The sequence below is a fragment of the Chiloscyllium punctatum genome, chromosome 46 (assembly GCF_047496795.1).
Source record: "Chiloscyllium punctatum isolate Juve2018m chromosome 46, sChiPun1.3, whole genome shotgun sequence".
Taxonomy (NCBI): Eukaryota; Metazoa; Chordata; class Chondrichthyes; order Orectolobiformes; family Hemiscylliidae; genus Chiloscyllium; species Chiloscyllium punctatum.
Genome location: NC_092784.1, coordinates 43,320,208 through 43,464,386, shown reverse-complemented (window position 1 = coordinate 43,464,386; position 144,179 = coordinate 43,320,208).

Here is a 144,179-nt window from a genome sequence, read left to right as displayed (position 1 = left end):
TTGTTGGAGCTGCATCCATCCAGGCAAGTGGGGAGTATTCCATCACACCTTAGACTTTTGCCTTGTTAATGACTTTAGGATCATTTCCTTGTTGGTTTGACCATTACATTGAGTAAGATACAAATTAAGTCCTCGACTGCGTGGAATATTGTCCAGTCGGTTCTTCCATAACTTTAACTCCCCAGAATGCTTCATCATTGACATGGCCATCAGTTATTACACTCCATTTTGCCCCTTATGATTTTGGTGGTGGAACTTCCAATAAGGCTGGTACAATTACAACATTTAAGAGGCATTTGGATGGGTATATGACTAGGAAGGGTTTGGAGGGATATGGACCGGGTGCTGGCAGGTGGGACTAGATTGGGTTGGGATATCTGGTCAGTTTGGACCAAAGTGTCTGTTTCTATGCTGTACATCTCTATGGCTCTAAGTGTTTGCGACAACTGAGTGGTCAGTTGGGGAAGATAAGGCACTTTGCTGTGGAACTGGAGTGTGGAAACAGGCCCTTCAGCCCAACTCAGTCCACACCGACCCTCCGAAGAGTAACACACCCAGACCCATTTCCCTCTGACTAGTGCACCTAGCACTATGGGTAATTTAGCATGGCCAATTCACCTGACCTGCACATCTTTGGACTGTGGGAAGAAACTGGAGCACCCAGAGGAAACCCACGCAGACTCAGGGAGAATGCACAAACTCCACGCAGACAGTCACCCAAGGTTGGAATTGAACTTGGGACCCTGGTGCTATGAGGCAGCAGAGCGACCTCATGCCACCCCATCAAGGAAAGAAATGCAACAAGACAATATAAGGATCATTGCTTCCCTGAAGGATATTAATGAGCCACTTGTGTTTTAACTGACATTGCTTTTTTTTAAATTGATTTGAGCTTTTCCATTTGACATCAGTAATGTCACTGGACTAGCAATCCAGAAGCACAAGGTTCTGGAGTTATAGGTTCGAATCCTGCTAAGGCTGATGGTGGAATCTGAATTTAATGAAAATCTGGAATGAGCAAAGCAATTAGTCAAATGGTAGCCACCGTTACCATAAAACATCCATCTGGTTCACGAGTCGTGTGTACCACACCGTAGAAAAGATGTATATGCGTTGCACGGAATACAGAAACGCTTTACAAGATTGGTTCCAAAAATGAAAGTCTTCCGTTATAGGGACAGGTTGAGGATACTGGGGCTGTTCTCCCCTGACAGGATAAAGCTGAAAGGAGATTTGATAGAGGTTCTCCAAATCATGAGCGGGCTGCACAGAGTAGAGAGGCAGAAGTTACTCTTGTTTGTAAAAGACATGAGAGGACGTGGATTTAAAGTGACGTGTGAATGGGGCAAAGATTAAGTGAAAAGAAATCTTTTTCACACCAGGAATTAGGATCTGGAATGCCTCACCTGGAAATGTGGTGGAGGTTCAATTGAAGTATTCAAGAGGGGATTGGATGTTTATTTAGATAGAAATATTATGCTGAGATTTAATGCATGCGTAGGAGATTGGCACTAGGTAATGGGACCGTTGCAAGCACAATGGCTAAATGGCCTCCTTCTCACTATAACAATTCTGTAATATCCGTTCAGAAATAGTATTCTCCCTAATCCGAGAGTGTAGTAAGACGCTCCAGCCAGAGCTTATTCTCTCTGTCCTTTCTTTTCTCATTTTCTTTTTCTGCTGTGTTGTTGTTTTCATTTCTCTCTGTCTTTTTCTTCTTCAGCCAGAATCCCAAAGCAAGAGTGGGGTGGCCTGCAGTGAAGTTGGGCCGGCCAGCGGGCCCAGTAGTAGTGTGTGGGCGGCCAGTGATCCCAGTGTGGGGACAGCCAGTTGGCCCAATATGGGGGCTGCCAGTGGGCCCATTGTGAGGGTGGCCAGTGGCTCGGAGTGAAGTTGGGACAGCCAGTAGGCCCAGTGTGGAGGCGGCCAGTGGGCCCAGTGTGGGGACAGCCAGTAGCCCAAAATGAAGTGGGAGCAGCCAATGGGCCCAGTGTCAAATGGGGACAGCCTGTGACCCGGAGTGAAGGTGGCTACTGGTTTAGAACTGATGGACCATGGTCAAACCATATTGAATCCATTATAAAAAGGCTGCAACATCTATCTGATTAGATTAGATTCCCTACAGTATGGAAACAGGCTCTTCGGCCCAACAAGATCACACTGACCCTCCGAAGAGTAACCCACCCAGACCCATTCCCCTACCCTATTTCTACCTCTGATGAATGCACCTAACACTACGGGCAATTTAGCATGGCCAATTCACCTAACCTGCACGTCCTTGGACTGCGGGAGGAAACCAGAGCAAACCCATGCAGACACGGGGAGAATGTGCAAACTCCACACAGACAGTTGCCCGCAGCGGGAATTGAACCCAGGCCTCTGGTGCTGTGAGGCAGCAGTGCTAATCACTGAGCCATTGTGCTGTCCCAAATCATTTTAACATTATTTCTTATTTTCCTGACATTATGTATATCTGTAATATAGTGTAATGTTTTATTTATTTTCTCTATTTTTGTACCTAATTATTTTGTACCTTAGCTGACTCTGTGTGTTGGTGACTCTGTGGGTTGGGCACTCTACACTGTACCCCTGTTCAATGGAGTCAGCTATTACGAGGGGGCATAGCTTTAAATTAAGGGGTGGTAGGTATAGGACAGATGTTAGGGGTAGATTCTTTACTCAGCAAGTCGTGAGTTCATGGAATGCCCTGCCAGTAGCAGTGGTGGACTCTCCCTCTTTATGGGCATTTAAACGGGCATTGGATAGGCATATGGAGGATAGTGGGCTAGTGTAGGTTAGGTGGGCTTGGATCGGCACAACATCGAGTGCCAAAGGGCCTGCACTGCGCTGTATTTTTCTATGTTCTTCTATGTTCTATGTTCTGTGTAAGAGTCGAGAGTGCGGTGCTGGAAACACACAGAAGGCCAGGCATCATCCGAGGAGCAGGAGAATCATCGTTTTGGGCAAAAGCCCTTCATCATTCCTGCTGTGCTTTTCCAGCACTGCACTCGTGACTCTAATATCCAGCATCTGCAGTCCTCATTTTCTCCTGTTCTGTGTAACTTGAGTACAATAAACCTAATTCTAATTCTAATTCTAATTCATTCTTATCTGGTCTGGTCAACTTGTGGTTGCCCTCTAGGCAAATTAGGGATGGGTAATAAATGCTGGCCCGCTTATGTGATGCCAGCTTCAATTTGACAAAGGAAGAAGATGTATTTGAATGTGCTTCACATTGTTAAAGTGCTGTGGTGGAATTTTAACTCATAGGGAAAACTTTTCCCAATTCCATGATGTTGATATGCAGTCCATGCAGGGACTTAAATCCCCTGACAATTGACATTGAGTTGATATCCTGGCACCAATCCATCTTAGTTGGGCTATCTCCAAGACAGATTCTGTATCCATTGGGAAGTTCACTCAAGTCTGACTGGAAGGCTACTTAGAAAGGCAATTAAGAGACTTTCTAAAACAAAGAATTGCAAATGCCAGCGATTTCGCTGAGACAAAAACAGCAGGTCTAGCAGCATCTGATAGAGAAGAAAGCAGAGTTAACATTTCAAGTTCGGAACTGTAAGCAGATAGGAAAACGTGATAGCTATGCTGGAGGTGAAGTTGGAGGAGCTAGGGGAGGGGAGAGGTGAGAGGATAGGTGAATCCCAGAGAGAGGGAGAGAGGGATATGAAAGGGGGAGCTAAACAAGGAAATAAGATGTCGCACAGAAGGACAGAAGAGAAGCTGAATTAAGAGCCAAGAGTAGGAGAGATAGGTGAGCTGTGCTGAAAGCAACCCATGTAATACGATAATAGGCCAAGGAGTATGTGAAATTAGGTAATTGTGCTAAAAGCAACTCATGTCATAATAGGATTGGTTTTGGGTAGGTTAAAAAGCATGGAAGGTTCGATTTTTTTTTAACCATAACTATGGTTTACAGGGAATTCCATGAATTAAAGGCATTTGAACCCCAGGAATGTCATTTTTTTTTACAGGGAGGTTGAGTAAGGGAACTGGAATAATCACACCAATAGTGGTATCAGCAGCATTGCCTTGCCTATGTGGGGATGTGCCTAGATCAGGCTTGGCTTAAGAGTAGAGCTGGAGCATTTTTCATTTAGAGTCAATGGGACTCTAAAAAGTAGAGTCAATGGGAAACAGCTCCTCTGGAGATTGTGGACAGTTTACCAAACCAAATTTCTTCATCCTCAATGTTGCATTTTTGTGTCTTATTGTATTTTTCCCCTGATTGTTGAGAACTTAATAATTTCTTTTAAGAATATATCTATTTTGGGTTGTCGCTATTTGGTCCCAACACATGAGATTGGTACAAATGCCCACGGCATCTTGAGAGTATCAAAATAAATGTTCAGAGTATTAACCTTGAATGGATGGATATTCCTGTTTTATGAATGACTACTAAAAGCCAAAGGGTTCATATCATTGCATGGAATCATGGATCGAATTATTAAGCAAATCCTTGGGAATTACAGTCAGAGTTGAGTCTGTGGTAAGCAAGATACTGGAAAAGATTCTGAGGGATAGGAATTATGACTATTTGGAAAAACATAGTTTGATTAAAGATAGTCAGCGTGGCTTTGTGAAGGGCAGGTCATGTCTCACATCTTTGAGGATGTGACGAGACAAGTTGACAAAGGTCAAGCAGTGGATGTGGTGTATATGGATTTCAGTAAGGCATTTGATAGGGTTCCCCATGGTAGCCTCATTCAGAAAGTTAGGAGGTATGGGATACAGGGGAATTTGGCTGTCTGGATACAGAATTGGCTGGCCGAAAGAAAACAGCGAATGGTAGTGGATGGAAAGTATTCCGCCTGGAGGTTGGTGACCAGTGGTGTCCCGCAGGGATCTGTTCTTGGGCCTCTGCTCTTTGTAGTTTTTATAAATGACTTGGATGAAGAAGCGGAAGGGTGGTTTTGAAAGTTTGCAGATTACACAAAGGTCAGTGGTGTTGCAGATAGCGTCAAGGGCTTTTGCAGGCTATAACAAGACATTGACAGGATGCAGAGCTGGGCTTAGAAGTGTCAAATGGAGTTCAACCTGAATAAATGCAAAGTGGCAGATGGAGTTCAACCTGGTTAAATGCAAAGTGAACCATTTTTGAAGGTTGTATTTGAATGCTGAATGCAGGGTTCAAGGCAGGATTCTTGGCAGTGTGGAGGAACAATGGGATATTAGGATCCATGTTAATAGATCTCTCAAATTTACCACCCAAGTTGGTAGGGTTGTTAAGAAGGCATATGGTGCTTTGGCTTTCATGATCAGGGGGATTGAGTTTAAGAGCTGCAGCTCTATAAAAACCTGGTTTGACCACACTTGGGATATTGTGTCTAGTTCTGGTTGCCACATTATAGGAAGGATGTAGATGCTTTAGATGGGGTGCAGAGGCAATTTGCCTGGATTGGAGGGCTTGTCTTATGAAGAGGGTTTGAGTGAGTTTGGGCTTTTCACACTGGAGAGAAGAAGGAAGAGAGGTGACTTAACAGAGGTGTACAAGGTAATGAGAGGAATGGATAGAGTTGATGGCTAAAGACTTTTCCCCAGGGCAGATGGCTAAAGACTTTTCCCCAGGGCTATCATGAGGGGTCATAACGTTAAGGTGATTGGAGGAAGGTTTCGGGGAGATGTCAGAGGTAGGTTTGTTATGCAGAGAGTGGTGGGTGTGTCGAATGCACTGCTACCGGTGGTAGCAGAGTCAGAGACATTAGGGACATTTGTGCGACTGCTGGACAAGCACTTGGATATAGGGAGTTGAGGGGTGTGTAGGTTAGGTTAATCTTGGATATAGGGAGTTGAGGGGTGTGTAGGTTAGGTTAATCTTGGATATAGGAAGTTGAGGGGTGTGTAGGTTAGGTTAATCTTGGATATAGGGAGTTGAGGGGTGTGTAGGTTAGGTTAATCTTGGATATAGGAAGTTGAGGGGTGTGTAGGTTAGGTTAATCTTGGATATAGGGAGTCGAGGGGTGTGTAGGTTAGGTTAATCTTGGATATAGGGAGTTGAGGGGTGTGTAGGTTAGGTTAATCTTGGATTAAGATAAATGCTCGACACACCATCATGGGCCAACCTATACTGTGTTGTACTGTTCTGTGTTCTTTATGATCTAAAGATTATGGTAAGGATAATCAGAAACACGCACACATTTATACACACACACACACATATCACTGTATCACACACACACACACACACACACATCACTGTATCATCAGTTTCTTGGATCAAGTCCTGCAACAGAGATTGAACACATTCTTCGATGCAGTGTTGCAGGTATGCTATCTAGTCTAAGGTACTGGCTTTTTGATGGGATGTTACGTTAAGGCTGTATCTACCAGCTTTGGATGGAAGCAAAAGATGCAATGACACCATCATGCATGTCCACTTCTCATGGCACTACAGCAATTCAAGAAGGCAACTTCCCAGGGATGGGCAATCATTGCTAGGCCTAGCCAACAATGCCCAATAAGGGCAATGGAGTTACTTCTGGGGTTCTGCCCAATTTTTATCCCTCAAATACTATCAAATTATCTGGTCATTGCTATTAATGGGATCTTGCTGTGCACATATTAGTTGCTGTGGTTTCTGCAGTGCAACAGTTTGAAAAGAGTTTAATTAGGTGCAAAGCACTTTGGGATACCCAGTGGTTCTGAACAGCATATCGTAAATGGAAGTCTCTCCCCTTTTTTTGTTCATAATAATTAAACTAAGATTTGCAAAAGGAGATATTCCATCTGAGAGATTATAGTCATCAGGACAGGTTGGGGTTTTTTTCTCCAAAATTACAGACTTGTTGGATGACCTAACAGCGGCCTTTAAAATTATGAAGGAATTCAAAGGAGTGAAAATATAGTTCTGTTTCAGAGGAATGTAAAGATACATCCTTTTAATTTATATTGTGGTCTGAATTGGGGCTGATGAAGGAATTGATGTCCTTTTTAAAAAGCAAGTAACTATAACTCATTGTCAGTTGTGTTTGCATTGTTGCATTGCAAACATAGGGAGAAGGTGCCAACAGATGGTAGGGGACTGGGCCATGTGCCCAAAATGAGATTTGACTGGCAGCAAGGAGCTGGTTTGTTTGTGGAATTGTGACCTACCATTAAAGCCTAAGGTCATCAACCTGTTCCTCACGAGCTGAACAGCTTGTGGGTGTGAACAATACAACTGGAAGCCCTTCGACCTCAGAATGGGGAGGTGGTGTCTCGCTCTCCCTCATCAATAAATCTAGAGAAAACATGTTTTCTCCCACAAGTTGATTTAAGCTGTTGTCTTGAACCAATAAGTCAGAGACTTCATAATATGTGAACCAGTCATTCTACGCCTCCTGTGAAAAAGTTAAAAGACTGAAAGGAAAAGCTCAGAGAGCTAAACAAAAGGAACTCTGCTTTCAAATTCTGAGTACTGGTACCATTGAACTATTTCCCCAGTACTCTGATGAAGGGCCTATGCCCCAAAACATTGATTCTCCTGCTCCTCAGATGCTGCCTGACCGGCTGTGCTTTTCCAGCACCACCCTCTTCGACTCCGATCTCCAGCATCTGCAGGCCTCACCACTTGCGCCACTTTTTTTTCCCTGTTTCTACCTGAATGTTTAGGTGTGTAGGGGGTGGGAGTGGGTTAAAGGGGCTTAGAGTTGTAACTAGTAGAATTATGTATCGATACTTCATAGTTGCTCATCAGGGTTAGGAGAGGTGATGGCCTGGTAGTATTAATGCTGGACTATTGACCCAGAGATCTTGGTGTTACTCTGGGGCCCCAGGTTCAAATCAGGCCATGGCAATTAATGATGACCATGATTTCATTGCCAATTTTCAGGATAACCCCACCCGGTTCATTAGTGTCCTTTAGGGAAGGAAATTGCTGTCCTTACCTGTTCTGGCCGACATGTGACTCCAGCCCCACAGCAAATTGGTTGACAATCAACTGTTGTCTGGACAATGAGGGATGAGCAATAAATGTTGGCCTAGTCAGCAATGCTCTCATTTCATGAATGAAATACCTATTTATTTATAATAAATTATAGTTCATTTTAAGACACCTGATCCACAATTACGTTAAGATGGAGTTTGTGCTTTCTCCTCGTGCCTGCGTGGGTTTCCTTTGGGTGCTCCATTTTCCTCCCACAGTCCAAAGATGTGCCATGCTAAGTTGCTCCACAGCGTGCAGGCTAGGTGGGTTAGCTGTGGTAAATGAAGGGTTTACAGGGATAAGGTTGGGGGCTGGGTCTGAGTGAGAGGGTTGGTGTAGACTCAATGGGCTGAATGGTCTCTTTCCACACTGCCAGGATTCTAAGATGGATTTTTACAACAACTGCTGATCGTCATCGTGGTCACGATTTTTGACTGGTATGTTCAATACTATTAATTGAGTGAATTTAAATTCTGCCAGCATTAACCTGGGCCTTTAGTTTCTAGGAGAAAGTGAGGACTGCAGATGCTGGAGATCAGAGCTGAAAATGTGTTGCAGGAAAAGCGCAGCAGGTCAGGCAGCATCCAAGGAGCAGGAGAATCGACGTTTCGGGATTCCTGAAGAAGGGCTTATGCCCGAAACGTTGATTCTCCTGCTCCTTGGATGCTGCCTGACCTGCTGCGCTTTTCCAGCAACACATTTTCACCTTTAGTTTCCAGACCAGGAATATTACCATTGGCTTTGTATGGTTATAGATAACACTGATCTCTCCACCCTATCTTTCCATATTCAATTTGGAAGGATCTTCCAGCTCTAAGGAATGGTTGCAAGTGAAGGATGCTTTGGGGGGGTTTGGAAGGGAGGGGGGTGGGGAGGGCGGGGGAATACCCCCAGAGGGAAAAATTAAGAAGCCATTTCGGGTCCAACCAATTTGAAGCACCCTCCAAACAAATGTTGCAATCCAATGAAACAAGCAGTCACCAAATCTGAGAATCCACCCCACTGATGGGGACACAACAGCCCACTGGCCTTCAGGGAAACTTCCCCCAGCTCTATTAGCCAGCCACTGATGAACTCAAAAAGTCCTAGCCAGCATGATCAAGGATATTATATCAGAATGGAGTTCTAGCTAAAACTTTTCACAAACTAACCATAGGAATGCCTGTTGAATTAGGCTTTGTGTTCAGACTGACTCTGCTCTATCACCTCCTCTATAAAGAAAGCCAGCCTACCCTGTGATTCAACTCATAATCTTCAAATAGAGACTAAATCATTGACATTGTAGTGATTGGATTGAGGTCAGCCAGGTGGACCTCATAGAATCTGAGCTCCCTGATTGTGGCTGTTAACCTGGTTCAGTCAGGGAACCCTGGCTGACAGATATAGATGGACTGTCAGCGGTTCTGCTCACGCTAAGATCTGGCTTTGAGGAAGCCAGACCAGTGACTTGGTGACTGAATGCCAGTAGCTTTGGAGTCCTTTCGAACACCATCCTCTCTGATGACATTGTGGGTCTACCAACACAAAATGGACACATGCGGATCAAGAAGGCAGCTCACTACCACCTTCTCAAGGGGCAATTAGGGACGGGTAATAAATGATCAGTGATACCCACATTCCACGAGTGAACAAAAAGAAAGCTTTGATCATGCTTGTGTTAACTCCTCGTCAGCAGATATTCTTTGTAATTCCAATATCCCGCCTTCATATTCTACCTTTGCAACTGCCTGATATTCTAACCCCTGCCTCAATAGTCACTAGGGATTGCACATTTTAACTTTCCCATTCATTCTTTGAGAGGTAATCCACACTCTTTACAGATTCATCAATCAGTGGATTGAATCTTTCTCTCCTCACAATCTCAAACCTTTTCCAGGTTTTGAAAGCTCAGTTAAATCACTTTTCTCCCCCCACTGTTCTCCAAGGAGAAAATGCCTGGTTTTGTCAAGCTGAAGTACATAATGTTACCTTTCTGCTACAGTACTCTTGCTCTAGCTGCTTCTGAATGTTTGACAGCAGTCGTCAGATACTAAAGTCACTGAGTATTCAGAGTAAGGTTTACTCACTGAGTGTATGGAGTCATTGAGTGTTCAGAGTAAGGGTTACTCATTGATTGTATGGAGTCATTAAGTGTTCAGAGTAAGGGTTACTCACTGATTGTATGGAGCCACTGAGTATTCAGAGAAAAGGTGACTCACTGAGTGTACAGAGTTACTGAGTGTTCAGAGTAAGGGTCACTCACAGTGTTTACAGAGTCACTGAGTATCCAGAGTAAGGGTTACTCACTGAGTGTACGGAGTCACTGATTTTTCAGATTGAATATATATTTCAGTTTCTGAAATGTAATCAGGAAATGTCAGTAATATAGCATGCTAAGCATCATCTGTAGAGACAATAAGAGAGTGAACTTTTCATGTCATTGGATGTTCACGATGTCACACACTCATGTACTGGCAGAAAGAGAACTTCTCAGGCAAGCTCTGTCCAGCTCAGTTTAAGACTATCACACTGGTGATGGGCAGAGACAACAGCAGTTTAGACCCACAATGTGTTACCCTGTGGAAGGGCGGCTGTATGCTTTCATAGGGTGTAGGATATTGTTTCCAGAGATCGACATTAGGATTCATTTCAGACCTAAAGTGCACTTTCAACACTTGGATTTTTGTGTAATCATTTTGTAATATTCACTTCTTTCAAGTGGTCTACAGTACTCACTGCTCACAACGCATTCATCTCCACACTGGCCAGATCAAGCACAGAATGAGTGATGGCATCGCAGACCACCTACACTCGATCTGTAGGAACGATTCGAACCTCCTGGCTCCTTGCCCTTTCCAAAAGCCACCTTTCTCCCACGCTATCATTTCTGTCCTGGACCTGCCGCAATGTTCCAAACAAAGCACAAAACAAGCTTGAGGAATAATGCCTCGTTTCCTGCTGAGGCACTTTCCAGCCTTAAGACCTCGATGCTGAATTCAATGATCTCAGAAACCGACCACTTTATGCCGGTTCTCCTCCTTTTTTTATATTCTCGCCACCTCTTCCCTCCGACTTTTATTCCCCACCCCTTCACAGCCTTGTCTTGTTTGCATCTCATTGACTTTGCTGATTGCAACGGTGCCCTCAGTTCTTTTGTCCAGATCATCAATGTATAACGCGAATCGCCGTGGTCTCAAATTTTGACCCCTGTGGAACTCCGCTCGTCAGCAGCTGCCATCCTGAAAAATCCCTCTTTATCCCAACTCTCTGCTTTCCGCCAGCCGGCCGATCCTCTATCCATGCCAGTGTCAATGTTGCTTTGTTGGGCGACTGTGTGGGCTCTATGTTTACTGGATGATAGGAGAATAAAGGGGCAAATGCATGAAGCATCTATTTACAACCACCAGCTCCAACTAATTTGCAATCATTCCAATGTCCATTTGTTATCGATGTAGGAAAGATGGCTTAAAAGTTAGGTGATGGTCAAAGTCGATTTGCAACATGTCATTGGTCTTTGCAAATTGCAAACTGGTATTTCAACTAATGCTGACAGTGGCAACAATGAGTGATAAAGAGGTAAGTGCTGGTTAATGGTGAACTATTATACACGTAATGTCCAAGAGTGCTATGGAAGGGTCGGACCATAGCTTCATCACCTCTCATGTAAGGGTTCAGAAAGAATTTACAAAGATGTTGCCAAGATTGGAGGGTTTGAGCTAGAGGGAGAGGCTGAATAGGCTGGGGGCTTTTTTCCCTGGAATGTGACCTTTTGGAGATTTAAAAAACCATGAGGGGCCTGGATAGGGTAAATAGATGAGGTCTTTTTTCCCAGAATAGGGGACTCCAAAACCAGAGGGCATAGTTTTAAGGTGAGAGGGGAAAGATTTAAAAAGGACCTCTGAGGCACTCTTTCATGCAGAGGGTGGTGCGTGTATGGAATGAGCTGCCAGTGGAAGTGATGGAGCCAACATTTAAAAGGCGCCTGGTGCACTGATAGAAAGGGTTTAGAGGGATACGGGCCAAGTGCTGGCAAATGGGACTAGATTAATTTAGGATATCTGATCAGCATTAATGAGTTGGACTGAATGGTCTGTTTCCACGCTGCACATCTCTATGACTTCATGACTCTAAGTGCAGCAATAGTCTGTACAGTGTGCAATGATAAATCCTGTTGTTGATGTAGGCCCGGCAAGGGAAGTGGAGTCAGACTGCAGCGAAGAAAAAATGGTTACACACAGCCAGTAATCAGGATATGGAATGCATTGTCTGAAAATGTGGTGGAGGAGGCTCAATTGAGGCGTTTAAGAGGAGCACTGGATGGTTATCTGGATAAAAATAGTGCAAGGGTACATCAAGCAGGAGATTGATACTCGGTAACAATGCACTCGTTCAAATTAGCATAGAATCCCTACAATGTGGAAACAGACCCTTCGGCCCACAAGTCCACACCAACCTTCCGAACAGTAACCTATCCAGACCCATTCCCGTATACTTACCCCTGACTAATGCACCTAGCCTACACATTCCCAAACACTATGGGCAACTTAGCATGGCCAATTCACCTAAACGGCACATCTTTGGATTGTGGGAGAAACTGGAGCACCCAGGGGAAATCGATACAGAAACAGGGAGAATGTGCAAACTCCACACAGACAGTCGCCCGAGGGTGGGATCAAACTCGGGTCCCAGGCACTGTGAGGCAGCAGTGGTAACCACTGAGCCACCATGCCACCCCAATTAAAATTGGGTTTTATTGTCACATGGACTTAAGACTTGTTATAGGTATTATAGGCTGAATGGCCTCCTTCTACACTGTAAAACAAAACTCAACATTGCAATTCATGAAGAAAACATCTTCTAAGATAATAGAATTATTTCAAAATTGAATACCCAATCAGGAACAGAGCAAGTTAATATACTACTGCATTCAGTAGGCCCTTTAGCAGATTATGTGATAAACCATCAAAAGAACATGTTTCAGTCTATTACAAAGGCTTTGGACAATTATTTTAATTTGAAAACAAATGGAGTTCTTGAAAGGGCAAGTTTTAATGGAATTAAGTTTTTAGAAAATTAATGGACGACGAGACATATGTACGAATATCTCATATTAGAAACAATTGCAATGCCTGTGTTAATATAACTTGTACATGTTTACAGTTCAAAATACATTTTATCTTGTTACCTAAAGCAGTGAGGTTGCCTTTTTTAACTTCCCTGTAGATTCCATGAGATAACCTTGCGCACCAGTCTACCATGCACAAACTTGCTGAGTCCACATACGTCAACGAAAAGTTGCCTTTTCTGCTGAGACTTATTGTGGTTCATCCTTCACCGCTAACAACTGAAATAGCAAAGAGGTTTGAGGGTGGCATTCAGCATAAGATTTCCAGGCCTTACTATCATAACTTATTATAACACTCCATGGTCAAAACCACCAAACCCGTTTGCTAGAGATTGATTTGAGAAGCTTTCACTGTACCCCACAAAGAATCAACTCTCCGAATAATTCGTGATGACCTCAGACATATTGGCACATTGTACACTTGAACAGCAGATTAATCGTCTGATGCTCACCTTTGCAAATGCTAATCTTGTAATTGCTCATCTAAATGGCCCAGTTTAACACATCATTACTTGCTAAGCACCAGAGTCTCGCCACGGGAAATGTCAAACTTTTAAATCCATAGACCAGTCGAATGTATAAAATCCTGGGGTGAAACAGTGACTCTGTACAAATACACACAGCAAGTAACCCTTACCCTGCTTAATAAACACTGACTCTGTAGGTAACAAAGTGAGTGACCCTTACCCTGGTGAATAAACACTGACTCTGTACGGTTACACAGTGAGCAACCCTTACCCTGCAGAATAAACACTGACTCTGTACAGTTACACAGTGAGTGACCCTTACCTTGCTGAATAAACACTGACTCTACAGTTACACAGTGAGTGACCCTTACCCTGCTGAATAAACACTGACTCTGTACGGTTACACAGTGAGCAACCCTTACCCTGCAGAATCAACACTGACTCTGTACAGTTACACAGTAAATGACCCTTATCTTGCTGAATAAACACTGACTCTGTACGGTTACACAGTGAGTGACCCTTACCCTGCTGAATAAACACTGACTCTGTACGGTTACACAGTGAGTGACCCTTACCCTGCTGAATAAACACTGACTCTGTACGGTTACACAGTGAGCAACCCTTACCCTGCAGAATCAACACTGACTCTGTACAGTTACACAGTAAATGACCCTTATCTTGCTGAATAAACCCTGACTCTGTACGGTTACACAGTGAGTGACCCTTACCCTGCTGAATAAACCCTGACTCTGTACGGTTACACAGTGAGTGACCCTTACCCTGCTGAATAAACCCTGACTCTGTACGGTTACACAGTGAGTGACCCTTACCCTGCTGAATAAACACTGACTCTGTACGGTTACACAGTGAGTGACCCTTACCCTGCTGAATAAACACTGACTCTATACGGTTACACAGTGAGTGACCCTTACCCTGCTGAATAAACACTGACTCTATACGGTTACACAGTGAGTGACCCTTACCCTGGTGAATAAACACTGATTCTATTCAGTTACACAGTGAGTGACCCTTACCCTGCTGAATAAACACTGACTCTGTACAGTTCCACAGTGAGTGACCCTTACCCTGCTGAATAAACACTGACTCTATACGGTTACACAGTGAGTGACCCTTACCCTGGTGAATAAACACTGATTCTATTCAGTTACACAGTGAGTGACCCTTACCCTGCTGAATAAACACTGACTCTGTACAGTTCCACAGTGAGTGACCCTTACCCTGCTGAATAAACACTGACTCTATACGGTTACACAGTGAGTGACCCTTACCCTGCTGAATAAACACTGATTCTATTCAGTTACACAGTGAGTGACCCTTACCCTGCTGAATAAACAAAGAAGGTTGATGAAGGCGGAGTGGTAGACCCTGTCTACGTGGACCTCAGCAAGGCGTTTGACAAGTTTCTGCACAGTAGACTGGTGAGCAAAGCTATCTCATGGAATCCAAGGGATGGTAGCCAATTGGATACAAAATTGGCTTGAAGGTAGGAGACAGATGGTGGTGGAGGATTGTTGTTTTCTGGATTGGAGGTCTGTGACCAATGGTGTGCTGTAAGGATTGGTGCTGGGTCCACTGTTTTCCATCATTTATTTAAATGACTTGCATCTGAATACAAGGAAGTATGATTAGTATTGTAGATGACACCAAAATTGATGGTGTAGTGGACAGCCACAAATGTTATTGCAAAGTACAACGGGACCTTAATCAGATAGACCAATGGGACAAGGAGTAGCAGATGGAACTTAATTTAGATGAATGTAAAATATTGCATTTAGATAGGGCTAAACAGATCAGGACTTACACAATTAATGATAGTGCCTTTGGGGAATGTTGCCAAACACTTTCATGAGGGAAAGTGCATAGTTCCTCGAGAGTAGCATCGCAGGTAGACAGGGTGGTGAAGTAGCCATTAGGTGCCCTTGCCTTCATTGGTCATTGCATTGAGTATAGACGTTGGGATATCATGTTGGAGCTGAAAGGACATTGGTTTGGACATTTTTAGAATATTGCATTCAGCTCTGGTCTCCCTGTCTTGGGAAGGATGTTGTTAAACTTGAAAGGGTTCAGAAAAGATTTTCATAATTGGAGGGTTTCAGTTATGGGGCGAGGTTGATAGGCTGAGACTATTTTCCTTGGAGCATCGAAGGCTGAGGGATTACCTTATGGAAGTTTATAAAATCACAAAGGGCTTGGACAGGGTGAACAGCCTGGTCTAAGGAAAACTGGAGGGCACAGATTTAAGTTGAGGGGGGAAGGATTTAAAAGGGACCTGAGGGGTAACGTTTTCATACTGTAGAGGTACCAGTGTTGGACTTGAGTGGACAAGGTGAAATGTCAGATGACACCAGGTTGTCGTTCAACAGGTTAATTCCATATCGCAAGCTTTTAGAGCTCTGGCCCTTCGTCAGGTGAAGCGAAGAGAGCACTTGGGCACGGATTTTATAAACCATAAGATCAAAAGATCAAACAAATGGTGTAGTTGGAGTGAATCGCCAAACAGAAACTGATCGCCACCTTCCATAACCATGAAGACAGCCTCAACTGTGATCGCAGTGATGTTGTTCTGTAAAACCTTCCTTACTGTCCTGTTCTGACACCATCACCTCGATGACTTGTTATAATCTCCCTACCTTAATTAATTTGTTCAGTTTTCGAATACTTGTTTCTTCGGATTACTTGTTACTTGTTAATGGGCGGCACGGTGACTCAATGGTTAGCACTGCTGCCTCACAGCGCCAGAGACCCAGGTTCGATTCCCGCCTCAGGCGACTGTCTGTGTGGAGTTTGCACGTTCTCCCCATGTCTGCGTGGGTTTCCTCTGGATGCTCCGGTTTCCTCCCACAGTCCAAAGATGTGCAGGTTAGATGAATTGGTCATGCTGAATTGCCCGTAGTGTTAGGTAAGGGGTAAAGGTAGGGGTATGGGTCTGGGTGGGTTGCTCTTCGGAGGGTCGGTGTGGACTTGTTGGGCCGAAGGGCCTGTTTCCACACTGTAAGTAATCTAATCTAAAAAACCCTTGGCATGTGCCTGTCATACATAACAAGTCATTTGGTTTGTCTCCATCACCACTTTACTTTTAATTGTTTGTAATTATCTCTCAGCCTCAATCCATCAGATTATCGGTTGTCCCTTCACTTGTTATTCAGCTGTTGGCACTTTACTCACACTGTCTGACACTCTTGATCACCTGCAGAGACCTATTATTCAGCCTGTCGTCACTTCACTCACACCATTTGCATGATCTTTTGATCTGATTGATTATAAAGTCTGTGCCCGGGCGCTCTCTTCACTTGATGAAGTGCAGCGCTCTGAAAGCTCGTGATTTCAAATAGAATCATACATTTTTCACACAGAGGGTGGTGCCTGCATGGAATAAGCTGCCAGAGGAGGTGGTGGAAGCTGGTGCATATCTAACATTTAAAAGGCATCTGGATGGGTACATGCACAGGAAGTGATATGGGCCAAATGCTGGGAGATGGCAGTTTAGTATAACTGGTTGGCATGGACGAGTTGTTTTTCCATGCTGTATAACTCTACCACAGGCCTCCCACCTAAGGGCATTTACTGTTTTTTTTAAATGGGCTTCACAGACAAGAGATCAACAATATGTTTGTTATAATAAAGTTGTCATAGACCAACTGGACCATAGGACTGCACTCTCATGTGAGTGTTGGTTTAACCTGAGGGTCACCAAGCCTCAGGCAAGAGGAGAGGTTGAGAAAGAGAGTTCTCATATATTTTAAAACACTTCCACCAGTTCCTGCACAATTTTATACCGTAGGAGTAGAATAGACCTTAATCATTAAATCAGGAAGGCTAATGGGAAGTTGGCCCTTATTTCAATGGCGGTTAGAATATAAGAGAAAAGAAGCCTTCCTGCAACTTTAAAAGAGACTGTGAGCAGTAGTGTTACCCTTATTAAAGAAAAAGATTTTGTTTCATTGGAAGCTGTTCAGAAAAACTTTACAAGGATGATCCTGGGTATGGAAGGTTTCCTTTATAAGTAAAGGTTAAACAGTGTGTTTCGAAGAATGAGTGATGATCTCATTGAAACATATAAGATTCTTGAGGTATATGCTGACAGGATGTCAGACAAGAGTCTAGGACCAGAAGGCATCATCTCAGGATAAAGGGGCTGTGATGAGAAGGAATTTCCTCTCTCAAAGGGTTGTGAGTCTTTGGAATTCCTTGGCACAGAGAGCTGTGGGGGCAGAGTCCTTGTGTGCATTTCGGGCTGAGATAGATTTTTGATCCGTTGGGGAATCAAGGGTAGGAAAATGGATGTGAGGAATGTTTGATCAGCCATGATCCCATTGAGTGGCAGAGCAGGATCCGAGGGGCTGAATGGCCAACTCCTGTCCCTATTTCCTATACTGTATACCATTAATGTCTTCCCCTGAGTAAAGGTAGGACCAATTTCCTCCAGGTGAAAAAGTTGGTAAAAGCACAGAAGAACATCTTTCCCCAGTTCACTCACTAAACATCTGCACTCTGTTCAAAGTCATACTAAGCTGTCTGTCTATACATGCTCCAAATTAGTGGGTTGCTCAATGAACAACTTGAATGTTACAAAGGTTTGAAAGGCCTACTCCTAGCTTCTATATTTCTATATTCCTATGTTTCTATGGCACAGAAAAGCACAGTTAAAGGCAATTTCCTTAATAAACTAATTTCAACTGTACTCCAGTGGAAAGCTTGAATGTCACTGATTAAGTCGAGATGAAAATTAGAACTTAAACAATCAATTTCAGTTAAATCTAAAGTACAAATTGAGTTAGAACCTAAAAAGCTATTAAAATTTTCCTTTCACCCAACTCCCAGAACGTTGTTTAATGTTGCACTCTGTAAGTCATACAGAGATGCCTGTATTTATTCACTCTGAATTAGCTCAGCTCTATGTATATAAAAAACAAATTTAAACTCGTTTCCTTAATTAACCAAAGTCAGTTAGTTACCAATGGAAAGCTTCTATACCAACTGTTTAAGATTGGACTAAATTTGGACTCAAAACCATAAATTTTAGTTGAGTGTTAAATAACAACGGCAAACAGAATTAGATTTTTGCAAATCCCAGCACATTATTCAAAGTACACTCCCAGGTTCTTCACAGTTTTACAGCAAGATACTGGACAAGATAACAAAAAAATATGGCCAAATGTGTAGGTGCTCTGAAGCATCTTGAAAGGGAGTGAGGCAGAAAGGTGAAGTTATTTCCAGAGTTGGGGAATGTTTACTTGCATGTTGCTGCCTAGAGCTATGGGTAATAATTGGCTCCAATTGCTTTATATCATATAGCCGACCAGGAATCTCTTTGGCTCCTACTACCTACCTCCATTGTGTGTTAAGGATATACATTGATATTCAATCTCCTTGGCAACGTTACAGACTTTATCCAACCAATTCTGGAGAGAGACTTGAATGCAGAGCCTTTGGTTCAGAGATAGGGACACTATCACTAGATCCCTAGTGCCACTATATTTGTTTGTAACAAAGATACCAAGGGCACAGAATAGATGCATTTCTTTAAAGAGGAATCTATCGGCGATTTCATCGCAATGTACAGCATGGAAACAGACCCTTCGGTTTAGTTCATCCATAACAACTAAAAATTCTAAATTAACCTAGCCCCATTTGCCAGCATTAGCCCAGATCTCTCTAAACCCTTCCTATTCATGTACACATTCAGAGGCTTTTTGACTGTTGCAATTGTACCAACCTCCAGCACCTCCACATTCCATACATGCACCAGCCTCTGCTGATTACCCTTCAGGTTACCCTTCAGGTCGCATTTAAAACTTAACCGAAAGAACCGTGGATGTAGTAAATCAGAAACAAAACCAGAAGTTGCTGGAAAAGCTCAACAGGTCTGGCAGCATCTGTAAAGAGAAATCAAAGTTAACGTTTTGAGTCTGGCAACGTTCTGACAAAGGTCACCGATCCTAGAACTTTGATTTCTCTGCACAGATGCTGTCAGACCTGCTGAGTCTTCTCAGCAATTTCTGGTTTTGTTTCTCTTTTAAATCTTTCTCCCTCTCAACTTAAGCCTATGCTCTTGAGTTTTGGACTCTCTTACCCTGGGGAAAAGACTTTGGCTATTCACACTATCCAAGCCCTTCATGATTTTATAAATTTCTATCAGGTCACCCCTCAGCCTCAATAAAGACAATAAGATTTCGGTTAGAACTGAAGCCAGGGTCAATAAAGATAATAATGAAAATTAGAGGAAATAAGGGAATAATAAGACTGTAAGTGGGTAAGGAAATCCAAGAGGGAACATGACAAAAAAAAAATCAAAAAATACATCAGAATAAAATAAAATATTTTACAAGTATATCAGTAGAAAGAGAATTGCTAAGTGCAAGGAAAGACCTCTGAGAGGTGCAGAAGTGTTCATTTGTAGAGGATCATCAAAGAATGTCAGATATTTAACAAGTACTTTGCATTGGTCTTTACTAGAGAGAAGGATATCAGAGAGAGAATCTTGCAGTGGCTGAGAGAGGAATGAATAATATTAGGAAGGATAAAAGGAATCATTTTAGATAAGTTAGTCAAGTTAAAGGAAAACAAATTGGTGATAACTGACGTGATAAATTGTAAGATCCTGGGGGAGATGAGGCAGCAAACAATGTCCTCAAAATAGTGCAAGAGTAGACCATACAGCCCATTGAACCTGCCCCCTCACATATGAGCATGGTTGATTGAACTCATCAATGACATTTTACCCACCCCCATCCCCGGTAACTCTGTCTGCAGCTGGAAATCAGGCAGCAATCAGTCTCTAACTGAAAGTCCGAGTTTCCTCAGCCTTCTGTGTCAGGAATCCAAAGATTCATAACCCTCTGAGTTAATATATCACCAGTCCTTCACTGTCGTTGGGTCAAAGTCCTGGAACTCCCTACCTAAGGGCATTGTGGGCTGGCCTACACCATATGGACCACAGTGGTTCAAGAAGGCAGCTCACTACCACCTGCTCAAGGGACAACGAGGGACGGGCATAAAATGCTGGCCCAGCCGGCGACACCTATATCCTCCTAAGCCATTTCTACGTCATACTGCATCCTCAGAGGTGGAGCGAATACAGTCTCCGATACCGAAGTAGGTTTCTTTCTGAGTAAACCCACTAATTCCTCTGCATACCTTAACAAATCCCAAGACTGTGCAGCAGAAAGCTTGTAAAACCCTTCAAAGCATGGAATAATGTCAGTAGCACAGCAGCAATGGCGCCAGGTTAAAAGATGAGTGCTTTAATGGCATTAGTGCAAATCCCAACAGGGCTGCCATGTTGGCGTTGGACTGGAGTGGACAAAGTCACTTGACGCCAGGTTATAGTCCAACAGGTTTATCACAAGCTTTCAGAACACTGCTGTACCTGTGCACTGCCTTCAACTTCATCTAACAAAGGACCACTGCTCAGCAGCAGCTGAGGCTTGAACTCCACTACTCTTCCAAATTTGGATTTGAAGGGTACTCTCGCTAGTAATGAGGAGTAGACCTGTGCTCCCACCTTCATAATTAAATCAGACCACCCGGAAATTTCCGTCCCTGTCATCCGTGACCTCTAGAGTCCAAATTTCCTGCCCTGGTTCTTGCTTTCTAGGAATAACAGCGCCATCATCTGGAGGCGGTCACAATAGCAGATACCCCAGTGGTCTCGGAGAGTGAACTTTGTTCAGTTCCATCAGTCAGCTCCAATCACATGCAGGAATCTTACTGTCACATCAACATACATAAAATATATCCGGCTTCTACAGTCGTCGCTGTCTGCGTACTGATTTATCACGGGTTATGTGTTTGAGCGGACAGTGGTGTCTCTCGATCATTCAAAATTTCTCACCCTCTGGGGATTTAATTCTCTCACAGTGTGCTGTCACCATCTTCCCTTGCGATGCTCATCAATCAGGCCTTTTCGTGTACAGTAATATGTTTCGGTTAACACTGCCCCTGAGCCGACAGCTATTAGTGAGGAATGACAAGAGTTCCCTTTGCAAATTTAAACCCCCTCCTCCCACCGCCAAAATCTCGCTCTCCCTCTGTCTGCATTGATCACTCCTCCACCAGGTACACCAACTACAAAACACTGCTGCCCTTGCCCTGGGCAAGTAAGAATTGATTTTGGCCCAAAGGGCTGCCCTCTTCTGTACCAGCCTGGTATTGCTGCCTAACTGGTGAGATATGAAATCTTCTCGGCAGGAGTGGAAGATGTCAGTGAACAGTCAATTTTTGAAGATCCTAAGAGATTTTCCCCTATCTGGAGTTTGGGCTAATGCTCATCCCTCAAAACCAACACCGTGCGGGATCTTGCTGTTCGTTTTTGTTTGGGGGTTTCTGTTTCACAAAGCAGGCTTCAGGCAATGAACCACCCTCATTGTTGTGAAGTAGAAAAGGCAGCAAAGTGCCACAAACAAATTGAGAGGAGCCTGGCATTGCTCTGCTTGGCATCCCTGTCCCTGACCCTCCTCCCTGGCTCATGAGGGCAGGATTCACCTGGGTACATCCGTCAATTGCACTGGGAGGCTTTAAGTTGGCACTGCTATGGATTCAGCAAATGACGAGCATGGTGCAGTTGGATAGAGCCCTGTATTACTTTGGTCAGGAATTAAATTGCTACTAAGGTCATTTTCTTTGGGAACACTTTGCATTGTAAGGTGTCTGAAAGTTCTCGAACGACTGTTTCTGGAGGTCAAGAACAGCTTCTTCCCTGCTGTTATTACCCTGCTAAATGGACGCTCTAACTTCAAATAATGTTGATCTTGCTAATGCTGATATTGCTTTCATGCATTTCCTGTGCAGTTGTAACCAGTATGCCTAAGTCTGTCTCAGCGCCCTGTGATCTGTATGCCCTTGTTTGCTATGATCTGCCTGTACTGCTCGCAAAACAAAGCTTTTCACTACACTTCGGTACACGTGACCACGAGAAAACAAACCAAATCAGAGAGAACAGTCTCAACACTAGCTCTGGGCTCTTGGGACAATTGGTACTGAATTCCTCAGTGCTTCTCAGCAAGAGGCTGTCTGGTAGATTGTGAGCTATTTCAGTATACAGAGGAACCTTGATTATCTGAATGACATGGGCCGGGGGTATTTTGTTCAGATAATAGAATGTTCAGGTAACTGAATGCCGGATAATGCAGTTTAACCAATCATTGGGACCTTGCGATCTTGTCTGGATAATCCAAAATTCAGATAATCAAATGCCGGATAATTGAGGTTCCTCTGTACGTAGTTACCAATGGGTCATCCCTTTGTTGGAGGTCTGTTTGCTGCAGAGAGATTCTAGATCCGAGGCACATTGGCTAAGGGGCAAGTACTGGCCAATGTTCCTTCTTTGCTCTTCTTCAGATGATGCCGTGGGATCTTCTGAATCCCCCTGATATGGTCCCTACTCTCTCTTCCCTCAACTACCCTTCCCCCAAGCCTCACACAAGCCCCAAAATATATAGGACATGAAATGGTTAACCTGAATTCACGCAGGCACACACATATACAGAGACAAAATATTCATACAAACACACACACACACACACACACACACACACACACACACACCGGGCTGACTGAAACCTTGTCTGTCTACAGATTGAGAGAGCGATTACAATGGGCCGTGACACAGGACAAATGTAATTATGATGGGTGAATAGCCACTGCTAGGATAGAAAGCCTTCTTCAGCTCTGAATTACATGTCCCTCCCCATGAGGCTGAAAGGTCATATTATTTTCCAGTTGTGGGAAATAGTCTGAATCAAGGAAATTGTCTGTGGTCATGCAATCCCTGTAGCCCAGGACAGCGGAGAAGTAGAGAGGTGCAAATAATAGTCTACAACCCAGCAGACTGTTAACTTAATCTGTGGCCTGAGAGTGTGATGTGAATAGTATAACAAAGGGTTAGCGTTGAAAAGTGGTCACTGCATCCAGGTCAAAGAGATCAGAGAATAATCTTTCCAAATATAGTTGTGTGGAATTTTCCTTCAAATTGTGGAGGGATTTGTTCTGAGGTTTCAAATTTAAGATTGACCCACATCTTGCTGTCATGTGGACTATTATCCTGTCATCTCAGGATCCAAGAACCAGATCAAGGAGGAGGAGAATGAAATCCCTTGTACCTTGAGTATTCCTGCACTATACCCAGCAGTAATGCCCCGCTGAGATTTTGTGTCAAAAGCTGAGCTCAAGCATATGATCCCCTGAGATCTGGCAGATGTATTCTTCCATTCTCGCAAGCAGTCCCGCCTCCGAGCCAAAAGGTCATGGGTTCAAAATGGCAGCCGCAGATCTCTGGTGGACAAGTTGTTCTGACTCAGAGCCAAGTCTTCAAACTTGGAGATACACGTAAATCTAGCATGCGTATAGAATCCCTTCAGCGTGGAAGCAGGTTATTCAACCCACTGAGTCCACACTGACCCTCCAAATCATATTCCACCCAGACACTGTCCCCATCCTATAACCCTGCCTTTCCCATGGTCAACCTGTCCAATCTTTGGACTGTGGGAGGAAATCGGAGCACCTAAAGGGATGCCAAGCAGACATGGGGAGAATATGCAAACTCCACCCGGACATTTGTCCGCGGGTGGATTCAAGCCCAGGTCCCCAGTACTGTGAGGCAACAGTGCTCACCACTGAGCCACCGTGCTGCCTGAAATTTTATTGGAATAGTAACAGGTGATCACGCCATATTCCGTTAATGATCCATAACCCAGCCAGAGAATTCAACATCACCCAGGACAGAGAAACCCACTTGTTCAGCAGCCACATCCAACGCATTCATCATCCACTCCCTTTACCATTGACTCTCAGTAGCAGCAGTGTGGACAATCTGCAATTGCACTGCAGAAAATCACCAAGGCGCCTTTGACAACACCTTCCGAGCCCATGACCTCTATCATCATCTGGGAGGACCAGGGAAGCAGCTACACCTAAACTCCTCTCCCTGCAGGTTCATCTCCAAGCCATTCCCTGTCCTGCCTTGGAAATATATCAATGTTCCTTCAGGGTCACTGGGTTAAAACCCTGAAAGTAAGCCCCTATACCACACGGGCTGCAGTGGTTTCAGGAGGCAGCTCACCACCACCACCACCAATTTCTCAAAAGGCACTTAGGGACGGGTGATAAGAGCTGATCTAGCCAGTGGTACCTACATAGTGTGAAGAAATAATGTGTACACCATGAGGTGTGCATACCTAAATCCTGACGATCAATTTCCAGTGCTTCACCAGTGACAGAACAAGATACCACCCCTTTCATTTCGACAGTAGACAATAGGTGCAGGAGTAGGCCATTCTGCCCTTCGAGCCTGCACCACCATTCATTATGATCATGGCTGATCATCCTTAATCAGTATCCTGTTCCTGCCTTATCTCCATAACCCTTGATTCCACTATCCTTAAGAGCTCTATCCAACTCTTTCTTTAATGAATCCAGAGACTGGGCCTCCACTGCCCTCTGGGGCAGAGCATTCCACACAGCCACCACTCTCTGGGTGAAGAAGTTTCTCCTCATCTCTGTCCTAAATGGTCTACCCCGTATTTTTAAGCTGTGTCCTCTGGTTCGGCACTCACCCATCAGTGGAAACATGTTTCCTACCTCCAGAGTATCCAATCCTTTAATAATCTTATATGTCTCAATCAGATCCCCTCTCAGTCTTCTAAACTCAAGGGTATACAAGCCCAGTCGCTCCAGTCTTTCAATGTAAGGTAATCCCGCCATTCCAGGAATTGTCCTCGTGAACCTACGCTGCACTCCCTCAATAGCTAGAATGTCTTTCCTCAGATTTGGAGACCGGAACTACACACAATACTCCATTTAAAGAACTTGCTCCTTTGATTGTCTGTTGAACTCAGCGTGAAAGGTTAAGGCTGAAATTTAACAAAACTAGTACACTTTATCTACATGATGATTGTTAATACAGTGTCAATTAACCTCTCTGGCCCAGAAATAGAGCAATTTAACTGCTCCATGCATTTAATAGGTTCTTAGATTTTCAATTATTCAGTCAATTTCTTTTAAATTCTCTTTTCTTTTCTACCTGCCATCTCTCTGTCAGCCCTAAGCAGCTCACCTTTAAGAAGGACATATTCGTTTTGGAGTATAGATTTAGCAGAATGTTACTTGGAATGCAGGAAGCAATTCCTGAGAGGAAGTTTGCCACAAAATTGCATTCCTTGCAAATGAGGAGTTTCAGCTTTGATTTAATCAAAGTTTAGCAGACGCTAAGTTGAATCAATAGGCCAGAGAGAGAGAGAGAGGTTCATAGAGACATTGAGTCGTACAGAACAGAAACAGACCCTTCGGTCCAACCAGTCCATGCTGACCATAATCCCAAACTAAACTAGTCCCACCTGCCTGCTCCTGGCCCATATCCCTCCAAACCTTTCCTGTTCATGTAGTTAGCGAGTGTCTTTGAAACCTTGTAATCAGGCCTGCATCCACTGCATCCTTAGGAATCACCATCTGTGTAAAATAAACTTCTCCCTCGCGTCTTTTTTAAAATCTCCTCTTCACCTTAAAAATGTGCCCCCTAGTCTTGAATCCCCCACTCTAGGGGGAAAAAAGAAACTCTTTCCTGCCTTTTCCCTGTAACCCTTGAATCCCTAGGAGAAAGTGAGGACTGCAGATGCTGGAGATCAGAGTCGAGAGTGTGGTGCTGGAAAAGCGCAACAGGTCAGGCAGCGTCCAAGGAGCAGGAGAATCGACGTTTCGGGGCATCAGCCCTTCTTCAGGAATTCCTTCCTGGTTAAAAATCTGTCTGTCTCAGCCTTGAATATACTTAATGACCCAGCCTCAGCGGCCCGCTGAGGTAAAGAATTCCACAGATTCACTCCCCTCTGAGAGAAGAACTTCCTCATCTCTGTCTTAACTGGGTGACACCTCAATTCTGAGGTTGTACCCTCTGGTCCGAGACTCTCCTCCTACAGGAAAGAATCTCTCCACATCAACCCTGTCAAGTCCCTAAGAATCTTACACGCTTCAATAAGGGGTGGCACGGTGGCTAGCACTGCTGCCTCAACAGCACTAGGGTCCCAGGTTCAATTCCAGCCTTGGGTGACTGTCTGTGTGGAGTTTGCACATTCTCCCCGTGTCTGCGTGGGTTTCCTCCGGGTGCTCCGGTTTCCTCCCGCAGGGCAGGTGAGTTGGCCATGCTAAATTGTCAGAGGGAAATGGGTCTGTGTGGGTTACACTTCGGAGGGTCGGTGTGGACTGGTTGGGCCGAAGGGCCTGTTTCCACACTGTAGGGAATCTAATCTAATCAAGGTCACCTCTTGTTCTTCTATATTCCAACACGTACAGGCCCAACCTACTCAATGTCTTCTCATAAAACCGTCCTTCCACAGTTGGGTTCAGCCTACTCTCTTGAACCTCTGACTGCTGCCAACCCTTTCCTTCATCTCTTTCCAACCCCAGAGATGTGGGACAGCAGAGTGAAAGTGGCTTCACACTTTGGAGACTCCCCACTGGGCCTTTCCCGATGGTCTGTTCAGGACAGAATGGAAGAATTGGGATGGATGAGGCCATCCAAACAAGTGACCAAGGTAGCTTGATCTGAGGTCACTGCAGAGGTCAGTGGATCGGAGAAGGTTCAAGGGAATGTGGCTCCAGTGCTGCAGGTGGATGAATGATCTATTGTGCTTTGGCAGGGTATGTACTACTGTGAGAGTGAGTTGGCATCATAAGGTTGACTCTGCAAGAAGCCTGGCGCACACAAGACTGGGTCCCATGCGTCTCCATCACATGCACTGAATATGCGCCAATGAAGTGGGGCTGCCAATGTCACTCGCTCGAACATGTCTGACAGGATTAACTATTGAAATATAAAGCAATACAACAGTCAGCAACTCAAGCACCACGAGGTCACTGGCCAGGAGAACTTACACCTCTGATATGTTTTCACCAAAGAATTGTCCCCTTGGGACAATGGGAGCAGGGAGCTCACAATCCCTCAGTAGAACAAGGGATGGCGAAGGGTGAATTTGGTCAGGACATTTCAGAGGCATCTCAGGCACATAGGTGCTACAACCTTTTATTGTCTTTCACCTTCTCAAACACTTAGAGCCAATAGACGTCCCATTCATGCAGAATCCCCTGCTGCCCCATAACCTTCTCAGCTGGGTTTAACTGGGCAGCCATTGAAATATGGACCTGTCGACAAACAGCAGGAAGGAGATGTTTCAGAACTTCTCCTGGTGACCCCAGGTCCTTATCGGGGCACCTCAACATGTGACACCTAACCTGCATGACTTATGGCTGCTTGCCTAGTTTCTCATTCAGTCATAGATTCATACAGCGCAGAAACAGACCCTTAGATCCAATGTGTCCATACCAACCAGGTTTCCTAAACTAAGCTATTCCCATTTACCCGCGTTGGGTCCATCTCCCTTTCCTATTCATGTACCTGTCATGTTATGGCTGAGGGATTTGCAGCCTGGAGCGTTATAGAGCACTCCATGCGTGTGTCATGTAGCTCAGTCTGCCTTCATTGGCGTCTGCAGCATAGCCCTGCAACCTTGGACTCAGCAGTGTGTGTCAGTGCTTCTTTAACCACTTCCTTAAGATTGAGAAGCCTGGGTCAGTGAAGTGTCCTGCTCAGCTTCATATAAACCGACCACCACCACTGTCACCACCACCAAATGCTGTTGTAGACAGTTGACCTTCAGCTCAGAGTTCAGCATGTTATGGGACGTTGTTGGGGGTTGGGGGTGGGGGTGCAGATGCCAGGGTTATGGGAGGTGCAGATCTGTCAATCTCTATACTACATGTAGGTGCCCTGCTGTCCTGCTCTTTCACCTGCCCTGTTCCTCTCCTCTGCCTTATTCATGCATTCCTTGACCTTCGCAAACATCCCCCTGAGCATACAATCCCACAATCCTCTAGCACCCCATGACCACTCTTAGTTTTGGGGTACCCGTCAATTCCCCCTCTCCATCTCAGCCTTGAAAATACTGAACGACCCAGTTTTGACAGCCTTCTGGGGTAAAGAATTCCCCAAGTCATGATTGTGTTTCGAATTCCAAATTCCCAGCTACCCCAGCCTCTGATTCCTCTGCCTAACGTGAATCCATCCACATCATCCTTAAAAACATCCAATGATCCTATCTCAACTGTCTTCTGAGGTGGAGAATTCCGCAGTCAAACAGCCATCTGAGAGGAAAATAATTCCCCATCATCCCTAATTTGAAAACAGCGTTCCTTACATCTGGATTGACCCACAAGAAGAAAGTCAGCCATGTCTAGACCATTCCAGATTTTACAGATATCAATGAAACCACACCTCTCAGTCCTCAAAACTCCAGTGAAAACAAGCCTAGTCTGTCCAACCTCTCCCCATGAGACAGTGGGGGACAGGGACAATGGAAAGCGACATAACAATGCAGGGAAGGTTGGTAACACTGGATTACCGAATGAAATGGAAACGGAAAGTAATCTGAGATTCCCCATTCCAAGCCTGAATTGCCTTAAGTTCTGAAGCAAGTGCTCCCATCTTAATTACGCTAATGGGCTCCATTAATTAGACACATGTGTCTCTGACAGTATCGTGTGCGCTTCCATTCAGCTATGAAGAACAAGTGTTAACCAAAGCAGCCTGCAGCTGTTTGGAATGATGCCCGTTCTGCAGAAAGGCCCATCCAGCATTACCCACTGCCGTTGGCGCCGGAAGCAGCCCGCTTGTCAATTTTTCGGGTCGGTGATATCTGCAGCCGCTTTGTGGAGCTTGCCACCTTCCATGGTGGCCCCGGAGCTCCTCATTCCCCTGTCATGGGGCTTCCTTACAGGATAAGTTGGTATTGTCAGCTGATAAAGGTTGGCACTCACCCATCCCACACCCTAAAGCAAGGAACTTGTCTCTTCAGTAGCACTTTTACAAGCGTTTTACAATTTATTGAAGGTTTTGCTTGAGCTGCAGTGTAAGAAATATGGCAGCTAATTTGCCCATAGCCAGCTCTCACAAACAGCAATGAGTGTATTATCTATATCGGTATTGCTAGGAGATAGGATACATCTTAGTTGGAAAACTAAGGAGACCACTTTTGCAAAATAATGTCACTTGCACCATGGATGACATTTTGGAAGGTAGGGAATCTTTGATGCAAGTTAATAGATGATAGACTTGAGGTCTTGGGACAGCACAGTGACTCAATGGTTAGCCCTGTTCTCTCTCAGAGACAAGGTCACAGGTTCGATTCCACCCTTGGGTAACTGTCTGTGTGGAGTTTGCATGTTCTCCCGATGTCTACAGGAGTTTCCTCCGGGTGCTCCGGTTTCCTCCCACAGTCCAAAGATGTATAGGTTAAGTGGATTGACCATGTTAAATTATCCCATATTGCCCAGAGATATGCGGGTTAAGTGTTGGCCTTGGAAAATGCAGAGTTACAGGGGTAGGGTGTGGGTGTGATGCTCTTCAGGGTGGATTTAATGGGCCGAATGGCCTGCTTACACACTGTAGGGATTCGATCAAGTGGACACTCTGAGGAGTTAACAGGTCCTTTGTAAATATCTTTGAATGAAGAATAATGTGGATGAATGCACTTTGATACCAAAACAAAAAAGTAGCTTTTGACTTGAACAGCAATAGATTGGGAAAGAGAGAGGTGGAATGAGACCTGGATGCCCTTGTATCCCAATCGCTGAAAATAAACTTTGCAAGTGAAGAAGGCAAATCATATGTTTTCCTTCTTGACCAGAAGACTTGGGTACGGGAGCAGGGATGTCTTGCTGCCATTGTACAGAGCCTTGGTGAGACCCCACCTGGAGTATTGTGTGCAGTTTCAGTCTCCTTATCTGAGGAAGGATGTTCTGACTATGGAAGGAGGGCAACAAATGTTAACCAGACCAATTGCTGAGATGGCAGGACCGATGTATGAAGAGACACTGAATTAGTCAGGATTATATTCACTGGAGTTTAGAAGAATGAGGTCCGTTTCATGGAAGCCTATAAAATTTCAAGAGGACTCGACAGGGCAACTGCAGGAAGGATGTCCCCAATGACCGGGGAGTCTAGAACCAGGGGTAACAGTCTAAGCTATGGGGAAGTTCATTTCGGACTGAGATGAGGGGAAAGTGGTGAACCTGTGGAATTCTCTGTCACGGGGAGTGGTTGAGGCCAAATCAGTGAATGATTTTAAAAGTGTTCTTCAGGCTAAAGGGATTAAAGGGTGGGGGGAGAAATAGCGGGAACATGGGACTGAGTTGGGATCATCAGCCATGATCACGTTGGCTCAAGGGGCCAAATGGCCACCTCCTGCTCGTATTTTCTATGAATAGAACAGCAATGAATGAGGCCTGTGGGACCATCAAGCCTGCTCCAATGCTATCAGGGAGCTCAAACAACATTACTTGCATGATGCAAAGACCACACTGTATCCGAAGTCTTAAAATAACAGTTAGATCCAACACTCACAACAAGCTCTGACTAATTTTGTTATTAGCTAATGTAGTCTGCAGTAATACCAGAGACTGAATGGAATGAAGGGATGGGTAGTAGATATATCAGTGACAAGTTAATTGAGTGTGAACCAGTACTATAACTGGGGGGCTCTTGCAGCGCAGTGGTACTGTCCCCCCCTTTGATCCAAGAGGCCTGGGTTCAAGACCCATCTGCTCCAGAGGTGTGTCACACCATCTCAGACCAGGTTAGCTAGAACATACTTAAACATGTGGAGTTGGTAATAAGTGTCAAAACAGAAATGAGCTCTTACCTGGAATTCTGGTGAAAACCAGCCAAAACTCTTAACCCACCAGCTCCCAGTCCAAGAATTCAAATAATCTCACCTTTATCAAATTCCTCAATATCTGCCGTGCACATTCACAAACAAGACAGCACGTGAACTGCAGTGGTTCAATAAGGCAGCTCCCCAGCACCTTCCCCACAGGAACTGGGGGGGGGGCAATAAACACTGGCCCAGCCCGCGACACCCACAACCCCATGAATGAATTAAAAGAAAACTCTTCTCCCATCTGTATCACCTCCTCCAACTGGTACAACACTTTGAGTTCACGGAACTCCTCCAATCCTACTCTCTTGTTGCTCATTGATAGTTTGACAGACCGGACGATGGGAGCCAGGCAGTAACTCAAGGTTCCCATCAATCCCCTCTCTGGGAGGAGAGTGTTAATCAACTGAGGTTTACTGTATTATTCCAGGTGCCCTCCAGCTGGACAGGATGCTTCCAGATCTTCTGCTGTCAGATCATGCCTCATTCAAATGGCCGTGACCAATCGATGTGGTGTGCTCTGCAGGGATTGGAAACTGTGTCGAGGGTCAAAATTACTGGTGTAATTTACTGAAAAATGGTGAGGGGATCTTGGCTTAAAGGAACTGAGACAAATAGAATTATAAAGCACACAGAACAGAATAAACTCCTTCAAAACAGAGTGTGATTCATAATTATACAGCGTTTTTCACATATTCAATGTGCTTTACAGTCATGAAATGCTTCTGATGTGAGGTTGCTGATGTTATGTAGACAGTAGGAGAAGCACCATGCAAGTTTCCAATCTGCGACTAACAGCACCGCCCTGTTTGTGTGATGTCAATCTCATTCAGAAAGGCAATCCACCAACAGGATTACACTTCAGCGGTGAGTCAACAGAGTTGGACATCAACTGTGCAGCTCCCAAACAGTGCAGCTCCACAACTCTGCAGGTCCCCAACCCTGCAGATCCCCAACCCTGCAGCTCCCCAACAGTGCAGCTCCCCAACCCTGCAGCTCCCCAACCGTGCAGCTCCCAAACAGTGCAGCTCCACAACTCTGCAGGTCCCCAACACTGCAGCTCCCCAACAGTGCAGCTCCCCAAAGGTGCAGCTCCCCAACCCTGCAGCTCCACACCCGTGCAGCTCCCAAACAGTGCAGCTCCACAACTCTGCAGGTCCCCAACACTGCAGCTCCAAAAACCCTGCAGCTCCCCAACAGTGCAGCTCCCCAAAGGTGCAGCTCCCCAAACCTGCAGCTCTCCAACAGTGCAGCTTCCCAACAGTGCAGATCCCCAACCCTGCAGCTCCCCAACCCTGCAGCTCCCCAAAGGTGCAGCTCCCCAGATCTGCAGCTCTCCAATAGTGCAGATCCCCAACTGTGCAGCTCCCCAACCCTGCAGCTCCCCAACCCTGCAGCTCTCCAACTGTGCAGCTCCCCAACCCTGCATCTCCCCAATACTGCAGCTCCCCAACTGTGCAGCTCCCCAACCCTGCAGCTCCCCAACTGTACAACTCGCCAACCCTGCAGTTCCCAACTCTGCAGCTCAAATACTGTGCAGCTCCTCAACCCTGCAGCTCTCAAACTCTGCAGCTCCCCATCCGTGCAACTCCCCAACCATGCACCTCCCCAACTGTGCAGCTCTCCAACTCTGCAACTCCCCAACCCTACAGCTCCCCAACCATGCAGTGCCCCAACTGTCCAGCTCCCCAAATATGAAGGTCCCCAACTGGGCAGCTCTCCAGCTGTGCAGCTCCCCAACAGTGCAGCTCACCAACACTGCAGCTCTCCAACTGTGCAGCTCCCCAAACATGCAGCTCCCCAACTTTGCAGCTCGCCAACCCTGCAGCTCCCAACCCTGCAGCTCCTCAACAGTGCAGCTCACTAACTGTGCAGATCACCAAATGCGCAGCTCCCCAATAGTGCAGCTCCCCAACAGTGCAGCTCCCCAACTCTGCAGCACCCCAACTCTGCAGCTCTCCAACTGTACAGCTCCCCAACTGTATAGCTCCCCAACTGTGCAGCTCCCCAACTGTGCAGCTCTCCAACTCTGCAATTCCCCAACCCTACAGCACCCCAACCATGCAGTGCCCCAACTGTCCAGCTTCCCAAATATGCAGCTCCCCAACTGGGCAGCTCTCCAGCTGTGCAGCTCCCCAACTGTGCAGCTCCCCAACTGGGCAGCTCTCCAACTGTGCAGCTCCCCAAACATGCAGCTCCCCAACTTTGCAGCTCGCCAACCCTGCAGCTCCCAACCCTGCAGCTCCTCAACAGTGCAGCTCACTAACAGTGCAGCTCCCCAACTGTGCAGATCACCAAATGCGCAGCTCCCCAATAGTGCAGCTCCCCAACTGTGCAGCTCCCCAACTGGGCAGCTCTCCAATTGTGCAGCTCCCCAACTGTGCAGGTCTTCTGCCCTGCAGCTCTCCAACTGTGCTGATCCCCAACCCAACAGCTCCACAAATGTGCAGCTCTCCAACTCTGCAGCTCTCAAACCCAGCAGATCCCCTACACTGCAGATCGCCAACTGTGCAGATCCCCAGCCCTGCAGTTCCCCAAACTGTGCAGCTCCCCAACTCTGCAGCTCCCCAAATCTACAGCTCTCCAAAGCTGCAGCTCCCAAACCCTGCAGCTCCCTGACCCTGCAACCCTGCAGCTCCCAAAACCTGCAGTTACCCAACCCTGCAGTTCCCCAACACTGCAGTTCCCAAACTCTGTAGCTCCCCAACTCTGCTGCTCCATAACTCTGCAGCTCCCCAACACTGCAGCTCCCAACCCTGCAGATCACCAACAACGCAGCTCCTCAACAGTGCAGCTCCCCAACTCTACAGTGCCCCAGCCCTGCAGCTCCCCAAACCTGCAGCTCCCCAACTGTGCAGCTCCCCAACCTCGCAGTTCCCCAACTCTGCAGCTCTCCAACTCTGCTGCTCTGCAACCCTGCAGCTCCCCAACCCTGCAGCTCCCCAACAGTGCAGCTCCCCAATCATGAAGCTCCCCAACTCTGCAGCTCCCCAACAGTGCAGCTCCCCAATCATGAAGCTCCCCAACCCTGCAGCTCCCCAACCGTGCAGCTCCCCAATCCTGCAGCTCCCCAATCCTGCAGCTCCCAAACTGTGCAGCTCCCCAACCCTGCATCTCTACATCTGTGCAGATCCACAACCCTGCAGCACTCCAACCCTGCAGCTCCCCAACCCTGCAGCTCCCAAAACATGCAGCTCCCCAACCCTGCAGCTCGCCAACAGTGCAGCTTCCCAACTCTGCAGCTCAGCAACTCTGCAGTTCCCCAATTCTGCAGCACCCCAACCCTGCAGCTCCCCAACTCAGCAGTTCCCCAACTGTGCAGCTCCCCAACCCTACAGCTCCCCAACTCTGCAGCTTTCAAACCCAGCAACTCCCTGACCCTGCAGCTCCCCATCTTTGCAGCTCGCCAACATTGCAGCTCCCAACTCTGCAGCTCAGCAACTGTGCAGCTCCCCAACCCTGCAGCTCTCAAACTCTGCAGCTCCCCATCCATGCAACTCCCCAACCATGCAGCTCCCCAACTGTGCAGCTCTCCAACTCTGCAGCTCCCCAACACTGCAGCTCCCCAACTGTGCAGTGCCCAAACTGTCCAGCTCCCCAAACTTGCAGCTCCCCAACTGTGCAGCTCCCCAAACATGCAGCTCCCCAACAGTGCAGCTCACCAACACTGCAGCTCTCCAACTGTGCAGCGCCCCAAACATGCAGCTCCCCAACAGTGCAGCTCTCCAGCCCTGCAGCTCTCCAAATGTGCAGCTCCCCAAACCTGCAGCTCCTCAACCCTACAGCTCCCCAACTATGCATCTCCACAACTCTGCAGATCCTCAACAGTGCAGCTCACCAACATGCAGCTTCCCAACTGTGCAGAATCAACAAACGCGCAGCTCCCCAACAGTGCCGCTCTCCAACACTGCAGCTCCCCAACACTGCAGTTCCCCAACTCTGCAGCACCCCAACTTTACAGCTCTCCAACTCTGCAGCTCTCCAACTGTACAGCTCCCCAACTGTGCAGCTCCCCAACTGTGCAGCTCTCCAGCCCTGCAGCTCTCCAACTGTGCAGCTCCCCAGCCCTGCAGTTCCCCAACTGGGGAGATCCCCAACCCGACAGGTCCCCAACCCTGCAGCTACCCAACCCTGCAGCTCCCCAACTCTGCAGTTCCCGAACTCTGCAGCTCCCCAACCCTGCCATTCAATAACTCTGCAGCTCACCAACAGTGCAGCTCCCCAACTATGCAGCTCTCCAACTCTGTGATTTCCCAACTCTGCAGGTCCCCAAATCTGCAGCTCTCCAACTGTGCAGCTCCCCAACCCTGCAGTTCCAAAGCTGTGCAGCTCCCCAAATCTGCAGGTCTCCGAATCTGCAGCTCTCCAACCGTACAGCTCTCCAACTCTGCAGTTCCCCAACTCTGCAGCTCCCCAACACTGCAGTTCTCCAACCTTGCCGCTCCCCAACCCTGCAGCACCCCATCAGTGCAGCTCCCCAACTCTGCAGCTCCCCAACTCTGCAGTTCCCCAACTCTGCAGCTCCCCAACTCTGCATCTCTTCAACTGTGCAGTTCCCCAACCCTGCAGCTCTCCAACTCTGCAGCTCTCCAACCGTACAGCTCCCCAACCGTGCAGCTCCCCAAGTGTGCAGCTCTCTAACTCTGCAGCTCCACAACCCTGCAGTTCCCCAAACGTGTAGCTCCCCAAACGTGCAGTTCCCCAACTCATCAGCTCCCGAGCTCTGCAGCTCTCCAACCTTGCAGCTCCCCAACCCTGCAGCTCTGCAACAGTGCAGCTCCTCAACCATGCAGCTCGCTAACTCTGCAGTTTCCCAAATCTGCAGTTCCCCAACTCTGCAGCTCTCCAACCGTAAAGCTCCCCAACCATACAGCTCCCCAAACTTGCAGCTCCCCAAGTGTGCAGCTCGCCAAACCTGCAGCACCCAACTCTGCAGCTCAGCAACTGTGCAGCTCCCCAACCCTGCAGCTCTCCAACTCTGCAACTCCCCAACCCTGCAGCTCTCCAACTCTGCAGCTCCCCAACCGTGCAGTGCCCAAACTGTCCAGCTCCCCAAACGTGCAGCTCCGTAACTGGGCAGCTCTCCAGCTGTGCAGCTCACCAACTGTGCAGCTCCCCAACAGTGCAGCTCACCAACACTGCAGCTCTCCAACTGTGCAGCTCCCCAAACATGCAGCTCCCCAACAGTGCAGCTCTCCAGCCCTGCAGCTCTCCAACTGTGCAGCTCCCCAAACCTGCAGCTCCCCAACTAGGCAGCTCTCCAGCTGTGCAGCTCCCCAACTGCGCAGCTCCCCAACAGTGCAGCTCACCAACACTGCAGCTCTCCAACTGTGCAGCTCCCCAAACATGCAGGTCCCCAACAGTGCAGCTCACCAACAGTGCAGCTCTCCAGCCCTGCAGCTCTCCAACTGTGCAGCTCCCCAAACCTGCAGCTCCTCAAACCTACAGCTCCCCAACTATGCAGCTCCACAACTCTGCAGCTCCTCAACAGTGCAGCTCACCAACACTGCAGCTTCCCAACTCTGCAGATCAACAAACGCGCAGCTCCCCAACAGTGCCGCTCCCCAACATTGCAGCTCCCCAACACTGCAGCTCCCCAACTCTGCAGCACCCCAACTTTGCAGCTCCCCAAATCTGCAGCTCTCCAAAGCTGCAGCTCCCAAACCCTGCAGCTCCCTGACCCTGCAACTCATCAACCCTGCAGCTCTCCAAACCTGCAGCTCCCAAAAACTGCAGTTACCCAACTCTGCAGATCACCAACAGTGCAGCACCTCAACAGTGCAGCTCCCCAACTCTGCAGCTCCCCAAACCTGCAGGTCCCCAACAGTGCAGCTCCCCAACCATGCAGCGCCCCAACTCTGCAGCCCCCCATCTCTGCAGTTCTCCAACACTGCAGCTCACCAACCTTGCAGTTCCCCAACTCTGCAGCTCACCAACTCTGCGGTTTCCCAACTCTGCAACTCTCCAACTCTGCATCTCCCCAACCCTGCAGCTCCCCAACAGTGCAGCTCCCCAATCATGAAGCTCCCCACCTCTGCAGCTCCCCAACTCTGCAGCTCTACAACTCTGCAGCTCCCCAATCCTGCAGCTCTCCAAACCTGCAGCCTCCCAACCCTGCAGCGCTCCAACCCTGTAGCTCCCAAATCCTGCAGCTCCCCAACCCTGCAGCTCGCCAACAGTGCAGCTCCCCAACTCTGCAGCTCCCCAACTCTGCAGTTCCCCAATTCTGCAGCTCCCCAACCCTGCAGTTCCCCAACTGTGCAGCTCCCCCACTCTGCAATTCTCAAACCCAGCAGCTCCCTGACCCTGCAGCTCTCCAACACTGCAGGTCCCAAAACCTGCAGTTACCCAACTGTGCAGCTCCCCAACTGTGCAGCTCCCCAGCCCTGCAGTTCCCCAACTGGGGAGATCCCCAACCCTACAGCTCCCCAAATGTGCAGCTCTCCAACTCTGCAGCTCTCAAACCCAGCAGCTCCCCTACACTGCAGATCGCTAATTGTGCAGATCACCAGCCCTGCAGCTCTCCAACTCTGCACCTCCCCAACTCTGCAGCTCTCCAAAGCTGCAGCTCCCAAACACTGCAGCTCCCTGACCCTGCAACTCACCAACCCTGCAACTCTCCAACCCTGTAGCTCCCCAACTCTGGAGTTCCCAAAATCTGCAGCTCCCCAACTCTGCTGCTCCATAACTCTGCAGCCCCCAAACCTGCAGCTCCCCAACAGTGCAGCTCCCCAACTCTGCAGCCCCCAAACCTGCAGCTCCCCAACTCTGCAGCCCCCAAACCTGCAGCTCCCCAACAGTGCAGATCCCCAACCATGCCACTCCCCAACTCTGCAGCCCCCCATCTCTGCAGTTCCCCAACTCTGCAGCTGCCCAAACCTGCAGCTCCCCATCAGTGCTGCTCCCCAACCCTGCAGTTCCCCAACTCTGCAGCTCCCCAACACTGCAGCTCCCCAACTCTGCAGCCCCCCATCTCTGCAGTTCCCCAACTCTGCAGCTCCCCAAATCTGAAGCTCTCCAAAGCTGCAGCTCACAAACCCTGAAGCTCCCTGACCCTGCAACTCACCAACCCTGCAGGTCTCCAATCCTGCAGCTCCCGAAAACTGTAGTTACCCAACTGTGCAGCTCCCAACTGTGCAGCTGTCAACACTGCAGCTCCCTAACTCTGCAGTTCCCGAACTCTGCAGCTCCCCAACCCTGCAGATCACCAACAGCGCAGTACCTCAACAGTGCAGCTCCCCAATTCTGCAGCACCCCAACTCTGCAGCTCCACAAACCTGCAGCTCCAAAACAGTGCAGCTCCCCAACCATGCAGCGCACCAACTCTGCAGCCCCCCACCTCTGCAGTTTCCCAACTCTGCAGATACCCAACACTGCAGTTTCCCAACTGTGCAGCTCCCCAATCTTGCAGTTCCCCAGCTCTGCAGGTCTCCAACCCTGCATCTCCCCAACCCTGCAGCTCCCCAACACTGCAGCTCCCCAACTGTGCAGCTCCCCAACCTTGCAGTTCCCCAACTCTGCAGTTCCCCAACTCTGCAGTTCCCCAACACTGCAGCTCCCCAACACTGCAGCTCCCCAACTCTGCAGCCCCCCATCTCTGCAGTTCCCCAACTCTGCAGCTCCCCAACACTGCAGCTCCCCAACTGTGCAGCTCCCCAACCTTGCAGTTCCCCAACTCTGCAGTTCCCCAACTCTGCAGCTCTCCAACCCTACATCTCCCCAACTCTGCAGCTCTACAACTCTGCAGCTCCCCAATCTTGCAGCTCTCCATTCCTGCAGCTCCCGAACTGTGCAGCTCCCGAACACGGCATTTCTACAGCTGTGCAGCCCCACAACCCTTCAGCACTCCAATCCTGCAGCTACCCAACAGTGTAGATCCGCAACCCTTCACCTCTCCAAACCTGCAGCCTCCCAACCCTGCAGCGCTCCAACCCTGTAGCTCCCAAATCCTGCAGCTCCCCAACCCTGCAGCTCTCCAACAGTGCAGCTCCCAAACTCTGCAGCTCCCCAACTCTGCAGTTCCCCAATTCTGCAGCACCCCAACCCTGCAGCTCCCCAACTGTGCAGCTCTCCCACTCTGCAATTCTCAAACCCTGCAGCTCCCCAACCCTGCAGCTCTCCAACCTGCAGCTCCTAAAACCTGCAGTTACCCAACTGTGCAGCTCCCAACTGTGCAGCTCCCCAACTGTGCAGCTCTCCAGCCCTGCATTTCCCCAACTGGGGAGATCCCCAACCCTACAGCTCCCCAAATGTGCAGCTCTCCAACTCTGCAGCTCTCAAACCCAGCAGCTCCCCTACACTGCAGATCCCCAGCCCTGCATCTCTCCAATTATGCAGCTCCCTAACCCTGCAGTTCCCCAACCCTACAGCTCCCCAACTCTGCAGCTCCCCAAATCTGCAGCTCTCCAAAGCTGCAGCTCCCAAACCCTGAGGCTCCCTGACCCTGCAGCCCCCCGGACCCTGCAGCTCACCAACACTGCAGCTCCCAAAAACTGCAGTTACCCAACCCAGCAGCTTCCCAACTGTGCAGCACCCAACAATGCAGCTCCCCAACTCTGCAGTTCCCAAACTCTGAAGCTCACCAACTCTGCTGCTCCATAACTCTGCAGCTCACCAACCCTGCAGATCACCAACAGCGCAGTACCTCAACAGTGCAGCTCCCCAACTCTGCAGCTCCCGAACTCTGAAGCTCCCCAACTCTGCTGCTCCATAACTCTGCAGCTCCCCAACCCTGCAGATCACCAACAGCGCAGTACCTCAACAGTGCAGCTCCCCAACTCTGCAGCGCCCCAACCCTGCAGCTCCCCAAACCTGCAGCTCCTGAACAGTGCAGCTCCCCAACCATGCAGCGCCCCAACTCTGCAGCCCCCCCATCTCTGCAGTTCCCCAACTCTGCAGATCCCCAACACTGCAGCTCCCCAAATGTGCAGCTCCCCAACCTTGCAGTTCCCCAACTCTGCAGCTCACCAACTCTGCAGCTCTCCAACCATACATCTCCCCAACACTGCAGTTTTCCAGCTCTGCATCTCCCCAACCCTGCAGCTCCCCAACAGTGCAGCTCCCCAATCATGAAGCTCCCCACCTCTGCAGCTCCCCAATCCTGCAGCTCCCGAACTGTGCAGCTCCACAACCCTGCAGCACTCCGACCCTGCAGCTCCACAACAGTGTACATCCGCAACCCTTCAGCTCTCCAACCCTGCAGCCCCCAACCCTGCAGCGTTCCAACCCTGCAGCTCCCAAATCCTGCAGCTCCCCAACCCTGCAGCTCCCCAACAGTGCAGCTCCCCAATCATGAAGCTCCCCACCTCTGCAGCTCCCCAATCCTGCAGCTCCCGAACTGTGCAGCTCCACAACCCTGCAGCACTCCGACCCTGCAGCTCCACAACAGTGTACATCCGCAACCCTTCAGCTCTCCAACCCTGCAGCCCCCAACCCTGCAGCGTTCCAACCCTGCAGCTCCCAAATCCTGCAGCTCCCCAACCCTGCAGCTCGCCAACAGTGCAGCTCCCCAACTCTGCAGCTCCCTAACTCTGCAGTTCTCCAATTCTGCAGCACCCCAACCCTCCAGTTCCCCAACCCTGCAGTTCCCCAACTGTGAAGCTCCCCCACTCTGCAGTTCTCAAACCCAGCAGCTCCCTGACCCTGCAGGTCCCCAACGCTGCAGCTCCCCAACCCTGCAAATCACCAACAGCGCAGTCCCTCAACAGTGCAGCTCCCCAACTCTGCAGCTCCCCAACTCAGCAGCGTCCCAAACCTGCAGCTCTCAAACAGTGCAGCTCCCCAACCATGCAGCGCCCCAACTCTGCTGCCCCCCATTTCTGCAGTTCCCCAACCCTGCAGATCCCCAACACTGCAGCTCCCCAAATGTGCAGCTCCCCAACCCTACAGCTCCCCAACTCTGCAGCTCCCCAAATCTGAAGCTCTCCAAAGCTGCAGCTCACAAACCCTGAAGCTCCCTGACCCTGCAACTCACCAACCCTGCAGGTCTCCAATCCTGCAGCTCCTGAAAACTGTAGTTACCCAACTGTGCAGCTCCCAACTGTGCAGCTGTCAACACTGCAGCTCCCTAACTCTGCAGTTCCCGAACTCTGCAGCTCCCCAACCCTGCAGATCACCAACAGCGCAGTACCTCAACAGTGCAGCTCCCCAATTCTGCAGCACCCCAACTCTGCAGCTCCACAAACCTGCAGCTCCAAAACAGTGCAGCTCCCCAACCATGCAGCGCACCAACTCTGCAGCCCCCCACCTCTGCAGTTTCCCAACTCTGCAGATACCCAACACTGCAGTTTCCCAACTGTGCAGCTCCCCAATCTTGCAGTTCCCCAGCTCTGCAGGTCTCCAACCCTGCATCTCCCCAACCCTGCAGCTCCCCAACAGTGCAGCTCCCCAATCATGAAGCTCCCCACCTCTGCAGCTCCCTGCCTCTGCATCTCCCCAACCGTGCAGCTCCCCAACAGTGCAGCTTCCCAATCATGAAGCTCCCCACCTCTGCAGCTCCCCGCCCTCTGCATCTCCCCAACCGTGCAGCTCCCCAACAGTGCAGCTCCCCAATCATAAAGCTCCCCACCTCTGCAGCTCCCCAATCCTGCGGCTCCCAAACTGTGCAGCTCCCCAACCCTGCATGTCGACAGCTGTGCAGCTCCACAACCCTGCAGCACTCCAACCCTACAACTCCCCAACAGTGTAGAACCGCAACCCTGCAGCTCTCCAACCCTGCAGCCCCCCAACCCTGCAGCGCTCCAACCCTGCAGCTCCCAAATCCTGCAGCCCGCCAACCCTGCAGCTCGCCAACAGTGCAGCTCCCCAACTCTGCAACTCCCCAAATCTGCAGTTCTCCAATTCTGCAGCACCCCAACCCTACAGTTCCCCAACTGTGCAGCTCCCCCACTCTGCAGTTCTCAAACCCAGCAGCTCCCTGACCCTGCAGCTCCACAACCCTGCAGCTCTCCAACCCTGCAGCTCCCCAACAGTGTGGAACTGCAACCCTGCAGCTCTCCAGCCCTGCAGCCCCCCAACCCTGCAGCGCTCCAACCCTGCAGTTCTCCAATTCTGCAGCACCCCAACCCTACAGTTCCCCAACTGTGCAGCTCCCCCACTCTGCAGTTCACAAACCCAGCAGCTCCCTGACCCTGCAGCTCCCCAAAACTGCAAATCACCAACAGCGCAGCTCCTCCACACTGCAGCTCCCCAACTCTGCAGCGCCCCAACCCTGCAGCTCCCCAAACCTGCAGTTCCCCAACTCTGCAGCTCTCCAACCGTGCAGCTCCCCAACCGTGCAGCTCCCCAACTGTGCAACTCCACAACTATGCAGCTCTCCAACAGTGCCGCTCCCCAACAGTGCAGCTCTCCAACCCTGCAGCTCCCCAACCCTGCAGCGCTCCAACCCTGCAGCTCCCAAAGCCTGCAGCTCCCTAACCCTGCAGGTCGCCAACAGTGCAGCTCCCCAACTCTGCAGTTCCCCAACTGTGCAGCTCCCCAACCCTATAGTTCCGCAACAGTGCAGCTCCCCAACTCTGCAGCTCCCCAACAGTGCAGCTCCCCAACAGTGCAGCTCCCCAACTCTGCAGTTGCCCAACCCTGCAGCTCTCCCAACCTGGAGCTTTCCAACTCTGCAGCTTTCTAACAGTGCAGATCCCCAACTATGCAGCTCCCCAACTCTGCAGCTCTCCAACAGTGCAGCCCTACAACTGTGCACTTCTCCAACTGTGTAACTCTCCAATGGTGCAGCTCCCCAACTCTGCAGCTCCCCAACAGTGCAGCTCTCTAACAGTGCAGCTCTCTAACAGTGCACCTCTCCAATTGTGCTGCTCCCCAACCATGCAGCTCCCCAACCATGCAGCTCCCCAACCGTGCAGCTCCCCAACCGTGTAGCTCTCCAACCCTGCAGCTCTCCAAACCTGCAGCTCTCCAACCCTGCAGCTCCCTAACCTTGCAGCTTTTCAACTGTGCAGCTCTCTAACCCTGCAGCTCCCCAACTCTGCAGCTCCCTAACTGTGCAGCTCACCAACCCTGAAGCTCTCAAACCCTGCAGCTCCCCAACCCTGCATCCCCCCAACACTACAGCTCCCCAACAGTGCATCTCCCAAACTCTGCAGGTCCCCAACCCTGAAGTTCTCCAACCCTGCAACTCTCCAAATCTGCAATTCCCCAACCGTGTAGCTCCCCAACTGAGCAACCCCCCAACTGTGCAGCTCTCCAACCCTGTAGCTCTCTGAAACCCTGAAGCTCCCCAACTCTGCAGGTCTACAACACTGCAGCTGTCCAACTGTGCAGCTCCCCAACCCTACAGATCTGCAACCCTGCAGTTTCCCAACCCCGCAGCTCCACAACTCTGCAGCTCTCCAACCCTGCTGATCCCCAAACCTGCAGCTTCCCAACCCTGCAACTCACCAAACCTGCAGCTCCCCAAACCTGCTGCTCCGCAACCATGCAGCTCTCCAACCCTGCAGCTCCCAAAACCTGCAGTTGCCCAACTGTGCAGCTCCCCAATTGTGCAGCTCCCCAACTCTGCATGTCTCCAGTCCTGCAGCTCTCCAACAGTGCAGCTCCCCAACCATGCAGCTCCCCAACTCTGCAGCTCCCAAACTCTGCAGCTTCCCAACTCTGCAGCTCTCCAACTCTGCAGCTTCCCAACTCTGCAGCTCCCCAACTCTGCAGCTCCCCAACTCTGCAGCTCCCCAACCGTGCAGCTCCCCAACCATGCAGCTCCCCAACCGTGCAGCTCCCCAAACTTGCAGCTCCCCAAGTGTGCAGCTCTCCAACTCTGCAGCTTCCGAACCCTGCAGCTCTCCAAATCTGCAGCTCTCCAACCATGCAGCCCTCCAACCATGCAGCTTCACAACTGTGCAACTCTCCAACAGTGCCACTCCCCAAATGTACAGCCTCCCAATCCTGCAGCTTCCCAACTGTGCAGCTCCCCAACCCTTCAGCTCCTCAACTGTGCAGCTCCCCAAACCTGCAGCACTCCAACACTGCAGCTCCCCAACAGTGCAGATCCGCCACCCTGCAGCTCTCCAACCCTGCAGCTCCCCAACCCTGCAGCACCCCAACCCTGCAGCTTGCAAAACCTGCAGCTCCCCAACCCTGCAGCTCGCCAACAGTGCAGCTCCCCAACCCTGCAGCGTCCAACCCTGCAGCTTGCAAATCCTGCAGCTCCCCAACTCTGCATCACACCAACAGTGCAGCTCCCCAACTGTGCCACTCCCCGACTCTGCAGTTCCCCAATTCTGCAGCTGCCCAACCCTGCAGCTCTCCAACCCTGCAAATCTCCAACTGTGCAGCTCCCCAACCTTGCAGCACTCCAACTATGCAGCTCCCCAACCTTGCAGCTCTTCATACCTGCAGTTCCCCAACTCTTCAATTCCCCAACTGAGCAGCTCCCAACCCTGCAGCTACCCAAATATGCAGCTCCCCAACCCTGCAGATTCCCAACCCTGCAGCTCCCCAACCCTGCAGCTCCCCAACTCTGCAGCTCCCCAAACCTGCAGTTCCCCAACTCTGCAGCTGTCCCCAACCATGCAGTTCCCCAACACTGCAGCTCAACAACTGAGCTTCTCTCCAATGCTGCAGCTCTCCAACCATGCAGCTCCCTAACTCTGCAGTTCCAAAACTCTGCAGCTCCCCAACCCTGCAGCTCTGCAACCCTGCAGCTCTCCAACTCCCCAACTCTGCAGGTCTCCAACTGTGCATCTCCCCAACACTGCAGCTCCCCAACAGTGCATCTCCCAAACTCTGCAGCTCCCAACCCTGCAGCTCCCCAACTGTGCAGATCTCCAACTGTGCAGCTCCCCAACTCTGCAGCACCCCAACTGTGAAGCTCCACAACTGTGCATCTCCCCAATTGTGCAGCTACCCAACTCTGCAGGTCTCCAACCCTGCACCTCTCCAAATGTGCAGCTCTCCAACTGTGCAGCTCCCCAACCCTGCACCTCGCCAACTGTGCAGCTCTCCAACAATGCAACTCTCCAACTGTGCACCTCTCCAATTGTGCTGCTCTCCAACCATGCAGCTCCCCAACCATGCAGCTCCCCAACTGTGCAGCTCCCCAACCGTGCAGCTCCCCAACCGTGTCGCTCTCCAAACCTGCAGCTGCCCAACCCTGCAGCTCTCCAACTGTGCAGCTTTTCAACTGTGCAGCTCTCCAACCCTGCAGCTCCCCAAACTTGCAGCTTTTCAACTGTGCAGCTCTCCAAACCTGCAGCTCCGCAACTGTGCAGCTCCCTAACCCTGCAGCTCCCCAAAAGTGCAGCTCCCCAATGCTGCAGCTCTGCAACTGTGCAGCTCTCCAACTGTGCAGCTCCCTAACCCTGTAGCTCTCCAACTGTGCAGCTCCCCAAACTTGCAGCTCCCAACCTTGCAGCTGCCCAACACTGCAGCTCCCCAAACGTGCAACTCATGAACCCTGCAGCTGCCCATCCCTGTAGCTCTCCAACTGTGCAGCTCCCTAATCCTGCAGCTCCCCAAAAGTGCAGCTTCCCAACCCTGCAGCTCTCCAACTGTGCAGCTTCCCAACCCTGCAGCTCCCCAATTGTGCAGCTCTCCAACTGTACAGCTCCCCAACCCTGCAGCTCCCCAACCCTGCAGCTCCCCAAATGTGCAGCTCCCCAACCTTGCAGCTCTCCAATTGTGAAGCTCCCCAACTGTGCAGCTCCCCAACCCTGCAGTTCCCCAAACGTGCAACTCACTAACCCTGCAGCTGCCCATCCCTGTAGCTCTCCAACTGTGCAGCTCCCTAATCCTGCAGCTCCCCAAAAGTGCAGCTTCCCAACCCTGCAGCTCTCCAACTGTGCAGCTTCCCAACCCTGCAGCTCCCCAATTGTGCAGCTCTCCAACTGTACAGCTCCCCAACCCTGCAGCTCCCCAACCCTGCAGCTCCCCAAATGTGCAGCTCCCCAACCTTGCAGCTCTCCAATTGTGAAGCTCCCCAACTGTGCAGCTCCCCAACCCTGCAGTTCCCCAAACGTGCAACTCACTAACCCTGCAGCTGCCCATCCCTGTAGCTCTCCAACTGTGCAGCTCCCTAATCCTGCAGCTCTCCAAAAGTGCAGCTTCCCAACCCTGCAGCTCCCCAACTGTGCAGATCTCCAACTGTGCAGCTCCTCAACTCTGCAGCACCCCAACTGTGAAGCTCCACAACTGTGCATCTCCCCAATTGTGCAGCTACCCAACTCTGCAGGTCTCCAACCCTGCACCTCTCCAAATGTGCAGCTCTCCAACTGCGCAGCTCCCCAACCCTGCACCTCGCCAACTGTGCAGCTCTCCAACAATGCAACTCTCCAACTGTGCACCTCTCCAATTGTGCTGCTCTCCAACCATGCAGCTCCCCAACCATGCAGCTCCCCAACCGTGCAGCTCTCCAACTGTGCAGCTCCCCAACCGTGTCGCTCCCCAACTGTGCACCTCCCCAACCGTGTCGCTCTCCAAACCTGCAGCTGCCCAACCCTGCAGCTCTCCAACTGTGCAGCTTTTCAACTGTGCAGCTCTCCAACCCTGCAGCTCCCCAAACTTGCAGCTTTTCAACTGTGCAGCTCTCCAAACCTGCAGCTCCGCAACTGTGCAGCTCCCTAACCCTGCAGCTCCCCAAAAGTGCAGCTCCCCAATGCTGCAGCTCCGCAACTGTGCAGCTCTCCAACTGTGCAGCTCCCTAACCCTGTAGCTCTCCAACTGTGCAGCTCCCCAAACTTGCAGCTCCCAACCTTGCAGCTGCCCAACCCTGCAGCTCCCCAAACGTGCAACTCACTAACCCTGCAGCTGCCCATCCCTGTAGCTCTCCAACTGTGCAGCTCCCTAATCCTGCAGCTCCCCAAAAGTGCAGCTTCCCAACCCTGCAGCTCTCCAACTGTGCAGCTTCCCAACCCTGCAGCTCCCCAATTGTGCAGCTCTCCAACTGTACAGCTCCCCAACCCTGCAGCTCCCCAACCCTGCAGCTCCCCAAATGTGCAGCTCCCCAACCTTGCAGCTCTCCAATTGTGAAGCTCCCCAACTGTGCAGCTCCCCAACCCTGCAGTTCCCCAAACGTGCAACTCACTAACCCTGCAGCTGCCCATCCCTGTAGCTCTCCAACTGTGCAGCTCCCTAATCCTGCAGCTCCCCAAAAGTGCAGCTTCCCAACCCTGCAGCTCTCCAACTGTGCAGCTTCCCAACCCTGCAGCTCCCCAATTGTGCAGCTCTCCAACTGTACAGCTCCCCAACCCTGCAGCTCCCCAACCCTGCAGCTCCCCAAATGTGCAGCTCCCCAACCTTGTAGCTCTCCAATTGTGAAGCTCCCCAACTGTGCAGCTCCCCAACCCTGCAGTTCCCCAAACGTGCAACTCACTAACCCTGCAGCTGCCCATCCCTGTAGCTCTCCAACTGTGCAGCTCCCTAATCCTGCAGCTCCCCAAAAGTGCAGCTTCCCAACCCTGCAGCTCTCCAACTGTGCAGCTTCCCAACCCTGCAGCTCCCCAATTGTGCAGCTCTCCAACTGTACAGCTCCCCAACCCTGCAGCTCCCCAACCCTGCAGCTCCCCAAATGTGCAGCTCCCCAACCTTGCAGCTCTCCAATTGTGAAGCTCCCCAACTGTGCAGCTCCCCAACCCTGCAGTTCCCCAAACGTGCAACTCACTAACCCTGCAGCTGCCCATCCCTGTAGCTCTCCAACTGTGCAGCTCCCTAATCCTGCAGCTCCCCAAAAGTGCAGCTTCCCAACCTTGCAGCTCCCCAACTGTGCAGCTCTCCAACCCTGCAGTTCCACAACTGTGCAGTTCTCCAACTGTGCAGCTCCCTAACCCAGCAGCTCCCTAAAAGTGCAGCTCCCCAATGCTACAGCTCTGCAACTGTGCAGCTCCCCAACTATGCTGCTCCCCAACCCTGCAGCTCCCCAAACGTGCAACTCTCTAACCCTGCAGCTGCCCAACCCTGCAGCTCTCCAACTGTGCAGCTCCCCAACCCTGCAGCTCCCCAACCTTGCAGCTCTCCAACCCTGCAGCTCCCCAACCTTGCAGCTTTCCAACTGTGCAGCTCTCCAACCCTGCAGCTCCACAACTGTGCAGCTCTCCAACTGTGCAGCTCCCTAACCCTGCAGCTCTCCAAAAGTGCAGCTCCCCAATGCTGCAGCTCCGCAACTGTGCAGCTCCCGAATCCTGCAGCTTCCCAACGTTGCAGCTCTCCAACTGTGCAGCTCTTCAACTATGCTGCTCCCCAACCCTGCAGCTCCCCAAACGTGCAACTCTCTAACCCTGCAGCTGCCCAACCCTGCAGCTCTCCAACTGTGCAGCTCCCCAAAAGTGCAGCTCTCCAACCCTGCAGCTCCCCAACTGTGCATCTCACCAATTGTGCAGCTCCCCAACTCTGCATGTCTCCAATCCTGCAGCTCTCCAACTGTGCAGCTCTCCAACTGTGCAGCTCCCCAATTGTGTAGCCCCCCAACTCTGCAGGTCTCCAACCCTGCAGCTCTCCAACTGTGCAGCTCTCCAATCGTGCAGCTCCCCAACTGTGCAGCTCTCCAACTGTGCAGCTCCCCAGTCCTGCAGCTCTCCTACCCTGCAGCTCTGCAATCCTGCAGCTCTCCAATCCTGCAGCTCTCCAACTGTGCAGCTCCCCAATTGTGCAGCCCCCCAACTCTGCAGGTCTCCAACCCTGCAACTCCCCAACTGTGCAGCTCTCTGACCCTGCAGCTCTCCAACTGTGCAGCTCTCCAACCCTGCAGCTCTCCAACCCTGCAGGTCCCCAACCCAGCAGCTCCTCAACCCTGCAGCTCTCCAACTGCACAGATCCCCAACCCTGCATTTCTCCAACTGTGCAGCACTTCCACTGTGCAGCTCTCCAACTGTGCAGCTCTCCACCTGTGCAGTTCCCCAACTGTGCAGCTCTCCAACTGTGCAGCTCTCCATCTCTGCAACTCTCCAACCCTGCAGCTCTCCAATTGTGCAGCTCTCCAATTGTGCAGCTCTCCAACTGTGCAGCTCTCCAACCCTGCTGTGCTCCAACCCTGCAGCGCTCTACCTCCAAACCTTGTACAGCTCTCCATCTACACAGCTTTCCAATCATGTAGCATCCCAGCAGGGTCACGCTCTAATCCTGTAGCCCTCCAACCATGCATCTCTTCAACAGTGCATGACACCAACTATGTAGCAGTCCAATAGTGCAGCACTCCAATAGTGCAGCACCCTTGTCCTGCAGCATTCCAATTGCAGAACAATGCTCTCCCAAATGCCATCGGAGATATGAAAGCAACTTGAAGGTCATGTGTAGCCAGTGGGGAGCTGCACGTTTGTGCACATCAGGAATGGCTCAGACAGCCCCCTCAGGGTCAGCAACTTTGGTGGGATTATGCCCTACTCCAGTGAAAGCAACACCGCACCCTGGCTGGCAGTCCCAGTGCAGTCTTGAAGGAGGGCTGCACAGCTGGGGTGAGGGGCAGAGAGAAAGATCATGGGCCTCACTTCTGCTCTTGGTTTGAGTATCCCCCAACCCCTGTCCCAAATATAGGGCGTCCATTCCCCAGTCCCTGATGTTACCCCCCCTTCTCGCAAGCTGGTCAGGAGCAGCTCACTGGGATGAGACAGCCATTTCCCATGCAGATATAAAACATTCACCTCACATGCTTTTGAAAACATCAGGAGATCCCAACTTGGCCAATGTATAGTCTTTGTCCAGCAACAGATCATTGCCTCGGCTGTGGGGAACACTGCTGTGAAGTGATTGGCTGCTGGTTTGCCCCGGTAGCTGCAATTCAGTTACCCCACCGGCGGTAAGCAGACGGTGTAGAGGGAGCTTTACTCTGATTTAGTTTGATTTATTTGCTGTCCTCTGTACTTTTTTACTAAATACAGTGAAAAGTGTTGGATCGTGTCTCCAGCACCGTCTTAAAAGTCAGAAAAATAAACCAAAACACAGAACATAAAAGCAGAAGAATGAAGGAATAATAAAAAAGTGCCCATCTTTACAGTCCTTCATGTTGAGTGCTCTGCCCTAGGTCTGGTCCCCAGACACAAGTCCCCTTCACCACCCCACTGTCACTGGGACAACGGTCACCACTCTTCAAGGCCACCTGGCCTGCCCCCAGTCCCTCGGCACTGTCAGTCCTCTCTGGATCTTCTCAGTGCAGACATCTCCGACACTGGTACTGCACCGTCCCACCTTTTACTCTGTATCTAACCCCATGCTGTCCTTGTCCTGGGAGTGTTTGATGGGACAGTGTAGAGAGAGCTTTACTCTGTATCTAACCCCATGCTGTCCCTGTCCTGGGAGTGTTTGATGGGACAGTGTAGAGGGATCTTTACTCTGTATCTAACCCCATGCTGTCCCTGTCCTGGGAGTGTTTGATGGGACAGTGTAGAGGGAGCTTTACTCTGTATCTAACCCCATGCTGTCCCTGTCCTGGGGAGTGTTTGATGGGACAGTGTAGAGGGATCTTTACTCTGTATCTAACCCCATGCTGTCCCTGTCCTGGGGAGTGTTTGATGGGGTGACATAGTAGAGGGAGCTTTACTCTGTATCTAACCCCATGCTGTCCCTGTCCTGGGAGTGTTTGATGGGGACTGTGTAGACGGAGCTTTACTCTGTATCTAACCCTGTGCTGTCCCTGTCCTGGGGAGTGTTTGATGGGGGAACAGTGTAGAGGGAGCCTTACTCTGTATCTAACCCCCATACTGTCCCTGTCCTGGGAGCGTTTGTTGGGGGACAGTGTAGAGAGAGCTTTACTCTGTATCTAACCCTGTGCTGTCCCTAACCTGGGAGTGTTTGATGGGGACAGTGTAGAGAGAGCTTTACTCTGTATCTAACCCTGTGCTGTCTGTGTCCTGGGAGTGTTTTTTGGGGGACAGTGTAGAGGGAGCTTTACTCTGTATCTGACTCCCCATGTGGTCCCTGCGCTAGGAGATGCCCTGAGGTGGTGTGGTCAGAGCTACAGAAATGCAGGTCCTCAGCCCGCCAAGTGGGCAGCAGTGGCCTGAATGAGGCAAAAGATTGACTTACCGACATTGCAAGACCCTTATCTCCCATGTAACTCCAGTTAATGTCTTCTCCCCACCCCTCATCTCCCAAGAAAAGGCTCCTCCTCATATCCATTGGTCAAGGATCCACCATGAGTCATTTTTGCTGGAGACAGGGGCACTATGTGAATGCAACATCTTGCCATGATGAGGTCGGATGGGCTTTGTGCAGTGGCTAAAGCTGGGGCAGCTGATGTGCGCGCCTAGCTGGCTAATTTGCATCGAAACAGCTTAAACGCAGAGGCTGCATTATGAATGTTTGGCAAGAGGCCACTTGAAGTTATATTGTTTTTTCATTTGAAAGCTTTTTATACAGGTGGAATCTCGTTAGCCACTGGAAGTCAGATTGTATTGAGCCTTGACTGACAAGATTGCCTCCTGCCTCTGCCGTGTAAGCACAGCAGTTCTGAAGTGCCTGATGAAATCACCATTTGAAGAAAAAAAATTCAGTAGCAGGCCAACATTAAAAATACCAGACGACCACAACGATCAAGGAAGCGATGCTTTGTTTTTCTGCTGGTCTCAGCCAAAAGGAGGGTTCGTTTTTTAATCAATGGTTGATCTGTCTCTTAGGGTTTAGGATTAACCAAATCAACTGCTGTAGATCGGGCAGTTGTCATGCTCAGAAGCTGAGGTGGGAAATAACAGAACACTGTCAGAGACCAGGCACGGAGACAGGCCACTGCTGGGATCACAACTGGGACACCAATAAGGACTAATCTGGACTTTACTCTGTATCTAACCCTGTGCTGTTCCTGCCCTGGGAGGGTTTATAAGGGGCAATCCAGAGGGAGCTTTACTCTGTATCTAACCCTGTGCTGTCCCTGTCCTGGGAGGGTTTGATAGGGGCACTCTGGAGTGAGCTTTAATCTGTATCTAACCCTGTGCTGTCCTATCCTAGGAGTGTTTGATGGCAGGGAACTTTACTATGTATCTAACCCTGTCCTGGGAGTATTTGATGGAGACTCTGTGCTGTCCCTGTTTTGGGATTGTTTGATAGGGACAGCATAGAGAGAGAGCTTTACTCTGTTTTTAACCCCGTGCTGCATCTGCCTTGGATGCATCTTCTGAGGACGGTGTAAGGGTAACTATAATCTGTATCTAACATATGCTGTTCCTGCTCTGGGAATCTTTAATAGTGGGGTGGAGTAATATTTACTCTAAGTAGCTGAACATATTCTGGGAATGTAGTGCTTCCTAAAATTTCAGAATTGCAGTGATCATGGGAAAAAGACAGATTTGAAAAGGAGGATGTAATTTTTAAGATCTTGCTGGATTTTGATGACTAATATCTGTGGGGGAAAATGCCTATATTTTTGTGAAATGCTTGCTTTAAAAAGCAATTGTAATTACAGCATCATGAGCCTTCAAGAAATGTCAGCGTGACTAGATTAGATTATATCACAGTGCGGAAACAGGCCCTTCAGCCAAACAAGTCCACACCAACCCACTGAAGTGCAACCCACCCATACCCCTAACCTAACACTACGGGCAATTTGGCATGACCAATTCACCTGGCCTGCACATCTTTGGACTGTGGGAGGAAACCTACACAGACACAGGGAGAACATGCAAACTCCACACAGTCAGCCGCCTGAGGTGGGAATTGAACTAGGATCTCTGGTGCTGTGAGGCAGCAGTGCTAACCACTGTGCCACCATGCTGACCTGGAGTTGTCGAGAAATGTAAAACTAAGAAGCAAAGGCTAAATAGGAGGCTAATTGCAGAGAACAAAGAACAGTATAGCATAGGATAAAGCCATTCGGCCCTCCAAGCCTGTGCTGACACATTTTGTTCTTCTATACTAAAACTGTCTTGTTAGTGGCATTACATCAGTTACATTTTCTGTTTGACAGTTCGGATCACATGGAGAATATGTATAAAGGAGGGCAAAGCAAGGTTCTTTTCAAATCAAGCAGTTTCCTGTTTGTCAGTCCGAGAATCAATCCGAGATTTGTGAGAATGAACCAGAGACTGTGTTCCTGTGTGTTATACAATTGGGAAGGGCAGTGAACTGAAGACAGTAGCAAGGGCTCAGGACTGGATAAGATCCATTGCTACTGTTCCAGTGTGGCCAAGACTCTTCAGACTGTTTAAAGGGACCAGAAAAGGGAATCTCTGGGGACTCTGTCTCTTCAGAATCGAATTGAATTGAATTAGCTTTATTGTCACATTTTGAGTAAATGAGTACAGTGAAAAGTCTATATGTAGCCACTTACAGTGCCATCTTAGATACAAAAGTATTTATTTACAGATTCTTCAGTTATAAGGCTAGTTACAGCATAACAATGGCTCTAACACACACCACCATCTTCGGCACCTTGGCACAATCCTTAGTAAAAATGTTACATTACAGATCAACACAGTATGACCATTGGTCAGTGAAACAAGAAGCAAAGTTAAACAGGTATGCGGTGTCTTTTTAATGGTGGCAAATGAAGAGAAAGTTAGTAGATGTGTTGGAGTTAACCATGTTCAGACACATCAGCAGGCTGCAGGGAAATGCAACTCAAGGGCTGAAATAATAAAGAAGTGAGATTCTGTATCGTGGAAGTTTTACAGGAAAATCTCTGTGATCGCATATGGTCCCACACCTTATCTTTCTTGTTGTATTGACAATTTTGTGCGAGATCCACCTATCCTGCAGCGAGTAATGAATGTTTCAGACATTTTGATTTTAATTGATTTGGTACAGTCGAGGTTTTACAAACTGAAATCTTGTCCATTGGCTTTCTTTCCATTGACTTTGTGGGAGGCTCCTTTCATTTATCAGTTCATCGTCTCCAGAGGATTACACAGGATACACAGAATAGATGCAGGCCATTCAGCCCATCCAACAAATGTCGTATTTGATATCTGCCTATCTTTCATCTAAACTCCACCATGACCCTCAACACCCCTTTCCCTCACCTGCTGGTCTGGTTTCCCCTTCAATTGTCATTTGCAGCAACTGTGCTGTTGGCAATGAGTCTCACCCCTATTTTTCCCAAATTCTCTCTTGGACACCTTGGAGACCATTTTATATTGATGGCCTCTAGCCTTCCTCTTTCCCCACAAGAGGAAATATTCTCCCAGAATCTACTTGTACAAAACTTTTCGCTCTTTTAAAGATGTCTATCAGGACCTTTCTCCGCAGAAAGATGCAGACATTTTTTTTTGCTGATGAGCATCCTGCACATTTTTAGAATATCATTATTGCAAAATGCTCTCTGCAACCCCTCTCTACCTCCTTCTTCAGGTTCCACCCAAAGGCGGTCTCAATGCGCAGCTCACATGGGGCCAGGAGGTACGTCCCAGCTGGTACAGAGATGCTGTTTGTCCTGCCAGTCCAGTTCACTGGCTTGGATTGCTGTTCCTTCACTGTCTTTGGATCAAAGTATTGGAATTACCTCCCTCACAGCACAATGGGCGTCCCGAGACCACACAGACTGCAGCGGTTCAAGAAGGCAGCTCACTACCACCTTCTCAAGGTGGATGGACAATGGATGCTGCCTTAACCACCCCACGAACAAACTCAAAAGCATTTCGGCCCAACATCGAGACTTTAATCTTGTTGTTCAAATGCCAGCCATTCTTTCTCTGAAAATGAAGCACTGAGTGAAAGACCGATATTAGATTAACCTACTCCAGCCTTCTTTCTTCAAGAGACATTGGACACAGCTTGTCACACCTTTCCTGATTTGCACATTCTCCCATTTCTGGCATCAGCCTCAGTAATGGAGGTTATTGGGCTAGTATAGGTTAGGTAGGCTTCGGTCGGCGCAACATCGAGGGCTGAAGGGCCTGTACTGCGCTGTATTTTTCTATGTTCTATGTTCTAATCTCCTCTGCACGCTCCCCAGTGCCTGTGTATCCTTTCTCTAATATAACAATCGGGCTTCAGGCCATACTCCTAGTGCTGACTAACTAAGCTTCAACACACAGATACATAGAAAATAGGAACAAGAGTCAGCCATTCGGCCCTTCGAGCCTTCTCCACCAAACTTAGGATTGCGACTCATCATCCAACTCAGTACCCTGTTTCCATTTTCTCCCCTTACCTTTTGATCCTTTTAATCCTAAGAATTGTATCTGTTTCCTTCTTGAAAGCATTTTCAGCCAAACAGCTAATGCTGACCCTAACCCTAACCCTGTAAAAATAACTCCCAGTGCTTGGGTTTTTTTAAAGGCCTTGATAACCTTTGTCACAACATTCAGTGTATGCAATTTTATTGAAATAATCTTAATTTACAGGGGAGGCAATGGCCTGGTGGTATTAGCATTGGACTTTTAATCCAGAGACTCAATAACGCTCTGTCGACCTGGGTTTGACTCCCACCACGGAAGGTGGTGAAATTTGGATTCAATTAAGACATTATTCAGAGTCTGATGACCATTGTGGAATGTTAGGGAAAACCCTTCTGGTTCACCAATGCCCTTGAGGGAAGGAAGCTGCCATCCTTACCTGGTCTGGCCTACATGTGACTTCAGACCCACAGTGATGTGGTTGACTCTTAGCTGTTCCTGGGAATGGACAATAACTCCAAGTCAGTGACATCCTCAGGCTGTGAATCATTGAAGCAGAAGAAGTCGCTGGAAGAAGCTGTCAGATTGAAAAGCTGTGCCCTGGAGATGTACTGTTTCCGCTGGCGTTGTGACCTCAATTCCGACACGCAGCTCCTGTTTATTGAGTGCGAGGGTCTTCAGGTCTCCATCAGGGCCCTGCCTATCTCATACCTCATCACTGTCAGGAACATGGTCAACTCGTGCCAGGTCTACTTCCTGTCAGCAGTCATGGCTATTGTCAACCAACCATTGGTCATCGTGGGTCTGAATGGCTGCTGGAAGGAAGGGATGTGGGCACATGGATGGCCAGAGTCGGGGGACCTGCTGGGTAGTGGGGTCCTGGGCTGGATGCTGCCACAGGAATGGGCCAGCTGGGTGGTGGTAGACGCTAGCCCACGGCCGATGCTATCCAATGCCTTAAAACGACGGCGCTTGTGCCCCAGTGGGAGGATGCTCAGGCGTGCGGTGGGATCCACCCTGTCCAGATGGAATTTCACATTAGCCCCCTCCTGTATGTACCCTGGGAGCCTGTGACCCACAACCTGAGCCCTCTCTCAGGTCTGTGTTGTGTGTTTATTGTACAGGCTGTTGCTGTGCATCATCCACCAATACTCTTACATTCCCTGTCCGGACACACCATGACATGTTTATTTCCCACTGGGTGGTGGGAATCCCATTGGAGTGGTGTTGAGATGGGAGCCCTTCCTCTTTCCCTCGTGGATCATGGGTGGAGGGTGTTACATGTGGGAGAGTCGAGAACCCGAGGGCACAGCCTGAGAGCAAAGGGAAGACCTTCTAGAAGGGAGGTAAGGTGAAGCGTCTTTAGCCAGAGAGTGGGGAATCTGGGGAATTCATTGCCATAGAAGGCTGTAGAGGTCTGGCCATTGAGTATATTTAAAGCAGAAATACATAGGGTTTTTATTGCTAAAAGGATCAATGGTTACGGGGTAAAGCGGGAAAATGGGGTTGAAAAACCTATCAACAATGATTGAGGACTTGATGGGCTGAATGGCCTAAGTTCTGCCCCTATGTCTTATGGTCTTATGATCATTCAGCCCAGCTGCGGTCTTGTGGAGTCCATGGACCACATGTATATTGGCTGAGGCGGGGGAGGGTTGCACACTCTTTTTAGTTATTTGAGAAACCTTCCATTTTGTCTTTGGTTGCACTTCAGCCCCACGCTCCTGATCATTGGGCACCCAGTGCGGAGGGGAGCAGGCAGGTCAGAGGATCCCCCTCGTTGGTCTGCTCCTGAGCCGGGTCAGGCTGACCCATAAACAGGTCCAGGTGGCTGGCCGTGCGGGGGGTTAACCTCTGCCAACTGCCTGCCCATCTTCCCTGGTTATGTTCGTGCCCAGATCTCCTCAGAGATGGACGCCAATACTCTCGATGTCTTTACAGAGAGGTGGGCACCCTGGGGGGGGGGGGAAACAGTGAGTTATTTCCCCCATCAACTCCACTTGGTTCAACCCTTTCCCTCTCTCTGGAAGCCCGCTCCCTCACTCTTGTTGCCCAGGATAGGCTTTGCGTATAACCAGTCAAATGGATACACAAGTATTTTTATTGGTGGTGATTACCAGTTAAAAAAAACAAGTCACGGCAATTCTGGTGGTAGCTATGTGTGAGAACACTTCTGGGTATTAAAAGGGAGTAAGACTGAGCAGTTAATAAATTCAAGCAGTTAATAAACAAGGAAAGATGTCTTGATTTCTCTCTGTCACTGACTGGCTTGCATCCAGACTGACAATCATTGAGTAATCTGTCTTTTAAGTACCAGCCAAAGAACCAGAGAGAACTAGCCAACTACTCTTCAAAACAGTACCACGGGATTGCTGACATGGCAAAGTCTTGTCTAACATAGTGTGATGCAGTGCAGAAAAAGCACTTTAGCCCATTGAGTCTGCACCGATAGCAACTACAACTAAAGACGCGCTAATCCCAATTTCCTGCACTTGTTCTCGCGTGTTATGGTATCTGAAGTGCTCGTCCAAATTTTTTTTAAAAGGTTTTAAGGTTTCCAGGCTCCACTACCTTCCCTGACAATGCATTCCAGATTCCCACTGCCCACTGACTGAAAGTGTTTTTTTTCCCAAATCCGCTCGGAATTTCCTGCCCCTTACCCTGAAACTATGCTCCTCTCGTGACTGACCCCTCAACCAAGAGGAACAACTGCTCCCTATTCACCCTGTCCACATCCCTCAATCTTATGCACTTCAATTGTATTCCCCCTGTCTTTCTCAGTTTGAAAGAAAACAATCTTATCTCGTCTCTCCGAAAAGCCCAATTGCTCCATCCCATGCAATATCCTGGTGACGCTCCTCTGTACCCCCTCTGGTGTGATAGTGGGGTGACCAGTTGCTCCTTTCTGACTCAGAGAATAGAGTTGCCACAAATGAACCACATACCAGGAATACAATTACACTATAACACCAAAGCTAAATTAAATCACAATTGAAACTTCCAGTTTAATACAGAATTCAGAGATTCATTAGACCTTTCATTTTAATTCTGTAATTACAGAGACTTGAACCTTGCAATGTATTTGAATTATGCGTACGCTATACTGGTCAGAATTACATAATCTGTTATTTTATGCTCTAACTATCTATAACTGTATTACGAATAAAACAGTTTTATTTGTTGTCATAACAATTTGGCACCTGCATTATGACGATTTTTTAATATTGTGGGCAGTTCAGGTCCCCACATGAGAGGAAGGATGTGGAGGTTTTGGAGAGGGTGCAAAAGAGGTTGATCAGGATGTTGCCTGCATCAGAGTGTATTAGCCATAACAAGAGGATGGACAAACTTGGATTGTTTTTACCAGAGCGTTGCAGGCTGAGGGGCAACCTGATAGATATAAATAAAATAATGAACAGAATGGATAGGGTGATTAATTGGGTTCTTTTTCCCAGGGTTGAAATGTCCCATACTAGGGTTTAAGTGGAGAAGGTGAAAGTTTAAAGGAGATGTGCGAGGATGAGGGTGGTAGGTGCTTGGAACGGGCTGCCAGGAGAGGTTGGAGAAGCAAGTGTGTTAGCAACGTTTACAAGATGTTTAGGCAGTCACATGGACAGGCAGGGAATTGAGGGATATGGACCATGTGCAGATAGGATTGGTTGAGAATGGCATCATGATCAGCACAGGCGTGGTAGGCCGAAAAGCCTCTTCCTGTGCTGTATTGTTCTAAGTTCTATGTGAACCAATAGTGTTTCTGTCCAATATTTTCTTTCAATTTGTTCATGGGATATAGGCCAACGTTTACTGCTCAGCCCTAAATCTCACTTCCCCCATGAAGAGAAGGCCCAGCACATCAATGCAAAAGATAAAACTGAAGCTTTTGCGACAAGTGAATGATCCAAATCAGTCTCTTCCTCAGGTCCCCAGCATCACAGATGCTTGGCTTCAGCCAATTTTAGTCACTCCACACATCAGCCGGGTGATGGAATATACTCCATTTGGGTGCAGCTCCAACAATATACAAGATGCTCAACAACATCTGGAACAAGCAGCCCGCTTGTTTGGCACCACATCCATTAATTTCAACATTTACTCCCTCAACCACTGACATCCAGTCTGTACAGTGTATAAGGTGCACCAATGCCCTTAGACACCACCTTCCAAACCCATGACCACTTCCACCTAGAAGGACAAGGGCAGCAGATATACAAGAACATCACCCCCTGCAGGTTTCCCTCTAAGTCACTCACTATCCTGACTTGGAAATAGTTTATTGCTCCTTCAGTGTCACTGGGTTAAAAGCCTTCAAGTCCCTCCCTAATAGCATTGTGAATGTAACTACATCTTAAAAACTGCAGCAGTTCCAGAAGACCACCTTCTCAAGGAATGGGTAATGCACATTGATCTAGTTAATGACACTCACAGCCCAGAAAAGAGTTTTAAACATTGCTGCTGGTACAAGTTGAGGCCATTTTCATTTGATACATACTTTAAGACCAGATGCAAATTTTTGAGTCTCCATCGACAATGTTCACACCCATATAGAAGACAGTACACATCCATTGTGTTTCAAGGGCCAATTATATTGACATGAACATCCAGAATACTATAGATGTAGAAGGAGAATTAGGCCATTTTGCCCATCATGTCTGTTCCATCATTCAATCATGGCTTATGTATTCTCCTGTCTTTTCCTTGTAACCTTTGACCCCTTTATCAATCTCTCTTTATCTTAAATATATTCAATGATTTGCTGTCCACAACCTTCTGTAGCAATGTGCTCCACAAATTCACCATTCTCTATTTGGAGAAATTCTTTCTCATCTCAGTTCAAAAGGGCCTCTACTTTGAGTTTGTGCTTGATTGGTGTTGTTTGTGGGAAATTATATATGGATGTGCAATGAGAGGGTTAAAATTTATAACATAGAACATTTCAGCACAGTATAGGCCCTTCGGCCGTCAATATTGCATCGATCCGTGGAACCAATCTGAAACCTATCTATCCTAGACTATTCTATTTTCATCCATATGTTTATCCAATGACCATTTAAATGCCCTTAAAGTTGGCGAATCTAACACTGTTGCAGACAGGGCGTTCCATGCCACTGCTACTCTCTGAGTAAAGAAACTACCTCTGACATCTAGATCTATCACCCCTCATTTTAAAGCTATGTCCCCTTGTGCTAGCCATCACCATCTGAGGAAAAAGGCTCTCACTGTCCACCCTAACTAACTCTCTGATTATCTTATATGTCTCAATTAAGTCACTTCTCCACCTTCTTCTCTCTAATGAAAACAGCGTCATGTCACTCAGCCTTTCCTCATAAGACCTTCCCTCCATACCAGGCATCATCCTGGTAAATCATCTCTGAAACCTTTCCAAAGCTTCCACATCCTTCCTATAATGCGGAAACCAGAACTGTACGCGATACTCCAAGTGCAGCCACACCAGAGTTTTGTACAGCTGCAGCATGACCTCGTGGCTCCGAAACGCAATCGCTCTACCAATAAACGCTAACACACCATATGCCTTCTTAGCAACCCTATCAACCTGGGTGGCAACTTTCAGGATCTATGTACATGAACACCGAGATCTCTCTGCTCATCTACACTGCCAAGAATCTTACCATTTGCCCAGTACTCTTTATTCCTTCCACAGTGAATCACCTCACACCTTTTCACATTAAACTCCATTTGCCACCTCTCAGCCCAGCTCTGCAGCTTATCTATATCCCTCTGTAACCTGCAACATCATTCGGCATTATTGACAACTCTATCAACCTGAGCGTCATCCACAAATTTACTAACCCATCCTTCTACATCCTCATCCAGATCATTTATAAAAATGACACACAGCAGTGGCTCCAAAACAAATCCACCATTAATAACTGAACTCCAGGATGAGTCAATTAATGCAGTTTAGAGAAGGAGAAAATATGCCCAGTTAAATGACCTCCACAAGTTTTCCCTACATTGTTGTATATCTTTCTTCATGTATACTGAAGAGTTGCTTGGCAACCAGCAACCAAAACGAAGCTTTGCATATCAGGTTTGGACAATAGCCTGCGTAAAGCCAATGCTCGCTGCTACTGCGTAACACCAGCTGGGTAACAGAGATGCAGTCCTGACTTGGGGAAGTGTGAAGGGCTCTCGATGGCTTTCAGAAGCTGAATTCTCTGCGGCTACTCTCCTTGCTACTTTGGCGAAATGTGAAGAGAATCACAGCCTCAGCTCTGCTGAATGGACAGTCCTGTTTCTCTACAGCCCAGCTTATACATTTTAATGAAAGATATCAGCCTGTAAAAACCTGGGCAGTACATAATCTTCTGTGCTGAACACAGCAAATTACTCTTGTCCTCAATATGCGCTCAAGGGCTCTCCACGATTTTTTCTCTTATTTTGAAAATGATTTTATGCAGGAAAAGCTGAAAAGAAGTGCGATAATTTTCAGCCTCGACCTTGCACTTGTGGATAACGAGACCAATTTTTTGGGGGGGGAGTCAAAATACTCCCTATAGTTTCTCATGCTCGTTTCCCAAAGGCAGACACTTCCACTGGGGTAGAATCTGGTGAAGAAAATGAATGGGAAAGCTTCCCTGCTCCCTTGATTTGTCAGAGAATTAAGGTTTGATTTTTGTTTTAAATGTGAACTTGAAATAAGAGTAAATACCTGTGAACAATGTCATTGCATAAGTTATTTGGGATGTAGGTATTGGATTGAAAGATGGTGCTTCAGTAATGATGTCCCAAACTTTAGGCTAATGTGCTGGGGCATTGGCTTCACGGCAGATGGTGAAATTTGAATACTGTAAAATCCTGAATAAAAAGCCACCACAATAGTGGCCACTGGCTGTTGTAAAAACCCATTCGATTCACTATTACCCTTTAGGGAAGGAAGTCTGCCCGTCTGTATCTGGTCTGGTCAAAATGTGGTTGGCATGGTGGCTCAGTGGTTAACACTGTTACCTCACAGCACCAGGGATCCACCCTCAGGCGGTTGTATGTGTGGAGTTTGTACATGAGCTTTCTCTAAATGCTCCGGTTTCCTCCCACAGTACAAACTGACGATGTTAAATTGCCCTTAGACTGCAGGCTAGGTGGATGAGCCATGGGGGGTGCAGGGAAAAGGTGGGAGGGTGTGTGTGTGGGTGGGATGCTCTTTGGAGGGTCAGTGTGACCTTGTTGGGCCGAATGGCCTTCTTCCACTGTCGGGATTATATGACTCTCTAATAAGTAGGAATGAGCAATAATTGCAGGCCACATTTTTATTTTAAAGTCACTGTGAGATATGGGCATTGCTGGCAGGTTCTGAGTTGCCCCTTGAGAAGGTGATGGAGAGCTACTAAAACCATGACAATTCATGTGCTGTAGATAGAACTGTCATGTTTGAATAATAAATGTACAGTGTTTGGTGAACAGGGCGATGGCTTACACCCTTACCCATCTGGTACACTTTCACTCACACACCACCAACCGATCCTTCACACACTTGGTATTGGACCACTCTCCGAACCACTGGATACCTTTCTCCCCTCATTCGGCTGGCTGCACTATCTTCTTATTCATTCATGGGATGTGGCATCGCTGGCTAGGACAGCATTTATTGCCCATTACTAATTGCTCAGAGGGTGGTTAGGAGTCAACCACATTGCTGTTGATGGCAGTTTCCTTCCTGAAGGACGTTTGTGAACCAACGGGGTTTTTCTGGCAATCTTAGACTCTTAATTCCAGATTTTTATTGCATTCATATTCTACCATCTGACGTGGTGGGATTTGAACCCAGATCTCCCAGAACATTAGCTGGGTTTCTGGGTTAATAGTCTAGCATGTATACCACTAAGCCATTGCCTCCCTTTACCTACCTGTTAACGTACCCACCATGCAGTGTTGAATGCCAATGATCCCTATTGTGACTGAACCTAGGACTGCAGTGGAGATGTTTAAAGTATTCCCCAGTACCCTCAGAATGGGAGATGCTCTTGATCCTGACATCTAGCCCATGAGTGAGTATAACAGTGACCAGGTAAAAGACATCCCCACTTGCCTGGATGGGTACAGCTCCAACAACATTCAAGAAGCTTAGCATCATCCAGGACAAAGCAGCCTGGTTGATTGACACCCACAAACATCCACTCCTTCCACCCCCAACTGCTGCTCAGTAACAGCAGCGTGGACTATCTACAAGATGCACTGCCAAAAATTCACCAAAGATCCTTCGACAACACTGTCCAAACCCACGACTGCTTCCAAGGGCAGCAGATACATGGGAGCACCACCATCTGCAAATTCTCCTCCAAGCCATTCACCATCCTGACTTGGAAATACATTGCCATTCCTTCAGTGTCACTGGAAATAACCTCCTTGAGGGCAGTGCAGGTCTACCTACAGCATATCGACTGCAGCGGTTCAAGAAGGCAGCTCACCACCACCTTCCCAAGGGGTAACTAGGGATGGGCAATAAATGTTGGCCCAGCCCATATGCCCCATATGTGAATATTAAAAAGATTATCAGGCGTGTCAAGGGCTTATGCCCGAAACATTGATTCTCCTGCTCCTTGGATGCTGCCTGACCTGCTGTACTTTTCCAGCACCATACGTTTCGACTCTGACCTCCGTCATCTGTAGTCCTCACTTTCTGCCAGACAATGATGCCCACAACCAATGAGTGAAAAACGAAAGAATTACCATCCTGACCAGGGCAGTGAGTGAACTTCCCTGCTCTCCGTCAAGGATTGTTTATAGGTGAGTGGGATCTCAGTTTGAAATCTCAACTGCAGTGCGACTGAATGTATAACAGTGTAGTATTTGTATGTCAGACTTGATTTTCATGATCAAGCCTCTGAATTGGGTTTTGTGATTTTTTTTAATCCCCTAGAGGCCATGAGTCCATGAGCTAACAAGGGAATCTCAGCAGGAGCACAGCGGTCTCACCTGGAAGTTGTCGGCTGTGATTGTTTCATCAGACACCGGCTGTATGTTGCATTCTGATGACAGAATATCCTTATTCAGCACTTGCTGTAAGTATCGGACCGAGTGAGAAACATTAGCCAGGAAATGAAAGTGACATGTTTCATAGGAGCAGCAAGGGATAGTAAGTGCAATTCTGCTTCTCTGGGTTTTTCTTCATGGTTTAACTTAAGTGCCCTGTTCAAAGGAGAAACCCTGACAATCAGGCACGGTCAGTCCCAGTTACTGAAATGGACTGTTTCACATTCTGAGCTGAAACTGTGTTGCTGGAAAAGCTCAGCTGGTCAGGCAGCATCCAAGGAACAGGAGAATCGACGTTTCGGGCATCAGCCCTTCTTCAGGAATCGGCTTATGCCCGAAACGTCGATTCTCCTGTTTCCTGAAGAAGGGCTTATGCCCGAAACGTCAATTCTCCTGTTCCTTGGAATTCCTGAAGAAGGGCTTATACCCGAAACATTGATTCTCCTGTTCCTTGGATGCTGCCTGACCTGCTGCGCTTTTCCAGCAACACATTTTCAGCTCTGGTCTCCAGCATCTGCAGTCCTCACTTTCTCCTGTTTCACATTCTGTCCAACCTATCCCTCAGCAGTGCCGGCGTAAAGCAGCACCAATTATTTACAAAAGGCTGCTTTCTAAAAGATGCCACGTGTTGTAACTGGCTCTTCCATGCAATGATTGAGGAGTATCTTCTCAAAATGTCCATCAGGAGACAAAGGAAAGGTAGCAATAGACCGTTCAGCCCATCAAACCTGCCCCACCATTGGACGGGGCAACATAGTGGCTCAGTGGTGAGTATTACTGACTCACAACACCTCGGACATTGGTTTGATTCCAGCCTCAGGTCGATTCCAGTCTGTGTGAATTTTGCATGTTCCTCCCATGTCTGTGTGAGTATCCCCAGGGTTTCCTCCCACCGTCCAAAGATTAGGTGCACTGGCCTTGCTAAATGTAGCACTGTCGGGTCGGGATAGTGCAGGTCAAGGTGGAATGCTCTTCAGAGGGTTGGTGCTAATCTGATGGGCTGAATGGCCTCTTTCCGCACTGTAGGGATTTGGTATGGCATCTGTTCTGCCCCAGGATCGGAAGAAGCTATGAAGAGTTGTGAACACAACCCAGTCAAGCACGCAAGCCAACCATTGAGTCGATCGACATTTATTGCTGCCTCAGGGAGGTAGTCAACATTACCAAAGACTCCTCCCAACCTGGTTATAATCTCTTACAACCTCTTCCATCAGGTAGAAAATAGCTTAAACATGTACAAACAAATTCAAGAAAGAACTTTTATAATATGATCTTCCTGTAGTGCATGCAAAATAAAACTTTGCACTGTACCGAGGTCCACGTAACAATGATAAGTCAAATCAAATATAGGTCCAGGAGCAATTCTCTGAGTGAACTGATCACTTCCAAACTCAAATTTATCGGAGGAGAAAGTGAGGACTGCAGATGCTGGAGATCAAAGCCAAAAATGTGCTGCTGGAAAAGCGCAGCAGGTCAGGCAGCATCCAAGGAGCAGGAGAATCGACGTTTCGGGCATAAGCCCTTCTTCAGGAATGAGGAAAGTGTATCCAGCAGGCTAAGATAAAAGGTAGGGAGGAGGGACTTGGGGGAGGGGCGTTGGAAATGCGATAGGTGGAAGGAGGTCAAGGTGAGGGTGATAGGCCGGAGTGGGGGTGGGGGCGGAAAGGTCAGGAAGAAGATTGCAGGTTAGGAAGGCGGTGCTGAGTTCGAGGGATTTGACTGAGACAGTGGGGGGAGGGGAAATGAGGAAGCTGGAGAAACTGAGTTCATCCCTTGTGGTTGGAGGGTTCCTATGCGGAAGGTGAGGCGCTCTTCCTCCAACCGTCGTGTTGCTATGGTCTGGCGATGGAGGAGTCCAAGGACCTGCATGTCCTTGGCAGAGTGGGAGGGGGAGTTGAAGTGTTGAGACACGGGGTGTTTGGGTTGGTTGGTCCGGGTGTCCCAGAGGTGTTCTCTGAAACGTTCCGCAAGTAGGCGGCCTGTCTCCCCAATGTAGAGGAGGCCACATCGGGTGCAACGGATGCAGTACATGATGTGTGTGGAGGTGCAGGTGAATTTGTGGCGGATATGGAAGGATCCCTTGGGGCAGTTAGGGGGGAGGTGTGGGCACAAGTTTTGCCACCAGGACAGAACCCCACTGGTCCTCACCCACCACCCCACCAACCTCCATATACATCGTATCATCTGTGGTCATTTCCGCCACCTCCAAACGGACCCCACCACCAGGGATATATTTTCCACCCCTCCCCTATCAGCGTTCCGAAAAGACCACTCCCTCCGTGATTCCCTCGTCAGGTCCACCCCCCCCGCACCAACCCAACCTACACTCCCGGCACCTTCCCCTGCAACCTCAAGAAATGCAAAACTTGCGCCCACACCTCCCCCCTTACTTCCCTCAGATTTCTCCAGTTTCCTCATTTCCCCTCCCCCCACCTTGTCTCAGTCCCAACCCTCGAACTCAGTACCACCTTCCTAACCTGCAATCTTCTTCCTGACCTCTCCACCCCCACCCCCACTCCAGCCTATCACCCTCACCTTTACCTCCTTCCACCTATCGCATTTCCAACGCCCCTCCCCCAAGTCCCTCCTCCCTACCTTTTGTCTTAGCCTGCTGGACACACTTTCCTCATTCCTGAAGAAGGGCTTATACCCGAAACGTCAATTCTCCTGCTCCTTGGATGCTGCCTGACCTGCTTTTCCAGTAACACATTTTTGCTCAAATTTATCTGAACTGAGTATTAATAGTATATTTGTAATGGACATGAGTGCTTTGACACCTGAAGTCTGACAAGATTTTCATCCTGTTATGACAATTTTTAAACTCTCATCCTTCTCACATGAATATTTTATCTCAATATTATAGTTAAGAGAGATTGACTAAAGCCTGTCTATCATCTGCAAGGCGCAGATCGGGAATGGGATGGATTACTCCCCACTTGACTGGATGAGTGCAGCTCCAACAACACTCAAGAAGCTTAACACCATCCAAGACAGAGCAGGCTTGTTTAATTGTCATCACATTAACCACATTCAACCTCATTTCCTTCCCCACTGTCACTTAATACGAACAGTGTGTGCTACCTACCAGGTGCCCTGGATTATAACCAAGGGTTGCAGGGAGAGGCTGAATAGACTGGGGTTATTTTCCTGGGAGCATCAGAGGCTGAGGGGTGACCTTAAAGAGATTTGTAAAATCACGAGGGGCATGGATAGGGTAAATAGTCAAGGTCTGCCAAGTGTGAGGTTGTCCATTTTGGAAGACCAAATAAGAATGCGGAATACAGGGTTAATGGTAGGGTTCTTAGTCAGGTGGAGGAACAGAGGGATCTTGGGGTCTATGTACATAGATCTTTGAAAGTTGCCACTCAGGTGGATAGAGATTGTAAGAAGGCCTATGGGTGTATTATAGTTCATTAGCAGAGGGATTGAATTCAAGAGTCGTGAAGTGATGTTGCAGCTGTACAGGACTTTGGTTAAGCCACATTTGGAGTACTGTGTGCAGTTCTGGTCGCCTCACTTTAGGAAAGATGTGGAAGCTTTGGAGAGGGTGCAGAGAAGATTTACCAGGATGTTGCCTGGAATGGAGAATAGGTCGTATGAGGATAGGTTGAGAGTTCTCGGCCTTTTCTCGTTGGATCGGCGAAGGATGAGGGGTGACTTGATAGAGGTTTATAAGATAATCAGAGGAATAGATAGAGTAGACAGTCAGAAACTTTTTCCCCGGGTACAACAGAGTGTTACAAGGGGACATAAGTTTAAGGTGAAGGGTGGAAGATATAGGGGAGATGTCAGGGGTGGGTTCTTTACCCAGAGAGAGGTGGGGGCATGGAACGTGCTGCCCGTGGGAGTGGTAGAGTCAGAATCATTGGCGACCTTTAAGCGGCATTTGGATAGGTACATGGATGGGTGCTTAATCTAGGATAGAAGTTCGGCACAACATCGTGGGCCAAAGGGCCTGTTCTGTGCTGTATTGTTCTATGTTCTATGTTCTATGTCTTTTTTCCCAAGGTAGGTGAGTCCAAAGCTAGAGGATCTAAGTTTAAGGTGAGAGGGGGTAGATGTAAAAGGGACCAAAGGGGCAATGTTTTCACACAAGAGAGTGGTGCATGTATGGAATGCACTGCCAAAGGAAGTGGTGGAGGCTGGTATAACTGTAACTGTTAAAAGGCATCTGGATGGGTTCAGGAATAGGAAGGGTTCAGAGGGAGGTGGGCAAAATGCTGGCAAATATGATTAGATTTATACAGGTTTACAAAATTATGAGGGGCATGGATTGGGTAAATAGGCAAAGTCTTTTCCCTGGGGTCGGGGAGTCCAGAACTAGAGGCATAGGTTTTGGGTGAGAGGGGAAAGATATAAAAGAGACCTAAGGGGCAACTTTTTCACGCAGAGGGTGGTACGTGTATGGAATAAGCTGCCAAAGGAAGTGGTGGAGGCTGGTACAATTGCAAAATTTAAGAGGCATTTGGATGGGTATATGAATAGGAAGGGTTTGGAGGGATATAGGCTGGGTACTGGCAGGTGGGACTAGATTGGGTTGGGATATCTAGTCAGCATGGATAGGTTGGACCGAAGGGTCTGTTTCCATGCCGTACATCTCTATGACTCTACATTTGGTCAGCATGGATGAGTTGGACCAAAGGATCTGTTTCCGTACTGTACACTTTATGAATCTATGATATTACCTTCCAAACACATGAGCACTTTCATCCTGAAGGACAATGGCAGCAGATACATGGGAGCACCACCCCTGCAAGTTCCCCTCCAAGCCACTCGCCATCCTGACGCAGAAATATATCGCCGTCCCTCAGGCCTTACTGGGTCAAAATCCTGGAACACCCTCCCTCCATCACGTGGACTGCAGCACTTCAAGAATGTGGTTTCTCCTGGGTGACTGGCGATTGAATCCAAACAACAGCCCAGCCACAACACCCTCATTGAGTAAATGAATTTTAAAAAATGAGGAGGAAAGAAGAAACGACGGAGAAAGAAAAAGGGGAGAGGGCGAAGAGAGACAGGAAAGCAAAAATAAAAATTGGCAAAGGAATGGGAGAAAAGAGACAGAGATTGAAAAGGAAGGAGGTGCTTACTAAAACTGGTGTCAGTCAGCTGAGCTTTTCCACCTGCCATTTACACAAGTGGGATTGGTAACTTTTAAAATTCGTATTAATGTAATAACAGGGATAATCTGATTTGTTAATTCATGGGTAGTAATTATAACATCAGAACCTCACAGTTGAATTATACCCTGTAAGATCGCAGTTGATACAGGCACTTTGAAGAAATTACACCCAAGGTCCCATACAGTTCAGTCTGCGTGTCTCTCATCAGGTCAGAGGGCCCGAGATTCCGAAGTCCATCAATCTTGAAAAGGCGCTAGTAAAGGCTCCTGCTGAAGGATGTCAGTTCCTCACATCTCTCACAACTGTCGATTAGTCAGCAACAATGATTAGACGTGGAGGGGGTGGTAATTGTAACTAAAATATGGCTCCGGACGTGAGCTGCCCTGTGATATTGTCCTGGCCTGACCAGAATTCTCAACATCTGTCCTGACATGAGAAGAGAGAACAAATACCTGACTGTTACTGCGAGAAATAATTCTCAGCAGTTTTCAAAACCAGCCTGGGGTATAGGGTGTGACTGCTCCATGATGGTTATATACCTACCATGTATCTCTGATGGCTATGTCTATCAATTCCTCTTTCAGGAATGGATGCATCCATTCTGAGAGTGTATGATGCCAAAGGGGTATATAGCTACAGTCTCGCTCTGGAGTATATACCCCAACTGTCCCTTTCAGGGGTATATTTCCAAATGCCTCTCTCAGGGGTATATACCTGCACTGTCTCTTTAAGGGGTATATTCACCTACTGTGCCTCTCAGGGTACATACCACCACTGACTCTCTCAGGTTTATATATACACACTGTCTTTCTCAGGGGTATGTACCCCCACTGTTTCTCTCAGGGATATATATCTAGTGTCTCACACAGGGATATATACCCCCACTGTGCCTCTCGGGGATATACATCTAGTGTCTCACACAGGGATATATACCCCCACTGTGCCTCTCAAGGATATATATCTAAGGTCTCTCTCAGGGGGATGTATCTCCACTGTCTCTCACAGGGGTATATACCTCCTCTATTTCTCTCAGGGGTACATATACTCACTGTCTCTATCAGGGGTATGTACCCACTATCCCTCTCAGGGTGTATATACCCAATGTCTTTCTCAGAGAGATCCCAGCAGCCAGGTTCAGCCATGGTTTCAATGTTTTTTGGCTCACTAAGGTGAAAGATGGATTTGGCACAACACCACATCAGACCCATCCCTATTCCCCAAACATTCAAGATAGAGGAAAAAAAAGTTACAAGTCTCAAGTGAAATTTTACTTGCCATTTGAAATGGCCAAATGTCGCCCATGAAGCCTGTTGCCCTTGGTGATCAGTAATTCATTTACATGATTGGTGCCAGCCCCACTGGTATCAGTGCCAATGGTCAGATATGATAATATCTGCATGGGCGATGTTCACAGAGAGTTGGTTGATGAGGCAATAAATGCTGGTCTAGCCGATGACACCCTCATCCCTTGAACAATAAAGCTCTGTTCAGCACATTTCAGGACATTCTAAAGTGCTTTACCATCATTTTGAAGTTTCTCTGCGAACTCCAGCAGCTGCAGGGTTTTTACCTCAAATCAATGTCGGAAGGGTGGCAGCCATTTTCTGCACAGCAAGATCCGACAGACAGCTAGGCCCGATCAAGCCAGGTTTGTGAGTTTACTGGGAACACTCTCCTGCTTTTGATCAAAATTGTAACCATTTTCATCTACTTGAGTAGGACAGGTGAGGCCAAGTAATAGAACCTGTCTGACAGTGCAGTATTCCCCTCAGCACCACAATGGGGCAAAGTGCTCAAGGTTCTGGAAGGGAACAACTTCCCAACTCAAGGGCAAGTGCAGTTCCCAGTGAGATATGACCTGGCACCTTTGTTGACCAGGTGGGAAAGGTTGAGAGGAAGGCTCAAATGTGCCATTGGGGGTGGGGGGGGGGGATGGAGGGGGGGGGGGTGGGCGTGGAGGAGTGTTAGTGTTGGAACAGCTACAAATCCAGGAGTGACATCACGGTCTGTGAGTGGAATGTGGGCCTGGTGAAGGCGACAGAATGTGATGTGTTCGCTGAAACTCAGTCATAGAGTTTTTACAGCACAGAAGCAGACCCTTCAGTCCAACTTCTCCATGCCAACCAGATATCCTAAAATGAATCTAGTCCCATTTGCCAGCATTTGGCCCATATCCCTCTAAACCCTTCCTATTCATGTCCCCATCCAGATGCCTTTTAAATGTTGTAATTGTACCAGCTTCCACCACTTCCTCTGGCAGCTCAGTCCATGCACGCACCACACTCTGCGTGAAAAGGTTGACCCTTACGTCCCTTTTAAATCTTTCCCCTTCCACCTTAAACCTATACCCTCTAGTTTTAGCTTTTCTCCTACCCTGGGAAAAAGACTGTGGCTAGTCATTCACCTTATCTATGCCCATCATGATTTTCTAAACGTCTGTAAGGTTACCCCTCAGCCTCCGATGCTCCAGGGAAAACAGCCCCAGCCTATTCAACCTCTCCCTATAGCTCAAATCCTCCAGTTCCGGCAACATCCTTGTAACCCTTTTCTGAACCCTTTTAGAGTTTTGTGACTTTGGGAGGCCCTCGGGCCAGTGTCTTGATTTGTGGGGTTATTTGGACGGGGAACGAGAATATAAATCTGAGACAAAAAAACAGAAATTGCAGGCAAATCTCAGCAGGTCTGGCAGCATCAGTGGAGAGAAATCAGAGATAATGTTTCTGATCCAATGACCTTTCCTCAGAACTGATGGTAGCTCGGAAAACCCAAAAGAGAGTGTTGTACATCAGAAACAAAAACAGAAGTTGCTGGAAAAGCTCTACAGGTCTGGCAGCATCTACTGAAGAGAAATCAAAGTTAAAGTTCCAGGTCTGATGACCCTTCCCCAGAATGGGTTTTTGTACCTTGGAAAATAATGTTTTTTTGCACTGAAGATGGAGGGGGAGGAGGTGAGAGAGTAAATGATAGATAGAGATCGAGCTTAGACAGAGACAAAAATAGTTGGACAGAGAAAGGAATGAAGGTCAGCCTGGGAGATTGAATAGCTATTAATGGGGACTACTAGTAACTGACAGTGGGTTGCGTATGGTAGCAGCCCATGTGATGTCAGGTCTGGTGTGTGCAGATTGGATTAAGGACATGGCTCAACCCTAAAAGTTACTGAACTTAATAATGAATTCAGAAGAAGGCAGGATAACCAGGTGGGAAGTGAGGTGCTGTTCTTCCAGCTTGTACTGAGCTTTGCTGGAGCACTGCAGCAGAGACAGAGACAGTGATGTTGGTCACAAAACAGGATGGGGTATTGAAATGGCAGGCAACTGGACGCTCAGGGTCTTTTTAATGGACAAAATTTAGGTGTTCACCCAGTCTGTGCTTCATTTCCCCAGTGTAGAGGAGACCATGATATTGGAAATATGAATTCTGTGGATTCTCACAACACTTCTCATTTATACTGCTCTACTTGATTCCCAAACAAATGGCCTGAACTTAAGGCTCCAAGGCCTGGACATGGAGCAGGAACAGTTAACAGTTATCCATCAGGTATAATTCTGCTATTGGACAACATTTGCGAAACAATCCAAACTGTGCTAAGAATTGACCAGAAACAAATTTGAGTATAAATTGGGCTTATCAGTTACAGATGCTAAAGGTTACATGCACAGGGCCTCATTTTATTTCATTAAAAGGAATTTGTACATAAATTGTTCCTATTTCATTGGGAAAGGGCGGCACGGTGGCACAGTGGTTAGCACTGCTGCCTCACAGCGCCAGAGATCCGGGTTCAATTGCCGCCTCAGGCGACTGACTGTGTGGAGTTTGCACATTCTCCCCGTGTCTGCGTGGGTTTCCTCCGGGTGCTCCGGTTTCCTCACACAGTCGAAAGATGTGCAGGTCAGGTGAATTGGCCATGCTAAATTGCCTGTAGTGTTAGGTAAGGGGAAGATGTAGGGGTATGGGTGGGTTGCGCTTCGGCTGGGCAGTGTGGACTTGTTGGGCCGAAGGGCCTGTTTCCACACTGTAAGTAATCTAATCTAATCTAAAGGGGTCATGGACATAGCCAATCTCTGTGTAATCCCCAAGTGCAATGTTCTGCGTAATCCCCAAGTGCAATCTACATGCCTGGTCTGAGACTTAAGACTGACAGTTAACTGTTTCTGTTGCATCTCCATGCCAACAATGGCCCAACCAATCAGCATTCTCTTCCCATAAATCAGTGTTCCTTCTCGATGTCTGATTTCTTGTGCCCTGGTCCTGATGAGTGCAATCCGAATAGCATCAACTTCATGTCCCCTTTTACCATGTCATTAAAAGGAATAACACCTTTAATATGAGCAGGGTTACTGTGCATGTGCTGCAGTGATGATGGGTCAAAGGGAATAGGAGCCTGGGTCTGCAGGTGTCCACATATGATGTCATCTCTCACCATCCTATATACGTAGTGATGTTTAATAAGGACTCTTGCTAATGCGTCGCGTGAACAAGGCCTCATCTTATTATGCAAGCATACCTGAAAGGCTATGAAACAGTCCACATATAGGGAAAGAGCAGAGGATTGGGATTAATTTGGTACCTCTCTCAAATTAGGCCTGCCACTCTCCTATTTGGAAAATGTCATCAGATCTTGTCTTCATCTCTCACCCTCCATTAATCGTCTCACAGGAAATAGAATTTAAATTTGGGGATTGGCCTTTCTACATCGTGACCATAGCAACTTGGGCCTTGCTATGTTGGTAATGGAGCCCAAGCTCTGTGCCACCCTACTCCCCCAGGCAGAAGAAAAACAAGATGGCGACTCTTTGTGAGCTGTTTACTGCCGATCTTATTTTTACATATCTTATCATTATTCTGCTCTTTTAAAACTCAATTCTAAGACTGTCAAGATTACTAACAATGTTCCCTTAAATCTATTTGCAAGTCTGGAGATCCTCTGATCGACGCAGCCCAAATACTAACACTGGAATTGAAGTCTGACCAATGCAGGAACAAGACCCGATCCTGCAGTGACGTGACATCAAAGAAATCCAACCTGACCGATTGCAAGACTGCCCCAAATCACTCAAGGCTGTGACTGGTGCTCAGGACCCTAACAGTAGCACTATGTATCTTGCCAACACTGGAACTGTAAACCCAGGGAGATTAAGGCCTTTCAGCCTCTTACTGGCCCTGACCCCTTCATGGACCCCTGGAACCAAGCACGGAAGCAAGACCTGACCCCCATGGTGACCTGTCATCGAGAAAGCCCGACCAAGCCAATTACAAGATCCTCTGGAATGCTCAAGACTGCGTCTGATCTTCAGGACCCCATCTGGAGCACTCACTTATCTCTAGCAGCAGCAGACCTCCCGCACCAACATCTGGGGTTGACTAGGAACAGTCAACTTTCCAGGAAACATGGGAGATGCGCTGGACTTCAGCTGAAACTGAAATTTTGGTGTTTCGAATCCCCCCCTCCCCCGCATACTCCTGGCAAACATCCAAGCTTTTAAGAACCTTAGAGCTAGACTCATGTTCCAAAAGGAATTGAGAGACTAGTTTGTGCTCTGTTTACAGAGACATACCTCACTCCTGCTACACCTGACAGTGTCTCGCAATCTGAGGGTTTCTCAGTTACCTCCCAGACCTAGGATGCCTTGCTGTCTCTCCTACCTGCCTTGCGAGTTCACCTCTGCTATCCTGACAGTGGTCTACATCCAACCCCAAGCAGAAGCGAAGGGTGCTCCTGATGAAGTATACAATGCTGCTAAATGTCTTGAGATGGAATACCCCAAAGCCTGGTTCACCATAGGCAGTCACTTCAAGCAGGCCAATCTCAAGAACGTGCTACCAAAACGCCATCAACATGTCTCCTGTCCCACCAGCCGTCTGAACATCCTTGAGCATTGACGTACAACCATCAAGGATGCTGACCACTCTGTCCGCCATTTTTTGAGAATCAGATCAAAACGCTGATCTTCTCCTCCTGGTTTACAGGCAGAAACTGAAGCATGAACACCCAGTACAGAGAAGAGTGCAGCATTGGTCTGAGGAAACGTAAGATCTTCTATGGGACTGCTTAGAGTCGGTGGACTGCCCCATATACAAGAACCCAGCAGCCGATTGAAGTAAGTATGACACTACCATGGCAGACTTCACAAGTAAGTGTGCAGATGATTGCAGAAGTCATCCCGAACACTCCTCACCTGGAAACCATGGATGAACCAGAAGATCCACGCCCGACTGAAGTCCAGATCTAAAGCATACAAGTTGGCAACCCTGACCTCAACAGGAAATCCTTCACGAGGCCATCAGAGATGCCAAGACGCAATATCAAACTAAGCCCAAGACCCAGACTAACCCAGCTCCCGTCATTTGTGGCAAGGCTTACACGGCATAGTAGGCTGTAAAGTGAAGTCAACAGAATGGTAGGCGACAGTGCACCCCTGTCCGACAAGCTCAATGGGTTCCCGCTCACTTTGACCAGCAGCTTGGTCACCTCTCCCAACACCCTCAGATGCGCCTGAAACCTCGGTCACCACTGCAGACATTAGATCGGCACTCATGAGGGTGGACCCACAGAAGGTGACCGGCCAGGATGGAGTCCCTGGCTGTGCACTCAGGTCCTGTGTGGACCAGCTGGTGGGAGTATTTGCTGACACCTTTAATCTCTCCTTACTGCGATCTGAATTCCCCACCTACTTCTCAAAAGCCACCGTCATCCCAGTGCCAAAGAAAAATCAGGCGACATACGTCAGTGACTGCTGCCTGACCTCCATAATTATGAAATGCTTTGAGAGATTAGTGGTGGCTCACATCAACTCCGGCCTCCCAGATTGCCGTGATCCCTTGCAATTCGTCTACTGGAGCAGACATCATTTCCCTGGCCCTACAGGCATCCCTAGAACATCTGGACAACAAGGCACCTGCTTATTGACTACAGCTCCTTCAACACCATAATTCTAAATGCAGTGATCTAGATCTCTACTCTCCCCACTTCAACTGGATTTTTCACTTCCTGACCTGTCTACCACAGTCAGTGAGGATAGGCAACAACATATCCTCCACCATAATCTTCAATACTAGTGTTCCAAAAGTCTGAATACTCAGCCTCTTACTATACCCCTTACGCACACATGACTGTGTGGCCCAATTCTGCGCCAACTCCATTTTCAACTTTACAGACGACTCCAACATTGTAGGTCAGATCTTAAATAACGACAAGACAGAGTACAGGAAGGAGATAGAGGGCTGAATGGCATGGTGTAGAGTCAACAATCTCTCCATCAACATCAGCAAAATGAAGGAGCTGGTCATCGACTTTAGGAGGTGAAGTGGAGGGCACGCCCCTGTCTGCGTCAATGGTGCTGAGGTGGACATGGCCAAGGGCATCAATTTCCTGGCAGTGACAATCACCAGCAATCTGTCCTGGTCCATCCACGTCGATACAATGGTCAAGAAAGCACAGCAACGTCTCTACTTCCTCAGAGGGCTAAGGAAATTCAGCATGCAGGATTCTTAAAATTGTTTGTAGATGCATCATTCTATCTGGATGCATCAGAACAAGTATGGCGAGAGCAGAGTGGTAAGTGCTCTTCCCAAGACTGCTCAGTGGTTAGCACTGATGCCTCACGGCGCCAGGGATCCAGGTTCAATTCCCGCCTTGGGCAATTGCCTGTGTGGAGTTTGTGCATTCTCCCCGTATCTGCGTGGGTTTCCTCTGGGTGCTCCGGTTTCCTCCCATGGTCCAAAGATGAATTGGCTGTGCTAAATTTGCACAGCTACATTAGTCAGGGTAAATGTAGGGGAGTAGGTCTGGCTGGGTTGCTCTTCGGAGGACTTGTTGGGCCGAAGGGCCTGTTTCCACACTGTAGGTAATCAAATCTAATAAAACTACAGAGAGTTGTGAACACAGCTCAGTCCATCACGCAAACCAGCCTTCCATCCGTTGTCTCTATCCAGCCAACATAATCAAAGACACCTCCCACCCCGGTTCTACGCTCTTCCACCTTTTTCTGTGGGGCAGAATATAAAAAAGTTTGTTTACAAAGTACAAACAGTTTCAAGAACAGCTTCTTCCCCGCTGTTATCAGACCTTTGAATGGGCCTCTTTAATGTTAATCCTGATCTTTCTCTGCACCATCTCTGCAGCTGTAACACTGCATCCAGTACGCTGTTCACTTACTTGCACGGTACAGTCTGCCTCTAAGGCATGTAAGACAATAATTTTCACTGTATTCAGTATATGTGGCAATAATACATCAAATCAAATTTTGGCAAGACAGAATGGCATTGGATCCTGGCAAAAAAATAAGCAGCAACCTGCAGGGTGAGTTCATGTGGAGGTCAATGTTCAAAAAAAAGGCCAAAACAAGGCTTGAGATGCTCCCCCACCACAAAGGAGCTTTTCCTAAACCTTTTCAGATGGATTTATTAAAAGCATGAGATTTGGCAAAATGTTTTGATTTATGGAGAGGAGAAATTCAATTTTACTCACTGCTGCTCAGATCTCCATTACACCATTAAATGAATATTAATAACCCATTAGAAAAAAATGGAGCAGAACTGCTCAAAGTAATCCACTGCAGATTAAATTCTGGTTCGATTGCAGTGATTACATCACAAGGAGAGCTCAATTTTTATGAAAAAGACTTCAACACACATGAGTACAGAAGTTAATACTGATATAACAACATTTCAAATCCTTAGGACACCAACAAGAAACTCACAGCTTTTGTGGAGGTTAAAACAATTGCCATTTTATTCTGAGCGAGGTCCTCTCCCCTACAGGCCTCAGGCTGTCCTTGGAGTGCCAGTGGCTTGGTCAACTCCAGTGGTAGTGTAGTGCTCAGCAGCAGGAACTCCAGTTTTACATCTCGATAAACTACCCAGTGAGTTAAGCGTAGAAGTTAGGAGCAGGAGTAAGCAATTTCACCCTTCAAGACTCCTCTGCCAATCAAAATGATCATTTGAAAATGATCATGAGGGTGGGATTAGGGTATTGAGCTCAATACCCTAATCCCACCCTCCCCTTATATCCTCCAATCCCTTTAGATATAAGACATCTACCTCTTTCTTGGAAACACATCATGTTTCAGCCTCAATTACACCCCGCCCATCGAAAAATACAAATCAGCAGTTGTATTATTAGAGTACATGGTTAAACCCAGGACTACTCCAGTGTCAAAAAATGACTTGGTATTGAGCAAAAAATAACCGCAAATGATTGAGGTTGAATGGACCCAGCTCACGTCACCAAAGTAACCAAGCTGGACCCTGTATATTCACAACTCCTTACAAGGTCTAGTGAACAGGCTAGAAAGACTACAAGCTGTGACTAGGTTCTGGAATTTTTAATGATCTCACTAAACAAACTCAAGTGCGAAATGCAATTTATTTGCGGTCCACGTTCACCACTGTAAGCAAATAAGCAGAAGTACAACATTTTTATTCATGCTGAAAAATGTCTTCCTGCTTTGTTGTCATGGTGATGCAGGACAGAGGTCATTTGGGGGAGGTTTCTCGTTTCCATCAGGCGATTTTTTTTTTGAATTAAAAATTAATTTTATGCCATCGAATGTGGGACATTGAGGAGACTGTCAGGCATGGAGAACACAGGAATTTGGAGTTTGGATGAAGGGTCAATTGGGTGGTTGTTCCTCTCCTACTGGGCTGTCAGACCCACTCATAGAAAGAGAATCGGTGGCAACCTCCTTCAAACCCAGTGAATACCAAACTCACGAGTGGGGCGAATTGGGACTGACTACCATGAGGAGGAGTAGTTGAGGCGCATATCACAGGTTGACTTTACTGATTGCCCCCAGGATTCGAGGATGACATTTCCACAGGGATGTGTGTTCCTCCTTTGGGCCGGTTCTTGACACACAGATCTTTGGCCACGTGGGGTAGGCTGTTCTGGGAGGTAGTGGCAGCCTCTGTAAAGGGTTCACTCCCTCTTCTTTCCTCCCTTGCCTTATCACTAAGACACTTGCATCAAACCACGATGCAGCTTGGTGGGCAAGACGTACCTTTGTCTTTGCAATGGGTGGCAAGTTCATCTCAATCATTAAGGTCACCGATGCCTCACTTCAAGCAGACACTGAAGAGTACCCTTTGCGTTGTGTTTTTCTGTAATCTCCTGCAGTGCTGGCTATCTTAGAGCTGAGGAAATGGGAATTGGCAGGGCAGTCACCTCTTAACCATCCAGACAGAGTGCCCACTTCAATGTTGAGTTTTAATTCTTTCTTGGTCTCTGGGCTTCATTGGCAAGGCTGGTATTTGATGCCTGTCCTTAATTGCCCCTTGAACAGAATGGCCTGCTCGGGCCATTCGAGAGAGAGAGCAGATAATGATCAATTGGAAGAGTCTGGAGTCACATGTAGGCCAGACCACCTAAGGATGGCAGATTTCCTTCCATAGTGAACCAGATGAACAATCAACAGTGCGGCCACAGTCACCATTGGCTCACCTTTCGTTGTCTGCTTTGGTGAGTTTTGAACCATGCCACTGCACTATCCCGCCCCTCCTGACCAGGACATCAGCCTAGACTTCTGGTTCACATCGTTGCCATGACGCCATCACCTTCCCTCTGCTCTTTGTGCAGGGATTTAGCCCTAATGCTTGCAGAGCATTCCGAAGTGTGAATTTAAGAGGAATGTAAACATTCAGGGCAGAAAGAAATATGCCGTCAAACTCCGATGGCTCTTCATTGCCGAGTTTGGTGGGGGGGGGTAGGGGAGGGAGTGGGGGCGGGATGAAGCACCACTTAATGAGAAGCAATTATAAATCTGGCACACTCTTAAATAAACAGCAATGTGGCTTCGCTCCTGGAAGCTGCAGAAGGCTGTAGGTGAGTTGGCAGCATTTCCCCCACAGCTTCTGAGTCTGCTCGCCAGTCCAGACGCCCTCGGCTGTGATAGCAAGAACCTGTAGTTCCAAGGGACCCATCCATTGAAGGCAGTTTACTGCAATACCTTCCACTGCACTCCACAGACTCAGGGGACCAGGTTACACAAAAGAAAGCATCTAAACACTGGAAAGGTGAAATCAATAAGCGGAGCAGTTAAAGTTAAACTGGTGCAGAAACACAATTTGGTTGCACTTGGAGCACTGCACACAGTTCTGGGCTTCACATTACACAGACAGTATTGGCGAAAATGTATTGGACGAGGAGAATACACAATTATCAATGTCCACTAGGAGATGCCCAGTAATGTGATGCAATTTGTTTTTGATTCGACCAAACCCCTCCAAAATATATTCTGATGCAGCTTTCATGATCAGCAGAGGCCGAAAGGGAGGCGCTCTTTTCACGAGAAAAGTAAAGGCAGAGATAGAAGATTTGAAAGTTCTGACAAGGGTAGATTGAAGTACAGAACCTATCCATGTGCCAGTGTCTGAAATAACGGCCACAAATCCGAGAATGTCTGCAATAAATCCAAACAGGAGAAAGGCTGAGAGAGTAAGGGGGAACTTGTTACTTCTGTGATTCTTAACTATCCACTGAAGAGATCTAACGAGACACTCAGTTCAAGGAACAATTAGGGAGGCCCAACAAATGCTGGATCAGCCAGCATTGCTGAACAGTTTTTTGAAAGAGTAAAACATGTATGCACTGTGACAAAGAGGTATGTTTTGACCTGGATTTTATTTTGAAGAGAGATTTAAAGTCAGAATTATAGAGCTGCCTATTGACAGCCAATAAAGTAAGCAGCTTCTGAGGGCTTGGGTTTTTTTAAAGGTGGAAGAACAGCAGCAGCCCGAATGGGTGTGGTCAAGCTCCCACACAACCAGGATTTTTAGTTCTGGTTTTTAAGTAGCAGTTGTTGCTGGGGTTTTGAAACTGGGTTTGGAATCTGCAGTACACCTCCTCCCGCTACTCTCCCTCTCAGAGTTTCCTTTTGATTTTTTTTTTCCCTCCTGGACTGGAGAATTGCCCGTGAAACAATCTATTTTACTGAATGTGCCCTTGGCAAGGGTGTGTTTATGGGTTGTTACTATATCGGGAGAAAGTGAGGATTGCAGATGCTGGAGATCAGAGTCGAGACTGTAGTGCTGGAAAAGCACAGCAGGTCAGGCAGCATCTGAGAAGCAGGAGAATCGACGTTTTTGGCTTAAACCCGAAACCTTCCTGATGAAGGCTTATGCCCGAAACATCGATTCTCCTGCTCCTCGGTTGCTACCTGACCTGCTGTGTTGTTACTATATTAGAAATAATAATGTTCTATTACTCTGTTAAGTTTTCCAATTCCTTCTTCCTTTTGTTGTCTGTTAGCCATTGTGTGTGACCAAATTGTCTGTTGCTTCAAAACAATAGGTTAACCAATTAAATGGCATCCAGAATGCAATCTTTAAAAAAGCAAAAGTTACAGTCTGGGCTATCTTCTGAATATTCTGAGGGGACTTGGTCTGTTTCATAACAGTATATGCATCCAGTGTGGTGAAGTAAAGTAGACAGACTCTTATGTACATTGTAATGGATCAGATGGGCTGAATGGCCTGTTTCTGAGCTGGATATTCCAGGGAGTGTCTAACTGCTCAGATGCTGACTTGCTCCATTGTATTGGCTGCCTCCTTCCACAAGGTGAGAGCACAAACATGTCATAGAGTCATCCAACACAGAAACAGATCCAACTGACCCATGCCGATCATAATTCCAAACTAAAGTAGTCCCACCTGCCTGCTCCTGGCCCATATCTCTCCAAACTTTTCCTCTTCATTCCTCAACTTATCCAAATGTCTTTTAAATGTTGTAACTGTACCCACACCCACTACTTCCTCAGGAAGTTCATTCCACACGCAAACCACCTTCTGTGCAAAAAAAGTGTCGCTTTTAAAACTCTCTCCTCTCACTTTAAAAATGTACCTCCCAGTTTTGAAACCCCCTTCCTCGGGAAAAGATAATGACCATTAACTCTATGTATACCCCTCATTATTTTATAAACGTCTATAAGAGCGCCCCTCAACCTCCTAGCCTCTAGTGAAAAAGGTGCCAGCTTCAAGGGCGGCACAGTGGTACAGTGGTTAGCACTGCTACCTCACAGCACCAGAGACCCAGGTTCAATTCCCACCTCGGGCGACTGTCTGTGTGGAGTTTACACATTCTCCCCGTGCCTGCGTGGGTTTCCTCCGGGTGCTCCGGTTTCCTCCCACACTCCAAAGATGTGCAGGTCAGGTGAATTGGCCATGCTAAATTGCCCGTAGTGTTAGGTAAAGGGTAAATGTAGGGGTATGGGTGGGTTGCGCTTCGGCGGGGCGGTGTGGACTTGTTGGGCCGAAGGGCCTGTTTCCACACTGTAAGTAATCTAATCTTATCCAGTCTCTCCTTATAACTCAAACCTTCAGCAGGATCATCTTGGAAAATAATATAAATAAAACAGTCGTGGAAATCTTCCCTGAAAGTAAACACTGGGTTTTTGCAGCGGTAGGTAAATGTTATTACCATCAGTTAGACCAGTTTTAGATTCCAGATTTGTTAACTGAAGTTAAATGTCATCAGCTGCTGTGCTGGAAATCAAACACACCCCTAAGGCATTAACCTGGGCCTGGGGTCTGGATGTTCAATTAGAGTTATACTGTCATAGAGTCCCACAGCACAGAGATCAGCCCTTTGGTCCATGCTGACCAAAATGTCCATCCACGCTAACCCCATTTCCCTGCACTTGGCCCATCTCCTTCGAATCCTTTCCTATCCATGTATTTGTCCAAATGCCTTTTAAGTGCAGCCTCACCAACTTCCTGTACAGTTGCAACATAATTTCCCAACTATTGGAATTACTGCATTCAATTCTGGTCACAAAAATGTTGTTAAACTTGAAAGGGCTCAGAAAAGATTTCCAAAGATGTTGCTGGGGTTAGAGGGTTTGAGCTTTCAGCAGAGGTTGCATCGGCTGGGGTAATTTTCTCTGGAGTGTCAGAGGCTGAGGGGTGACCTTATAGAGACTTATAAAATCATGAGGGACATGGATAAGGTAACGAGGCAAGGTCTTTTTTTCCTGGGATAGGGGAGTCCAAAACTGGAGGGCACAGGTTGAAGGTTAGAGGACAAAGATTTAAAAGGGACTTGGGGGCAACTTTTTCATGCAGAGGGTGGTGTGTGTATGGAATGAGCTGTCAGGGAAAGTGGTGGAGGCTGGTACAATTACAGCATTTAAAATGCATCTAGATGGGTACTTGATTTGGATGGGTTTAGAGGGAAATGGGTCAAATAGGTTTAGATTAATTTAGGATATCCAGTTGGTATGAACATTGGAGTTGGACCAAGTGGTCTGTTTCTGTGCTGTACTTCTCTATGATTCTACATTGCCACAATATTACTGTGGGTATTAGATGCTGTTGACATGCAATTGAAATGTCATAACATTCAAGGCTGTGGGCAAAGCGCTGGAAAGTGGGATTAGTGTAGATAGGTGGGTGCAGACTTGATGGGCCAAAGGGCCTCTTCTGCACTCTATGACTCTCTAAAGGCCATCGATGATGTAGTTGAATGGTGAACACGCTCGGGAATTCCTGCTCAGAAAGACTCACAAGGCCTCATTTACTTCCTCAGTTCTTGGGGTGTGGCCTTCATTAACTTAGGTTGGCATTTATTGACCGTCCTTAATTGAGAAGGTGGTGGTGAGCTGGGTCATTGAAGGCCGTGCAGAGGCACCCACAATACTGTTCATGGGGCAAGTGCAGGATGCTGGACTTTGACCCAGCCACACTGAAGGAACCGTGATATATTTCCAAGTCAGGATGGCGTGTGGCTTGGAAGGGAACTTGCAGGTGGTGAGGGGGGGGGGGGGTTGGTGTTCCCATGTGTCTGCTGCCCTTGTCCTTCTCGATGGAAGTGATTGTGAGTTTGGAAGATGCTGCCTAAGCTCTGGGGAAGCCAGGGCAACTGATCCAGAACTAATTGGATGCACTGCTGCTCGCTTAGTCTAATGTACATCTGAGGAGATTGTTTATTCTCGTTAACTCTGTTTTATTGCCAGGGCGCGTTGGACCCACACTGCCTGCCTATTAAATCTGTACAACTGTATTATAATACTGGCAGTTTCTGAGCAGCGCTGTACTGCTTCGCAATGTTCATATGGGCTGTACGTGATTTCAAGTGGAAACTATTTGGGATCCTTTATTGATGGAGTGCCAAGCTGGACAGCAAGGTGCAAGGTTTCCAATGTAGCTCCTGACATAGAAAAACTGGCATTGCACCTATTTCCATTGAAATGTTGCCCGCGGTGGAGGAGGGTATCGATTGTTGTCTACGGTTCATCTGCAATGCCCAGTTTTATAATTAGGTGCCAACTTGGAAAGGGTCACCAATCTCTTCTTGGCAGATAGAGACCCCAGTGTCAGAGGTGGCATACCTGGTTAGGTCAGTCAGGAGCGAATCTAACTCATAATCCCAAGGTTGCAGGTTCAAGCCCCCATATTGGAGTCAAAAGAATTAACAGCTTTTCGAGTGCTGCTCTATCATCAGGTGATCTTCACCTGACAAAAGAACAATCCTACGAAAGCTTGTGATTTCAAATAAACCTGTTGGACTATAACCTGATGTTATGTGGCTTCTGACTTTAGTAAGGGAATCAAGGATTACAGGGGAAAGGCAGGAAAGTGGGGATGAGGATTGTCGAATCTCACTGAATGGCAGAGTAGACTCTATGGGCTGAATGACCTACTGATGCTCCTCCATCTCAACTCTACGGGGTTTAAAGCTTCATGTGCTCAGCACATGCCAGAGGTTGCACTGTGGCTCAGTGATTAGCACTACTGTCTCACAGGACTGAGGACCTGGGTTCAATTCCAGCCTTGGGCGACTGTCTATGTAGAGTTTGAACATTCTCCCTTTGCCTGTTTAGGTTTCCTCCCACCATCCAAAGGTGTGCTAGTTAAGTGGACTGGCCATGGGAAATGCAGGATAATAGGTTAGAGAGGTGGGTCTGGGTGGGATGCCCTTCAAAGGGTCTTTGTGGACTCAATGCACTGAATATCCTGTTTCCACGCTGGAGGAATTCTACAATTTTGTGGCAGGCATATCACTGGGCACCATTTCGACTGATGATTATGGCGTACTCCAACTGGTTTGTTACAATTGCTGGGTGAGCAATTCACATCATGGTGAGTTGGTGAAAGGGACTGATGGAATTGTAATCTGGTATACGGTTGTTGTCAAAACCAACATGGTCCTTCCCATCACCTCAACTATGTCTGGTATCCATATAACTCCAGTCTCAGGCCCCTTAGTTGACTCTCAATGTCCTGGAGAGTGGAAGGGAGTGAGTTGCTATGAATGTGGATCTCAGAATTAACTAACACAAATCTAATAGTACTCAACTGTAGGATGTTTTCCACTTGCCAGGGTGCTTGCAACTCTAAAAATGATCAAAAGTCTCATCAACATCTGAGACAAAGCAACTATTTGATTGGCATTCCATTCACTCCCTCCACCATCCACATGCAGTGGCAGCATCTATAAGATGTACTGCAGCAACTCAACCAGACTCCTTTGAGTAAACCTTCCAAACCGAGGGCCCCGCCACCGAGAAGGGCATGGGCAGCAGATGCAATGGGGACACCAGGCCCTGGCACTGGGCACGTTACATGGCCTCAGGACATCCCATGGTGATTTGGAAATGAAGTTGCTGCATACAATGCAGGGAAACGTTACTTGATATCACCACTTCTTCAGTCAGAGCAGTCACTGATATTCTCAGGAATGGCTCAGACCCCCTTCTGAACTAACGGACTTGGTCTTGGCCTGAGTAGCACCAATGTTAGAGCCAACACCAGAAAATATATATTGTGTGTGTGTCTGTGTGTGTGTGTGTGTCTGTGTGTGTGTGTGTGTCTGTGTGAGTGTGTGTGTGACTGTGTGTGAGTGATTGTGTGAGTGTGTGTTTGACTGTGTGAGTGATTGTGTGACTGTGTGTGAGTGTGTGTGTGTGTGTGTGACTGTGTCAGTGTGTCTGTATGTCTGTGTGTCTGTGTGTGTGAATGTGTCTGTGTGTGTCTGTGCGTGTCTGTGTCTGTGTGTCTGTGCGTGTCTGTGTGTGTGAATGTGTCTGTGTGTGTCTGTGCGTGTCTGTGTCTGTGAATGTGTCTGTGCGTGTATGTGTTTGTGTGTCTGTGTGTGTGTGCGTGTCTGTGTGTGTCTGTGCGTGTATGTGTTTGTGTGTCTGTGTGTCTGTGTGTGCCTGTGTGTGTGTATGTGCGTGCGTGTGTGTGTGTGCGAGTACGTGTGTGTGTGTGTGTGTGTGTGTGTGTGTGTGTGTGTGTGTGCAAGTGAGTGTTTGTTGTAAGTCAGCAGGAGTGCACACACTCTCGATGCTCCATGCCAAATACCCAGTGCCAGGGCTCTCACTGGCAAAGAACAAGCAATCGGGTAAACTCCCAGAGGACACCTGGCATTGGTGACACATGATCTGCTGCCTCAACAAGGGTACAAGAGTTCAGAAAGAGAGAATACAGAAGAAACCATGCCAAAGACAAAACTGTGCTCCAACAAGAGCAGTGAGACTGCAGTTTGGTTTTTTTTCAGTAAGAGGAGATGTGACTGGCACTGATCCAACACAGAAGCAGACCCAGCAACTCAACCATATGGAGAAAATTAATAAGGAATACTATTGATTCACACCAATAGATAGCAAGCCGTGACCAATTTTCACTAATATATAACAAATTCACTGGTAGTTAGCTTAAGTTCAGAAAGAAATGACACTGATTTTTAGTAACGGCGATTTCCACAAATAATTTAAGAAGCCACACTGATTTTCACCGATAAATAATAGACCAACATTGATTTTTTTGTTCTTGCATTACCTCATCGCAGTCACTGAGACGGGTGCTGGTGGCATTAAACCACTCGGTGCTGCTTACACCCAGTCGCAGCTAGGAGTGGGGGTTGGGAGCTGTATGTGGGTAAGATCAAGTACAGAAGGCCCAAGAGTTTTCCTTGCTTGGCCATGGCTGCTGGGCAGGACTGACCTTGGAGTTTTCATCACCTGACCTCATGCTTCCACCCCTCCAGCTCAAACCATCTGTCCACCCCAATTCACCATTGGTGCATTACCACCCCCTCCCTCCACCACCCCCCCCTCCTCCCCCAACCAGGCCTCAAAGCCAGTTAGATTGCTTGACATGTCCTTGACTCTCATTTCAATTCCCATGACCCCCAATATTTTCACCCTTCACCAATGAAAATTTGAAAGAAAGTGAAACAGAGAAAAGCAATCCTCTGTTTGATATTCCTCAGATGGTTCTCCTGACCTGCTCATCCCAATGTCATGGAGCTTGATCTTCAGCTCCCTCAAGACTCCAGGATAATTCTGAAGGGGGTTGGTGACCCTCATGGTCATTCCCCCTCTTCAGCAACCTTCAATATGGACCAACACAATGTGCTCAGGCCTGGCATGTTGATGACTGCACATCAGCCGCACATTCGCAAGTTGGTCTCAGGGTCCAAATGGTTTCGCCACTCCAATATTTACTGAACTTCCTAACTCCCTGTGCAACATGAGACACCGAGAGCCAGAAGATTACAAAGGCACGTAGAACAGTGCAGCATGCCACCGGTGTTGCATTATGGCCTTGAGCCTGGACCACAGGCTTGTACCTTTAAGATAGCTGCAACGTATTATGACACATGACATTTCACTTTCAGTCACTCTCCCTGTGTTGTACAGTATGCAGCATTACCAACACATATGAGTTAAGACCTTGTAAATACTGTTAGAATAAACATTAAGAATAAAGAAAACAACACAGCACAGGAACAGGGCCTTCAGCCCTCCAAGTCAGCGTCAATCCAGATCCACTATCTAAACCTGTTGCCTGTTTTCTCAGGATCTGTACCCCACTGCTCCCTGCCCATTCATGTATCTGCCTGGATACATCTTAAATGAAGCAATCGTTCCCATCTCTACCACCTCCGCTGGCAACACATTCCAGGCACCCACTACCCTCTGCATAAAGAACTTTTCACATATGTCTCCTTTAAACTTTTCTATCCTGACCTTGAACCTGTGACCTTTAGTAATTGAGTCGCCCACTCTGGGAAAAAAAAGCTGCTTGCTATCCACCCCTCATGATTTTGTAGACTTCAGTCAGGTCCCCCTCAACCTCTGTCTTTCTAATGCAAATAATTCTAATCTGCTCAACCTCTCCTCATAGCTAGCACCCTCCATACCAGGCAACATCCTGGTGAACCTCCTCTGCACCCTCTCCAAAGCATCCACATTGTTTTGGTGATGTGGTGACCAGAACTCTATGCAGTATTCCAAATGCAGCCAAACCGAGGTCCTTTACAACTGTAACATGACCGGCCAACTCTTGTACTCAATATCCCGTCCAATGAAGGAAAGCATGCTGTATGTCTTTTTGACCACTCTATCAACCTATGTTGACACCTTCAAGGTACAATGGACCTGAACATCCAGATCTCTCTGTGTATCAATTTTCCCCAGGACTTTTCCATTTACTACATAGTTTGCTCTTGAATTGGACCTTCCAAAATGCATCACCTCACATTTGCCCAGGTTGAACTCCATCTGCAAATTTTCTGCCCAACTCTCCTATCTATCTATATTCTGCTGTAGTCTCTGACAGTCCCCTTCACTATCTGCTAATCCACCAATCTTAGTGTAATCTGCAAACGTGTTAATCAGACCACCTATACCTTCCTCCAGATCATTTATATATATATTACAAACAACAATGGTCCCAGCACAGATCCCCATGGGACACCACTGGTCACAGTTCTCCATTTTGAGAAACTCCCTTCCACTACTACTTTCTGTCTCCTGCCCCGCCAGTTCTCTATCCACCCATCTAGTACAAACTGGACCCCATACGACTTCATCTTCTCTATCAGCCTACCATGGGGAACCTTATCAAACGCCTCATTGAAGTCCATGTATGTGACACCTACAGCCCTTCTCTCATCAATCAAGTTTGTCACTTCCTCAAATAATTCTATTAAGTTGGTAAGACATGACCTTCCCTGCACAAAACCATCTTGCCTATCACTGATAAGCTCATTTTCTTCGAAATGTAAACAGATCCTTTCCCTCAGTATCTACTCCAGTAGCTTGTCTACCACTGACATGAAGCTCACAGTCTATAATTACCTGGATTATCCTTGCTACCCTTCTTAAACAAGAGGACAACGTTAACATATCTCCAGTCCACTTGGACCTCACCTCTGTGCAAGAATGTTGCAAAGATATCTGTTAAGAGTCCAGCTATTTCCCCTCTTGCTTCCCTCAGTAACCTGGGATAGATCCCTCCGGACGTGGGCCTTGTCTACCTTAATGCCTTTTAGAATACCCGACACTTCGTCCCTCCTTATGCCGTCTTGACCTAGAGTAATCAAACATCTATCTCTAACTTCAACATTGGTCATGTCCCTCTCCTCAGTGAATACCGATGCAAAGTACTCATTAAGAATCTCACCCATTTTCTCTTTCCTTCTTTGGACTTGAGTGGGCCAACCCTTTCTCTAGTTTACCCACTTGCTGCTTACATACGAATTTGGGATTTTGGGATTTTTCTTAGTCCTGTTTGCTAAAGATATTTCATTACCACTTTAAGCCCTCTTAATTCCTTGTTTCAGATTGATCCTAGTTTCCCGTTATTCTTCCAAAGCTTCGTCTGTTTTCAGTTGCCTAGTCCTCATGTATGCTTCCTTTTTCCTTTTAGCCAGTCTCACAATTTCACCTGTCATCCATGGTTCCCTAATCTTGTCATTTCTATCCCTCATTTGCACAGGAACATATCTCTCCTGAATTCTAATCAGCCTCTCTTTCAAAGCCTCCCACGTATCGAATGTGGATTTCCCATCAAACAGCTGCTGGCAATCTACATTCCCCAGCTCCTGCCAAGTTTTGCTAGAGTAGGCCATCCCTCAGTTTGGCACTCTTCCTTTAGGACCACGCTCGTCTTTGTCCATGAGTATTCTAAAACTTATGGAGTTGTGATCACTATTCCCAAAATAAACCCCCACTGAAACTTCAGCCACCTGGCCGGGCTCATTCCCCAGCACCAGGTCCAGTATGGCCCCTTCCCGAGTTGGACTACTTACATACTGCTCTGGAAAACCCTCCTAGATACTCCTTACAAATTCTGCCCCATCTAGACCTCTAACCCTAAGCGAATCTCAGTCAATGTTGGGAAAATTAAAATCTCTGATCATAACCACCCCGTTGATCCTACATCTTTCCATAATCTGTTTACATATTTGTACCTCTACCTTGTGCTCACTGTTGGAAGGCCTGTAGTACAGGCCCAAAACATTGTTACCACATCCTTCCTATTTCTGACCTCTGCCCATATTGCCTCATTGCTTGAGTCCTCCATAGTGCTGTCCTTCAGCACAGCTGTGATATCCTTTCTGACCAGTAATGCAACTCCTCTACCCCTTTTACGTCCATCTCTGTCCTGCCTGAAGCATCTATATCCTGGGACATTTAGTTGCCAATCTTGCCCTTCCCTCAACCAAGTCTCAGTAATAGCAATATCATCATACTCCCAGGTACTGATCCACGCCTTTAGTTCATCTGCCTTACCTACTACACTTCTTGCATTAAAACAAATGCACCTCAGACCACCCGTTGCTTTGCGTTCATCATCTACTCTTGGAGCTTGTTCAAGGAGCAACTATTGAGTGTCCTTGATAAGTATGTACCTGTCAGGCAGGGAGGAAAGGGTCGTGTGAGGGAGCTGTGGTTTAATAAGGACTTGGAATCCCTTGTTAAAGGGAGGAGGGCGGCCTATGTGTGAAGGTTCAATTGGGGCGATTGAGAGTTATAAGGTAGCCAGGAAGGATCTAAAGAGAGCTAAGAGCAGCAAGGAGGGGACATGAAAAGTCCTTAGTCGGTAGGATTAGGGAAAACCCAAAGGCTTTCTATAGGTATGTCAGGAATAAAAGAATGACTAGGGTAGGAATAGGTCCAGTCAAGGATAGCAGTGGGAAGTTGCATGTGGAGGCTGAAAAGATTGGGGAGACACTGAATGAATATTTTTCATCAGTATTCACTCAGGAACAGGACATTGTTGCCAATGTGAATACTGAGTCACAATTAATTAGAATGGACGGCTTTGAGGTATGTAGGGAAGAGGTGTTGGAAATTCTGGAAAGGGTGAAAATAGATAAGTCCCCTGGGCCTGATGGCATTTATCCTAGGATTCTCTGGGAAGCAAGGGAGGAGATTGCAGAGCCATTGGCCTTGATTTTTATGTCCTCGTTGTCTACAGGAATAGTGCCAAAGACTGGAGGATAGCAAATGTGGTTCCCTTGTTCAAGAAGGGGAGTAGGGATAACCCTAGTAACTATAGGCCGGTGAGTCTCACTTCTGTTGTGGGCAAAGTCTTAGAGAGAATTGTAAGGGATAGGATTTATGAACATCTGGATAGGAATAATGTGATCAAGGATAGTCAGCATGGTTTTGTGAAGGGCAGATCGTGCCTCACAAACCTTATTGAATTCTTTGAGAAGGTGACTAAGGAGGTGGATGAGGGTAAAGCGGTAGATGTGGTGTATCTGGCTTTTAGTAAGGCGTTTGATAAGGTTCCCCATGGTAGGCTCCTGCAAAAAATACGGAGGTATGGCATTGAGGGTGAGTTGGAGGTTTGGATTAGGAATTGGCTGGCTGGAAGAAGACAGAGGGCAGTAGTTGATAGTAAAGGTTCATCTTGGAGTGCAGTTACTAGCGGTGTTCCGCAAGGATCTGTTTTGGGACCATTGCTGTTTGTCATTTTTATAAATGACCTGGAAGAGGGGCGAGAAGGCTGGGTGAGCAAGTTTGTGGATGATACGAAAGTCGGTGGAGTTGTTGACAGTGAGGAAGGAATTGTCAGGTTACAGCGGGATATAGATAAGCTGCAGAGCTGGGCAGAGAGGTGGCAAATGGAGTTCAATGTGGGTAAGTGTGAGGTGATTCACTTTGGTAAAAGTAACAAAAAGATGGGGTACTGGGCTAATGGTAGGATACTTGGTAGTGTGGATGAGCAGAGGGATCTTGGTGTCCATGTACACAGATCTCTGAAAGTTGCCATCCAGGTAAATAGTGCAGTGAAGAAGGCATATGGTGTACTGGCTTTTATTGGTAGAGGAATTGAGTTCTGGAGTCCTGAGGTCATGTTGCAGTTGTATAAGACTCTGGTGCGGCCGCATCTGGAGTATTATGTGCAGTTTTGGTCACCATACTATAGGAAGGATGTGGAGGCACTGGAACGGGTGCAGAAGAGGTTTATCAGGATGTTGCCTGGTATAGTAGGAAGATCGTATGAGGAAAGGCTGAGGCACTTGGGGCTGTTTTCATTGGAGAAAAGAAGGTTTAGGGGTGACTTGATAGAGGTGTACAAGATGATTAGGGTTTAGATAGGGTTGACCATGAGAACCTTTTTCCACGTATGGAGTCAGCTTTTACGAGGGGGCATAGCTTTAAATTAAGGGGTGGTAGGTATAGGACAGATGTTAGGGGTAGATTCTTTACTCAGCGAGTTCTGAGTTCATGGAATGCCCTGCCAGTAGCAGTGGTGGACTCTCCCTCTTTATGGGCATTTAAACGGGCATTGGATAGGCATATGGAGGATAGTGGGCTAGTGTAGGTTAGGTGGGCTTGGATCGGCGCAACATCGAGGGCCAAAGGGCCTGTACTGCGCTGTATTTTTCTATGTGCTATGTTCCCCTTCATCACCGTTATCATGTTAAGATATCTGACCCAGTGAGAATTTATCTGTGATATCTGCAATGTCAGCTAATAAACAGAAAACTACAAATTGCATGAAATAGATTGTTAATCTAATGTCAGCGTTGACGTAATGTACTATCATCAACTGTCTGTTCTCAAAAGCTATCATAATATATTTTAACCTACCAATCCATATTGCACAATAATTTTAATTGATGCTCTGGTATCTGACTGTCTGCTAATCTATTGCTCCAATGTAATGTCTAATGGTGTTATCTTAACTCCAGGCAGGGATGTTCAGAGAAGACAAAAATCCACACATCTGTATACATCAAATTGGAGATCTAATGTGGTGTCTACTTTCATTTTCAAGAATTAATGTTTTCTTACTGGTTTTCTCTCTCTGCATCAAGGCAATGGTGGAAGAAGAATTGTTTGACTGCATCTCCCCTTCCCTCCCCTCTGTGACCCCCAAGTGGTTCACCTCGAAGCTGAGAATCCTAGATTTTTCAAGCCTCCACTGTGACTCCAAGCAAAAACTCAAGGGGCTAACCTCTCCACTGGAGGGTGGGATTCTGAATGTCTACATTCGTTTCAGAGGGTTAGGGCTGCAAGGGTTGATGAGTCTATGACCAGAGGAGAAAAAGGGCGGAGGCAGTTATAGTAGGCCTCGTACTCTTGATTCCCTCATGAGACCTACTGTTTTTGTCAGGCTGTAGACAGGGTCATCTCCCGGACAATCTTGGAGGTCAAGAGAAATCACGTTGCTGTAATTCATTCATCATAAAAACATCAGAAGCTTGACTCAAGCAATCAAGACGAAGCAAGGGATCATGGAAAGTACTCTTTCCAATCCCACCAACCAGGGTCGATAAATCTAACCAGAGATGTTGTGGATTAGTGGTGCTGGAAGAGCACAGCAGTTCAGGCAGCATCCGAGGACCAGTAAAATCGACGTTTCGGGCAAAAGCCCTTCACCAGGAATAAAGGCAGAGAGCCCGAAGGGTGGAGAGATAAGCTAGAGGAGGGTGGGGGTGGGGAGAAAGTAGCATAGAGTACAATAGGTGAGTGGGGGAGGGGATGAAGGTGAGAGGTCAGGGGCGGGGGGAGGGTGGAGTGGATAGGTGGAAAAGAAGATAGGCAGGTAGGACAAGTCATGGGGACAGTGCTGAGCTGGAAGTTTGGAACTAGGGTGAGGTGGGGGAAGGGGAAATGAGGAAACTGTTGAAGTCCACATTGATGCCCTGGGGTTGAAGTGTTCCGAGGCGGAAGATGGGGCGTTATTCCTCCAGGCATCTGGTGGTGAGGGAGCGGCGGTGAAGGAGGCCCAGGACCTCCATGTCCTCGGCAGAGTGGGAGGGGGAGTTGAAATGTTAGGTTACAGAGCGGTGTGGTTGATTGGTGCGGGTGTCCCGGATACATTCCCTAATGCGCTCTGCTAGGAGGTGTCCAGTCTCCCCAATGTAGAGGAGACCGCATCGGGAGCAACGGATACAATAAATGATATTGGTGGATGTGCAGGTAAAACTTTGATGGATGTGGAAGGCTCCTTTAGGGCCTTGGATGGAGGTGAGGGAGGAGGTGTGGGCGCAGGTTTTGCAGTTCCTGCGGTGGCAGGGGAAGGTGCCAGGGTGGGAGGGTGAGTTGTAGGGGGGTGTGGACCTGACCAGGTAGTCACAGAGGGAACGGTCTTTGCGGAACGTGGAAGGGGTGGGGAGGGAAATATATCCCTGGTGGTGGGGTCTCTTTGGAGGTGGCGGAAATGTCGGCGGATGATTTGGTGTATGCGAAGGTTGGTAGGGTGGAAGGTGAGCACCAGGGGCGTTCTGTCCTTGTTACGGTTGGAGGGGTGGGGTTTGAGGGCGAAGGTGCGGGATGTGGACGAGATGCATTGGAGGGCATCTTTAACCACGTGGGAAGGGAAATTGCAGTCTCTAAAGAAGGAGGCCATCTGGTGTGTTCTGTGGTGGAACTGGTCCTCTTGGAAGCAGATACGGCGGAGGCGGAGGAATTGGGAATACAACCCCTACAACCCAGCCCCTACAACCCACCCTCCCATCCTGGCACCTTCCCCTGCCACTGCAGGAACTGTAAAACCTGCACCCACACCTCCTCCCTCACCTCCATCCAAGGCCCTAAAGGTGCCACATCCATCAAAGTTTTACCTGCACATCCACCAATATCATTTATTGTATCCGTTGCTCCCGATGCGGTCTCCTCTACATTGGGGAGACTGGACGCCTCCTAGCAGAGCGCTTTAGGGAACATCTCCGGGACACTTGCACCAATCAACCAAACCGCCCCGTGGCCCAACATTTTAACTCCCCCTCCCACTCTGCCGAGGCTGGGTTTTTTTCCCTGGAGCATTGTGGGTTGAGGGATGACCTTATCAAGGGTTTTCACACAGAGGGTGGTTTCTGTATGGAATGAGCTGCCACTGGAAATGGAGGTGCAGGTACAGTTACAATATTTAAAGGACATTTGGACAAGTGCATGTATATGAAATGTTTGGAGGGATGTGGATCATGCACAGGCAGGTGGGTCTAGTTTAGTTTGGGATTATGGGCAGCATGGATGAGTTGCACTGATAGCTCTGTTTCTGTGCTGTATGGCTCTATGACTCAATCTAGAAGGACAGGGGCAGCAGATACATGAGAATACCACATGCTCATTCCCCTCCAAGCCACACGCCATCCTGACTTGGAAATATATCACCGTTCCTTCAGTGTCGCTGGGTCAAAATCCTGGAATTCCTGGAAGGGCATTATGGGTCTCCTGGCAGCACATGGGTTGCAGTGGTTCAAGAAGGCAACTCACCACCACCTTCCCAAGGGGCAATTAAGGATAGGAAATAAATGCTGGCCAGTCAGCAAGACACATGTTTCATGAGTGAATTTTAAAAAAACTGGAGTACTATGGCAATGATTTTTATCCTCATGCTCCCTTCCTGCCAGAGCAGGGGCTGTCATTTCCCCAAGCCCCTAAATTCACTGAGACAGACTGCCACTGAAGGGTCTTGAATTCTAATTCCACCCAATTTAATTTAGAATTTTATCTTGTGCTGTCTCGCATACATAGTTTCCCTATCGGTGCTGGAAGGATGGTGTCATGCTGTTTTGAGGCAAGATTAGAATCGCACTTTCTAATGAGGAAGACAATGAAACTGTACAATCAACTCCTATATTAAACCGTAATGTTTTTAATAAGAAATTTAATTAAAAATATTATTTGTTTTTTTCTATTTATTATCTGCTTCACTGATAAATACATTAATGGCTAAGCTTGCATTGTTCACATTCAAAAACTCTTTTTATTAACTGTTTGGTCTTAAAGGGTTCTCTTTTTCGAAACACGCAACCATCTGCTTACGCAGAAAGTAAATCACCAACGCTCCCTGGACAGCACCTTCCAAACCTATAACCTCTATCATCTGGAAAGACAAGGCAGCAGCTACATAGGAACTCATTCACCTGCAAGTTCCCCTCCAAACCACTCACCATGCTGACTTGGAAATATATTGCCGTTCTTTCACTTAGTCAGGACGTGAAAAATTAAAACCAGCACCATAAAGTGAGTGTTTCTCCACAGAGTTGGGAGTGTGGGGGGGTGGGGGGGACAACAGTCAGGTGAACTGCTTGCTTCGTGGGGTAACACTCTACAATCCGCCAGCCTAACCCTGAGTCCTTGGTCACCTGTCATTTTAGTTGCCTGGTCCACTCCCACATTGACTCCTCTGTCCTTGACTGGCTACAGAGCTCCATTAAAGATCAGCCGAACCACAAGCGTTCGAGACTCATCTTTCAGTTCACCACCTCACAGCCTCAGGGCTCAGTTTCGAGTGAACAATCTGTGACCGTAAAAATTGCCTCCATTATTTCACATCTCCGATGTTAGCAAGATTTCATAGTTGCCATTTTGATGCATCCATCTTTTCCTCCTTTATGTTGCCATCTTCCTTTACTTTGCACGATCATTATTGTGTGACTTATGCCCTCCTGAGCTCTCTTATATATAGAAACACACAAACGTGGACTCGGACACACACACATGCACACAGACACACGGACACACACACACACACACACACACACACACACACCTGCCCCACCCCAGAACCAAGCCATTCTGAAGAAATTAGTCTGGGCTCAAAACATTAACTCTGTTTATTTCCTGCAGATGCTTCCAGCCCTGTGACATTTCTCCAGTATTCTCTGTGATTGTTTCAGTTTTCCAGCATTCAGTGTTTTTCCTTTATTAAGCTGGGTGAGAAATCGGTAGCTAATTCCCCTGAGTCAAAATCCCACAACCTGCCCTTGGAGCTGTCCTAAGTTGGTGAAAGAGTTGTAACTGTCCAGAAGGAGGTCATCCAGCTCATCAGACCTATACCAGCTCATTGCATTTTTGTAAATCTTTCTTCCATCAGGAGTTTGCCATGGAGAACAGGGTAGCCCCTGGAACTGCTGCATGAGATTCATTGAATCCCTACAATGTGGAAACAGGCTATTCAGTCCATTGAGTGCGCCAAAGAATATCAATCCACCAAAGAGTATCCCTGTAATCCTATATCCCATGGCCAAGACACCTAACCTGCACAGCTTTGGGTTGGGGGAGGAAACCGGAGCACCTGGAGGATACCCACGCAGACACGGGGAGAATGCGCAAACTCCACACAGACAGTTGGCAGAGGCTGGAATCAAACCTGGCACTGTGAGGCAGCATTGTTAACCACTGAGCCACGATGCCATGCAAATCCCAAGTTCGCCTGCAAGCCAACCAGGAAGGTGCCTCCCCACAGTCTATGGGAAATGGCACTGTCAAAGCCGCCAACTCTCTCACTCTGACCACAGGTCAGAACGGCTCAAGAGCTCATAATCTCCCTCACGGCTTTGGGAGCACAATCTCAGCTCGTGAGAGCTATCATCTGGTTTTGAAAATGTGACAGGCCGAGTCTTTAATCATTGGAAGGAGGAACTGTTTTAGGAACTCGATAGAAACTCTCTCCTGGTTAACTGGTCCAGAGCTGAGGGGTGTGGTGGTGGTGGTGGTAAAAACAATGACTGCAGAGGCTGGAAACCAGATTCTGGATTAGTGGTGCTGGAAGAGCACAGCAGTTCAGGCAGCATCCGAGGAGCAGTAAAATCGACGTTTCGGGCAAAAGCCCTTCATATATTTCCTGATGAAGGGCTTTTGCCCGAAACGTTGATTTTGCTGCTCCTTGGATGCTGCCTGAACTGCTGTGCTCTTCCAGCACCACTAATCCAGTGTGGTGGTGGTGGTGGTGGAAGTTGGTGGGTGGCTTAAAATTGCAGCTAGGCTGTTCAGAAGTCATATCAGGATATACTTCACAGAAATTCACAACCTCTCCATTTCCCCAAGAAGCTGTTGAGCTTAAAGGTCAATTGGAAATCCGAAGATCAATGGACTCTTGTTTGCAAAAGGCCTGAGGGAGGTTATACAAACTAAACAGGCGAAGGAAATTGTGGTACATGTAGGTCCCAATCTATCTGAGATCAAAAGGTCCCTTCCTGCACCTACGTTGCTCTTTTAGTCAGTGAGGAATATGGCTGGATGAAAATTATGGAGAGTTTGTTGGTTCAGGGTGGTCGATGGAATGATACACACAGCAGTAATCCTGCTTTGCTTCAGGCTGCGTAAAGCAGTGATATTTCCTTCCCACAACCACCCCCTCATAGACAGAGCGATACCAGTGTCTAGCCTGCTGACACCTGCCATGTGTTTTGCCAGGGGTAGGAACCTAAGAACAACACCCCAGAGAAAACAATCCCTTTTCTCGGATTCTGTTTGCACATAAAACCAGAAGGAATCAAGCAGGTCTTGGTCCACTCCGTCATTCACGTCAACGTACACAGCCCCTTGAACTAGCACTGCCTCGTTCTAATAGTGTTAGCGTTACTGTAACTGCTGTGGGGTGTTTTTGGAGACATTGTTCTATGTGCACTTAACACATTCACATCTTGTCTCTTATCAGAGGTGCGAATGTCTTTTAGTGAATTAGGATTAGAGCTTATTTCCATGTGTATTCACATACAGGGACACGGGACGACAGTGAAAAATTTACAAAGTCACCATTCACGGGGTCATCTCAGATACAAACGGACAAAATCTAAGGTATATAGCAGAGAATAAAGAAGGATTAGCCATAGGCCTGGATCTGAGCTCTTTCAGCCAGACGCAGACATCAACACCGCCACAAGGCAGGGGTCCAGACCAACTCCCATCACAGCCCAGAGAGGTCTTGTACCCAGATGCCACCGGAACCATAAAGCCACGCAGGGTCAATGCCAGCAATGCCAGCCCACAGATGCTGCTGCGTCCCACACCAGGTACCAGGCTCAAACACGCCTCCCGCCCCCATCACAGGGAACACACTCTCACCCCCCCTCCCCCATCACCAGGAACACACTCTCACCCCGCTCCCCCATCACCAGGAACACGCTCTCATCCCCCTCCCGCATCACCAGGAACACACTCTCACCCCCCTCCCACATCACCGGGAACACAGTCTTATCCCCCTCCCCCATCACCGGGAACAAACTCTCACCTCCTCCCCCATCACCGGGAACACACTCTCACCCCCCTCCCACATCACCAGGAACACACTCTCACCCCCCTCCCCATCACCAGGAACACGCTCTCACCCCCCTCCCACATCACCAGGAACACCCTCTCACCCCCCTCCACCATCACCAGGAACACACTCTCACCCCCCTCCCCCATCACCAGGAACACGCTCTCACCCCCCTCCACCATCACCGGGAACACACTCTCACCCCCCTCCCCCATCACCAGGAACACACTCTCACCCCCCTCCCCCATCACTAAGAACACACTCTCAACCCCCTCCCCCATCACCAGGAACACACTCTCAACCCCCTCCCCCATCACCAGGAACACACTCTCACCCCCCTCCCCCATCACCAAGAACACACTCTCAACCCCCTCCCCCATCACCAGGAACACACTCTCACCCCCCCTCCCCCATCACTAAGAACACACTCTCAACCCCCTCCCCCATCACCAGGAACACGCTCTCACCCCCCTCCACCATCACCAGGAACACGCTCTCACCCCCCTCCCCCATCACCGGGAACACACTCTCACCCCCCTCCCCCATCACCAGGAACACACTCTCACCCCCCTCCTCCATCACTAAGAACACACTCTCAACCCTCTCCCCCAGCACCAGGAACACGCTCTCAACCCCCTCCACCATCACCAGGAACACGCTCTCACCCCCCTCCACCATCACCGGGAACAAACTCTCACCCCCCTCCCCCATCACCAGGAACACACTCTCACCCCCCTCCCCCATCACTAAGAACACACTCTCAACCCCCTCCCCCATCACCAGGAACACACTCTCACCCCCCTCCCCCATCACCAAGAACACACTCTCAACCCCCTCCCCCATCACTGGGAACACACTCTCACCTCCCTCCCCCATCACCAAGAACACACTCTCAACCCCCTCCCCCATCACTGGGAACACACTCTCACCCCCCTCCCCCATCACCAGGAACACATTCTCAACCCCCTCCCCCATCACCGGGAACACACTCTCACCCCCCTCCTCCATCACCGGGAACACACTCTCATCCCCCTCCCCCATCACTGGGAACACACTCTCATCCCCCTCCCCCATCACCAGGAACACACTCTCACCCCCCTGCACCACCACCAGGAGCACAATCTCAACCCACTCCCACCACCTCCAGGAACACACTCTCACACCTCACTCCCCCACCTCCAGGAACACACTCTCACACCTCACTCCCCCACCACCAGGAACACACTCTCACCCACCTCATCCACATGGACCACACTCTCACGCCCTCCCCCACCACTGGAAACACATTTTCACCATCCTCCCCACCACCAGGAACACAATCTCAGCTCCCTCCCCCACCACTACGAAAACACTCACCCCCTCCCACACCACCAGGAACACACTACCACCTCCCTCCCCCACCAACAAGAATACACTCTCACCCCCCTCTCCCAACACCAGGAACACACTACCACCTCCCTCCCCCACCAACAGGAATACACTCTCACCCCCCTCCCACATCACCAGGAACACACTCTCACCCACCTCCTCCACATGGACCAATCTCTCACCTCCCTCCCCCACCAACAGGAATACTCTCTCACCCTCTACCCCACCACCAGGAACACACTCTCATCCCCCTCCCCCATCACCAGGAACACACTCTCACCCCCCTCCCCCATCACCAGGAACACACTCTCACCCCCCTCCCCCATCACCAGGAACACACTCTCATCCCCCTCCCCCATCACCAGGAACACACTCTCACCCCCCTCCCCCATCACCAGGAACACACTCTCACCCCCCTCCCCCATCACCAGGAACACACTCTCATCCCCCTCCCCCATCACCATGAACACACTCTCACCTCCTTCCCCCACCACCAGGAACACACACTCCCCTCCCTCCCCAACCACCAGGAACACAATTTCACCCCCTCCCCTTCCACCAGGAACACACTCTCCCCTCCCTCCCGCCCACCTCCAGGAACACATTCTCACCCTGCTCCACGGTCAACAGGGACACACTCTCCCACCTCTCCCCGACCAGCAGAAAGACAATCTCACCTCCCTCCCACACCACCAGGAACACACTCTCACACCCCTCCCCCACCACCATGAGCAAACTCTCAACACCCCTCCTGCACCACCAGGAACACACTTTCCACTCCCTCTCCCACCCCCAGGATCACACTCGCAACCCCCTCCCCCACCAGGAACACACTCTCAACCCCCTCCCCCACCACCAAGAATACACACTCACCCCCTTCCCCCACCACGAGGAACACACTCTCACCTCCCTCCCCACCACCAGGAAAACATTCTCACCACCCTCCCCCTCCACCAGGAACACACTCCCAACCCCCTCCCCCAACAGGAACACACTCTCACCCCTCTCCCCCACCACTAGGAACAAGCATGTGGATGAGGGTAGAGCAGTGGATGTAGTGTACATGGATTTTAGTCAAGCATGTGGATGAGGGTAGAGCAGTGGATGTAGTGTACATGGATTTTAGTAAGGCATTTGATAAGGTTCCCCATGGTAGGCTTATGCGGAAAGTCAGGAGGCATGGGATAGAGGGAAATTTGGCCAATTGGATAGAAAACTGGCTAACCGGTCGAAGTCATAGAGTGGTGGTAGATGGTAAATATTCAGCATGGAGTCCAGTTACAAGTGGAGTTCCGCAGGGATCAGTTCTGGGTCCTCTGCTGTTTGTAATTTTTATTAATGACTTAGATGAGGGAGTCGAAGGGTGGGTCAGTAAATTTGCAGATGATACAAAGATAGGTGGAGTTGTGGACAGTGAGGAGGGCTGTTGTCGGCTGCAGAGGGACTTAGATATGATGCAGAGCTGGGCTGAGGAGTGGCAGATGGAGTTCAACCCTGCCAAGTGTGAAGTTGTCCATTTTGGAAGAACAAATAAGAATGCGGAATACAGGGTTAATGGTAGGGTTCTTGGTCAGGTGGAGGAACAGAGGGATCTTGGGGTCTATGTACATAGATCTTTGAAGGTTGCCACTCAGGTGGATAGAGTTTGTAAGAAGGCCTATGGAGTATTATCGTTCATTAGCAGAGGGATTGAATTCAAGAGTCGTGAGGTGATGTTGCAGCTGTACAGGACTTTGGTTAGGCCACATTTGGAGTACTGTGTGCAGTTCTGGTCGCCTCACTTTAGGAAAGATGTGGAAGCTTTGGAGAGGGTGCAGAGAAGATTTACCAGGATGTTGCCTGGAATGGAGAGTAGGTCATACGAGGATAGGTTGAGAGTTCTCGGCCTTTTCTCGTTGGAACGGCGAAGGATGAGGGGTGACTTGATAGAGGTTTATAAGATGATCAGAGGAATAGATAGAGTAGACAGTCAGAAACTTTTTCCCCGGGTACAACAGAGTGTTACAAGGGGACATAAATTTAAGGTGAAGGGTGGAAGGTATAGGGGAGATGTCAGGGGTGGGTTCTTCACCCAGAGAGTGGTGGGGGCATGGAATGCGCTGCCCGTGGGAGTGGTAGAGTCAGATTCATTGGCGACCTTTAAGCGGCATTTGGATAGGTACATGGATGGGTGCTTAATCTAGGATAGAAGTTCGGCACAACATCGTGGGCCGAAGGGCCTGTTCTGTGCTGTATTGTTCTATGTTCTATGTTCTATGTTCTATGCTCTCACCCTCCTCCCCCACTACCAGGAACACACTCTCACCCACCTCACCCACCACCAGGAACACACGTGCACCCCCCTTCCCCACCACCAGGAACACACTGTCACTCCCCTCCCTCACCAACAGGAATAAACTCTCACCTCCATCTTCCTCCACGAGGAACACACTCTCACCCCTCTCCCTCACCAACAGGAACACACTCTCACCTCCATCTTCCTCCACGAGGAACACACTCTCACCCCCCCTCTACCACCACCAGGAACACACTCTAACCTCCCTCCCCCACCACCAGGAACACACTCTCACCCTCCTCCCCCACCACCAGGAACACACTCTCACTCCCCTCCCTCACCAACAGGAACACACTCTCACCTCCATCTTCCTCCATGAGGAACACACTCTCACCCCCCCTCTACCACCACCAGGAACACACTCGCAACCCCCTCCCACACCACCAGGAACACACTCTCATCCCCCTCCCCCACCACGAGGAACACACACTCAACCCCCTCCCACACCACCAGGAATACACTCTCACCCCCCTCTACCACCACCAGGAACACACTCTAACCTCCCTCCCCCACCGCCAGGAACACACTCTCACCCTCCTCCCCCACTACCAGGAACACACTCTCACCCCTCTCCCTCACCAACAGGAACACACTCTCACCTCCATCTTCCTCCATGAGGAACACACTCTCACCCCCCCTCTACCACCACCAGGAACACACTCGCAACCCCCTCCCCCACCACCAGGAACACACTCTCACTCCCCCCCCCTCCCCCGCCACCAGCAACACACTCTCACCCCCCTCCCCACCACGAGGAACACACACTCAACCCCCTCCCACACCACCAGGAATACACTCTCACCCCCCTCTACCACCACCAGGAACACACTCTAACCTCCCTCCCCCACCACCAGGAACACACTCTCACCCTCCTCCCCCACTACCAGGAACACACTCTCAACCACCTCACCCACCACCAGGAACCCACCACCAGGAACACACTCTCACTCCCCTCCCTCACCACCAGGACCACACTCTCACCTCCATCTTCCTCCACGAGGAACACACTCTCACCTCCCCCCCTCTCCCACCACAAGGAACACACTCTCACCTCCCTCCCTCACCACCAGGAACACACTCTCAGAGCTCCCCCCCCCCCCACCACCACCAGGAACACACACTCACCCCCCTCCCCCACCACCAGGAACACACATTCACCCCCCTCCCCCTCCGCCAGGAACACACTCTCACTCCTCTCCCCTGCCACTGCCTACGTGGATGCCTTGATGCTGGATACCTGGACCAGCCCAGTTTCTGTTCCTTTCGACAGAATGTAATAGCTATTCCTTTCCTGAGCATACAAGCAATAATTTTCTCATCCCGTCATGAAGTGGGTTCATACATCCAGAAGTTCTTACGCATTGCTTCCTACCCGAATACTGAGCAGTTTTGCTCATCCATTTTGAGAAGGTGTTTAGATTCAATCACATTGTTGTGAGTTCCGTATAGGCCGGGATTGGTAAGCAGGGCCAATTTCCCTCCCTGCAGTGAAGCAGACAGGTTTCTACATTCTGAGATTGAGATTCTCTTCGCGTTCTAGGCTTCAAATTTCAAGAAAGTAACAGCAGGAATGAATTTAACAATGAGGTCTCGATCAACAGGGCCACTGGACTGAGGAATGGCAGACGGCGTTTAATCCTGATAAATGCAAAGTCTTCAATTTTGTTAATGCAAAACGTGGGCGGGGCTTACACAGTCAATAATAATGCCCTGGGGACAAAAAGGATCTAGGGGTACACATTCATTGTTCCTTGAAAGTGGATATGATATGGAGGAGCCAGTGTTGGACTAGAGTGGACAAAGTTAAAATTTACACAACACCAGGTTCTAGTCCGACAGGTTTATTTGGAAGCACTAGCTTTCCGAGTGCTGACTCCCCCCCCCCAACCCTATCTTCTGCATATAAATCGACATTTCCCTAGCTTCCATCTGTTCTGAGGACGCCAAATGCCAACTCTGATTTCTCTTCCCAGATGCTGCCAGACCTGCTGAGCTTTTCCACCAACGTCTGTTTCGGTGGCAGAGCCACCAAAGGTCAGACAATCAAAATCAGGGGTACACGCGATGGGGAGAACTCCAAAACGGGCACCTCAGAGGACTGTGAGCCTGAGGACCCCCACCGAGGTAGGGAGGGTTGGGGTGAGGGCTCAGAGGGATTTGAAAACCAAGAAAAAGATTTTGAAGTCGCACTGAAATCAAAAGAGGGACATGTGAGGCTGAGCACGGAGGCAATAATGAGGATATTTTATTTGAAGCAAAGAATGATGAGCTGATTGATATGTTTGACAAAGAGAAGATGTCAGAGGGCCATCAGTATAAAACACATCTTAAAAAGATTTCAGGGGAAACCTTGCTTTAGAGCAGGTGAGGGGTGAGAGTGCAGGGTGCAGGAAATAAAATGGAGTGGTTGATGTTGTGACAATACAATGGCTTTAAGAGGTGTACTTTGTCCTATTTTTGACTAAGAAAGTTTGAGACAGAGGTGCTGACCACTCTGCTCCAAAACCAACGAACAGCTTGTGAGGCCTTGGTTTTTTGTTTAAAGTTGCAACAATAGAAGCAGCCTGGACGGGTGGGGTCAAGCTCCCACCAAACCAGGATGCTTAGCTTTCATGTTTCAGTCACAGTTGCTGCTGCAGTCTTGAAGCTAGGTTTGGAAGCTGCAGTTCGTATCTCCCTGTTACTCTGCTTCTCAGAGTTTTCTCTTGATGGTTTTCCTCCTGGACTGGAGAATTGTCTGTGAGACATTATATTTTACTAAATTTGCCTTTGCCAAGAGTGTGCTTATGGGATTTTACGATGTTAGAACAGTTATTGTTTAGAACACACAACATAGAACAGTACAGCACAGTACAGGCCCTTTGGCCCTCGATGTTGTACCGGCCTTTTATCCTACTCTGAGATCAAGCTAACCTACATACCCTCCATTTTGCTATCATCCATGTGCCTATCCAAGAGTGACTTAAATGTCCCTAATGTCTCTGACTTTACTACCACCACTGGCAGTGCATTCCACGCACCCACCGCTCTCTGTGCAAAGAACCTACCACTGACATCTCCCCTAAACCTTCCCCTAATCATTTTATCCCTTCATGATAGTCATTTCTGCCCTGGGGAAAAGTCTCTGGCTATCCACTCTATCTATGCCTCTCATCGTCTTGTACACTTCAATCAAGTCACCCCTCATCCTTCTTTGCTCCAATGAGAAAAGCCCTAGCTTCCTCAACCTTTCTTCATAAGATATGCCCTCCAGTCCACACCACATCCTGGTAAATCTCCTGAGCACCCTCTCTAAAGCTTCCACATCCTTCCTATAATGAGATGACCAGAAATGAACACAGTGTTCCAAGTGTGGTCTTACCAGGGATCTATAGAGCTGCACTATAACCTCACAGCTCTTAAATTCAATTCCCCTATTAATGAAAGCCAACACACCATACAGCTTCTTAACAGCCCTATTAACTTGACTGGGAAGTTTGAGGGATCTATGGACATGGACCCAAAAATCCCACTGTTCCTCCACACTGCCAAGAATCCTGCCTTTAACCCTGTATTCTGCATTCAAATTCAACCTTCCAAAGTGAATGAATCCTGTCAATATCCCATTGCAACCTACAACAGCCCTCCACGCTATCCACAACTCCACCAACCTTCATGTCATCAGCAAACTTACTTACCCACACTTCCGCTTTCTCACCCAAGTCATTTATAAAAATGACGAAGAACAGAGCTTCCAGACAGATACCTACGGAACACCACTGGGCACCGAGCTCCAGGCTGAATACGTTCCATCTACCACCACCCACTGTCTTCTATGGACCAGCCAATTCTGTATCCAGGCAGCCAGCTTTCCCTGTATCCCATGCCTCCTTACTTTCTGAATGAGCTTACCATGGGGAACCTTATCAACTCCTTGCTAAAATCCACGTACACCACATCCACTGCTCTACCTTCATCAATGTGTCTTGTCACATTCTCAAAGAATTCAGTAAGGCTTGTGAGGCATGACCTGCTCCTCACAAAGCCATGCTGACTGTCTCTAATCAAAGTAATTACAAATCCTGTCTCTTAGAATCCTCTCCAATACTTTGTCCACCACTGATGTAAGACTGACTGGTGTGTAATTCACAGGATTATCCCAATTCCCTTTCTTGAAAAAGGGAATAACATTTGCCACCCTGCAATCATCTGGCATGAATCCTGTGGACATTGAGGACTCAAAGATCATCGCCAATGGTGCAGTGATCTCTTCCCTTGCTTCCAGTAGTAACCTAGGGTATATCCCATCTGGCCGAAGGGATTCATCTATTCTTACATTTTTCAAAATTTTCAGCACATCCTCTTTCCGAGCACTGTCCTCAGAAATGTCAAGGTTCCACTCAGTTGTGAATACTGAAGCAAAGTATTCATTAAGGACATCTGCTACTTCCTCTGACTCCAGGCACAAGTTCCCTCCACTACCCCTGATCAGTCCTACCTCACTCTAGCCAGCCTCTTGATCCCTCACATAAGTGAGGAAAGGCTGAGGCACTTGGGGCTTTTCTCATTGGAGAAAAGAAGGTTTAGGGGTGACTTGATAGAGGTGTACAAGATGATTAGGGGTTTTGATAGGGTTGACCATGAGACCTTTTTCCACGTATGGAGTCAGCTATTACGAGGGGGCATAGCTTTAAATTAAGGGGTGGTAGGTATAGGACAGATGTTAGGGGTAGGTTCTTCACTCAGCGAGTCGTGAGTTCATGGAATGCCCTGCCAGTAGCAGTGGTGGACTCTCCCTCTTTATGGGCATTTAAACGGGCATTGGATAGGCATATGGAGGATAGTGGGCGAGTGTAGGTTAGGTGGGCTTGGATCGGCGCAACATCGATGGCCGAAGGGCCTGTACTGCGCTGATTCTTCTATGTTCTATGTTCTATAAGTGTAGAATATCTTAGGGTTTTTCCTTAATCATACCTGCTAAATCTTATGCTCCTGTCTAGCTCTCCTAAGTCTATTCTTCAGTTCCTTCTTGTTTACCTTGTAACCCTCTAGAGCCCTGTCTGATCCTTGCCTCCTCAACCTTCAGTAAGCTTCCTTCTTCCTTTTGACTAGATGCTCCACATCCCTTGTCACCCAAGGTTCTTTCACCCTACCATCTCTTCCTTACCTCAGTGGGACAAACCTGTCCAGCACTATCAGCAAGTGCTTCCTAAACAGCCTCCACATTTCTGTCGTGCATTTACCTGAAAATACCTGTTCCCAATTTTGGTGCCCCAGTTCCTGCCTGATAGCGTTGTAATTCCCCTTCCCCAAATTAAATACTTCCCCATACCGTCTGCTCCAATCCCTCTCCATGACTAGGTAAAGGTCATGGAGTTGTGGTCACTATCACCGAAATGCTCTCCCATCGTGAGATCTGACACCTGGCCTAGTTTGTTGCCAAGCACCAAATCCAATATGGCCTCTCCTCCAGTCGACTTATCTATATATTGCGACGGGAACACTTCTTGGATACACCTGACAAAAATTGCTCCATCCAAACTATTTGAATAAGGAGGTTCCAATCAATATTAGAAAAGTTAAAGTCACCCATGACAATAGCCCTGTTACCTCTGCACTTTTCCAAAATGTGTCTCCCAATCTGTGTCTCTGTTGCTACTGGCGGGCCTATAGAAAGCTCCCAATAAGCGTCCAAGCTCCTTTCCTGTTTCTGATTTCCACTCATACAGACTCTGCAGACAAACCCTTCTCAACGGTATCCCTTTCTGCAGCTGTGATACTATCCCTGATTTAGCAATGCCACTCCTCCATCTCTTCTACCTACCCCCCCCCACCCCCACCCTATTTCTTTAGAAGCGTCTAAACTCTGGAACATCCAACAATCATTCCTGCCTCTGTGATATCCGCAATGGCCACAACATCCATAGTTCCAAGTACTGATCCATGCTCTGAGTTCATCACCCTCATGCCTGATACTTCTTGCTTATATGGAGGTTATTGGGCTAGTATAGGTTAGGTAGGCTTCGGTCGGCGCAACATCGAGGGCCGAAGGGCCTGTACTGCGCTGTATTGTTCTATGTTCTATGTTCTATGTTCTAAAATAGACACACTTCAACCCAATACATTGACTGCGACTTTACCCGATCAAATGCCTATCCCTCCTCACAGATTTGGTATTTAAATAATCGATTATTCAGTTAAGTTTTCCAATAAAGTTAAGTTCTTTCAGTTTCTTCTTTCTTTTGTTGTATTTTAACTATAGTGTGTGAATAAAGTGCATTTTGATTCAATTTTGATCAATCGAATTGTGTCCAGAACCCAACACCTGGCACTTATCTTTGAGGTAAGAAAGAGTTAGGTGCTTGGCTACCTTCTTCATATAAATTGGAGGAGGTTCGGTCTAGTCCACGACAAAGTTAATGGTATAGATGCACGTAAAGGGAAGCTAGATCAGTGTGTGTAAGGGAAAGAAATAGTAAGTTGAACGAATAAGGCAGCAGCAGGGGCTAGCACTGATTAGTTGGGCTGAATGGCCTGTTTTTGGTGCTGTGCATTACAGAATTACTCATCAAAGAAGCAGCAAAGGCAAAAAAAAAAGCTTTTTTAAACCTTGTGGATGATAAGATTCAAGCAGGGAAATGAGATGAACTTCAGCATTGTCAAAGGAGGTGCCAGTGTTGGACTGGGGTGGACAAAGTTAAAAATCACACAACACCAGATAGAGTCCAACAGGTTTAATTGGAAGCACTAGCTTTCAGAGCACTGATCCTTCATCAGATAAGCTCCGAAAGCTAGTGCTTCCAAATAAACCTGTTGGACTATAACCTGGTGTTGTGTATTTATTTCAAGTGATTAGACGTTTCCTGCAGGTAAACAGTTATGAGCCATTGACGTAACGCTCTACTAAGTACAATGATCTGCTTATTTGCTCCCTATTACACACATACATACATATCAACAGACACAGACAGCAAAAGAAACATAGGTCACAGGCAGATGGGAAAAACGAGCAAAACAGGTCCATGGTTCCTATTTACAAGGTTACTGAGATGTTTCTTGTGCTGACTGGAAAGCTGTATTGCAGTCATCCTTCTCCAGATGCTGCTACTGGTTTGCAAGGGGTCGGCGTGGCTGGTTCATTACAAGATGTTGCTGACAGATTAATTAAAAGTCACAGATCACAGCAACTCTCTCAATGCTCTTGAACTGAATGGCTCACTTGGGCATTTCAGTCATGAGTCATCGATATTGCTTTGGGTATGGAGTTACATGTAGGCCAGACTAGGTAAGGATGGCAGATTTCCTTCCCGAAAGGGAACCAGGTGAGATGGTAGCTCCAGCAACTTCAAAATGCTGGATCTACCTTCGTCCCACGCAGCATTGTGGATGCACCTTCTTGGACTACAGCAGTTCATGAACTCAGCTCACCACTACTTTCAACAGGATAATTAAGCATGGGTAATAAAGGCTGGTGCCCGCGTCCCTGTTTGAACCCTTCAAAACAGATTTCTAAAGCACTTTAGGATCATTTGACGTTCTCCGTGGAGACATGTTCAGGCCTTCTTTACAGGCAATGCCTTTCTCCACTGATTGTGAAAAAACAGAGGAGATAATCCAAAAAGTCTTTTTCAATCAAGGGGTGGTGGTGGGGGGGGGGGGTGGGGGTAGTGGAGTTGGAAAACAGATTTCCAGAAAAAGCATCCAACCGGAACTGGCAACCCCTCAACCTGCAATACTGAGCAAATGTTATTTCTTTAAAACAGAATAAACGTGTTAATTATTGTAATGTGGAAGCCAGAATCAAGCAAATAACATTTGAATCTTCCTCCAAATTCATTTGTTTTATTCCAGATTTTCTCGGCATTGTTTGTGTAAATGTTATAATGCTTATTTATTAAATCCCATATGTTTTCCTTTTACATTTTTTTCTGTAAGGTCGATACAGATTAGATCCAGTTCTGGTTCCAGTTATAGTAAGGACATAACTCAGCAGGATAGGGTTCAGAAGAGATTTACCGGGATGTTGCTAGGCATGGAAGGCTTGAGTTATAAAGAAAAAACTTTATTCACAAGAGCGTAGGAGGTTGAGAGGTGACCTTATAGAAGTTCATAAAATAATGAGGGGTGCAGATAGAGTTAATGGTAGTTATTTTTCCCCAAGGATGGGCAATTTCAAGACAAGGGGGCACATTTTTAAAATAAGATGAGAAAGACTTACAAAAGGCAGAAGGGGTACATTGTTTGCACAGAGGGTGGAATGAACGTCCTGAGGTAGTGGGCACAATTACAATGATTAAAAGACCTTTTTGGTAAGTGCATGAATAGGGAAGGTTGGAGGGATATGGACCAGGAGCAGGCAGGTGGGATGAGTTGAGTTTGGGGTTATGTTCAGCATGGACTGGTTGGATCGAAGAGTCTGTTTCCGTGCTGTACGACTCTGCAACTGAGGTTCTTTGAGCCATACATGATCGATGCACTCTAAGTAGTGTGATTCCTTCTTATTGTTCAGCTTTGGAAGTGCTGCATGCCTCATTAATGTCTTCCCCAACATCATGACTTGGAGATGCCGATACTGGACTGGGATGTACAAAGTTAAAAATCACACCACACCAGGTTATAGTCCAACAGGTTTATTTGGAAGCACTAGCTTTTGGAGCACTGCTCCTTCATCAGGTGGTTGTGGAGTATAAGATCGTAAGACACTGAATTTATAGCAAACGTTTACAGTGTGATGCAACTGAGGTGATATATTGAAAGAGACCTGATTATTTGTTAAGTCTCTCATCTTTTAGAATGAACATGTTGGTTTCAGTTCTTTACATGTAAATCCCAGAACTTTTTAAACGTTACATTCTAAGTGAACTCATGTCAGCTCAGATATGTGCCCCAATGTTCAGACTGATACCATTTCTAAATAAGGGATTGACAGAATCTTACCTGGATTCATGCAGTTTTTGAGCAAAATAAAATGTATTTCTGCAAGTACAAATTCACCCCACAAACCTAAATGTGTGTGTGTGTGTGTGCATGTGGGGTGTGTGTGTTTGGGGGTGAGGTGTGTGTGTGTGGAGGGGGGTGGGGGGGATGGTGGGGTCACCTGTAGTGTGATATGAACCTAAGGCCCTGGTTGAGGCCATCCCCTTGGGTACCAAACTTGGCTATCAGCCTCTGCTCGGCAACTTTGCATTATTGCCTGTTCTGAAGTCCTCCTTGGAGGATGGTCACCCGAAGATCGGAGACCAAATGTCCCGGACTGTTGAAGTGTTTCCCAACTGGGAGGGAACACTTCTGCCTGGTGATTATTATGTGGTGTCCATTCATCCGTTGCTGTAGCCACTGCTCAGTCTCACCAATGTACCATGCCTCAGGCCATCCTTGCCTGTAAAACATGAGATAGACAACTTTGACCAACTCATATGAGTACCTGCCGCATACCTGGTATGTGGTGTCCCCATGTGTAATGGTGGTGTCCATGTCAAAACTCTGACACATCTTGCAGCAGCTGCCGTGACAGGGTTGTATGGTGTTGTCCTGAAGGCCGGGCAGTTTACTGCGAACAATGATCTGCTTGAGGTTTGGCGGTTGTTTAAAGGCGAGCAGTGTGGGGAAGGTCTTGGCGAGGTGCTCATCCTCATTGATAATGTGTTGCAGGCTGCAAAGACCATGGTGTAGCTCCTGGGAAGTACTGGACAATGAGGGGTACCTTTTTTGGTTGCAGCTTGTATCTGTCTCTTGATGAGGTCATTACGGTTTCTCGCTGTGGCACATCGGAACTGGTGGTTGATGAGTTGAGCATCATACCCTGTTTTTATGAGGGCAACTACCACCCGATCTGACCAAAGAGCACACTCATGAATTAAAAACACTGATCAGGATTTTGGATCCAGTCTTTCAGAATTCCCTATGCACCCTCATCCCACGTATTGCTCACGTAGATGACTCCTACCGCCTTCTGATGATACACAAAGCCAACACACCAGGACGTCCCATTGTATCAGGCAATGGGACCCTGTGTGAGAACCTCTCTGGCTATGTTGAAGGCATCTTGAAACCCACTGTACAGCGGACTTCCAGCTTCTGTCATGACACTCCAGATTTCTGACAGAAACTCAGCAGCCACGAACCAGTCGAGTCGGGAACATTCCTCGTCACAATGGACATTTCAGCACTAAATACCAGCATCCCCCACAAGGATGGCATCGCGGCAACAGCCTCAGTACCCGATCTCCAAGCACCATCCAACACCTCATCCGCTTTATCCTCGACCACAACGTCTTCACCTTTACAACCAGTTCTTCATCCAGACACGTGGAACAGCCATGGGGGACCACATTTATGCCCCAATATGTCAACATCTTCATGCACAGGTTCAAACAAGATTTCTTCTCTATGCAGGACTCCAACCAACACTATACACCGGGTATATTGACGGCATTTTCTTCCTCTGGGCCCGTGACGAGGAGTCACTGAAACAACTACCCAGCGATACCAATGAGTTTCATCCCACCATCAGATTCACCATGGACTACTCTCTAGTATCTGTCTCATTCTTGGACACATGCATCTCCATCAAGGATGGGCACCTCAGTATCTCACTCTACCGTAAACCTACGGATAACCTCACAATGCTGCACTTCTCCAGCTTCCACTGAAGCACATTAAAACAGCCATCCCCTATGGACAACCCCTATGCATACATAGGATTTGCTCAGATGAGGAGGAACGTGATGGGCACCTGGAAGTACTCAAGGATGCCCTCATAAGAATGGGGTACGATGCTCAACGCATTGACTGCCAGTTCCACTGTGCCACAGCGAGAAAACATAATGACCTCCTCAGGAGATGGGCACGAGCTGCAACCGACAGGGTACCCTTCGTTGTCCAGTACTTCTGTCAATTGCTTTTTTAAGAAATAGTAGCAGTCTGAACATTGGGACACAGACAGAGTTTAACCTCATACCTTCAATGCATTATCTGAGCTGACATGGCACCTACTGTTAAAGTTCACTTGAGAATGTAACTTTAAAAACATTCTGGGATTTACATAGGAAAGAACTGAAACCAACATGGCCATTCTAGAAGATGAGAAACTTAACAAACAATCTAGGTCTTTTTCAATATATCTTCTCAGTTGCATCACACTGTAAACATTTGCTACAAATTTAGTGTCTTATAATCTTATATTCCACAACCACCTGATGAAGGAGCAGCGCTCCGAAAGTTAGTGCTTCCAAATAAACCTGTTGAACGATAACCTGGTGTTGTGTGATTTTTAACTTTGTTCCCCAATGTAGCTATTCCTGGAAGACTGACTAAGACTTTTTGCATTTTCGTAGCACCTTTCAGCCCCTTGAGGATATCCCCAAGTACCTTACATCCGACAAAGTGCATCTGAAGTGTAACCACTGTAAGGAATGGAGCACCTGTTTGTGCACAGCAAGCTTCCACAAGCTAGAATACAATAAATCTCCATGTTTTATGTCTCTCTTCACTGGAGGAGTGCACTGGGGATCAAGCCATTCTACCCACACAGTCATCGCAAAAGCTCAAGATTTCTAAACAGAAATGTATGTCAAATTTACCAATATTTTAGACCCTGTCATGGGCAAGTCATTTTACACAAAAGGTGATAAGTGTCTGGGTTGCACTGCCTGAGAAGGTGGTAGAAGCTGATATAGCAGTAACATTTAAGAGGTATCTTGACAGATACATGAATAAGCAGGGAACAGAAGGATATGGCCCACATAGAGGCAAAAGGCTTTTAGTTTAAAACACCATTGTGTAGCTTTGATGGGCCAAAGGGCCTGTTCCTGTGCTTTCCTGTTCTTTGAGTATCAAGTGCTGACTTTGTCCTTGTAGTGTTTCTGATGCCGTGTTCCTTCTCGGCCTCATTTTGATGAGGGGTGGCGTCTGAGGGGAAACAGAGAAAGATTCTGAACCACAAATCTTACTGCCTGCTGAATATATTTTACGAAACAAGTGTGCAACACAGCTGATTCCAAACAAGGCACGGAGTTTACAACAGCTTGTTTTCTTTTGGATTTGATGTACCAAGCGAGGGTTATCCACTGTCAAGAGTTGTTTTTCTTAAGAGTTGTTTTTCATACAGGTACCGAAGTGTTGGGTTCCATTACAGTAACTGAAGTAAAGCCTTAATGCACTCAGTGCACCTTTAATTGGCATTACACCAAAGTCCCCGATGTTTTTATTTATCCAAAGAAGGACATTGGAATTTTAGTCACTGGTGCACTCCAGGGAAGGCATCAACCAGTTTACAGACAGTAAGATTCCACAATTAGCAACATGCTATCTAATGGATAATCTGTGTTAAGCGACTTGCTTTTAGTTGAGGGATAAATGTAGGCCAAAATTTTGTCACATGATCCTATTTGTTTAGATTCAGCTTTTAGATTTAGCTTTTATTGCTGCATGTATTCAAGTACAAGGTAAAAGAGTACAATGAAAAGTGTGCAATGTCAACACGCGCCATTACAGATACAAAGTACCTCGGGACAAAATCTTAGATGCAGAAATAGAAAAATGAAGAAATAAGTTAAAAGGTTCAACACTAGTCTTCTTAGCATAAAAGTAAAAAAAAAGGAAATAAATTTAAAATGTCAAACATTTCAGTCCTTTCTTAATCCAGGGGCCTGCAGAGATGGAAGAGATTTTCCAGGAGGTTGCTGGAAATGGAGGGTTTGAGTTATAAGGAGAGCTTGGTTAGGCTGGGAGTTTTTTTCACTGGAGCGTAGGAGATTGAGAGGAGGTTTATAAAATGTTGACGGGTATAGATAAGGTGAATGGCAGGGTCCTTTTCCCTAAGGTGGGAGATTTCAAGACTACAGGATATATTTTTAAGGTGAGAGCACAAAGATTTTAAAAAGACAAGCGAGGTAACACTTTTACACAGAGAATGTGGGGAATGAACTTCCCGAGGAAGTACTGGATGCAGGTACAGTTACAACAGTTAAACAACATGTGAATAAGTACATGGAGAGGAAGGGTTTGGAGGGATATGGGCCAAGTGCAGGCAGGTGGAACAAGTTTAGTTTGGGATTATGGTTGGCATGGGCTGATTGGACCAAAGGGTCTGTTTCGTTACAGCATGACTCGAGATACTCCAAGCTGTGCTTTCCTGATGAGGGCATGTTTTCCCCAGCACTGAGCTAAGACCTACCTGGGCACACCAGTGTTCACCACTGCTTGCAAGGCTTCAGTCTTAACCAGATTCTGGATTAGTGGTGCAGATGCAGCCCATTGCCCTCAGCAACCTGTCAACATGGGTGTTGCCCTCAACAAGAGACATTTAGATTAGATTCCCTACAGTATGGAAACAGCAAGTCCATAACAACCCTCCAAAGAGTAACCAACCAGACCAATTTCCCTATATGTACCCCTGACTAATGAACCTAAATGGGCAATTTAACATGGCCACTTCACCTAACCTGCACATCATTGGACTGTGGGAGGAAACCGGAGCACCCAGAGGAAACCCCACACAGACACAGGGAGAATGTGCAAACTCCACGCAGACAGTTGCCCAAGGCAGGAATCGAACCCAGGTCCTTGGCACTGTGAGGCAGCGGTGCTAACCGCCGAGCCACTGTGCCGCTCACAAGGCATGAGTCAACATCTTATCCAAAGCAAAAACGTACTGCTGACAGTGCAGCACTCCCTCAGCAGTCTGCTGATAGGATCAGGGGGGAAAATGGGCCTGTAACCTCAGGGGTGGAGCTTCAATCCCCCAACCTCCTGGGGTGAAGAGGCAAGAAGGTTGACAAGTGAACCACAAGTGATGCCTGAGCACAGCACAGCCTGCCCCCCTCCAGCAATAGGAGCTCTGCTTTACACCCAAAAGGCAGGGACTCAGCCTGTGAAACTGGATACACACAGCTCTTAATCAAGGCCCTTAGAATTTCATTTGGTCCTTCAGTCAGACCCGATCGATAGGCTTTACCGGTTCAGAGGAGGCTCTCTCAAGTCTTACTATTCTACTGGTTGCACCTCCACCTCCCCCCAGGGCTGACTATTACAGCTGAAGAGCTCTTTTCACACTCAGAAAATTATAACTCTGCCACGGCCAAAGCTCTGGAAAAGATGGAGCAATTGCTTTCATGACGACTGCAAGAGCGAGTGTAAATTGAAGCCAGGCGACAACAACCCTGTGATGTGGAATAACTGCAGCAGGAAGGGATCTTGTGTAGGAAGAGGTGAACAGAAATAACTCACCAAATGCCCTGGAGAAACATTAGTTGGTGGTTCTTGGAAACGAATATACTGGTCATGTTGGTGCTCAACTTTGAAATGTATAAAATGGCTGGTTCTGTCTCTTATTCGGGGGTTTTTTTTTGTTTCACTTTTCTTTTGCTTTCCGACCAGACTCCGTAAATTCGGTGTAAAACTGCAGACCTCAGCTTTGTTGCACAAAGATATCTGTGCCTCCCAAATCCGACTCAAGAAACGTGAATGTGCTTTCCAGACCGGCCGGTGCTGTGTTAAGGGCGTGATACTGCGCTGCCTTCCCCTTAAGACCATCAGTCACTGGAACCAAAGCAGGCCATTCCGCCCATCGAGTCTGCTCCACCGTCCGATGAAACCAAGACTTAATCGGACAATCCTCAACGCTGTTTTCCTGTCATTTTAGTTCAAGGTTGCTTGAACATGTAAACGCTCCCACAGCACAGTCCTGAAGAGAAGTATTGTGTTAAGGTACAACAAACAGGAGCATGACTTATACCGTTAATGATATAGTGTTGGAGTACAGAGGGACCTAAGGGTTCAGGTATATAATTCTTTGAAGTTTGTGTCACGTACAGACAGTGTGGTTACAGAGGCATTTGGCATGCTTGCTTTCATCGCTCAATCCTTTGAATATAAGAGTTGTTACATCATGTTGAGGTTGTGCATGATATTGTTGAGGCCAGTTCTGGAATACCGTGTCCAGTTCTAGTCACCCTGTTATAGGAAGGACGTTATCAAGCTGGAGAAGGTTCAGAAGAGATTTATCAGAATGTTGCTGGGCATCGAACGTCTGTATTATAAAGGAAGGCTGGATAGGCTGCGACTTTTGCACTGAAGCGTAGAAGATTCAGGGGGCACATTACTGAGGTTTATAAAATCATGACAGGTACAGGTGATAGGTGCCTTTTCTCAAGCATGGGGGATTTCAAGACTGGGGGACACTTTTTTAAGGTGAGACATGCGGGGCAAATTTTTAACACAGGGTGCTTCATATGTGGAATGAACTTCTGGAGGAAGTAGTGAATGCAGACATAGTTACAACATTTAAAATAGGATAAAGTCAACTTAGGTAAGTGCATGAATAGGAAAGAGTTGGAGGGATATGGACCAGGAGCAGGCAGGTGGAGACTAGTATAGTTTGGGATTATGTTCAGCATGGACTGGTCGGACTGAAGAGTTTGTTTCCATGTTGGATGACTCTATGACACTTATCACTCTACAACAGTGAGGGACTATAGTGATAGATTGAAGAAGCCTCAATGTAGAACACCATCCCGCCCAATCTTTTATTGCAACAGTACAAAATACTGGTGAGACCACTTCTGCAAGGACTGTGAGCAGTTTAGATTAGATTAGATTAGATTACATTACAGTTTGGGTTTCCACATTTAAGGAAAGATCATTTGATTAGAGGTGGTTCAGAGAAGATTCACTAGGGTGATCCCTGGTTTGGAGGGATTGTCTAATGAGCAAAGATGAAACAGGGTGGGACTCTACTCACTGGTGTTTAGAAGAATGAGAGGTGACCTCATTGAAACACAGTCTCAGAATAAAGAGGTACCAAGTTCAGACTAGGATGAGAAGGGATTTCTTCTCTGACAGGGTAGAGTGTCTTTAGAATGCTTACCGCAGAGAGCTATGGGAGCAGAGTCCTTGAGTATGTTCCAAGTGAGTGAGATAGGGAAGGAAATGTGGGCGTGAGGGATGTGGGATCAGCCATCATTCTATTGAATGCCAGAGCAGGCTCAAGGGGCCAAATGGCCTACTCTTGTTTCAAATTCTTATGGTCTAATGGCCCTCTGACAGAGTTGCAGCAACCACATCGAAATGAGTGTTGCCAGTTGTGGCTCAGTTGGTATCGCTTTCAACCGAGCTCTGCTCCAAGATTAGAGTACAAGCTTCAAGGACTCTTCAGTGCAGTAGTGTGGGAGTATTGCACTGTTAGAGTTGGGTGGATGTAAATGATTGCTCGATGCTACATTGGTAAAGAGAGCCAGAGATATTCCCAGTATCAGGGCTAATGTTTAGCCCTAAATCAACACTCCAAAAACAAACTGTCATTTGTGATCATTACCTAATGGCAGGGAGGTGGTGATGTAGTGGGAATGTTATTGGATTCTCAATTCAGAGACCCGGCCTGAGGGTCTGTCAATAAAAGCAAAATACTATGGATGTTAGAATTCTGAAACTAACACATAAAGTGCTGGAGAAACTCAGCAGGTCTAGCAGCATCTGTGGAGAAAGTCATAGGGTCACAGAGTCATAGAGATGTACAGCATGGAAACAGACCCTTCGGTCCAACCCGTCCATGCTGACTAGATATCGCAACCCAAGCTAGTCCCACCTGCCAGCACCCGGCCCATATCCCTCCAAATCCTTCCTATTCATATACCTATCCAAATGCCTCTTAAATGTTGCAATTGTATCAGCCTCCACCACTTCCTCTGGCAGCTCATTCCATACTCGTACCAACCTCTGCATGAAAAAGTTGCCCCTTAGGTCTCTTTGATATCTTTCCCCTCTCACCCTAAACCTATGCCCTCTAGTCCTGGACTCCCTGACCCCAGGGAAAAGACTTTGCCTACTTACCCTATCCATGTCCCTCATAATTTTGTAAACCTCTATAAGGTCACCCCTCAGCCTTCGGTGCTCCAGGGAAAACAGCCCCAGCCTGTTCAGCCTCTCCCTATAGGCTCAGATTCTCCAACCCTGGCAATATCTTTGTAAATCTTTTCTGAACCCTTTCAAGTTTCACAACATCTTTCCGATAGGAAGGAGACCAGAATTGCACGCAATATTCAAACAGTGGCCTAACCAATGTCCTGTATAGCTGCAACATGACCTCCTAACTCCTGTACTCAATACTCTGACCAATAAAGGAAAGCATACCAAACACCTTCTTCACTATCCTATCTACCTGTGACTCCAATTTCAAGGAGCTATGAACTTGCACTCCAAGGTCTCTTTGTTCAGCAACACTCCCTAGGAGCCTACCATTAGGTGTATAAGTCCTGCTAAGATTTGCTTTCCCAAAGTGCATTTATCCGAACTAAACTCCATCTGCCACTTCTCAGCCCATTGGCCAATCTGGTCAAGATCCTATTGTCATCTGAGGTAACCCTCTTCACTGTCCACTACACCTCCAATTTTGGTGTCATCTGCAAACATACTAACTGTACCTCTTAAGCTCGCAGCCAAATCATTTATGTAAATTACAAAATGTAGAGGACCCAGAGAAACTGAGTCAACTTTTCAAATCTGGTATTACTCAGCATAAAAAAAATTCCATTAATTTCCATGGGAGGCACGATTCCCTCACAGTGCCGGGGACCAAGGTTCAATTCCACCTTTGGGTGACTGTCTGTTGGGATTCGCATGTTCTCCCCGTGTCTGCATGGGTTTCCTCTGGGTGCTCCTATTTCCTCCCACAGTCCAAAGATGTGCATGGCTTTGCCATGCTAAATTGCTGATTATGTCCAGGGGGGTGCAGGCTAGGTGGGTCAGCTGTGGGAAATACAAGACTGGGTGGGATGGCCTTCAAAGAGTCAGTGTGGACTTGATTGGCTGAATGAGCTGCTTCCAGTCTTTCTGCTTCTTTAAGTTCTGAAGGAAAGTCATGCCAGTTTTTGAAACATTAACTCTGTTTCTCTCACCACAGATGCTGCCAGACCTGCTGAGCTTTCCCAGCATCCTCAGTGTTTGTTAAAATGCTGAGGACACTGATTCATGTACCACTGTGGAATCTGATGGATTTTCAATTCCGTTAATAAGCCTGGCATAAGCCAGTCTCAGCAATTGGGACTGTGTAAACTATCACTGATTGTTGTAAAAGACCACCTTGTTCACAATGTCCTTGAAGGAAGGAAATCAGCTGTCCTTACTTGGTCTGGCCTACTGAGGAGCAGCAGATGGAAGTTAATCTTGATAAATGTGCAGTGCGACATTTTGGTAGGGCAAACCAGGTTAGCAATATTATAGCTAATGGTAAGATCCTGGCAAATGCTGCCAAACAAAGAGACCTTGGAGTGCAGGTTCATAGTTCATTGAAAGTGGAGTCACAGGTTGAGAAGGTGGTAAAAAGGTGTTTGGTACACTTGCCTTTATTGCGCAGTCCTTTCAGTGTGCGAGTTGTAAGGTCATCTTGCGCCAGTACAGGACATTGGTTAGGCCACTTTTGGAAGTGCATTCAATTCTGGTCTCCCTGCTATAGGAAAGATGTTGAAAGGGTTCAGAAAAGATTTGCAAGGCTGTTGCCAGGGTTAGAAGGTTTGAGATATAAGGAGAGGTTGACTAGGCTGGGGCTATTTTCCCTGAACTCGAGAGCGTGGTGCTGGAAAAGCACAGCAGGTCAGGCAGCATCCGAGGAGCAGGAAAATCAATATTTTGGGCAAAAGCTCTTCCTGATTTTCCTGCTCCTCGGATGCTGCCTGACCTGCTGTGCTTTTCCAGCACCACACTCTCGACTCTGATCTCCAGCATCTGCAGTTCTCACTCTCGCCTATTTTCCTCGGAGCGTCAGAGGTTGAGGGGCAACATTATAGAGGTTTATAAAATTATGCAGGGAATATTCAAGGTCCTTTCCCCAGGGTAGGGAAGTAGAAAATGAGAGGGCGCAGGTTAAAGGTGAGAGGGGAAAGATTTAAAAGGGACCTAAGGGGCAACATTTTCACGCAGAGGGTGATACATGCGTGGAATGAGCTGCCAGAGGAAGTGGTGGAGGCTGGTACAATTACAGCATTTAAAAGGCATCTGGATGGGTATATCAATAGGAAGGTTTTAGAGGGATATGAGCCAATTGCTAGCAAATGGGACTAGATTAATTTAGGATATCTGAGTGGGCACAGATGAGTTGGATCAAAGCATCTGTTGCCGTGCTGTGCTACTCTATGACTCTATATGACTCCAGACCCACAGAAATGTGGTTTAATTTTAAGTGCCTTCTGAAAAGTTCCGAAACAGGGCAATTAGGGATTGGTAACAAATGGCAGACTTGTGTGTTTGTGCTGCCAAACCGACATCATTGTTCAAGGAAAACTGTCCAACTCATGGTTTGGAGTGTGAGAAGTGACACAGAATTTAATATTGAAAAGTGAAAAATAACTAATGTAGAATTTGAATCTTTGCCAAGATCCAAGGCATGAACAACTTTCTAGGAAGCACAAAGAGATACAGAAAGCACCTGTCCTTGCTTGGTGCACAGTTGGAAAATGTACAGGCAGCAAAAACATTAATGGGCCTTCAGAATTCTCAACAATGAACAGAGGCAGCTCTTTTACAAAGTGCTGTTTTCCAAATGGGCTCAGAATTTTACTTAAATCTAACTTGAGGTAAGAACTCTTTGCAAATAGGCCATCTCTCACACAGACATTTGAGTTCTGATAAAAAAAAACACAAGCTGTTAACTCTGTTTATTTCCTTCACAGTTGCAACCAGACCTGCTGAGTTTCTCCAGCAGTTTCTGTTTTATTTCATGTTTCCGACATGCACGGTATGTTGCTTTTGGTGACTGTTATTCTGACCACTGGACCAGCTGACAGCTGCTGAAATTGCCAAACGCCTAAAGTCACATTTCAGCTGTGACAACTTTCCTCGCAATTTCGTCGGCGACAATGGGCGAAAAGTTCAGACGTTTTGGAAATGATTGGGAAATTCATCATTGCCACACACTATCCCCAGGCAAATCAAAAGGCTGAGGCAGCTGTCGAAATCTCCAAAGAATTTATAAATCCCACACAAGGGATTGAGTGGAGAAATACACTGACTGAAGGCGTGGAAAGTAATCCAGTACAAAGCCTTATGTCACAAACTACTCATCCAAAAGCAAAATCTACTTAAATCATAAGTTCTAACAGTTATGAGTGCAAAAAAAAATCAAGGTGAAACAGCAGAGAATCAAATTTCATTTCGAACAGGTTGTGCATTGGAGATGCAGGCAGAGTACAAACCTTCAACATTCTCAGAGAGAGAGACCAAGTGGAGTAACTGTCATCTCATTCGTCCACTGCGGAAGTGAATGGCAGATATACCATCACTATTGCAGACACATGTCCCCAGCTCAATAATTTTGTTTCTCCACTGCAGGTGACTTTTCTGGAAGAGGTATACAGGCCACCTACATAGACTTCACATCAACCATCAGACAAAGAGGTCCACAGCAACCCCAACAACAAAGATAAAACAGCATCACCCAAGCGAATAGACAATGAACACACATTCCCGTACCATTAACTATTACCTTGAAGGACTATGTATATAATGCATGTACAGATACCGATAGGAATAGTGAATTGCTATTACATGAGTATTTTGGGTAATCTGGGTAACTCAAGATAAGTGTGATAATGCATGCATTCTTTTGTAGAAAATGTTTGTTTTGAAATGCAATCATTGTACAATGTCCTTCCTCTGCTGTGGTTGTGATGTGACCTCTACCATGAGGTATACACCACGTAGGCAGACATCACAAATTTCACTTCAATAAAGAACTTGTACTGAGTACCTTGCTGTATTTTACATTTGAAGTAGACAGATTCGCTGATCATAGAAGGTGCAATATAAGTGCAAGTCTTTCTTGTCAACTTTCCCAATGATATCTGTGGTGACCATAATCTCTTATCGAGTCATAGAGTCAAACAACAAGGAAACAGAGGCTTCAGTCCAGTCAGTTCATGCCACACATAATACCAAACCAAACTAGCCCCACTTGCCTGCTTCTGACCCATATTCCTCCAAACTTTTCCTATTCATGTACTTACCTAAGTGTCTTTTAAATGATGCAACTATGTCTGCTTCCGCCACTTCCTCAGGGAGTTCATTCCACACACTGTATAAAAGATTTGCCTATCGTGTCTTTTTAAAATCTCTCTCCTCTCACCTTAAAAATAAGCACTCTTGTCTTGAAATCCTCCATTAACCCTATCTATACCCCTCATGATTTTATAAATCTCTATAAGGTCACCTCTCAACCTCCTAAGCTCTGCTGAAAAAGGTCCCATCCTATCCAGTCTTTCTTTATCTCCCAAACCTTCCATACCCAGCAACAGTAAATCTCTTCTGAACCCTTTTCCAGTTTAATAACATTCATTTTTAACTCAAACTTGTTATCCGTTAGAAAGGGAGGTTTCTAGAATTTTGAGTATTGTTCTCTTTTCAAATAAGGAGCAGAATTGTAAAGATGCTCCAAGCATATGAGAATTGATTTGGCATGTTTCCCTTCTAACTGTGTGTTTGAACTACCACGAGGCTGCATTGTCTCAGAGTCTGCCTGTGTGTCCTCTGTTCCACAATGCTTTCCAATACTGTCCACACTCAGTAAGGATTTTGTTTAAAAATACACTCCCCTTGTGTAACTAATGTGAAATACAATTTAGGTATTGATTTTAGATTTTCGCAGTCATTTCTAACTCAATTAAAATAAAGCGAAGAGCATAAAGTCTATGTAAGCTGGCACTGGGAATAGTGACTGTTATCTTTATAGCAAAACACTGAGTGCATTAAGCATGGTGTGTCACTGTATAGTCAGGAAATGGGGAAAGCAGCTGCCAAAATCTCTTTGCACAGAAGGTGCACATTCAATAGATTGACCCAATCTGGAGCGGGATAGACTTGATTAAATTATCACAGGATGTGGAGGGCTCTAACTGTATGTCAGAGAGGATGTTTTTGAGCGACAAGGAGAGTGATGAAGAAACTTTCTCCCCCAAATTTGCCTGGATAGCTGCAGCTCCAGCAACACTCATGGAGCTCGACATCATCCAGTCGGTTTAGTTGCCATACTACCTTCAATAATCCATCGCCAATCCACTTCCCTTGGATGAGCTCGTTCTCACTTGAAACAACTTCTCCTCCACTGAGTCTCGATTTCCCCAAGTCAAGTATACAGGGAGCCAGCTATGTCTTTTTTGTGAGGTATATGGAACATTCCTTTGTTCCAGTCCTACTCAAGCCCAGACACACAACTCTTCCTCTGATACGCCAATCACGTCTTCCTGGTTTCCTGCTCCAGTCCAGAATTGGAAAAATTGATCAGTTTGGTTTCCAATTCCCATCCTTCTCTAACCCTCAACTTGTCCATCTCTGACTCTTGTTCTGTGAGCTCAGCGTAGTTGGTGTATTCCCAAAATGCCATCCATCTCTCACCCCATGCCACATTGCCAAAAAAAAAATCCATTGTGACCTCAAAACGAGCTTTAACGCAAAACTCCTGAGAAGATCATGGGGATCGGGATGGAGAGATAGCTTTGGCAAAATGAGCCCAGCATATGCAATAGGAAGGAGTGGAAAATTCTGACAGAACCATAAAATGATTGTTGTCCAGTTTCACCTCACAATTTGTCATGATTTGAAACCAATGTCTGGGTCATAGTCTTTACTTAATGTTGTAGCCTGCAATCAGGAGAGGTGACGATAACATGGTAATACAAATCTAAAATTCCAGCTTAATGCTCTCAGGGCATAGAAACTGAGAAACATAGAAGCAGCAGCAGACCAATCAGTCCTTTGAGCCTTGAATCCTTTACCTTGAAGAACTTTCTCTAACTTATTCTTGAAAACATTCAAGGCTTTGCTCTCAACTGTTTTCTGTGACAGTGAATTCCACACAAGGAGAAAGTGAGGACTGCTGATGCTGGGGATCAGTGTCGAAAAGTGTGATGCTGAAACTTCGCTCCTCCTGCTCGTTGGATGCTGCCTGTCCTCCTGTGCTTTATCAGCGTCACACAGGCTCACCATTCTCTGAGTGAAGGAATTTCTCCTTATCTGTTTTAACCAGCCTACCCTGTATATTTAAATTGTGATCGGTATTCCCTCTATCTCCAACCTTATCTCCTCCGCCTAACCTAACTTCTGCATAAAAACCGACATTTTCACACCACACCAGCCCTCCACCAACAGTTCTGAGGAAGGGTCACTGGACCCCGAAACATTAAATTTGATTTCTCTCCACAGATGCTGCCAGACCTACTGAGCTTTTCCAGCTTTTGTGTCTGATTTCCAGCATCCACAATTCTTTCAGCTTTTAAATTACTTAGAATGGGGAGACAGGCCCTTCGGCCCATCAAGTCCACACCGACCCTCCGGAGAGCAACCCACCCAGACCCATTCCTCTACATCTAATACTACGGGCAATTTAACATGGCCAATTCACCTAATCTGCACATTTTTCGACTGTGGGAGGAAACTGGAGCACCTGGAGGAAACCCACGCAGACACGGGGCGAATGTGCAAACTCCACACAAACAATTGCCTGAGGCAGGAATTGAACACAGGTCTCTGGCGCTGTGAGGTAGCACTGTGCCACCTTTCAAAATTTTAGATTACTTACAGTATGGAAACAGGCCCTTCGGCCCAACAAGTCCACACCGCCCCGCCGAAGCGCAACCCACCCATACCCCTACATCTACCCCTTACCTAACACTACGGGCAATTTAGCATGGCCAATTCACCTGACCTGCACATCTTTGGAGTGTGGGAGGAAACCGGAGCACCCGGAGGAAACCCACGCAGACACGGGGAGAATGTGCAAACTCCACACAGTCAGTCGCCTGAGGGGGGAATTGAACCCGGGTCGCTGGCGCTGTGAGGCAGCAGTGCTAACCACTGTGCCACCGTGCCGCCCACAAGGTTTAAGGTTTGGAGAGATATGGGTCAAATACAGGCAAGAGGGACTACTTTCGTTTGGGAACATGGTTGGCACGGACTGGTTGGACCGAACAGTCTGTTTCCATGCTGCATGACTCTAGGAGTGCTACAATCTCATTGAGGTGTGGGGCCGGGGGACAGAGAGGAGTAGAACCATGGGTGGATTTGAAGATAAAGATGACAATTTTAAAAATCAAATCTTGATGGACAGCCAAAACACTGTTTACGGTGAGGATAACTGCACTTACCTCAAGGTTTCTCATTCAAGTAACACTTACTTGCAACCTTCACCTTTTCCTGGAAGCAAGAGTTGAACTTTCTTGTACTGTTATACAGTCTTTCCTCCCCAGCGCAAGTTCTGCAGTGCTCTTCCGATCACCACGTCATGACTCTCAACCTCTTAGTTTCTAGAACGTTCAGTCACCCTTGACTTCTTTGTCATCACATATTCTGCTGTTAACATTATATTGCATGAGGTGCCTTGGCTTGAGCTGGTGACAACTGAAAGAAGGACATTCTTACTGCTGAGGGAGTCCAGTGAAGGTTCACCAGACTGATTCCTGGGATGGCAAGACTGATGTATGAGGAAATGCTGGATCGATTGGGCTTGGACTCACTAGAATTTAGAGGAATGAGGAGGAATCGCATAGAAATGGGTTTGGACAGGTTAGGTTGGGGAGTGGCCTACTCTTGCATCTATTTTCTATGTTTTATGATATATTTTCAGCAAGGTGTCAGCTGAGACTGGGTGCTGACACTTACACTATCCAGTCTGAAGGTTCAGGCTCCACATCAAATGGTTGATCTCAAAACTATGGCCAACATTCATATGATGTTGGGGCTGTGTAGCATTGTCCCAGGAGGAATACCATCCTAAAGGAGAGCAGAGGGATCTGTGTGTTTATATGCACAGATTATTGAAGGTGTCAGGACAGTTGGAGAGAGCAGTACATAAAGTATGCAATATTCGTAGCTTTACTAAGAGAGCACAAATGCAGGGAGGTGATATTGAACAAGGTGACCGATGTCATGTTGACGGAAAAAGATTGGAAAAGTTTATTTACTTTGTTTCCAATTTTCACCCTGCTCTCACTTTCACCTGGTCCATCTCTGGCTCCTCTCCTCCCTTCCTCGACATCTCTGTTTCCAATTTTGGGGATAGGCTGACCACCATTACAAACCCACCAACTCGCACAGTTACCTGGACTATACATCCTCACACACTGCTTCCTGAAAAGATTCTATTCCATTCTTCCAGTTACTCTGTCTCTGCTCTATTCTGATGATACCGACTTTGACAAGGGAGCCTCCAAAATGTCCACCTTCTTCATCAACTGAGGATACCTCAGCACCAGGGTTAACAGGGCCATTGGCTGGGTCTGACCCATCTCCCACACTTCAGCCCTCAGCCCCTCTCTTCCCTCCCACAATAGCGATAGGGTCCCCCTTGTCCTTGCCGACGATCCCATCAGCATCCACATCCAGAGGATCCTGAGCCGCCATTTCTGCTAACACCAATGGGATGCCATCATCGGACACATATTCCCCTGCCCTTCCTTGTCAATATTACACAGTGATCATATCCTCGAGAATACTCTGGCCCACTCCTCTTTCACTCCCATAGTCCCATGCAACCACCGAAGGTGTAACACCTGCTCATTTACTTCCTCTCTCCTCAGTATGCAAGGGCCCAGGCACTTCCCCCAATCTAGTCTACTGCATTCACTGCTCACAATGTCGTCTCCTCTACATTTGGGAAACGAAGCATAGACTGGGTGATTGCTTTCCAGAACATCTATGTTTTGCCTGAAAAAAAAAAGACCTTGAGCTTCCCAACGTCTGTCACTTCAACACACTGCCCTGTTCCCTGGCCAACATCTCTGTCTCGGGCTTGCTGCAATACACCAGTGAAGTTCAGTGAAGAACAGCAACCTCATTTTCTGCTTGGGGACCCTGCAGTCCTCAGGACTCAATAACGAGTCCAACAATTATAGGGCTTGCGCACTTTTCCTCATATCCTTACCCAACTCTCACACACCCGGCCTTGTCATCACCACACACAACCCATTGTCAGCTACTAACAGTCCCCATGAGTAGTTATTCATTCCTCCAGCCTGATGTTTATCCACTCCTTTGTCTGTCCAACTGATTTTCTCTCTCTTTGGGTTTTATCTCCATCTATCGTTGACTCTTCCCCCTCCTCCCACCTCCAGAGAAAAACCATCTTTTCTTAGCTACCATCATTTCGAGATACTGGCCTCGAAATATTAACTCTGATTTCTCTCCACAGCTGCTGCCAGACCTGCTGAGCTTTTCCAGCAATTTCTGTTTTGATTTGAGGTGATGTTGAACTTGTACAAGACACTTGTGAGACCTCAGCTGGAATGTTGTGGACAGTTGTGAGGGCCACGTTACAGGAAAGATGTGAATGCATTGGAGAGAGTGGCAGAAGTGGTTCACAAGAATGGGTCCAGGAGTGAGAAGCTTCAGTGGTGAGGATAGATTGAAGAGGTTGGGACTGCTCTTCATGGACAGAAAAAGGCTGAGAGGGGATCTGAGTGAAGTTTGATTAGCTTAGATTCCCTACAATATGGAAACAGGGCCTTTAGCCCAACAAGTCCATACCAACCCTCTGAAGAGCAACCCACCAAGACCCATTCCACCACCCATTTCCCTTGACGAATGTGCCTAACCTACACATCCCCGAACACTCTGGGCAATTTAGCTTTTCCTATCCACCTAACCTACACATCTTCGGACTGTGGGAGGAAACTGGAGGAAACTCACACAGACACGGGGAGAATGTGCCCAGTTGCCCGAGACTGGAATTGAACCCAAGTCCCTGGTGCTGTGAGGCAGCAGTGCTAACCACTGAGCCACCGTGCTACTCTGAAGTTAACAAAATCATGGGCAGGGCTGAACAGAGTCGATAAAGAGATACTTCTCCTGCTCATAAAAGGGCATAGATTTAGGATGATGTGCAAATGAATCAAAGGTGATGTTAGCAAAGAAACTTTCATCCTTGGACTATTAAGGGTGTAGAATGGTATATGGTAAATGGAAAAATCCTGGGGAAAATTGATACACAGTGAGATCTGAGTGTTCAGGTCTATTGTACCCTGAAGGTGGCAACGCAGGTCGATAGAGTGGTCAAGAAGGCATACGGCATGCTTTCCTTCATTGGACGGGGGATTGAGTACTAGAGTTGGTCATGTTGCAATTGTATAGAACTTTGGTTTGGCCACATTTGCAATACTGTATACAGTTCTGGTCGCCACATTACCAAAGCTGCATGAATGCTTTGGAGAGGGTGCAGAGGAGGTTCACCAGGATGTTGCCTGGAATGGAGGGTGCTAGCTATGAGGAGAGGTTGAATAGATTAAAATTATTGCCATTAGGAAGATGGAGGTTGAGGGGGGACTTGATTGAGGCCTACAAAATCATGAGAGGTATAGACGGGGTGGAAAGCAAGGAGCTTTTTCCCAGAGTGGGGAACTCAATTACTAGGGGTCACAAGTTCAAGGTGAGAGGGGAAATGTTTAGTGGAAATATGCATGGGAAGTTCTTTACGCAGAGGGTAGTGTGTGCCTGGAATGCGTTGCCAGCAGAGGTGGTAGAGGTGGGTACGGGAGCATTATTTAAGATGTATCTAGACAGACACATGAATGGGCAGAGGACAGATGATACAGATCCTTAGAAAACAGATGATAGGTTTAGATAGAGGATTTGGATCAGCACAGGCCTGGAGGGCCGAAGGGCCTGTTCCTGTGCTGTAATTTTCTTTGTACTTTGTTCTTTGGAATGCACTGCCTGGAAATGTGATGGAAGTAGTCAAGAGGGACTTTGGATGGCTATTTAGGTAGGGTGCAGAGGTACAGGATAGGGGCAGGACATTAGCGAAAGATAATAGAACCAGCATATGTATGATGGACCAAACAGTCTCATTTGGTGTCATAACAATTCTGTGATTCTGTGAAAATGCACGTCCCCATGTAAAGTTTTCCATGGTATTATTTTGATGAATATAGGGGTACTCTCTTCAAACGCTTGATCAATATTGTCCCTTCATCTGACATCAACGCAACTGATTGGCTCACTTGTCACCATGGCAACTGCAGGGTGCACTCACGATGCATCATGTAATTGCATCGCCTGTGACGTGATGGACAGCAATGCAGCAGGTAACATTTTGCAGCAATGTTAAATCACTGTCTCACTCCTGACCCCCCTCCACCCTGTTCACTGCCTCCCTGGCTGCACTCCTCAACTCCCAGCTCACCACTGGCCACCTCACTCACTCCCTCCTTCGCTGGCTCCTCCAATCATTGAGCAGAAAACAGAGAAGGATACAGCAAACAGGGCAATAATGGGGCGGGGGGGGGGGGGGGGGGAGGGAAACGCAGTATCGATCAAAGTGGGAAGGGGTGGAATACAGAGTCAGTAAATGGGTGATGAGTAATGGATGCACAACAATGACATCAGTGGCACTGTACAATCACATACAGTCAGAGCCAGTGCCAACTTCCTGGCTGCTCAGTAATGGCGTTGGTGTGACACCAACCTCCTGTTCCAGATACACAGTGATATCATCAGTGACACCGATTTCCTGTTTCTCACACAAATGCAATGGTGTTAGTGACACTAATTTCCTGTTCTAGGCACACAGTGGTGGCATTTGTGACACCGACTTCCTGTTCCAGGCATTCATTGGTGACACCAAGTTCCTGTTCCTCACACAGTGATGGGTGTTGGTGACACCAACTTCCTATTCCTCACACAGTGATGGCATTGGTGACACCAACTTCCTGTTCCAGTCACTCAGCAACAGTGTTAGTGACACTGACTTCCTGTTCCATTGAAGAAATGGGGCTTCCCATGGAACAGAATCTCTATTACCAGATTAGAAATGTAGGAACATCGAGAATAGGAGCAGGAGTCGGCTAATTGGCACTTCCAGCCTACTCAACCATTTGATTCCACCCTCGGGCGACTGTCTGGGTGCAATTTGCACAGTCTCCTCACGTCTACATGAATTTCTTCCACGTGCTCAATTTCCTCTCACAGTCCAAAGATGTGCAGGTGGATTGGCCATGTTAAATTACCTATAGTGTCCAGCGATGTGCAGGCTAGGTGGGTTAGCCATGGGAAATGTGGGGTTACAAAGATGGCGTGAGATGATCTTTGGAGGGGTTGGGCAACCCCCATGGACCAAATGACCTCTATCTGCACTGTAAGGGATTCTACGATTCAAACTGATCACGGGGCTGATCATCCAACTCAATACCCGACTCCCACTTCCTCTCCCCTACCCTTTTGACGTCTTTGGTCTGAAGAACTATATCTAACTCCTTTGTGAAAACATTAACGTGGCTTTAACCACCTTCTGTTTGCTGCTTGTCTGTCTGTCTTGTGGAAATTGGTTGTCACAGTGCAAGGACGTAATTGGTCCCAAAGATCTTTGAACAGTTCAAATATTATACCAGGTGCTGCATAAATGCAAGTCCTTCTCCCTTCTGTGCATACATCGTGTTCACATTCAATGCGATTTATTCAGCAAATTATATTTACTCATTGGATGTAAACAGGGTCTGATTAGCATAAAGATTGTGTGAGAAGAACACAAGCACAATGGGTGCATTTTGATGCCGCAGGTCCACATGCCATTCAATTTATGTTATTACTGGTGACAACAAGTGATTATAGTCTGCACTATTTGAAGCTGCAACATGACCTGAGTTAATTAGATTCACCAATTATTGCTAGAATTGTTTCTGTCAGTTCACCAGTAGGTGTGCGTTCAGCAAGATTTTGGAAATAATTCCCATAATATTAAAACGAAGCACTGACATTCTAACTCCAACTAAAATTTTGTTGGATAGGTTGCCTGTGAGGTAGGTGATTTCACCATCAGGTGGGTGTCTCACCCGAAGTTACATTATCCAACAAATGTGCTAAGATTTTACACTACAGTTGGATCTGGCTAAAAGGTGGGTTAATATTGCTATTGGGGTTAAACAGGACTATTTTTATTTCAATGTGGTCTGCACTAACTCCATGCCTGTCAACTAAATGAGCTGTAACACATGATTAAAGTTTCCATCACCATCCCCTTTAAATGTCGGAAACTATAAACCCTGTTTGATTTGATTTATTATTGTCACATTTATCTAGGGACAGTGAAAGGTTTTGTTTTGCATGTAGTCATGCCATATAAAGTGCATGCACAGAGCGAGAAATACAATGTTACAGATGCACAGAAAGAATGAGAGCAACATTAAACTTAAAATTTGAGAGGACCATTCAGAAGTCTAATAACAGCAGGGAAGAAGCTGTTCTTGAATCTGTTGGTACACATTTGTATCTTCTGCCGAACGGAAGAGGGTGCAAGAGATTATGACCGGGGTAGGAGGGGTCTCCGATGATGTTGGCTGCCTTTCTGAAGGAGCGAGAAGTGTAGTCAATCCATCTTGGTCTAGTATAGAAGAGGAAGACCATTTCCTGGTCCAACTAGAAGATTCCCTTATAGTTAACAAAGTATGGTTTATTATACGTAAGGAGGCGGGTACAATTACAATGTATAAAAGGCATCTGGGTGAGTACATAAATAGGAAGGGTTCGGAAGGATGTGAGCCAAATACTGACGTATGGGACTAGATTAAATTAGGATAGCTAGACAATATGGATGAGTTTGACTGAAGGGTCTGTTTCCGTGCTGTACAACTCTATAACTCTAGTTACAGGTTACATGATTTGCTGCTTTACTGAGGCCTTGTGGTGCAGTGATATTAAGCTCTGATACTCTATACACACTGTGTACACATTACATGTTCGAGTGGTTGATTTAAAGTCACAAAATGTCATCACTGTAGCCACAAATGTCTTCCCAGAGCCAAAGAGAAGTGCTAGTGTAGTGATAATGTCACCTGATTACCAATCCAGGCCATTCCTCAATGGGTCTGAGTTCAAATCCTATGATGGTAAATGAATTGGAATTGTGGAGTAGCCAGATAACAGTTGGGCAACCACTTCAAATGTAAACGTGCAGTGGTAGTGCCCTGACCTTCAGGTTCAAGCCTCATTTGTTTCAGAGGTATAGAACATAGAACAGTACAGCACTGGAACATGCCTTTCAGCCCATGATGTTGTGCCAAACATGATGCCAAATTAAATTAATGCCATTCCTTTGTCCATATCCCTCCGTTCCTTGGCCCATATCCCTCCATTCCTTGGCCCATATCCCTCCCTTCCTTGCACGTTCATGTGCTTATCTAAAAGCCCCATAAACGCCACTATCATATCTTCATCCACCACCAGCCCCGGCTGCACATTCCAGATACCTACCACCCCCTGTGTAAAAAACTTGTCCCTCACAGCTCCTTTGAACTTTCCCCCTCTCACCTTAAATGCGTATTAGACAGAGTATGATGGAACACATCAGTTAGAATAAAAACGGAAGCTTCTGGGAAAATCCAACAGGTCTGGCAGCGTCAGTGGAGAAAGAAAGCAGAGTTAAGATTTCGGGAGAATTTCTTCGCTCACAGATGCTGCTGAGTTTATCCAGCAATTTCTATTCTTGTTGCTGACTTCCAGCACCTGCAGCTTTGTGATAATTTTTTTCACTTCAAACTATTTCTGCTGTTAGTGATGTTGGATCTCACTCCTTTGAAATCCTCAATTGTTCTGCTCTCAAGTCCTTGTAACACTATCTTCAGGATAGGTGGGGTTTAGGGTATTCTCTCAACACTAACCCTTTCAGACCCACACACAATACTATACACAAGTTAAAACTGCACCAACTGGCTACTAGAGAGATCTCCTAGTTATCATATGAACCTATATTTCTCCCTAATAGGGATGTAAACACATTTACCTACAAATTATTCTGGAATTGAAAATGAGTCTCAATAATTGTGACTCTGAAATAGTCATTGATTGTCATAAAAATCCATCTGGTCCAGTGAGAAAGTCTGGCTTACATGTGACTCCAGGCCCACTGTGCCCTCATCTTGATGGCCACCTTTGTGTGCGGCTGTATCAAGCTGTACGTAGATCCTCAGCACACAAACACAAAGAGCAGCTAAGTACTGAGACTCGACCTGCCTCTGGTGTTGCAAAGGTATCACCTACATTCATGGAGAAGTTTGTGAAGAAAAATACCTTTGATCACAAGTCCATCAGGAAGTGGTCAACACATGGCATCCTCAAGACCCTGCAGGAAAAGAGGAGGGTGGATCCTGTCACGTGGTTCCTGAGCAGACTGTCAAAGTCATTTGTCAGAATGCCTCATCACCAGAATGTTTGAACAAGCAACAAAACATTGCTTGGCTGGTGGTGAGAAAGACCTGTGAGATCCTTCATTTGGCTGGTCAGTACACGCTACTGCACACTCCCATCCAAACAGTCATCGGTGCATAGGGGCTGTCTCAGATCTACTGCTGGACTGTGCCTTTGCAAAGGAAGTCTGTAGAGAGGTGCAGTGGTTTTTGTCAAGCCCTGTGATGCAGCACTCTGTGTTCTACTGTCTGATCCCCACCATGCACACCAAGACAAACATCGACTGTGCCTGGAGAACCACCAACTCTGTGAAAGATGGTCTTTGGTCTGCCTGAAACTTGCTGCTCTTCCAGAGCAAGGAGCTGACCCTGAATGAGTGTTGCAGATTGGCACATTCCAAGATCCAGGACTACGTGCTGAGGGTGGCTCTGAAGCTTGGGGCAGCTGCTGCAAGATGCAGTGAGGAAAGATCACCATCTACGGTCTTCCTGCTGAAGTTAAAGGGGAGCCCATTGAGTTATCGGACCCTCCAGGTGCCTCAAATGCATGTAAAAATAGTCTTGTACAAGTAAGAAATGCCTTGGGTTTGTTTGTTCTATGTACATAAGCATTACACAGAATCAAACTGCTCGAATGACTACATACGTATCTAAAGATGTATTTATGAAGTAAGCATATTTTTGAAATTAAAAAAAATGTGTTTGACTCTTAACTGCCCTCTGAAATGGGTCTAGTGAGCCTGTTAGTTAGGGGTGGGCAATAAATGCCAGTACTGCCCACATTCCATGAAGGAAGTATAATGTGTTTGAACCTACACTGCTGCTTTATGCATTTCTCTCCCCTGGGTCTTGGCACCAGAGGTTGTTGTTGTACAGCACGCTCACTGCTTTCAGTCAAAGCCCTCCTCCTTTCTCATGGCAGGAAGCAGGGATGAACAGCCAAGCAATACTGCCCAACTATGGCACATATCGATCTGAAATGTGCAAGGAGCTGGGTGCAGTAGTTTTAAAGTGACACTGTGAAGGCAGTAAATGTCCACCAGCTGGACTCCTTGTCTGGCAGCTCCATAGCTATGTACAGATTTTCCACACTCTGACTTATTTCTAGATGCAACCCAGGGACATATAACATGGCCACCTGCCCTTTCAGCTGCTCTCTGTACTGGAACTCACAGAGAGAAACAACATTGACCCTAGAAAAGCCCATGGAGTGTCCTTTATACCTGTATCCAACTTTCGCAATGAGAGTTCTATCATTCCTCTTCAGACCTGCATTTTCAAGTGAGTCCCTTATACGAGGCATCTTTTAACATAGAACAGCAGAGGGAACAGGTCCACAATGTCTGTATTCACCATGACATTATTTTAAACTAATCCTATCTGCCTGCATATGGCCCATATCCCTCTATTCCCTGCCTGCTCATGTCTCTGTCTAAATGCCTCTTAAACATTACTATCCTGCTGCTCCTCCCTCCTCTCCCGCAGCCCGTTCCAGGCACCTACCGCCCTCTGTGTGAAAATCTTGCCTCACACACCTCCTTGAAACCTTCTCCCTCTCACGTTAAACCTCTAGCATTTGACATTTCCATCAGGGAGAGAATCTCTGATAATCCACCTTATCCTTTCCTGTCATAATTTTATATACTACTATCCTGATGCTCCAGCAAAACAATCCAAATTTGTCCAACCTCTCCTCTTAGTTAATACATTTCAATCCAAGCAACATCCTGGTAGACTTCTGCACTCTCTCCAAAGCCTCCACATCCTTCCTACAGTGTGGCAACCAGAGTTGCACACAATACTTCAAATATGGCCTCGTTAAAGTTTTATACAGTTGCAACATAACTTGCCAGCTTTTATACTCAGTGCTCTGACCAATGAATGCAAGCATGCCACATGCCTTCTTCATCAATTTATCCATTTACATTGTCACTATCAGAATGCTGCAGACTTACACCCTGAGATCCCTCTCTATATCAATGCTTGTAAGGGTCATTCCATTACTGTATACTTTTCTCTTGCATTGGCTTCCCAAAATGCACACTTGTCCACCACCACACTGTGGGCGGCACAGTGGTTAGCACTGCTGCCTCACGGTCCCAGGTTCAATTCCAGCCTCGAGCAACCACCTGTGTGGAGTTTGCGCATTCTCAGCGTGGGTTTCCATCCAAAGGTGTGCGGGTCAGGTGAATTGGCCACATTAACTTGTCCATAGTGCATCAGTCAGAGGGAAATGGGTCTGGGTGGGTTACTCTTCGGAGGGTCGGGTTGGGCTGAAGGGCTTGTTTCAATCTAAACTCCTGCTGCCATTTCTCCATCCAACTGATCTGTATCCTTTAACAACCTTCTGCGCTATTCACAACTCCACCAATTTTCAGGTTGTTAGCAAACTTAACAATCAGTCTATCTACATTTTCAGCCAAATCATTTATATAGAATACAAATAACAGAGGTCTCAGCACTGATCCCTACTGAACACCACTGGTCACTGACCTCCAGTCAGAAAAGCCCTCCTGCACAACTACCCTCTGACTTCTAATACCAAGCCAATTTTGCATCCAACTTACCATCTCAGTATAGATCCCATGTGACTGAATCTTCTGGATCAGCCTACCATGACAAACTTTGTCAAATGCTTATGTGAAATCCATGACAGACCTTGTCAAATCAAGCCATTTAAAACTCCAGTTATTGAATCCTTTTGAACAAAAAAAGGAGAAAACAGAAAAAAAAACACAATTGCTTTCTACTTAACTCTGTCTATTGAGTCTTTGTCACTAGCACCACCTTATTTTTGATTTTTTTGTAATTACCTCTCTGCCTTAATTAATCAGTTCATAGATCATCCCTTCATTTGTTATTCAGCTGTTTATTCACACTGTTTGACACTTTTGATTGTCTGCAAAGCCTTGTTATTCAGCCTATCGACACTCTACTCACACCATTTGTACTTATCTGTTGATACTTTTAATTACCTGGAATTATCTTGCCGTTTCTCTTTGCTGATACATTCTGTGTCTGCGTGCTTCCCTCCACTTCGCCTAACGAAGGGACGGCACTCCGAAAGCCTGTGATTTCACCTGCTGGACTGTAACTTGGTGTTGTGTGACTTCTGACTTTGTCCACCCCAGTCCAACACCAGCATCTCCACACTCTGTTGCGGGAAGCGTGCCAGTACATTGCTGGATTTGTGCTTCCCAACTGATTTTGCAATCATATCATAATAGGATGTCTTCCATTTTACAGCCCAATCGACAGCTGCAAGTGGCTTTGGACTTTTTGATGTGGGACAATGCTTTTGAATGAAAGTTTGCTTTTATTATAAGGTTTTATTGAGTTGACTGAAGGTAACTGTAGTAAATGGGATTTTTGAATGAGCGTGCATGTTTAATATCGTGAAGTCCCTAATACAGTTCACATTCTAAGTGAGTTGAAATCTACTTCTCTCATTGCTGCATTGTCCCAGAGGACACTCTATCGTGGATCCTATGGGTGGGTTGGCATGGTGAGTGAATGGGCAAAACATGCTGGATGGGGGTTATTAGTGGGTACAAGGGTTTAATTAGAATGGTCAAAGAGCATATCACCGATGTGCTGAAGGAGGGCACTATAGAGGACTCGAGCAATGAGGCCGTATGGGCAGAGCTCAGATATAGGAAGGGTGCGTTAACAATGTTGGGGCTGTACTACAGGCCTCCCAACAGCGCACGTGAGATCGAGGTACAAACATGTAAACAGATTATGGAAAGATGTAGGATCAACGGGGTGGTTATGATCAGAGATTTTAATTTTCTCAACATCGACTGGGATTCACTTAGGGTTAGATATCGAGATGGAGCAGAATTTGTAAGGAGTATCCAGGAGGGTTTTCCAGAGCAATATGTAAGTAGTCCAACTCGGGAAAGGGCCGTACTGGACCTGGTGTTGGGGAATGAGGCTGGCTAGGTGGGTGAAGTTTCAGTAGGAGACTACTTTGGGAAAAGTGATCACAACTCCTTAAGTTTTAGAATACATGGAAAAAGATGAGAGCGCCCCAAAGGAAGAGTGTTAAACTGGGGGATGGCCTATTATACCAAAATTCGGCAGGAGCTGGGGAATATGGATTGGGAGCAGCTGTTTGAAAGGAAATTCGCATATGATATATGGGAGGCTTTAAGAGAGAGGTTAGTTAGAGTGCAGGACAGACATATCCCTGTGAAAATGAGGGATAGAAATGGTAAGATTAGGGAACCATGGTGAAATTGTGAGACTAGCTAAGAGGAAAAGGAAGCATACATAAGGTCTAGGTGACTGAAGATAAACAAAGCTTTGGAAGAATATTGAGAATGTAATCTGAAACAAGGAATTAAGAGGGCTAGAAGGCATCATGAGATATCTTCAGCAAACAGGGTTAAGGAAAATCCCAAAGCCTTTTATTCATATATAAGGATCAAGAGGGTAATGAGGGAAAGGGTTGGCCCATTTAAGGACAAAGGAGGAAAGTTACACATGGAGTCAAAGAAAATGGGTGAGATTCTTAATGAGTACTTTGTATCGGTATTCACTGAGGAGAGGGACATGATGGATTTTTGATACATCTTTAGGGATAGATGTTTGATTATTCAAGGTCAAGTTGGCATAAGGAGGAGGCAGTGTTGGGTATTCTAAAAGGCCTTAAAAGTGGACAAGTCCCCAGGTCCAGGTGGGATCTATCCCAGGTTACTGAAGGAAGCGAGAGAGGAAATAGCTGGGGCCTTAACAGATATCTTTGTAGCATCCTTGAACACGTGTGATGTCCTGGAGGACTGGAGAATTGCCAATGTTGTCCCCGGTTTAAGAAGGGTAGCAGCGATGATCCAGACATCGGGTGAGCCTGATGTCAGTGGTAGAGAAGCTGCTGGAGAAGATACTGAGGGATAGGATCTATCTACATTTGGAAGAAAATGGGCTTATCAGTGATAGGCAACATAGTTTTGTGCAAGGAAGATCATGTCTTACCAACTTAAAAGAATTCTTGGAGCAAGTGACAAAGTTGATTAATAAGGTAAGGGCTGCAGATTCCATATATATAGACTTCAGTGAGACGTTTGATAAGGTTCCCCTTGGTAGGCTGATGAAGAAAGTGAAGTTGCATGGGGTCCAGGATGTACTAGCCAGATGGATAGAGAACTGGCTGGGCAGGAGACAGAGAGTAGTAGTATAAGGGAGTTTCTCAAAATGGAGACCTGCGACCAGTGGTGTTACACATGGATCTGTGCTGGGACCACTGTTGCTTGTGATATATATAAATGATCTGGAGGAAGGTATTGGTGGTCTGATTAGCAAGTTTGCAGATTACACTAAGATTGGTGGAGTAGCAGATAATGAAGGGGACTGTCAGAGAATACAGTGGAATATAGATAGATTGGAGAGTTGGGCAGAGAAATGGCAGATGGAGTTCAATCGGACAAATGCGATTTTGGAAGATCCAATTCAAGAACGAACAATACAGTAAATGGAAACGTCCTGGGAAAAATTGAAGATCCATGTGTTCAAGTCCATTGTTCCATGAAGGTGGAAACGCAGGTCAATAGATTGATCAAGAAGGCATACGGCATGCTTTCCTTCATTGGACGGGGTACTGAGTACAAGAGTTGGCAGGTCATAAAAGCAAATTACTGCGGATGCTGGAATTTGAAACCAAAAGAGAAAATGCTGGAAAATCTCAGCAGGTCTGGCAGCATCAGTAAGGAGAGAAAAGAGCTGACGTTTCGAGTCTAACTGACCCTTTGTCAGCTTTGACAAAGGGTCAGTTAGACTCGAAATGTCAGTTCTTTTCTCTCCTTACAGATGCTGCCAGACCTGCTGAGATTTTCCAGCATTTTCTCAGTTGGCAGGTCATGTTTCAGTTGTATAGGACTTTGGTTTGGCCACATTTGGAATATTGAGCACAGTTCCGGTCACCACATTACCAAAAAGATATGGATGCTTTGAAGACGGTGTAGAGGGGGGTGGTTCACCAGGATGTTGCCTGGTATGGATGGCGCTAGTTATGAAGAGAGATTGAGTAGATTAGGATTATTTTCATTAGAAAGACAGAGATTGAGGGGGTCCTGATTGAGGTCAACAAAATCATGAGCGATATAGACAGGTTGGATAGCAAGAAGCTTTGTCCCAGAGTAGGGTACTCAACTTTCAAACAGTTTGACACAACATTGAGGGCTGAACAGCTTGTACGGCACTGTAATGTTCTATGTTCTAACTAATTACTAGGGGTCACGAGTTCAAAGTGAGAGGGGATAAGTTTAGGGGAGATATGCTTGGAAAATTCTTTAGGTAGAAGTGGAGGCCTGGAATGTGTTGCTAGCGGAGGTGGTAGAGGCAGGCACGGTAGCATCATTTAAGACAGATACATGTATGGACAGCGAGCAAAGGGATACAGACCCTTAGAAAATAGACAACAGGCTTAGATAGAGGATCTGGATTGGTGCAGGCTTGGAGGGCCGAAGGGCCTGTTTCTGTGCTGTAATTTTCTTTGTTCTTTGTTCATTGATATAGTCTGGAACAAGGCGGCATCTGGAGTTCTGGAGATTGAATGTGAGAATATAGGTTGGAAGGTCTAGCAGTTGAGAGTGTGGTGCTGGAAAAGGACAGCAGGTCAGGCAGCATCCGAGAAGCAGGAAAATCAACGTTTCAGGCAAAATCCCTTGATCAGGAATGAGGCTGGGAGCCTCAGGGGTGGAGAGATAAATAGGAAGGGGGTGAGGCTGGGGGGGAAGGTAGCTGAGAGTGCAATAGGTGGATGGAGGTGGGGGTAAAGGTGATAGGTCAGAGAGGAGGGTGGAGGGGATCGGTGGGAAGGAGGATGGACAGGTCATGAGGACAGTGCTGAGCTGGAAGGCTGGAAATATGATAAGGTTGGGGGTAGAGAAAATGAGGAAGTGAAGCCCACATTGATGCCATGGGGTTGGAGGGTTCCAAGGCAGAAGGTGAGGCGTTTTTCCTCCAGGCGTCAGGTGATTAGGGAGTGGCAATGGAGGATGCCTAGGACTTGCATGTCCCTAGCGGAGTGGTGGGGGGGGGGGGCGGAGTTGAAGCGTTTGGCCACGGGGCGGTGGGCTTGGTTGGTGCGAGTGTCCTAGAGATGTTCTCTGAAGTGAATAGGCATCCTGTCTCCCTGATGTCGAGGAGACCGCATTGGGAGCAACGGATACAGTAAATGACGTGTGGAAGTGCAAGTGAAACCTTGATGGATGTGGAAGGTTTCTTTGGGGCCTTGGATGGAGGTGTGGGCGCAGGTTGTGCAATTCCTGTGGTGGCAGGGGAAGGTGCTGGGAGAGGAAGGTGGGTTGTTGGGGGGGTGTACCTGAAGAGGCAGGCGCTGAGGGAACAATCTTTACAAAATGCAGATAGGGGTGGGGAGGGGAATACATCTCTGGTGGTGGGGTCTGTTTGTCGGTGGCTGAAATGGCAGAGGTTGAAGTGATGTATACGGAGGTTGGTGGAAGGTGAGGACCAGGGGGTTCTGTCCTTGTTGCGGTTGGAGGGATGGGGTTCGAGGGCAGAGGTGTGGGATGTGGATGAGATGCACTGGAGGGCATCATCAACCATGTGGGAGGGCGAAATTGCGGTCTTTAAAGAAGGTGGCCATTTGGTGTGTTCTGTGTTTGAACTGGTCCTCCTGGGGAGCAGATGCGGTGGAGGCGGAGGTATTGGGAATAAAGGATAGCATTATTACGGGAGCCTGGGTGGGACGCGGTGTAGTCCAGGTAGCTGTGGGAGTTTGTAGAAGATGTCAGTGTTGAGTTGGTCAGTATTTCTGGTATGCTGTTATCACACAAGTTTTAGACTTCCTATATTCTCAATCTTCAGAGATGGAGAAAGTCAGGGGGATGAAGGGTGTAATGTTGATCCCTTCTCCCTTTAGGCATGTTTCAACTCTTGGAGACCAGGAGAGATCTCCTTCCTTCTTATTCATTTCTGATCAATTACAAAGCAGTGATCCATGTTGGACTGCATTCCATACAACATCGCACCCCTGAGCTTTACAAAGCACTTTTCTGCCATTGTATGATTTTCGAGATACAGCCACTGTAGGAAACAGAGCACCCGATTGTACATAGCAAGCTCCCACAAGCAGCAAAGAGATCATGAGCAGATATTCCATTGTTGGCTGAAACGATTTCTTCATCTGGGCCGTAGGAGGGGGAGCTGCACTGCTCTCTCAGACAGAAAGTCCACAGTCTAGCATCTCATGAGAAAGGCGGAATCTCAGGAAGTGTGACATCCTGGGAAGGTCAGACTAAGACTCAAGATAACAGTGCCTGGACTAGCATCAGCAAAATAGTTTGTGCCCACTCACCACAGGGTGCTATGGTGGCTCAGCACTGCTGCCTCCCAGCAGCAAGGCCCAGGTTCGATTCCACCATCGGGGAACTGTCAGCGTAGAGATTGTACATTCTCCTCATGCCTGTGCGGATTTCCTCTGTACACTCCCGTTTCCTCCCACAGTCCAAAGATATGCAGGCTAGGTGGATTGGCCATGCTAAATTGCTCAGGGATGTGTGGGTTAGCCATGGGCAATCCCTGGTTGCAGGGTAAGGGTGCAGGCTCTGGGTTGGATACTCTTTGGAGGGTCAGTGTAGACTTGATGGCCTGCTGCAAGGATCTTGTTGGCAGTTGTAACTTAGCATATTCTTTTCTAAGTTTACAATCCACCATTGCCACTTGCGACATGTGCAACTTTATAATGGGTGAATTCTGTGGTGTGCTGCATCACTTATTCTTCTGTTGTAAGGAGGGAACTGTTTAAGGAATGGCCTGTCCTTTTAAAGCCATAACATCCAAGTGCTGC